Raw genomic sequence first — 112222 nt, 5'->3', positions numbered from 1 at the left:
AACCGGATCCCAATCTGCTGGCACCCAGGTCTTGGCTCTCCAATCTTTAGAACTTGAAACTTCACTTGGCATCAAGAATAGTGTTTACTAGGCACAAGAGAAGGAAAATGATGACCCTATTGAGATTTCAGTTCCCAGGGTGGAAAGTCTGAAAGACTTGCGCTCACAGAAACCTGTCTAGTTGTGGAGGCAGACTGACCCTGGGATGCTGCATCCTCAGGAGCACAAGGCTGCAGTGTCCTCATGTGACAAAAGGTGAAACCTCACAGTCAGGCCTGAAATGCTTTGAATATGCTTGGCCCAGGGAGTGGCACTAATAGGAGTGTGGCCTTGTTGCAGTAGGTGCAGCCCTGGAGGAAGTGTGTCACTGGGGGCCTTGAGACCCTCCTCCTAGCTGCTTGATGAGTCAGTCTCCTGTTTGCCTTTGGAACAAGATATAGAACTCTCAGCTCCTCCAATGCCATGTCTGCCTGGATACTGCCGTGCCCCTCCTTGATGATAATGGATTGTACCTCTGAACCTGTAAGCCAGCCCTAATTAAATGTCCTTATAAGAGTTTTCTTGATCACAGTGTCTCTTCACAGCAATGAAACCCTAAGACAGGCCCTTTAAAAAGGCACATGTTGCTGACTGTGGAGGAAGTGGGGGTGTCAACAGCAATACATGAGGAGGTCCTATAGTGCCAAGCCTGAGACACGACAAAGATACCCATCAGCACATGGCACTGTCCCCGGCCACCTCTAACCACTGGAGGAGCAGCTCTGCTTCACACCGGGACCACGTGGCCACTTGCAGAGCTACTGATTTTATTGGAAAGCTTCCGTTGACTGATGTTGAGGGAGCAAGAGGTGTAAACGTGATGAGGACAGAGGTGAGACTCACACAAGGGGCTGGCTCAGTTTGACTTTTGTGTAGGGGAGCTGATGCACTGACCCCAGTAGAACCTGTGTGACAAAGTCCACAGACTGAGGCATTAGACTTCAAAAGGAGGAGGTCTCCGGGAACTGGTTGTGGAACTCTCAGCTGGAGCAATCATATTGAGCTGTAGTTCTCATGGCAATTTTTTTGTTCTGTTCTCTTTCCTTCCTTTTCTTAGTTACTCCTGTAGCCTAGACCATGATCTTAAGCAAGAATAATGGGTAGGAAACCACCCCTTGAGATGGGTCACTAACACGGCCTTATCTCCAGGGAAACCAACGCTTTACTTTTCAAATCGCTCACAAAATTATTATGATAGATAAAAACTTTCCCAGCAATAAAATTTCATATGGCTTCATGTGTGTCATCAGAGGTGGGTTTTGGTATATGGTAAAGAAAGCCTTAATTAGAAAGAATTAAAATAGTTTAAAATTTATGCTATGAAGATTCATAAAAAATCAGGCATTATATGTTAAGCAATAATTAACCTAGGGGGTGGAAAGTTAGCTCAGCAGTTAAGAGCACTGACCATAAAGATTTATTAACCTGTTCTTGGGAATACACCACTAGCCTTGGACGACTGGCCTATTGAATATATTCTTTTAGAATTGTTATATTTTGATGGTGACATTACCTGTTCTGTTTGTGACTCACTGAACATGTAGTTTCAGAGTCGTAATGCTCAGGTGATTTTTGTATTTTACTGTGCCAAGTGAGTCTTGTATTTGTGATTGTTTTGCTGGATATGGTTTTTAAGAGTTGTAATGTTTTGTTTAATTTATAAAATCCCCTGCTTGAGAGCTGCAAAATACACTCAAATTCAAACTGCCTCTGTGTTTGTTTCTGTTTGTCACCGCCAAATCCTTACCCACCTGGACTTCGAGAACCCTCATCCCAGGGACCCCCATACCCGGCTGGGGTGGTTCGTAGCAGGGAGCTGTGTTCTCTAAGGTGGAGTCAGCTGTTGGATGATGTGGTGGTTTGATTAGGAATGGCCCCCATAAACGCACAGATTTGAATGCTGGGCCACCAGGGAGTGGCACTATTAGGAGGCGTGGCCTTGTTGGAGGAAGGGTGGCACTGGCTCAGCTCAAGCCTACAGCCACTCTCACCTGGTGCATGTTGATCTGGGTGTACAACTCCCAGTTCCTTTTCCAATACCGGGTATGCCTGTGTGTCACCATGCTTCCTGCAACCACAATAATGGCCTGAACCCCTGCATCTGTAAGCCAGACCAAATGAAACGGTTTCCTTTGTAGGAGTTGCTGTGCTCATCACAGCAATAGAAACCCGCACTAATACTGCAGGAAGCAAACCCAAGCACGGATCTCATTTGTAGAACATAAAAAGATCCCAGAGGCAGCTGGGCAGACACACGACACCCTCTGCATCACCTGGAGGGCCAGGGCCATCAGTGCCACAAACGGACACCAGAGTGTGCAGGCGGGAACCTTCACAGGAAGCAGACTGGCTCTGACTAGTGTGGCTCTCGGGCATTCTGTGACGTGTGCAGAGGTTCAGCCTGCACAACCAGCAGCCGGGACCGGAACCAACTGTGCTTTCTCTTTTGTTTGTTTTTTTGGATTTGTTTTTTTTTTTTTGAGACAGGGTTTCTCTGTGTATCCCTGGTTGTCCTGGAACTCAGAGACCAGGCTGGTCTGGAACTCAGAAATCCGCCTGCCTCTGCCTCCCAGAGTGCTGGGATTACAGGCGTGCGCCACCACTGCCCAGCTCAACTGTGCTTTCTTAACAACCAAAGTTGAGGCATCTATATCCTTAGGAGAAATTGTCATTTTGTTTATTCAGTAGAGTATATATAGTCTAGCTATTGGAATGAAAACAAGATAGGAAGAAAACTCCTTGCCCTGTGAAAACTGTAACTGGGGTCTCTGGATTATGGGCTGTACATACATAAACTGAACTTTTAAAGATAAAAGATGTATACACACTGTGTGTATGCACATACACATACAAATAATACTTGAAAAAGGCATTGATAATGTTTTTAAATTTATCTGACTATATAAACTATAATATCTGGAAGATTTATATGGGAATTATTTGCTCTCTATCAAAACACTTGACAATGTAGAAAAAGGAATAAGGTCTTGGGGGTGAGCGGTCACCCTCAGGGTGTGACTCAGTTACAGCCTATTTTCACCTGGCCTTGAAATCTGGGGTTCTAAGTCCAATCCTTTACAGTTACTGAAGGCTTTCTAAAACACATGGCAAAAGCAAAAACAAAAATATGTAGCATTAATTAAAACAATTTACTTAGAAGTGTCTTTTTCCCGAGCTAACCTCTAAGGTTGGTCCTTCTAAACAACAAACTGCAGGTGAAATTAAAAATTAATGAAATGTTATAAATGTTTACGAGTTCAAGGCCAGCCTGGTCTACAGAGTGAGTTCCAGGATAGCCAGGACTATATAGAGAAACCTTGTCTCGACCTGCCCCGCCCCCCCAAATTTTACCATAAAATCTGCATATTGTTCAGTTTTTGTTGTCTGTGTATTTGTGTGTGACTGCTTCTCTGCTTGTGTACCACAAGTGTGCAGGTGCCCACAGAGGCCAGAAGGCATTATATCTGGAACTGCAGTTACCGGAGGGAGTGAGCTGCCTGCTGTGGGTGCTGGGAACCAAACCTGGGACCCGTGCAAGAACAGTCAGTGTTCTATTATTTCTTTTGTTTTCGAGACAGGGTTTCTGTGTAGCTCTGTGCTGTAGAACTTGCTCTGTAGACCAGGCTGGCCTTGAACTCAGAGATCTTCCTGCTTCTGCCTCCTGAGTACTGGGATAAAAGGTGTGCGCCACCACTACCTTGTGCAGCCAGTTCTCTTAATGATGGAGACGTCTCTCCAGTCCTCATCTTGATTTTTACAGGGAAGCACTCATAGAACCAAGTAATAGTGCAGTGAAGTAAACATGACAAAATGAAGCGACCTGTGACAGCTAAGGAGAAGACAGTCTGAACATGTTCACTCAGGGAGTCACACCTGGGCCTGTTGTCTCCCAGATGCCCTCGAGATCATTTCTCTTGGGTGCCACGTCTTTAGTGGACGCTGTCTGAAGCGAAGCTGAGCTGGAGGAACACAGCCAGACGCTGCAGGGCTCCAGGCTGCACGGCTCCAGGCTGCGGCGGCTGGGACTCCAGGTGAGCCATCACTCGTCTGCTTGGTAGTTCCTCGATAACAGTAGTTCCTGAGTTTACACAGAAAAGTAAGCCAGCCCTGGGAACCATGAGGGTTTATGAAGCTTAATAACTTCTTATTTTAGCAGCAATAAAGATTAAAGATAATATGGCCTAATATTTTATTAAGATATTCTTTAGCTGGGCAGTGGTGGCGTAGGCCTGTAATCCCAGCACTCTGGGAGGCAGAGGCAGGTGATTTCTGAGTTCAAGGCCAGCCTGGTCTAGAGTGAGTTCCAGGACAGCCAGGGCTATACAGGGAAACCCTGTCTTGAAAAATACCAAAAACCAAAAACCAAAAAAAAAAAAAAAAAAAAAAAAAAGACATTCTTCCTTTATAATTTTATTATATCACCTTTAAAGAAAACATATGAAGGGATTATCAGCTGTAAAACAATTTTTAAAGTTCTATTTACATGTAATTTTTCAGGAGTATACCCTGTGTAAAGGACACAGGTAATTTCATTAGGAAAACGTGCAATTTAAGAATCATGAACACCCTTCTTGAAATGACCAACAGTCTGCTAATATGTTTAACACAAAATGTTTATTTGGTCTTTGAAATGACAGGCACCCTAAGAAAAATGTATTTTATGTATTCTTTAAACTTCTAGTAGGTTTTAGCTACTAGTGTATAGCACCAAAATCTATTTCCAAGGCATGAATATTAGCTACTAATGGTGAAGTTAATGAATACAATTTCATGTAGACATACTAAAAATTATAATTTGAGACGAATACAAATATACAGTTTTATAAAATGGGCAACTTAAGGCTTTTTTAGGGGCAATTTAAAAATGTGAACAATATTCCCTTAGTCATTTAACTTGACATAAAACTTGAGAGTTTAGAAAAATCTCTGGTTTAAAATTAAACTGTTGCAAAGTCTTAATTTATTTCCATGTCATAAAAATCTCAGAGGAATTTAAAAATACTGTTACTGAAAAGAGGTGCCAGACTTTTAAAGATCAAGGTAAACACTGTTCTCCATTAGAATTCTTAAAAGATATCTATTCAATCAGATGAGTTCACACTTCTGTTACTTATGAAGTATTTTCTTCGGTTGTATAATGTTCGACAGACCGGCCCTGGAATGGCATAAGAACCGCCGACTTGTTCGTGCTGCCCTGGGCCCTCTCCCTCTCTACTGTCGGTGCTGTGTGTGCCTCTGCTACTCCTGTTGGAGCTACATGGGTGGGGCAGAGCACAGATGTAAGGCCACAATCTCTAGCAGGGCATAGGTGTGCAGCCTCACCCAACCCACTGTACGAGGCTCAAGTTCTCTGACACTCGGGTGATAAAGATAACCTATGTTATAGAAATTATTTTTTACTACATAAACTTAACTAGTACAAGATGGAAGGGAACATCTACTAAGACTGGGTTTCCGAGGAGCAGCGGTCTTTGTGATGGCTGGAACACTGTGGAGCTGAATCAACTCCGCTCAGGCAATGCTGAATGCATTGCCCCTGTGGAATCACACCTAGCTAGCGCTTCTTACCAGACAACAGGGTTGTTCTTTTCTTTTCCTGACAGAGGTTCTCACATGTGTAGCCCAGGCTAACCTGGAGGTTCCTATGTAGCTCAGGCTGACTTTGAACATCTGGCAATATGTGCTGAGACTGCAGGAGTGAGCTCATTGTTGGTTTCTGACTGACCCTGCTTACCAGTGTAACGGCCATCTTGCGAGTCTGTCAGGCTTGAACTCTCTCCTACACCTAACAGCGCCTTTCTTTTTTCTCTTAAAAACTGAGTACTGGCCAAGAGCCTTTTATGGGGAAAATAACCTCTCTACTCTGATACTGTTCAACCATTAGCTTTTACAAAAAAGTAATGCCCACAGCAAGGAGAAATTTTACAACTACACTTTTAACAAGGTACGCAGAGGGGCAGAACTAAGGACTACTGGAAACACACACACAGTGAACCCTGTGTAGCTGAGACCCCTCAGATGTGTGCAGAAACCTGCAACACAGACGGCTGTTCTGTTTTGGCTTATGTAGATATAATGGATTCTGAGTCATCTTTCAAAATTCTGATATTTTATTTCCCTAATATGGAAAATGCAAATTTTTGTCTAATTCATAAATTTTTAAAAAGGAAACCACCATGTGCCTTACCGTTAATGTATAAGGAACAACATTAGTATTGAGTTAGCAACATCCCTTTTGATTTAAAAAAGATTGGTCCTCAAGATGTTCTTTCAAATTATTCTTATGTATACGACTTCTGAAACTTTCTATAACTGCATTTTTACCTAAAAAAAATCATCATAAACCATTCAATTAAGCTAAATTAAACTGGTTTCAGTAGAAATGCTACAAATACAAAATACTACCTATTACTGATTTTACAAATCAAATATAATACCTTAAGCTAGGAAAAAAATGCATATAGGTAAAAAAAAAAAAAAAAAGAGTTCCAGTCTTTCCCTTCTACCCAGGAAATTTTACAACTGCTGCCACAAACAGGAGCCTTTGGTGCTCTGCAGTCCTCGAAAGGTCACCCCTCGGACGCTTACTGCTGGTCTCCTTCGATTCGTCTCTTGCGCACTGTGGGGGAAAAGTCTGTTACTGATCCATATTTTATTATAAAACGTTAACATGCTTGTAACAGGTTTCTGAATAATACACTAAAATCTCATAAAAATGAATTGAGTACTTCTCATTCATAGAATCATCTGCCATTGTCACTTACTTGAAAATCAAGAGGCTTCTGAACAAGAGCTCTATACCTTATGATATTGGTGCTTACACAACAGTTGGCTAGAACCAGAGCATTCAGTTTTCAAGTCATTTGCTTATAGAAAAAAAACCCGCACACTTAAGTTTACAGAAATAATCAATTAGTACAATGTTTGCAACGACATCAGCAAACTGTGGTTAAGAAGTTATATTAGGGGGTGGAAGAGATGGCTCAATACTCTTCCAGAGAACCTAGGTTCGATTCCCAGCACCCACATGGCAGTTCACAATTGTCTGTAACGCCAGTTCCAGAGGATCTGATACCTGTTTCTAGTCTAAACAGGCACTAGGCACACACATGGTACAAAGACATAAACATAGGCCAAACACCAAATCACAAAATAAAATTTAAAGTTTTATTAAAACTATCTGCATGTTCCCTTGGTTAGATACATTTCCTTACACTGAAGGAATCTATAACAATAGTCTCGCTATTTCTAATGTAATAACTGACTAGTAACTGCTTTCCAAATTTCCCTTCTCTTTCCTGGGTTTCCTGTCTGGGTATTAACGTTGGCTGCTGAAGATGGTGGCCAGCTGTTCCAGATGACGGGGCACACAATAGCTCATGCCCAGTGGCACCCAGCCCTTCCACGGACTAGAGACATTAAAGCACTGCTGAGCTCACTAGTGGCAGGCAGGTTTCAGGAACCCGGTGACTCTCAGTCACCGAGGGCATTTACCAACCACTCCATTTCAGTACTCCACACCACACCTGAGTACTGTTCAAAGAGGCCCGAACATTAAGTTGCAGAGTCAGCAAAGGAACCTAACCACAGCTCTGCCACTTTCCTGTGTGTGCTGTGGCAATCAACCTCTCTGGGCCTGTCTGAACTTCCCTCTGAAGCAGGAGAATAATGATATCTAGTGCTCATGGCCACAGGCATAACCTGCTGCACAGAGCAGTGCTGAGAACACAAGCTTAATATAGAGGGCTCACCTTCAGCCACCAGCTCGGCTCACACGCTGGCCCTGAGGCACGGGTGAGCCATCTGTCTAGTGAGGAAAGCCAACTCGGCTACCATAGAGGATCTGCACTCCTGTGCTACTGGTTTTGGTATTTTGTACTCCGATTCTCTGATTCAGTAGGACTGGCTATTGATTCCCCACTTCTCTTCTGGATGCAAACCACAAGTCACTGCCTCTTTCTTTAGCCTAAACTGGCTGTCAGAGGAGCTAGTCAGGACAGCAGGTTCCTGAAGCTGAAGATCTTACCTGCCACTAGTAAGCTCAGAAGTGGCTTAATGTCACCAGGCTGTGCAAAGGCTGAGTATCAACAGGGATCTTGTTTGGTCTGTACCGGCTAGAGTGATGGCTGTTCTCATGCTAGGCTGACTACTGGCTGCTGGGCCCACACATTCACTGGTGTGCATAAGAACTGTCCAGTCCCTGGCTGGGCAGAGTCAGAAAATGAAGGCAAAGGATACAGTCTCTGTGACCTGTACTTACCCACTCATGCTTCCCTGACGCTAACCTATGGGAAGAGCAACAAGTTTCAAGTGTCTACTGAAAAATTAAGGGAGGAAAAAGCTAAGGAGACCCGAAACAAATACAAATATACCCCAAAAGGGAAACACCAGGCAACTCTGCTTTTGGAAAGCCATTTCAGACGTTAAAATGCATGCTACAAAATAATATTAGAAAATGTTACAGACAGGATCTACAAGAAAGAGCACAGCAAACAAAAATCCATAGAAAGCTGATTATGCAGTTAGCTAGCGCACAGGTGAAAAGCTCGAGACGCAAGGTTGAAGTGCATATTGTATGTGTCCCATACAACCTCTTTTCTGTTAGAGCTGTGACACTTCTTAGCTGGAGAGATGGCGAGTAGGCAGAGGGTTTTCAATGGACAGCTGAGAGTGAGAAAACAATGAGAAGATGTTATGAGAGCGAGAACAAAGATCTGCTATAGTCCCATTTGCAAGCTGAAGAAAAGTCACTTGCCCAGGAGACTGTCAGTCAGTTTTGAGTCTTGTCAGGCTGCTGGGATCTGTGTGTTAGAAAGCACGGTCCCAGGCTCTGTGTCTATAGACAGAGACCGCAGAGCACTAAAAGGCAATGAATATGGAGCAGGCCTGAGGCAGCTGCTATGTGCACGAGGCAAAGGGCAAAGGGCAGAGTACCACTCTTGCTTATTCTTTGTTACTTGGTGTCCTTCTTATCTACCTGGTCCAATTTCTTTCCATGAAGAAAATTCTTGATCCTTCATGGTAGCCAGTTGTTAGTAAGTCTTAACTAACCTCACTTTCAGTCTCTAAAAAAGTTACGTTTTCTTTTAAAAGAGCTGTGTTAATCATATAGCTTGTTCCAGCTCTCAGGTGCCTCCAACATAAAACATTGAAAACAACGAGTTCTTTGTCATGCAGTTTTGGTATCTGTTAGCCCCTGCTCGTTCCCCACCATCCTCCTAATGTGCTGACCTACTTCACGCTGCTCATGTATACAATGATTCTGATTATCCTCACCCCACCCTTCTTGTCTCTCTCCTCCCTACAAGTGACATCACTTTAAAAATCTGTGTTTATTCAAACAGGTGTGCATGGAGAGTGTATTACAGACCTGCTTGCTCTCACATCCAAGCCACTACATGCAGCACCCTTAGGAATGTCCTTATTTTCACCTTACATGAGACCCGTGTCTGTAATTCTAGCTTGCATCAGAATGAACTGAGTGGAATGTAGAGAATTCCCAGCAGAAAGGGTGGACTTCTCAATTCTGCTTTGTGACAGATACACCTCCTTCTGCATGGCCTCTCTGTCTTCACAGTCCACTGCTGTGGACAGCTACCTACTGCTCAGTGTCCCAGAATGCAGCCCAGGAAGTCATGTGTTTCTGTTCCTCTCATCCACATGATCTCAAAGGCTCTAACACATGTGCGTTTCTATAGGGCGGGGCAAAGCATCTACTACAGTTAGCTCGGCAGAAGGCACACTTGTTCCTCGCTGTCCTTCTTATCTACCTGGTCCAATTTCTCTCCATAAATAAAATTCTTGATCCTTCATGGTAGCCAATTGTTAGTAAGTCTCACTGACTGCTGAGACCTTGCAAAGAATGACTTCCCTGCTATGTTTATGGGCTGCGTTATGCAGTTCCTGTGGGTGTCATCTACCTACAACAGAGGTGACTAGGGGTGATATATATTGGCTGCGTTTGGGAATTTAAGGTAGTTTTAAAGGAGAGGAATATGGAATATCAGTGTGGCCTATTTTAAGATGATATAGTTACCAGAAAACTGTAGCTGAATAAAGATAAATTCTGATTTATCCACGTCCTCCTTCCCTCCATCCCTTCTCCCCCACCCCTTCCTTTTGATTTTGCTAAACATCAAATGCAGGACCTTGAATGTGCTGGGCAAACACTCTATCATGGAGGTGTATCCACTTTTACTAAACTCCTACTGTGAGCTAGATATGATTTTGAACATGGCTCCTGACAGCAACATGGTCCCTATGCTAAAAAAAAAAATTGTAACATTTAAAAACATTATTTTGTTTTAAAATTTGTATATATTATGCTTGTGTATGCTGTGTGAGTACATGTGTGTATACATGTGTGCCATGGTGTGTGTGCTCAGAAGCCAACGTTTGCTTTGTTTTGCATTGGTTACATGGGTTGTCAGGCGTCAGCAGCAACCATGTTACCTAATGAGCCATCTTGCCTGCCCCAAACCAACTAGTTTAGCTAGCATGCTGGCTCATGCCAGGTAAATCCAAACATTCTGCAGGTGGAGGCAGGAGGATCACCAGGAGTTTGAGGCAAGCTTGAACTGTAATGGCAAGACCCTGCTCAAAAACAAAATTTATCTGGAGACAGACACTTTAAATGAACTACAACTAATTTATAAAATAAAAGACAATTTTAAAAGTATGACAAACGTGGTACATAGAAAACATACATGGCACATGTGTTTAAGATATGTGCTGACATCAGACTCAGAAACCCAAACACCTCCTAATACCCAGAAAAATAAACTATTTCAGTGAGGGACTGCCCACCACAGAGTTAGAATACCCGTTAAGGGTCAATATGCCCAAGTTCCACTCTTTTCTAAATCTGAATCTCTGAGGGAAGGAAAGTTCTCAGCTATTTACAGGAGTGAACCAACACTAAGGCGAGTTGGGCGGCTGAAAACTGTATCTGGAATCAAGAGCACAGCAAAGGATGCTTCCTCTTTTGAAAACAAGTGGCTAAAGCCCCCATGGGCACCTTTCATAGATAGGGAATTAAATGATACTGTTCATGTAACTTGGACTAAAGGAGGGAATTAAACGATACTGTTCATGTAACTTGGACTAAAGGAACAGACTACAGCTATATAAATGGCTGAAGTTTAAAAGAACAGGATTGCTTGGAAACACCACCCTGTTGAGGACTTATTCTTCCTATAATGAATCCTGTAAAACATTTTAATGGCAAATAGCATTTAAAAGGAGAGTCACTTTCTGGAAATGTAGAGAAACAAAATTATGAACACCATATTTATACCTCATTTAGGGCTACAGAATTCATTTTCGTCAGCGAGCACAAGACTCAGTGGATAAGGAACTGAGGCAGGCAGGTGCAGCAGGCAGGCCCTGCACAGAGTCAGGGAGGCGGCGGGGAGTCAAACTGAACTCATTCTGTACTTCATAATAGAAAGCTGAATTTCTGCCTGGGTCTGCTTGATAAATGGGCCAGATGCTTTTTGGTGGTGTTGAACTCTTTGTTTCAAGCACAAGGAATAACTGACAACCAAGAATAAAAGCTTTTCTTAAAGCTATCAGTGCTTGTCACAGAAGCTGGTTTAACACACGAAGACTACAACCCGACTTGGCTCTGACTCACAGTATGAAGGACCTAGGAGTATTGGACACTAAAGACAGGTACTTTTTCTATGTCAAATTTTATTTCTAAAAATAGCTTAGTGCTGCATTTTGGAAATATGACTCAGAACCACATACATCTTACCTAAGTCATTGTTCTTTGTTATAGCATTGGCTGCCCTGGTTCGCGGTCCCTGCTGTGTGAATTGATATCCAAATTTAAGGATATTCATATTTTCCTCAAGCATCTTGGCCATTTCTAATTCTACAGAGGTGCCCAACTGCTGTCTCTGGAAGAATCAGAAATAAAGATTATTAATAAACCAAATCAAACATTTTTTAGGTAATTAAGATTTAAGACTTCCAGTCCCACACTGATTCTGTTAGTCTCTAGTTTTCCCCAACTTCTAGAACATACACAACATCCACGTTTTTAAAAGTTCAGTAGATACCAACAACGCACATAGAAGTAAAAGGTGTGGATACCGTGGGTGTACCTCATGCCCTCGAGGATGGGCATAATGAAGACAGAGGGCTGAGGACACAGTCCAGCGGGCAGCGCTGCCCAATATCCATAAAGCTCTGGCTTCAATGCCAGCACCACACATACCAACCAGCTGTGCTGCTGCACACCTGTGACCCCAGTACTGGGAGCCGATAGCAGGAATTTAAGGTCATCCTCTTATACAGAGAAGTTGGAGGTTAGCCTGGGCTACATGAGACTGTCTCAACCTTGGCCCTGACAAACCCAAACCAACAAACTAACCAAAGGAGAAGATGGGTAAGCATCAGGCATGGTAGTGTGCACTTATAGTTCCAGGTACGGGGTAGGCTGAGGTGGGAGGATGCGTGATCAAGAGCAGTCTGGGCAATACAGTGTGACCCTGAATTTGTTTTGTTTCTTGAAGTAGTTGCCAAGAATGAAGAAAAGTGGGTTCTTGGTCATAGTGATGGCTCGAAATATGCAATTATACTCTCCAGCAATTCTACTTGTAGGTATAAGGTCCAAGAAATAAACATGTATGTTCATAAAAAAATTATATGTGCATATTCATGAGAACATTATTTTTCTTATTTAAAAAAAAACCATGCATAAGGGTATATGTGTTTTGCCTGTATGTATGTATGTATGAATGTATGTATTTGCACCATGTGTATGTCTGTTGCCCATGAAGGTCAGAAAATGCATTTGCGCTACCATTTAGATGCTAGAAACTGAACCTAGGTCCTCCCCAGGAGCAATAAGGGCTGTTAGCTGTGGAGCCATCTCTCCAGCTCCATGGCATTATTTTAACAGTCCCCAAATAGGAACTGGATATGGAGTCCAACAGTATATGTAGGAGTTTTGACACGTACTGCGGCGTGGATAAGCGGCCTGGACTTTATCACAAACATCACATACTGAGTTACATCTTAGCTAAAAATTTGAGATCATGGATTAAGAAGCATCTTGGCTCAATTTTTAGTTATAGCCAAATCTTTTCTATCTTTATAGTCTACAAATTAATTCTGAAGAACTAAGGGAATCATTTGTCAAATATCTTTTCAAATAACTGAAGTTACTTTGTGCGTATGTGCATGCGCACTCGGTTGCAGGTGCATCTGCCAGCACACACTGTGGCGGCCAGAGGCTGCCGCTGTTCTTCTCTGTCATTCTCCACCTTATTTGAGACAGAGTTTCTGACTGAACTAGAAGTTCATTGTTTTGGCTATGCTGGCAGGCCAGCGAGCCTGTGGATCTGCCTGTCTTTGCCTCTCTGGAGATGGGTTAAAGGTATGCGTTGCTGCATCTTGCTTTTCTGTGGGTGCTGGATCCAAACTTAGGCCCACGGTTATGCAGCAAGAACGCCACCATCGAGCCATCTCGCCAGTCCCCAAAGCTATTTTTCAGAGAAAAAATTAATAGTTGCTCCATATGGAAATATTTCTAGCATGTATATTTTCCTCCTTTAAAAAAATTCTGTCTGTGACACTGGAGAGAGGGTCAGTAGCTAAGAACCCTTGCTGCTCTTTCAGAGGACCCAGGGTCAGGTCCCAGCATCCACGTCAGGTGGCTCACAACCACGTTTTACTGCAGCTCTGGGAATCCAGTGCTTCTAGTCTCCATATGCACACTCATGCACAATCATGTACATGTTCCTACATAATACAAAATAATGTAAAAAAGAAGTATGTCTAGAACAGGTGGCCCACATTAGTGAATATATTGGCATTGGACCTGCCAGTATCCTCAGAGCAACCAGGCACTGGGACATTTCTCACTGGACCTGAAGCTTGCTGTCTTGACTATCAAGCTCTTGAGATGTTTTTCTCTGACCCCCAATGCTGGAGATGTTCTATGCCTATGAGGCTGTCTCCAGCTTTTTCTTTTCTTTTTAAAAAATATTTATTTATTTATTATATATAAGTATACTATAGCTATCTTCTTCAGACACACCACAAGAGGGCATCAGATCTCATTACAGATGGTTGTGAGCCACCATGTGGTTGTTGGGATATGAACTCAGGACCTTCAGAAGAGCAGTCAGTGCTCGTAACCACGGAGCCATCTCTCCAGCCCCAAGCTTTTTCTTTGTTTCTTTCTTTTTGTTGGGGAGGTTTTTGGATTTGGTTTTTTTTGAGACAGGGTTTCTCTGTATAGCCCTGGCTGACCTGGAACTCACTCTGTAGACCAGGCTGTCCTCAAACTCAGAAATCCGCCTGCCCCTGCCTCCCAGAGTGCTGGGATTACAGGTGTGCACCACCACTGCCCGGCGCTTTTTATTTCTTATTTATTTATTTTTTCCCAGGTGTTACAGATTGAACTCAGGTCCTCTTGCAACCACAGCAAGCACTCTCACCCACTGGGGCATCTCCTCAGCCCCATTTTAATTCTTTCATACAAACGACTTGATTCATTTTCAGTATATTTGAGACTGTAACATACTACAGACACAAAAGGCTTACCACCTATTGTGTGGGTCTCTCAGAGCTGGAGAAAAGTGGACAGTCACATGTAAAAGTCTTTCCAGTTCCAACCAGTCACCGATCTAACACTGTAAATTGACTTAAAGAGACTTGCTGTGCATTCAATTGATATCATCGCCCCATCCACTGCCTTCTTCCTGAGAGGATTATAACCCTTCTTGCAAGCCCTCAGCAGTGGGGGCTACAGTTTCCTCTGAACAGCTACTGTAAAACACACACCTGATTGTCAATCTTGAGCTCTGTCAGGGTCTCATTATCTCTCAAAGCATCAATCAGTGCTAAAACCCCAGTGCCTGTGATGAAGTTAGACTCCATATTTAAGCTCTTCAAAGTTTTGTTCACTTTCAGCATATCTGCAAAAGCCTAGAAATTAAGAGTAAACATTTGGAGATTAGAATCCGATAGCAACGATTTTTTGCTGCATGTGCCATAACTAAATTCATGAATTTAACTTCCTCAGGTTTCTCTTCACATTGTTTCAGTTTTATACATCCCTGCTCAGGTCGCTCATGTATTATTTATCCCATGTACATTATCATATATAATCCTTACATTATTTGGCCACATGTACTATCCTGGGGCTGACATTTCTCTCTCTTTTTTCTTTTCGAGACAGGGTTTCTCAGTGTAGCCCTGGCTGTCCTGGAACTCACTTTGTAGACCAGTCTAGCCTCGAACTCAGAAATCCGCCTGCATCTGACTCCCAAGTGCTGGGATTAAAGGTGTGCACCACAACGGTCCGGCTGACATTTCCAACTCTTAAGAGATGGCTCAATGAGAGGCAATTGCATTAATCCAGGAAAGAGAGGTCTGCTTGGACCAGAGCAGGAGCAATAAACATGTGAGAAATGGGTGGAGACTGAACATATTTTCTTTCTTTCCTCCTTTTCCCCCTTAGAGGGTTTCTCTGTGTAGCCCCGTCTGTCCTGCAACTCACTCTGTCGACCAGGCTGTCTTGAAACCAGGAGATCCACCTGCCTCCCAAGTGCTAGGACTGAAGATGTGCGCCAGCAGTGTGGCTAAAGACAGGGTTTCATGTATCCTAGGCTGGCCCTAAGAGTCTCAGGTTGGGATGGACTTGCACTTCTGGTCTGTTTTGGCCTTGCTTCCTGAATTACAGATGTTATAGCTATATGTTAGGATTATAGGTACGTGCCATATACTCAGTTTGTGTGCTGGGGATAAATCCAGGGTTTCATGCATGTGAAGTAAGCATTCTACTAACAGAGTGACATCTCTAGCCTTCCCCGTGTCCTTTTAAGGAAGGTTTTGCAGTTTTGACCCTAGCTGACCTGGAACAGACAGAGATCAGTCTGCTTCTACCGTCAGACTGTTGGAATTAAAGGTATACACCACTATACCCAGATCTAGGTAATTAAAAAATATGATTGTGTCTATGTGTGTTTAGGATGTTAGTGGATGCATATGCATTATGGTGAACATGTGGAGGTCAGGGGAAAACTTTGGAGTCGGTTCTCTCTTTCTCCCTTTTTGTGAGTTTTGAGCATTGAACTAAAGTTGTCAGGCCAGTGTAGCAAGTGCCTTTAGTTGCTGATTCATCTCACCAGCCCGTGGTGTGTGTGTGTGTGTGTGTGTATGTGTGTGCGCATGCGCGCGCGCCTGCCTGCCTGTCATCTCTCTTAGCTAAGATCTCACCATGTAGTCCAGAATGGCCTGGAGCTTGCTATATAAAGCAGGCTGGATTCAACGTATGGCAATCCTCCTACCTAGACTCCCTGAACGCTAGGATTACCTGTGTGAACCAGCATGACTACCTTAGATCCTAAAAATATTTTGGAGACAGGACTGAATATATGCTTTAAGGTTGTAAGAAAGGGAAATTAAGGGTGACTTGTTCACCTGTCACCAAGGAAAGCGGACTGACAGTGCCATGTATGAGGCAGGTCTGGCGTTCAGTCGTCAGACGTCCAGGCACAGCTACTTGGTAGGTGTGAGTGCAGAGTACAGGTCTACAAAGGAGACAGGAGCGCTGGTGTCGCCAGCATGCACTGAAATGAGCTTGCCCAGGCAGTAGTGAAGGTGCAAAGCAGAGAGCTCTGGATCACTCCAATGTTCAGAGCTTGGGGAGATGAGGAAGAATATGTGTGGAAACCTGGGAACTAGTGAAGTTAGAGGACTGGTAAACTAATAAATATAATATTATATGTTATATATATGTTATATATGTGTATGTATATGTGTGTGTGTGTGTGTGTGTGTATTATAAATTAGGGCCAGTGATATGGTTCAGTGGGTAGGGCACTGGCTGTGAACTTTGACAACCCAAATTTCATCCCTGGGACCCACATGGTGGAAGGAGAAAAGCAACTCTGACCTCCTTTAACCTCCACAGACACACTGTAACACACACACACACACACACACACACACACACACACACACACTCCCCAATAAATAAGTGAATAGGTGAATGTGAAAGGGAGTCACAGTATAAGTGGGTGCAGTGGTATAGACCTATAATCCCAACACTTGGGAAGTAGAGAGAGGAGAATGGGGGAGTTGAAGACCATCTTCCATCACACAGAGCCCTGGACTATGGGAGATCCTGTCTCACTAAACAGATTGGTTTAATCTCACTGGAACGCACAGGTCTGTAGACATCACGGGAATGCCTGACATTACCAATCACAGTGTACTTACAACGGCCACGGGGTCATTGCTCCTGGTGGCTGCGAGACTGAAATGTTTCACATGTGTGTTGCCTTCCAAACTCTTCGCAAAATCTTTTAGAGTTGGAATTGGGATATTCTTGAAAGACAAAAAACGTAAAACACCATCAATATTTTAGTTTTCAGGAAGTTCAATCCATCAATTAAATACATTTATACTTACTGTTTGCTTTAAAATATATCCAGGAAGCATATAAGCACACAGCCTAGTCTACACAGAGTTCTAGGACAGAACTATACAGAAAGACCCTGCCTCAAAACAAACAAACCATCAGAAATAATAATTTGAAAAAAACCAAAAAACCCAAAAACTAGTAAGAAGGCCAATATGTAGGCATTTGGTCAAGAGTAAGAAAAGACGACGTCACACTTTATATATAACCATCCTAAACTGGAAGCAATCCATGTTGACTAAGTGACTCATAAGTAAACAAACCACAGAAAACCTATGTGAGAGTGACTCCACAGTGGGAAAGAACCTATTGAAACCTACCCAATATGAGGGAGTCTCGAGTGCAGTCTGTCAAAGGCTAGACTCAAAAGTGGCAAACCTGATTCCATTTTTAAGGCTGGAGACAGAGTAGAGCAGAGCGAGTAGCTGTCAGGGTGGAGAGAGGATAAAACAGGGGCCTGAAGAGCGGCTAACAGGACAGCGGCCTTTACATCTGTCAGTCAGTCGCTTATTTTTTTGTTTTACAACTCGTCAGTGGTATCTTACAGCGTGTACAACTCTGTAGTGTACATACACTAAAAGAAGTTTACTTAATTATACTAAAAATACCTTCAGAAACATGATTAAAACAAAAACCAAACGGCTAAAGTTCTTACAAGTAGGCAATATTTTGCTGGGTGGTGGTGGTGCATGCTTTTAATCCCAGCACTCAGGAGACAGAGTAGGTAGATCTACAGAATGAGTTCCAGGACAGCCAGGGCTATACAGAGAAACCCTGTCTCAAAAAAAAAAAAAAAAGGCAGTATTTTAAAAATTATTTTACCATACATCATTTTTAAATGATAAACTCTTTAAAGACTTTCTGTAACACTGAATTTCTTTTTTCTTTTTGGCTTTTTGGACTTGGTTTTTTTGAGACAGGGTTTCTCTGTATAGCCCTGGCTGTCCTGGAACTCACTCTGTAGACCAGGCTGGCCTCATACTCAGAAATTTGCCTGCCTCTACCAACAAGGGTGCTAGGATTATAGGCGTGAACACTGAATTTCTAAACTTTGAGGGAATCTATGTTCATATACTATTAGTGTACTTCACCTTAAAGAAAGGAGTTAAGACTACATTACCAGAACCTTCACATTACTACCTTGGGTTCCGCTGACTCATAGCAAACATATGTTGATATTGATACATATGTATATTGCATGCTTAACATACTTACTTTTATATTATTCAAATTAACTTCAACAAGACGGGCATCATTTTCCCGAATTCTCTTTAAACTCTCTTCAACGTTGGTTGGATTTGGTGGCTCATCAAACACTGGAAGAATCTTTTCCCCTTTGACCACATCTGCAGAAGCAAGTGGAAAGAGAAGGGCTGACTGAGACAGCCGACACTGAGAGGGGGTACACAGCAACTGCTCATCTACCCCACCCTGCAGAACTGCTAAAAGACCCTTTATATGTTGTAGTTATTTCTGTCACCAAATGAATGTTATTGAATACAGAAAGCAAGGGAAGAGTAGGTTTGCTTCATTTAAGTTTGACGGGTTGGCTTTCCTCCAGCTAGTGGACTGTGGCAGATGGAGGAGCACTTCGCTGAATGGAAATGAGGGAGTTCTCAGTTTTACAAAACCATGGGAGTATTTAAAGATCCAGCATCTAATAATGGCATTGGGTTATGTTTTTTAAAGGTTCTTAATTTGTGAGACATATATATGTATCTATAAGGGACAAAGCAACAAAAGTAAGGCTTGACTTAAAATAGTGCCTGTTTGATGGGATGCTACAATTACATGAAGGTTCACAGGGAGCAGTAGTGGACGGATCAGGCTGGTGCTCAGTCAGCTCACCCCTTTTCTTTCCCTTCCTCTCATTCTAAAGCAGAGCCTTGCCATGTAAGCAAGATGCCTAGAACTTGCAATCCTCTGCTTCAGACTCTCTAGTGCTGAGATCAGAGGTGTGTACCGCGGCAGCACACATAGCTCCTCAATCATCAGTTCTGACAGTCTCCAAAACCGAGGGACCACACTTGATACACTGTATGATTTAAGCATTTGCCAACTCCTCACAATATTCACCAAAGCAAAATATCCCTACGTTCAAATCTGACCTAGACATTAGACCTAATAGTTCATAGAATCACAGGAGACAGAAAAACATAAAATAACATCCTGGGGTTGCAGTAGACTGCATCCAGCAGACTGAAGTTTTATTTGGAAAATAACCTAGTTAACTGGTGAAATAAGCGATTTGGTAGGGGGATGATGCTGAGGAGAGGAACTGTGAAGAATACAGTTCCTGTGTTCTGGGCTGTTGAGATGGCTCAGCAGGTAAAAATGTTTAATGCCAAGCCTACACCTGAGTTCACTCTCTGGGACCCACAGGGAGAGTGCTGACTCCCACAAGTTGTCCTCAGATCTACACATGTACAACATGGCAAAAAGTTTTGTAAAGAAAGGAAAAAGAGATAGAAAAACAAACAAATGTAATGTGTAACATTACTTGGATTCTTATTTGAAATAAGGATGACATATTTTTTAAAGTAAGAAAAATTTATACATAGATTAAATTTCAGATGATATGAAGTAAATATTAATTTTTGTGCTTAATAATGGTATTGAGTTACGTTTTTAAAGTCTTGAATTTGTGAGAGACATATATATATATAACGTGTGTGTGTGTGTATTTTATGTTTATACATAAAGTAACAAAAATAGGAAGGTTTGACTTTTAAAATTTTCAGGGGGAAAAAAAGGCTGGTGAGATGGGTCAGCAGGGGAGGTGCGTGCTGCCAGTCTGGCAACCTTTTCCTGATCCTTGGGACCCACACGATAGAGAGAACAGACTCACATGTTGTCTACTGACCCCTAAATGGCAGGAAGGAAAGAAGGAAGGAAGGAAAGAAGGAAGGAAGAAGGGAAGGAAGGAGGGAAGGAGGGAGGGAGAGAAGAAGGGAGGGAAGGAAGTTAGTTCAGAATAAATGAAGCCACTGGGGGGAGGCTGAAGAGGTTCGTAATGTTAATGAAATAGCTGAAGGCAGGTTACAAATACCTGATGTTTTCTTCTTTCTCACAAATGAATATTTCTGAAAGTAAAAAGTTAAGAACCAAGGGAAATAGCCAAACTACAGAATACTATAAAAGGTGCACAATAAGTACACAAATGTTTGAATGAAATAAGTCTGTAAACCCTCACTGCTCTCTCAGAGGACATTAATAAGAACAATACCTCTTTCATAGGGCTGTTGTGATCTACACTTGATAGAATGCACAGAGGAAGTCCATAGTAAGAAGTTGAAAAGAGAAAACCCTAGGAATAGTGTTATTATTGAAAAATTGAGTTGTATGCTGGACAGATGGCTCAGTGCTAAGCGCACTGGCCACTCTCACCGCGGACCTGCGTTTCGTTCCCAGCACCCACGCAGTGGCTCACACTGTCTCCAGCCCTAGGGAATCCAACACTCACTTCTGGCCACCACGGGTGCACTGACATACATACAGACAAAACAGCCATAAAAAAGCATAAAATGTAAACCATATTAATTAAAACTCTGAAAAAATAAATTGCAATAAATACATGTTACTAAAAAAGACAATTTATGTATAACATGTGTACATTTGTATATAAATTTTAAATGGGTCAGAATTATAAAACAAGATATATACCAACTTGTTAACAGTTGACAGCTAGACATCTCTCCAGCCCTTAAACTTGATTTTAAAAAATATTTATTTTATTTATGTGTGTGTGTGTACGCCACATGTATGAGCCTTGAGGCCTGGAGTGGACACTGGCTTCTGGTGTACAGGCGACTGTAAGCCTCAAAAGGCAGGCACTGGGCTTCGCCTTCCGGAAGACCAGGAAGCCAGCTAACTAGCTTGCTTGCTTCTTTTCTTTTTTCTTTTTTTGAGATGGGGTTTATTTGTGTAGCACTGTCTTGGAGTTCACTCTGTAGACCAGGCTGGCCTCAGACTCAGAGATCTCCCTGCCTCTACCCACTGAGTGTCAGGGTTAAAGTCGCACACTGCCACCACCACTGGCTCAGGAAGCAGCCTTAATTTTTGGGATTAGAGACATGACTCACAACACCTGACTACATCTTATATTTTTAATGGCTTTCTGTGATAGTAATATCAAACTTAAATTTTAGGTTTAATACATGTATATGTAATATTTGGATATCTGGTATAATAAATGCCACAGTTAATACGTGGAGGAAGCGAAGGATCAGAATTCACTTCAGGTACTCACTCGGGAGCTGTTCCTGCGTGACACCGTTGCTACCTCCCAGCATGTCGCAGTGCTGTGTGTCTGCCATCAGACTGTGCATCCCAAGAATAGCTGCAGAGACAGGAGAGTTAGCTTTCCACTTAGCCTGCTCTAAAGCTCTTCATTTGTACGTGGAACCCGGCTGTGTCTCAGGCAGGCCTTCAACTCCTGGGCTGAAGCCTTCTGTGTAGCTATGACTATAGGTGTGAGCCTAGCACCCAGTTTGCAAGCAAAAAATTTAAATATTTTAAATTTTTAGCATTCTCCAGACATTTTCCTACTAAACTAAAAAAGGATTTTACATCCCCAGACAGGAGGGAGGGGTGTGTAGTGGTTAGAGACCACTGACAACCTCTCATCCATTCTCACCAATACTCTTGTTAGTCATTCCCCAGCATCTTTTAAGTTAGACTACAATGTGAGGCAGGCCAACCTTACAGGAAACCCTGTGCTTAGCTCCACCTGGTGGCTAAGAGAGGAAAGTGGAAAGCTGCTCGGTAGGTTTGTAGGAACCGAACACTTTACAAAGACAGAGAAATCTGGGCATGATGGCCCATGTGATGACAGAAAATGCTGTTAAGTTCTCTCATTTAGAATAAAGCAGATTCTCAGAAACATTAAAATTCTTTGATGTGCTCTCTGCTGGAACTTCCATTTATAAAGCTACCAGTGCTCTGCTCCGTGAGGAATACACCACCTTCTGGAGCTGTGCCAACACATGCTCTGCCGGTTTCCAAGGTTCTTCCTAGGAACCTTCACTCTACTTGCTTTTATTTATTTATTTATTTATTTATTTATTTATTTATTTATTTATTTTTAGTTTTTTTGGTTTTTTTGGATTTGGATTTTTCGAGACAGGGTTTCTCTGTGTACCCTTGGCTGTCCTGGAACTCACTCTGTAGACAGGCTGGCCTTGAACTCAGAAATCCGCCTGCCTCTGCCTCCCAAGTGCTGGGATTACAGGCGTGCGCCACCACCACCTGGCTTTCACTCTACTTTCAAACATGTCAGTTCTTAGAGCTATCTGGTATGATGATCTTCCCACATGTCACATTTTCTACCCAGGACCCTGGGTATTTGCATAGCAAGTGGGAAGAGTGGACTGGGTAGGAAACTGGCCATGGGGACACGGAAGTCTGCTGTATACCTGGTCATTCAGTTCCTGATTTCTATTTACTCTGTGAAAAAGCAGGGCAGAAAGGTGACCCTGAAGGCTGTTCCTAGTGCTCATACCGGGCAGGCTCACCAGCTGGGCAGGCTCACCAGCTGCCCTATGCCACACTCGTTCAACCCCCACCCCATGCCTGTCTTGGGAGATACCTGCAAGGTCACACAGTTCTGTGTCTGATGCACTTGTCAAAGCTTCTTCTAACTCTGGATCAAGGGATATAGTTTCTTCTGTGAAAGTCTGCACTGGCTTCTGTTTGGGGATAAAAATTTTCCCTGAAAAACAAAAGCATTTGTTATTTATTACTACTGCCACTAACTCATTATCACCTTTGTCCCTCTCACACACACCAGGCAAGACATGTACAACGGAAATAGACAAGCAGGTCAAAACTAACATCTACAGCAAGGTACTGGTTACATACACTAGTACTCAAGAATAACTGGAAAAATCTTCCCATCTCTGAAAATAAAAATGGCTACTTTTGTTTTTTGTTCTGAGATAGAGTTTCATTCACTCTGTGGCTCAGGCTGGCCTTGAACTTTTGTGTGGCCTAGACTGGCCTTGAACTCACAATCCTTCCAGTTCAGCCTCCAGAATGCACAAAGCCCAGCTCCTCCGTGAAGCAATTATGACTATTTCACAGATTCTGACTCAGTATTTAGATGAAGCTGGCTGAGTGATCATGAAAGCACTGGGTGCTGAAGGTAAATGGCAGTGAGCTCCAAACCACACACATACACACACACACACACACACACACACACACACACACACTCTCACACACTCACACACACACTCACACATACTCACTCACACTCACACAGTCACACACACACAGTCACACACACATTCTGTCACACACACATACTCTCTCTCACACACACACACTCACACACACACTCTGTCACACATACACTCACATACACACTCACACACTCTCTCTCTCTCACACACGCACACACACCTTGTCACACATACACTCACACACACTCACTCACACACATATTCTCTCTCTCTCACCCCCACACACACACTGTCACACACACACACTCACACACACATTTTCTCCCCCACACACATACACACTCTGTCACACACACACACTCATACACACACACTCACACACACATACTCTCTCACACACAGATACACGCACACACACACTCACATACCAAAATCCTAGAAAATTTATGAAAATTAAAAAGGCATCCAATTTCTTTTTTTTAAAGATTTATTTATTTATTATATGTAAGTACACTGTAGCTGTCTTCACACACTCCAGAAGAGGGAGTCAGACCTCACTACAGATGGTTGTGAACCACCATATAGTTGCTGGGATTTGAACTCAGGACCTTTGGAAAAACAGTCGGTGCTCTTAACCACTGAGCCATCTCTCCAGCCCAGCATCCAATTTCTTATTGCTAAGCTACAAACTGTTATGATGACTTGAGGAACAGCAGAGACAATTTCAGACACTCAAGTTCTAATTGCAGGGAAATTTCTCTATGTCCCAAGTGGTGTTCTAAAACTTGACAACTGTTCTTTTGAATCGAGGATACTAGCTAGCTGTGAGGGGAATAGATCAGAAGTTCAAGGTTACCCTGAGCTTATGAGAGCCTGTCTCAAAAGAAAGAAAAAAAAATCAAAACCAAGATATTTCATATCTCTGCTAAAAGTGCCCCATTTCTTCATATTACGTTGCATAGTTTTCCATTAGATTCTTTGGTTATTTTTAAGAACTAAAAATTTATTGCTATTGATTTTTTCTTTGTTTGAGACAGGATATCTCTTTGTACCCCTGGCTTCCCTGGAACTCACCATGTAGACTAGGCTGGCCTTTAATGCAGAGAGTTCCATTTGCCTCTGCCTCCTGAGTGCTGAACCATTTTGAGAACATACCAGGAGCTTCCTGTCAAGGTCTGAGAGTTGGACCCTGGGATTTGGGAGGAGCTGCTACTTTCCTGTGACTCTGGCCCCAGATACACAGCCTTGACTAAAACTCTAGGTAACAGGTAGCTGTTTCCCAGTGCCCACACCCTGCTCTTTGTACCCTGGAGGATAACTTGACCCTTGCTTATCTGCTCTCCACCCAATGGCAGGAGGAAGGCCTGGGAAAAGCTCTGCTGCCCTTCCCCCAGTCTCTACAGCTGACAGGCAAGCCTTGGGGAATTTTCCTCTCCACTTCCTCTGTACTTGGAGTACATTCCCAGCACTAAAGACAGACTGTCTGTCTCTATTTCTGCACTTTATCCAATGCTATAGTTGTGGCTATTTGATTAAAAATTCAGCTATATTTCAAGTAGCTCAGTAGAAACATCTAGTTTGATGTCTGAGCTAACCAGTATGGCAGATACTAGCCAGTTACGGTTTATTCTGTTGTTTTGGTTGTTATGGCTTAGCTTATCAAAAGTTCCTGGGCAGAAGTCACATCTCCCAGTTGGTAAGCCAGTCACTATTAGTAACTGGATCATGAGGGCTGTGACTTAATCCCTAGTGGATCCATGATGGCCACACGATGGCCGTGGAATGTGGGGTTGCAGTGGGGAAGGAGACTAGTTACAAGTTAGCTACTGGAAAGGGCTGGGGAGAGGCACCCATCTCTGGCCCCTTCCTGGGCCACGTGGTGGCGAGCATTCCGGGCCCACAATGAGCTCTCATCACAGCGTTCTGTTCACTCCAGGCCCCAGCATGAAGTGCCAGCTGACTGTGCTGACACTTTCAGGGCAGCGAGCAAATATAAACTTTTAAAGCACAGTCTCATTGTATAGCCCTTGATCTCAGATCTCCTGTGTCCCAAGTGCAGGAACTAAAGGTATATGCTATCACACCACTTCTCAATTTTTCCTTTAGAAGGAACAAAGTTGTTCTTCTTAGGTCTTTAGTTAAAATGACAGAAAAAATTAACACAGCGAGAATAATAATTTTTGAAACTTCCTATATCTGAATTCAAAGCCAGGGATTTTCTGAGTCTGATACTGGGTCAATCCAGATGACTTTGTATTAATGAGGACATGTTAACTACATATATACCACACAGTGGCCAGTTGAAATTAGTGCTTTAAGTCTTAGCTCTAGCAATGAAGATGTATTAATGACATATATACCAGAGAGCTCCTCCATCTGGTGGAGACAGAGCCTGAAGTCTTAGCTATGGTAATTGAACAAGGATTCCTCATTACTGACCTATAATTGTCTGTATTTAAAAGACTTTATGCAACCCACCCCCACCTGGTTTTTCAGGAAAGGGTTTCTTTGTGTAGCCCTGCATGTCTTGGACCTCCATCTGTAGCCCTCTCCCTGCGTCTGCTTTGGGAGTGTTGGGATTAAAGGTGCATACCACCATCTGACTTTTTAGAAAATTCTTAGCTCTAACAATATAGTTGTTGCAGGGTACAAAAATTGATATAAGAAACCAGGAGACCACACACACACATACACACACACACACACACACACACACACACACACCAACACCAATGAACTCTCAAAAGAAAGAAAGGAGAAAAAAAATCCTATTCATATTGAGCTCCTTTGTTTGCTAAAAAGACCTCTACAAAGAAAACTTAAGACACTGGAAAAGGAAATCAATGAAGATATTAGATAATAGAGGATCTTGCATGCTCTTAGATTGGCAGAATTGTGAAAATGACTTTAGTACCAAATTAACCTACAGATTTAACACAGTACTCATAAAAATTTGGATGCTACAGATCTAGGGAACCCAAGAACTCACAAGGAGTCACAAAAGTCCACAGGTAGCCAAAGCAATCTTAGACAGCAAGAACAAAACTGAGTCATCACCAAACCACAAACAGGAGCTGTAGGGACAGAGGCGGCCTGGTAATGAAAAGACAGACACGGAACAGAGAGGACTGGAAATACACCGACAAGCTGTGGGCATCTAATCTCTGACAAACGTGGCCAAAAACATGCACCAGAAGGAGGATAGCCTAGTCAACGAAAAGTGCTGGCAAAACTGGGAGTCTACCTGCAGAAGAAAACAGATCCATTATCTTTCATGCCATGTAAAAACCAGTTAGAAATGGAATAAATACCTTGATTTAAAGCCTCAAACGACTAGAGAAAAACATAGGCATACTCTTCAAAACACTGGGGGTACCAGAGAGCTTTCTGAACAGAACCTCGATAGCACAGGAGCCAATCTCAGATACGAATAGGTAGGGTTGCATGAAATTAAGAGCTTTCTGCACAGCATTTAAAACTGCCAATCAACAAATGGGCTAATGAAATAAACAAGCAATTCTCAGAAGAAAACATATAAATGGAGGGTTTAACAACCCCAGTCATCAGGAAAAGGCAAGTTACGACTACTCTGTGTACCTCCGACCCTTGAGATTTTCAAGGACGGAATCTATGATCTGGTCACCCGCATGCTTGCCTAGAATACAGTAGGCAATCCAACCTGCTGAATGACAACTTGGTGAGCAACTTCTTAATCCAAATGGCCCCACTTTATACAGCATAATTCAAACATGCTGGTTCAAAGATAACTAACTAGAAATAATTTTATGTATATGGATGCTTTGCCTGTGCATAGGTCTATGTGCCACATATACAGGCTGGTGCCAGAAGAGGACATCAGATCCTCTGGAACTGGAGTTAGGGAGGGTTGTGAGCTGCCAGGTGGGTCCTCTGGAAGAGAAATAGTGCTCTTAATTACTGAGTCATCTCTCCAGCCCTGAAATAAGTTTCCAAACTCTTTAAACCAGTGCTTCCTCCAATAAATCGGCAGCTTGAGAATGTATTATTTCTAGTAGAAAACCTTCCCTACAACAGCAAAGTGCCAGGCTATATGGTAGTGTGTATAACTGACCTCAACATTTATGGGTTCTGGTGATTAAATCTTTTTTTTTATACTATTTATTAGTAAATAGTATATTTTTTACTAGTAGATTATATAATCTTTTACTATTTACCTTTATTTTATGTGTGTGAGTGTTAGACCACATGTTTACATGTGTGTGTTTGGTGCCCACAGATGTGAGAAGAGGGTGCTGGATGCCCAGAACTGGAGTTACAGTTGTGAGCCATTGTGTGTGTGTTCTGGAAACTAAACCTGTGTCTCATTAGCAAGTGCTTTTGACTTCTGAGCCACCTCTCTAGCCCTTTAGGGGGTTATTCATTATTGGTTGATAACTAAAGGCAAATCCAACTAAAATCCTCGCCGGGATTACCATTACAATGAAAACAGTACACAGGATGCACAGGCTCCAGCACCTGACCTCCAGCACCTACCAGGGTGGTGGTGGTGGGGGGGGGGACTTGTGTGGTATAGCAGGTATGACTTCCACTGTCCCTGTGCTGGCCGGGCTCAAGGTTGCCTGCGTTCCCTGCTGTTCATAGCTGGTTCTAAGTAGTGAATGCAGAGTAGACTGGGCAACGAGCTTTGAGAAATCCTAATATTTGAGGTGTACCCCAGAGACTCTGGTTTAGTAGTTTAGTCTGATGTATATATGCAGTCCACAGCCAGCAGGCAAGGCTGAGAACAAAATAAACAAAACACAGCCACGTATCAAATGCCTTGATTTTGCCATTCTATACTGTGCACATATATAAAAAGGATTGCTGCATATTTTAAATATATATAGTTCCTATTTTTGTCAATTAAAAAAGAAAAACAGAGAAGCTGATGTGGCCTTATGTGGGAGGAAGTGGTATAAGCCCCAGGTCCCTTCAGGTCTAACATGTACTAAGTCTGAGGCCGGCCTGGGCTTAAAAAATGAAGCTAGAAAAGAAAATGAAAAAGAAAGAAAACCAACCAAACTACCAAGTAGCTGTCCATGTCTTAGATGAGCTGAAGGAATCTAAAGAATTGTAAAAATCTACGATGTTTATTTTTATAATCCTCATCCACATTTCTTGAGATATTATTTATATCTGGTTTCCCCAACCCACAAACTTCTACTAATGCTTAAAAGTTCCTGAACAGAACACCAATAACTTACGCTCTAAGATCAAGAATTGACAAATGGGACCTCAAAAAACTACAAAGTTTCTGTAAGGCAAAGAACACTGTCAAAAGGACAAAACAAGGACTCAAGAAGGTAGAACCCAGAGAACCAAATAACCCTATTAAAATGTGGGGTACAGAGCTAAACAAAGATTTTTCACATGAAGATCTTCGGATGGCTGAGAAGCCCCTTAAGAAATGTTTAACATCATTAATCATTAGGGAAATGCAAATCAAAACAACCCTGAGATTTCACCTCACACCAGTCAGAATGGCTAAGGTCAAAAAATCAGGAGACAGCAGGTGTTGGCGAGGATGTGGAGAAAGAACACTCCTCCACTCCCGGTGGGATTGCAAGATGGTGCAATCACTTTGGAAATCAGTCTGGAGGTTCCTCAGAAATCTGGGCATGACACTTCCGGAGGACCCTGCTATACCACTCCTGGGCATATACCCAGAGGATTCCTTGGCATGCAATAAGGACACATGCTCTACTATGTTCATAGCAGCCTTATCTGTAGTAGCCAGAAGCTGGAAAGAACCTAGGTGTCCCTCAATGGAGGAATGGATACAAAAAATGTGGTATATTTACACAATGGAGTACTATTCAGCCATTAGAAACAATGAATTCATGAAATTCTTAGACAAATGGATGGAGCTGGAGAACATCATACTAAGTGAGGTAACCCAGTCTCAAAAGATCAATCATGCATGGTATGCACTCACTGATAAGTGGGTATTAGCCTAGAAACTTTGAATACCCAAGACATAATCCACATATTAAATGATGTCCAAGAAGAACGGAGGAGTGGCCCCTGGTTCTGGAAAGACTCAGTGCAGCAGTATAGGGGAATTCCAGAACAGGGAAGTGGGAAGGGGTGGGGGGGGAAGGGGGGGGAAGAGCTTATGGGACTTTTGGGGAGTGGGGAGCCAGAAAAGGGGAAATCATTTGAAATGTAAATAAAGAATATATTGAATAAAAAAAATGTGAGTAAGCAAAAAAAAAAAAAAAGAAAGAAAAAGATTAAGAAATATAATTATTTTTTGAATACTGTAAGTTTTGTCTTGCTGGGGAGTTTATCAGCTCTGTTATTCTCATTAGTACTACTGCCCCTTCTATTAGCAATCTATGCTAAAATAAAACACAAATATTTTAGCTTCCAGAAAAAAAAAGTACAAAATAAACCTTAATGGAAATAAAAAACACTAAGCCAAAAAATTTTCTGAAGACCTATGGAAATTCTAACACAAATTTTTATCTTTATTTTTTTGAATCAAACTCATTTTATTAATTCTTTGATAAATACAGATTTAGTTGCACATTTTTAAAGGCACTAAATATAACAACAATCTTTGGAGGGATATTGATTTTTGATGAATTCACATTTTAATTTTTAAATACAACTTAATGTCTTATTACTAAATAAATTCAGTTTTAAAAGGAGCTGTTGTAATCTTACCAGGACTATTAAAAGCAGTAGCACATATATCAAATGTTATTTTTAAATATCTCCTGACATGGACTTGGTGTCTGTCTTGGGATTCTTATGATGATTTCTTCATATGTAGAAATGTGTTAATAATAAAAAGTAATTACTTCACCCTGTTCTTTTCTGAAGAGAGACGGAAAGGGAGTGGATCCAGATGGGCGGGGAGGTGGGAAGGAACTGGGAGGAGTGGAGAGAGGGGGAACTGTAATTAAGGGATATTATATGAGAAAAGAATCTATTTTTAGTAAGGGGGGGGGGCGAGGCTGGGGATGTAGCTCAGCAGGCAGTAGCCTGCCTAATGTGTGAAGTCAGGAGTCGGATTCTCTGTAAAGCGAGAAATAAAAAAGACAATTCCTATTCAACAATAAAGAATTACTTCATAGTTTCTTTGGGTGTACCTTAACACAAGTAAATAATTGAGATTATTTTTATAAAAAGGTACAAATTAGGGAGGATCTAAATTTACTCTATGAATATGGATTATGTAGGACCTTTCCAAATTTATTTTTTAACTTGAGTCCTTTTCAAAATCCCAAATGTTCACTTTATATGAAGTGACAAGCTAAACTGAAAATTCATATGAAATCTAAGTAAGCCAGAACAGCCTTACAGAAATCTGAGCAAGCTATGCTGCCTTGAAAGGGACCAGTACCAGAGAACTTACACTTGACCATTTGAAGATCCAATGCAAACCTACTATAATTAAGCCAGTATTGCCGTGTAGAAGAAAAGATATTTAGATCAATGGAATAGAATCTATAAGTTTAGATTCTTTGGGCAACTGATTCATCTACAAGAACTTAAGACACTTCAATTGAGAAAGGTCAGCAGACAACCAGATAGTCATATACATAATCCCATGAATTAGATCCCCCTTCCCATTACAAACATTAATCCAAAACAAATCAGAAAGCTGAGTGTAATGGTTCATTAATCCCCTGCAATCCCAGCACTTGGAAGACTAAGACAGGAGGATCCCTAGGAGTTTGGGACCAGCCTGGGCTTCAGCATATAACTGTCTTAAAAAAGCAAAAAACCAAAAGCAACAACAACCGTTTGTATACAATAGTCACTACAGCATACTTACAACTAAAACTCAGAAATAACCAGATATTAAATATAGAGTACAATAGAGTATGATTCTATTAATTATTTATTAAAAGGAGTGAAGGGAGGGCTGGAAATGCAGGTCTGTCGTGAGTGCGCACGCTCAGTGAGAGGAGGCAGTCATCAGCTTTGTATCAGCCCACTGATGGGAGTTTCCAGAGCCAGAGTCAATCAGTGATTGCCTATGGCTATGGAATAGAACAGGGATGTGGCAGACTGACTGATTATAAATGAATGATAGTGGGATTCTATGGGGCATGATGAAACTGTTCAAAACTAAAGATTGTGGGGGTTGTATAATTCTATGAATATGTTCAACATTACTGAATCATATATCTTAGATAAGGAGATTTTTATGGCACAGAAATTTCCTTTTACATAATCTTTATTAGCAAAAGATGTTTTTTAAAGATTATTTTACACACTATAGAGATGTGTGTGTGTGTGTGTGCACTGCACTTATGGCAATGTGTATCTGAGTACAAGCTCCTTCAGAGGCCAGGAGAGGGTATCAGACGCCTTCCGTGGTGGAGCTGGAGGTAAGGGCCGCTATGAGTTGTGTGTGCTGGATCTACAAGAGCAGTAAACACTTAACTACTAAGCCACCTTTCCAGCCCTAAATAAAGTTGTTGTTTTTTTTTTTTTTGCTTGTTTGTTTGTTTTTTTAAACTAAGGGGATTGGGTAGTGAGATCGCTTAGTGGATAAAAGTGCTTTTCTTATAACACACTGACTAGTTTAACGCCTTTCCTTTATACTGGTTACTTTTGACTTGTGTCCTAGCTGCCTCACAGGGTGAGTGACATGCTAGGCTTTATAGACAGATCTAGGGTGGATGTATTATTTTTTATCCCACACCATTCATTAACAAGTGTATTAGTAATCTATTGTATTATGAGCATCTTAATTCTTTTTTTTTTTTTACTTTAAAGATTTATTTATTATATGGAACTACACTGAAGCTATCTTCAGACCCTCCAGAAGAGGGCAGCAGATCTCATTACAGATGGTTGTGAGCCACTATGTGGTTGCTAGGGTTTGAACTCAGGACCTTTGGAAGAGCAGTCGGTGCTCTTAACTGCTGAGTCATCTCTCTAGCCAGATCATCTTAATTCTTGTACGCTTTTTAAAAGTCATGATTATTTCTCTATTGAAATTTTGATATTGGATAAAATGACTTGATAAATATAGGTTTTCTGTTTGTTTTGTTTTTTGAGACAGAGTTTCTCTGTGTAGCCCTGGCTATCCTATAACTTGCTCTGTAGACCAGAATGGCCGTGAACTCACAGATCCATTTACCTCTGACTCCTGAGTGCTGGGATTAAAGGCGTTCATATCATCTCAGGCTATAAACTTTATACTATTGAAGGAACTGATTTATAGTAAACAACAAATGTTCATTTTTTATTATCAGTTATTTTATTTTATTTTTGAGACATTGTCTCACTGTGTCACCCTGCTTGGCCTAGACACAAAGACTCAGATTAAGGGCATGTCCCCAACACAGGGCACTACACTAGTGTTCAATGTCCCAGGTTTGGCCTTCTAGGGCGCCTGCACTCATGCGCACACTGACACACACACAGATACACATAAGAAAAGTTAAAAAAATGTCAATCCTGGACATAACTTTCTTTTTTTAACCTTTAAGATTTGAGCTCTGCTGGGCGGTGGTGGCGCATGTCTGTAATCCCAGCACTCTGGGAGGCAGAGGCAGGCGGATTTCTGAGTTTGAGGCAAGCCTGGTCTACAGAGTGAGTTCCAGGACAGCCATGGCTACACAGAGAAACCCTGTCTCAACAAAACCAAATCCAAAAAAACCAAAAAAAAAAAAAAAAAAAAAATTTGAGCTCTATGTTTATGTGTTTTGCCTGCATGTTTGTGTCACATGTGTGCTGTACCTGTGGAAGCACAGGAGGGCATCAGACTTCTTGGGACTAGAGTTATATTACAGTAACCACCATCTGGGTACTGGGAATTAACTCCTGTCCTCTGCAAGAGCAGCCAGTGCTCTTAATCAGTGAGCCCATCTCTCCAGCTCACATAACTTTCAATAGATGTATTTTCTTTTTAAAAAAGCACAATTTTAACAAAAACATCTACTTAATGTATTGTCAGTAGACATTATATCTGATGGACTTTAATTTCCTTATTCAACAAAGTCCAGGACTGAAATTTGAAAACTGATTTTTTTTTTTAAAAACACTGTAGCACAGAAGAAGAAGAAGGAGGAGGAGGAGGAGGAGGAGGAAGAGGAGGAGGAGGAGGAGGAGGAGGAGGAGGAGGAGGAGAGAAGAAGAAGAAGAAGAAGAAGAAGAAGAAGAAGAAGAAGAAGAAGAAGAAGAAGAAGAAGAAGAAGAAGAAGAAGAAGAAGAAGAAGAAGAAGAAAAAGAAAAAGAAAAAGAAAAAAAGAAAGAAAAAGACTATGCCAGGAACCCTGACCTCTGGGACGTGTGAAATGTACAGTCCTACCCCAAATGAAAGACGAGTGACAATGGGAGGTTATGTCCTTGCTGCGGAGCTTCAGACACCACCAAACCCTGCACACTGTGTGAGTGAGGTGAAGAGTACTTCAGAAGCCACTCATTTAGGACAACTGGCTGCGTCCCCTTTAGGAAGCAAGGTGGGGCACATCAGATTCTTGGGAAGGAAGCCAAGAATATTACATTCTCAGAGTTGGGGTGAAGAAAAACACAACAGAAACAATGAAGTGCAGAGGGCTGTACCCCAAGGAGAGCAGGGAGAACAGGAGTGCCCCCGAGGGACGGGCCGGCCCATCCCTGGTGAGTCAGCAGTGCCAGCAGAATCCAATGGAACACACCTATCTGTGGCACACAGACTGCAGTCATGGCATGGGAATGATGGACGTGGGAAACACAGCCTGACAAGAGTGAGGCATGGCGGGAGCAACTGGGAGAAGGATGCACAGGTGAGCAAGAGAAAGACTAAGAAAAATTAAAGGCTGGGCACCTAATGTCTCCACGTGACGGATTCATATGTATAAACAGCGCTGTGCCTCTTTAGCTGAGACAGACTGCTGGTGATCTGTACAGGAATGCCGGGAAAAAACTGCCACTTCAGCACTGGCCATGGCCATCGTGTTTGGAAATGGCTAGATAAATACTCTCCTTTGTCCGTGCACCCATACTGGGCAGCTCACAACTGCAACTACAACTACATGACCCCCTCTTCTGGCCTCACAGGAACCCTTACACAAGGGTATACAACACACACACACACACACACACACAAACACACACACTTTAAAAAAAGAAATCCAATTAAAATACAACAAAACCAAACCAAACCAAAAAACTAGCAAAGGCTTTTATTGTATCACGAGACCTACCTCATGTACATAATCGCATTCTATGTTTATATATTTGGTTCTAGTTTTATGTACTCTGATTTTATTTCTAAGTTTTTATTTTTTAATTATACGTATGGGGGTGTTATGTGCAAGTGAGTGCAGGTTCCCCTAAGAGGCCAGAAGAAGGTGTTGGAGCCTCAGACAGTTGTGAGCTATACAATGTGAGTACTAGGAACTGAATTCAGGTCCTCTGGAATAGCAGCAAGTGGTCTTAACCACTGAACCATCTCTCCAATCTTCACTATAACTTCTATGGTGTACCCTGCATAAGCTAAGCCTTCTTGGACAATTTTTAGCTAGATGTACTTTAAAGTAAAAGTCTACTACTTGTCCTTAATTTCTGTTTTCAGGTAGCTCATGCCCTTCTTCTGAGCTATTTGTGTTAGACACTACTTCTTGAGCTGTATCTTTAGCTAGCATACGCTTTCACTCTGGGAAGTAAAGTTCAATCTAAGCTTCACTCCATGGGTTGTTTGTTTTGTTTATTGATTAAGGAATATAAAACAGGGTACTCAGATGTAAGAAAATGAATGAATTAGGTAAAACAAAGATTAGAAAAACTTCCTGAAGCTTATGATAGAAAACATTAACAAACAAAAACTATGTATATTGAGGGGGACAACTAAAAAGCATGGGACACTGCTTTGCTGTCCCCTGCACTCTGTAGGAAACTAGAGTGTTTTCACTTTGCTTCAACAACTTGTAGTAAAGTAATGTTGTACAAAGCCTCTGTGTAATCAAACTTCACTAATGAATGGTTAAAAAAAAACTCTGGATAAGCTGATAAAAATATAAGTGATGTGTCTAAACTACCTAGTAAACTTTTAGGTCGCCAGCAGTGTTTCTTTGAAGGGTGATGATTATCTACATCTAAAAACCATTTTCTCCAAGAGTATCGATTATCAAAAGACCCCAAAGCTGCTGAATGACAGCAGATGGTCCTGGACTTACCTTTCTTCTCTCCAGTGTAGGGCACATAGTCTTCCCGGTCTTTATGTTCCAACGCTTCCTTCTCTAGGTATGAGAGGAGCCGTTCCCTATCAAAGGGGCCTGTGGCAGACTTTGATGTCTGGTTCTTCTGCCGGAACCCTGCAGGCAGAAGGGCATTCTGCCAAAGAGAATGAGTCAGCCATTATGACCACCAAACCACCATGAATGCCAATACTATATGCTTCTATAGGTTTCCCATGCAAGAAGGATCAAGAATAGCATGATACAGGGGGTACATTAAATACCCCCTTACAGGATTTTAGGACAGTCATGTGAGATGTACTACAGTAAGTTTTTCTTTTTATTTAAACCCTGAGGTACTGATTTCGGGTGTGGGGGAATACATGTGCCATGGCACGTAAGTAGAGATCGGGGGACAACATTTAGGAGTTGATTCCCTCCTTCCACTGGGATCTCACACAGCTTGTCAGACGTACTGATAACTGCCCTATTACTGAGCCATTTTACTGGCCTAGAAGTCTTTGTTTGCGAGACAGGGTTTCTCTGTGTAACCCTGGCTGTCCTGAAATTCACTAGGTAGACCAGACTGGCCTTGAATTCAGAGATTCATCTATCTCTGCCTCCCAAGTGCTGGGATAACAAGGGTATGCCCTTGCTGCCGGCAAGTAGGTAAGTAAGTATGTATGTAAGTATGTATGTATGTATGTATGTATGTATGTATGTGTGTGTGTGTATACACACATACATACATATATATTTTAAGTAGGCAGAATTCACTTATATTATTATTAAAAATAGGCACCTGCATATTTTCTTCAGATAGTATCCCACTAGAAGGAAACAGCCACGAACATTTTGTTTTTGTTTTTTGGTTTTTTTATTTTGAAACAGGCTCTTGACATACCATCATGGCTGGCTTGGCACTCAGTGTGGACCATGCTGCCATAGCCTGCCATGATCCTTCTTGCTGCATCCTTCCAAGTACTGGAATTATAGGAATGAGCCATCTGGCCTGCTTTCACCCTTTAATTTCTAAGTGTACATGAATTATTATTTTTCCAGGTATGATTTTTTTAATTTATGCTGATATTTACATTAGAGTTGATCTTTGTTTTCTCCAAGGATTATTAAGGAAAAAGTTCTCCTAGCTTGGCTTCTATTCTAGCATTCAGGAAGCTGAAGCAGGGGTAGGAAATTTTAATGTTCTAACAATAGCAACAACAATTTTTTTAGTACTTAATAACTGACCAGTAAATATGTACATGAACTAATTCTATCACAAAAGAATTTCAAACTACTACATGTTATCTCTTTGTAATGGCTTCTATTTGATCAGAGCCCTTATCAAAATAAAAACATGCACAGTCCAACCTTAAGACTATTTACTTGATTTAAATGTAGTACCAAAGTGTTTACTGTGTACGCGTGCGTGTACACATGAGTATGAGTGTATGGTGCATGCGTGTACACGTGAGTATGAGTGTATGGTGCATGCGTGTACACATGAGTATGAGTGTATGGTGCATGCGTGTACACGTGAGTATGAGTGTATGGTGCATGCGTGTACACATGAGTATTAGTGTATGGTAGGAACAAGGACTGCGTCCTGAGACACAGAAGAGCCACGTCCTCTAGTGTCCACACAGCACGGCCTTGGGCTTAGTGTAGAACACAAGCCTGAGTGGAGGTAGAGGAGGGACCCTAAGGGAGTGCAGTCTGAGGGAATGTGTGTATTGACACAGGCAGGGCCATGACAAGGACCCCACCCCCACCCCAAGGCTTAAACCATGGAAAAAATGGTAAAGCCTTCTCCTTGGGGGTGAGGCTAGAAAGAAAATGGTGAGCTTTTCCCTTCTAGTCCAAGTCTGGAGGTTGACAATGTCTACAAAATGTCCACCACCGTTTTTTCTCCCTGGATATTCGCAGCCTGAAGAATGTTCTACTGAGACTAGATGCTGTTAAACATTCAGTAATGGACTTGACAGCCCCTCACAAAAGTCACTGGCCCAAGTTTAAAACTCCAGGCTAGTCAGTTTCTTACATGCTTTTCTACATCTTAAACCATTTTATTTAAATTGGCCTCACTGACTACTGCCAAATATATTGTTGACAGCTCTGTTATTTTGAGTAATCCCTCAGACTTAGGTATGAAAAGTTTTTCTTGTAATAGTAATTATGGTCAAAGAACTTGACCTGTGATAGACATATTGCTTAGCAACAAGAACATTTTTTTTTTTTTTGGTTGTTTTGAGACAGGGTTACTCTGTGTAGCCCTGGCTGTCCTGGAACTCACTCTGTAGACCAGGCTGGCCTCAAACTCAGAAATCCTCCTGCCTCTGCCTCCCAAATGCTGGGATTACAGGCGTGCGTCACCGCCTGGCTAACAAGAACAATTATATAAAGCACATTTTAGCATGCTTGAGGCCTTGAATTTAATTCTCAGTACCACTCCTTTCCCTAAAAGCTCACAACACTTCAATTCTTAAAGGACACAGAAAGCCAATGTGCTTTCAAGAAAAGTAATCAAGCTTTGCAAATAACTACTACCTTGAGGTTCTTCCTTGCTCTCTGCTCCTTCTTGAGTCACATTGCAAAGATTAAATTGTCTGCATTAGCCTTGTGCAGCCTATGAAACACGTAACAACCGCTTGGCAAATTAAGACAAGTATACATCTACACTGTCCTTGACTTAGCAATGGTTCACTCTAAGATAGTGTAAAAGTGCACCAAACAATCATTTTGGTTTTCATTATCAGTATAGCACATAAGTTAACTTCTATGAAGTAATAACTACTTTGTTTTACAAACCAGGCTTACCAGTCAGTGGTGGCGCAAGCCTTTAATCCCAGCACCTGGGAGGCAGAGGCAGGGGGATTTCTGAGTTTGAGGCCAGCCTGGTCTATAGAGTGAGTTCCAGGACAGTCAGGGCTACACAGAGAAACCCTATCTCGAAAAACAAACAAACAGAAAAAAAACAAAACAAATCAGGCTTTACATTAGATGATTTTGTACAAATGTAGGCTTATTTATGTGTTCTGAGCACATTTAAGGTAGGCTAGGTAAAACTATGATGTTAACAGGCTAGATATTAAGGGCATTTCCATGTATAATATTTGTAACTCAGGATGGATTTATCGGAGACATAAGACCATTGTTGAAAAATATCCATGTTCAGATCTGCTCCTTAGATCTGTTCTACCAATGCTAATAACAGGCCATTTGGTCGACCTTTCTCAAGTACCATTATAATTAGGTTTAGGCCACTAAGAACATTCTTAGAGGCACAGTATACTGGTGCCAGCCTGGTACTCTGAAGAGAAACAGAGTAGTATAAATTAAAGGGCTAATTAGCTAATACCAATTTCAATTACAAAAAGGGAAGTTTGTAGTGGAGAAAAAAAATTTTGTGTAGACATTTAATGATAGTTTATAGTGCCTGTGTCATAAGATGTGGAATAGATATGGGGACCTGGAGAAGCAGCAAATGCTAGTTCATCTGGACGGAAAGCGGGTGAAGGGTATGGGAGAAAGCCAGAGAAAGCAAGCTGGTTAGCCGGAGCTGCTGAGTGAGGCGGTCTCGAAGGCTACTGCTTCTCCTCTTTGGTTAGCACCAACCTCGGGGTCCAGATCCTCCAGGACAGTCTCCAACTGCTTCAGCTCTGATTCCGACAGCTTGCCAAGGAGCTCATCCTCGTCCAGGTCCTTGTACTCCCCCAAGTCTTTCCGGAAGGACAGTGCCATGGCGCAGTGCAGTCACTCGCTATGCCCACCGCTTCTAATGGCTATGGAGAGAAAAAGAAAACCACTTTACAAATGCATCTACTGCGGGGAAAGGGAAGTGCTGGTCCGTGCGTCCTACATCCTTGGTCACATCATCTGCTGTTCTCACCTACAGACCACTCATGCCTTCACTACTGTCTCTGCAGGAAAATAATCAAGTGGGAAAAAGGAAGTGAAGATGAAAAACATTAAAACAATTACTTGGTAGAATGTACAATACCTGATGACTGAATTTTACTAGCAAAATGAAGTTTTTTTTTTTTTTTTCAAAAATAAATTTCTGTGACATCAATTTATCCTAATGGAGAACATTTGTTTTACTACAAACTATTCAGGAGAACAGTATGACATAATATCAACATAGGAAAATAGCAGTATGTCTCACAGGAAGGGATAGTAGTCCCTTGCCTTTGGGAAATTTGTTTCAAAAAGATTATTTTAGAAGCCGGGAGAAATGGCTCAGCAGTTAAGAATACTTCCTGCAGAGGGTTTTTGGTCCATTCCCAGCATCCACATGGAATGGCTCAAACTGTAACTCATTCTAGAAGTTCTGACACTCTCTCTGGTGTCCAAGGGTCCTAACACACATGTGATACACATACATACATGTAGACACTCACAGGTACACATAAACTAAAAACAAGAGAATCTTCTAAAAACAGTTTCAAAGGAAAACATTATTTTCCTATTATTAGGTTGTTTAAGTTTTTTGTTTTGTTTTTTGACAAGGTCTCTCAATATAGCCCAGGCTAACCAGGAACTTACTCCATAGTCCAAGATAGCCTTGCCTTCAAGGTGAACCTTCTGCTAGAAACCTTCAAGGTGACCTTGTGAATGCTAGAAACACAGGTGTATGCTACCACAACCAGCAGAAAAGAAGTTCTAAAGAACAACAAAAAGGCATTCTGAAAACATAGTATTAAAACACACTGGGCTGTGCCGCCCGGGAGTTGGCAGTATGGTCAAGAAGGGCTGACTACAGCAAAGGTTCCTCATTTTGTCAGTGTGGGTGGCTCTACCTGACAACAGAGCTAGGTGCAGCAGCTACACGTACAGCATACAGCAGGACTACTCTGTAGGAAAGGACACTGAAAACGCGCTGCAACAAAAAACGGGGAGCAGGCAGTCAAGTGCTTCCACCATATGCAGTGTTCACACGGCCTAGAGATGGTGCTAGGGCTCATGGCTGGCCTAAGCTTTAATTGGCTGTGAAATGAACAGTTCCTCAGGGCTGATGTTTAGCCTTTGCTACCTTTTCTTCCAAGAGTTCCCAGCTTAATATTTTGCTGGTATATCTTCCTCCGCAAATTCATTACAGACCTTTTTGTCTCATGTATGGAAAGTAAGTTTACCCCAAGAGCCTGACAACCACTGATTTTACTAGCAACCTCCTAAGGCTGATGATAAGCAAATGGGCAGTATTCATTTCTGTAGATGTTACACCGCAGCCATTTTGTGTAGCTATCGAACACAGGCCTGGGGTATGCTGGTTTAATTGCAATTCCTCTGGGCTAGCAGTTATTCTGGAGTTTTTTCCCCTTCTTCATGTAGCACAAGCTGAAGATCCTCCTGCTTTAGCCTACCTTATGCTGCGATTATAGATGTGTGCTCTGTGTCTAGATTGCTTTTTGTTGTTATTATGTTTGGTTCTTGGCAAACATCATTGTTAAGCAACTCCCACTTTGTACTTCCAACTTTAAGACCACAGCTGGCTTGGATTTATTTATTTATTTATTTATTTACAATCGACCCAGGGCCTGTGAATGCTACCCAAGCGCCCTACTGCTGAATGACAGAGATATCTTCCAAAGTTCTTTAGATTGAGATATCAGAATGTAGCCACATACATCAAGATCCACTGTCCAGAGCTGTACCCTACTTTCCTGATTGACAAGCCAAGCATAAGCACGGGCTTGGTAAGAACCTATAGTTTTCATTTCTGATAAGTTCCCACAACTTTCAAATCTATTAACCATAAAATATTCCACTATTATGGAACTGCACTATTATGGTTATGCACGATTCCATCCTGTGAACATTTGAGCTCCTAGCAGTCTTTCGCCTCAGTTTCTTTGCTATGATAAATAATCTACCTCTTTTCCTGGTATAGACGGACAATTCCTCTTTGTCTCAAACCCAGGAATGGAACTGCTTCAGGAAGGCAATTCCAAACTATGCTTGAAGTGACTGGGCCAATTTACATTTCTAAAAGATTCCATACATGACAATTCACAGGCTCCAGTTTGTTTTCAATATTATCAGAGTTTTAATTTTTGGCATTCTGTCATATGTGGAATGGTATTTCACCATGGCTTTAATGTGCACTGTGATAGAGTAGGACACGGTTATGCACTGTTTGACTTGTTCAATGGCGTTCCTTTTTTCTTTGGATAACCTATTGCTCATTTTTTATTTTTATTGAATGTAATCTTCAATATCATTTCAAATGCTAAAATCTTTCCTCTTTCCCCCCTCCTCAAAAACCCCCAACCCCTCCTTCCATCCTCTATCTCCAAGTATATGCTCCTCCACCCGATCCACTCCCCCCCCCCCCATTTCCCTTTGTTGGGGCATCTATAGAGCTTTCGCCTGACCAAGAACCACTCCTTCCACTGACGCCCGACAAGGCATTCCTCTGCCACATTTTTGGCTGGACACTTCATTTTTTATAAACACATTGGTGTGTGTGTGTGTGTGTGTGTGTGAGAGAGAGAGAGAGAGAGAGAGAGAGAGAGAGAGAGAGAGAGATGTGCTTGCCCCCATGGATGTATGCTACAATGTGTATGCAGGTATGCATGTACATGCAGGTCAAGGTCAAAGGTTAATGTGCAGTGTGTTTCCTTGATCTCTCCACCTTTTGATTTTTTTTTTTTGAGACATTTCATAAACCAAACATCCCCTGAATTCTACTGAAGTTCAATGTTTAGGCTACACTGACTGGCCACTGAGCTGCTGGGATCCATTTGTCCCTCCACTCCCCCAGTGGGCACTGGAGGCCATCACAGGCACTCACCATCATGCTGAGTGAGCTCTGTATTTGTGTTCTATGACTCTGAACTCAGATCTCCACACTGACAGGACAGGCACTTTTATTTTCTCAGCTACTGCCCTACTCCAGTGCTCTTCTGAAAGGAATCTTTAATTTATTCTAGATATTAATCTTTGTTATCAAGTTAAATCTAACAACTCTTTCATTTTCTATTTTCTGATCAATTTTCCCTACTCCATCTTCTCCCTGATCCTCACCACCCATCCAACTCCACATCTTCTTTCTCTCTTTAGAAAACAACTGAGCAAATAACAAAGCAAACCAACTAGAATAATGATGATGATGACAGTAATAATAATACTGCTAGGAAAAAACACAAGAAACACACATACAAATAAAACTCATAAAAATATAAATTTAGGAATTATTTCATACAAGCAAAACACCAGTAAGATAAAGAAAACCCCAAGAAACCAACATGAGACAAAAATTCCAAACCAAACCAAATCAAAACTAAACCAGAAACCTACCAAAACGTCACTGAGTTCATTTTGCGTTGGCCATCTACTTGCTTGGCATGGAGCCTGCCCTCCACTGTGGTTTGTGGACCCAGTGAGACACCATTGTAGAAAACTGTTTTTTCCTTTGCAAGTGGTTCTCAATTGGAGATAGCCTCTTCTGGTTAGGAAGCAGGGGCAGGAGCGCATATCTACTTCTCCTCTCATCTCCGGTATGTCTGTCTGGAACCTGTGCAGGCCCTGTGCATGCTGCAGTCTCTGAGTTCATATGTGAGTCAGTTTTGTTGTGTCTGGAAGACACGGTTTCCTTGGTGTCATCCACCCCCTCTGGCTCTTACAACCTTTCCACCTCCTCTTCTCTTTTGCACAGCTCCCTGAGCCCTGGGGGCAGGGATTTAATGAAGACATTTAGGACTGAATGTTCTAGAGTCTCTCCCCCTTTGCATACTGTGCAGTTGTGGATCTCTGTATTCATCCCCATGTCCTGTCTGAGGAAGCGTCTCTGAAGATGGCTGAGCAAGTCTCTGATCCACTGGGCTGGCTAGTTTTATATCAACTTGACAAAGGCTAGAGTCATCTGAAAGGAGGGACTCTCAGTTGAGGAAATACCTTCATTAGACCCAGCTATAAGGCACTTTCCTAATTAGTGATTAATGGAAGAATACCTGGCTCACTGTCGGTAGTGCCATCCCTGAACTGGTAGTCCTGGGTCCTATAAGAGCAAGCTGAGCAAGCCAGTAAGCAACACTCTCAACAGCCCTGCTTGAGTTCCTGTTCTGACTTCATTCAATGAAGAATAGTGATATGGAAATGCAAGCCACTCCAGTAGCTCCTATCCTCTTCAGTAGCTTCTGGTCATGGTGTTTCATCACAGCAATAGTGACCCAGAAGTATGAAGTATGACACAGTGTCATTAGGAGTCACTTTATTGATGTGTTCCTTCAGTAAAGCAATATTATTTGGTTTTCCCCCCAGGCCCATGGCCTATTTAGTTTCAGGTTCTTAGTCACCCAAGCTGTGTCAGGCATGGGTTCCATGCACTTCAGGAAGTGGTCTTAAATCCAATCAGACAGCCAATGGTCACTCTCACAGTGTTTGTGCCAAAGGTGCACCAGTGTGCCATACAGGAACATACTGTCGTAGATCCCAGGTCTGTAGTTGTGTTCTTACTACTGTTTGTGTGTAATGGGGAACATGTTTCTATGGCTTTCACTTCCGCTTATTATTCCTTTTCAAAACAGTATAAGTCATTTCCTTGTAATTCAGATTCTGGAATTTATGTCAAGATGAAAGAACTTCCAGCTAATATAGTCAACTTTTATAGAAACTTCAATTCTGCTTCGGCAAAGTGTTAACATCTAGTATTCATGGTACTTAACGTCACTCAGAACTCACATCTGCACTTTCTTTTGTCCGTGTTCCCACTCTTAGTGTCCCCACATGGCTGTGTCCCCACCTGGCTGTATGCACTCCCTCAGCTTTCCTTTACTGAGAAGCATCTCTCTGCATATGGACAGTGTTCCAGGGCAGCAGTTCAGAGCCGCTTTGGGAACAGCTTTCTTTTGCTTCTGTTCTGAGGATGACAATATATCTATCTCTTGCCTGTCCTCTGAGAACACTTTATTAGAAGAGAACAAATTCTGAATGACAAGGAGGTAAAACCAAAATGGTGGACATGTGCAAGGACTAAAGAACATATTCAGTGCAATGAGCCACGCACAGAAAGTCAAACACTGTAGGTTCTCACACATAAGTAGAAGTTAAAAAGTTAATGTCACAGACATTGAGTAGCTGCTTCTACAGGCTAGGAAGGCTGTGCCTGGGAGCATGGCTAATGAGCACTAAACCACAACTAGATGAGACTACGTTTTTGTGTTTTACTGCAGGGGCTTGAATCTGGTTGTTTTTATAAATGTAATTGGAACAGTTACATTATTCACGGGCATATATTGTCTATCCCTGGTTCGTGTGGCACAATGGGAGAAATGAATAATTACAGCGGTCTGCAGAGCCTAAAACATTTGTTATTGGCCCTTCACAGAATAAAAGCTGCCAACTCTTTGAGAAAAGTGCAAATTCCTCAGCACAAAATATTGTTTACAAACTGGTTTAGCCAGCTTTCCTGCATTATCTCCAGCTGTTCCCTATCACAATACCCTGGCTCTAAAAAGAGCACAGACTCTTAGATCCCCACAGCCCTGCCACCATGCTCTGTCTCCAGAAGAAATACACTCTTTAACCACATCTGCTTTCTTACCTGAAGCCCTATACATTCAAGGCCTTACTGGATGTCATAATCATAATATCCCTAGAAATTTTCTGAGGCTCCATCCTTACACACTACAATCTCATTTATCTGCACTTGCCCCCACACAGTCTATGTAAGGTTTGAGGATACAAGAAAGTGTGTGAGGATCTAGGAAGGTGTCTTGAGGTTGGTAAATGTGAGTTATGAAGGTTGGAAGTCATGAAAACCTTGAATGTTAACGAAAGTGAGTTAAGGGACATGGGAGGAAGGAAAATGCTTCAGATCTCTTCACCTCCCTGTGCTGCGGTTGTGGTGAGACTTCAAAGTTCAGAGCTTTGTCAGGAAACAGTGGTAATATTAACACATCCAAAATGTATCTCATTTTGTAAACTTAAAAAGATACTTATAAGCTTCAGGGCATCCACTCGAATCCATTTCACACACATGCACAAACACACCCCTCTATTTGTCCGAGCATCCTGCTAAATTCAGGTGTTTCCTAGAACCTGCATCTTGGACAGCTCCAAAAAGTTGCTAGCCCAGATAGTCCCACAGCTTGACCACAGTAAATCAGCCTGCTCTTCCCAGACTTGGCCAGCGCGCCAGCTTTTTGCTTCTCTCCATCCCCAGTAAAAGCACCCCAATGTCAGCAGTAAGTAGTCATAGATTATTCCACTACCCCTTATTCATATATTATCCAGAAAGCTAGAATGCTGGGATTCAGATGGAGGACAAGAGGCTGAGGTGCATATTTAACACCGCCTCCAGGTTCTCCCAGCATCCCTCATGACATGGCAAGCATACCGCGCCCTGCCCTGAACTTTCCAGCCCCCCAGAAGCTCTTCCCTATATAAAGCAGACATTTTGGTCTCTTTTGCTCTCTTCTCTCTGTGTTTGCACTTTCTCTCTTTCTTCCCGCTCCCCACATTCCTCTATGTACCATCCCAAGACGACTCGCCCTAGAGCCACTTCTCAATAAACCTGTCTTCATATACTCTAATCTGGCAGAGAATAACTTTCCAGTCTACTCTGGCTTCCATGGATAAACTGTTCATAACCTTATATATAGCTAATTGTGCTCCTTCTAAGCAGATACCATCCACAAACAGTTCTGTTGTTGCTGCTGGTGGTGTTGTTTCCTCTGGTTTAAAAATAGGGTATTATATAGCCTGAGTTGGCCTTGATCTCAAAAGATCCTCCTGCCTCAGCCTCTAATGCTGGCCAATCAACAGCAATTCAGTTTTAGTAAACATCAGTGAACACTAGGATACATTTTCTCCCTTAGAAGAGAGTTTATACACTACATAAGGAGATAAGATAGATGGCTCAGTGAGTCAGGACATTTGGCATTAAGCCTGAGGACCTGAGTCTCACCCTAGCACTCACAAGTTGAGGGAAACAATGATTCCAGACAGCTGTTCTTTGGCTTCTACAACATACATCCCCTCCACAAACAAACATTATTGTACCTAACTCATATCTACTTATTTTCTCCAAGCTTGTTTTTATAGAGGAAGGTCTTAACACAGATTATGCTATAAAAGCAGCTGTGGAGTTACATGATTCAGAGATACAGCCTCTCAATATATGAGCTGTTAATCTTCATTCCATCATCATTTCTATAGGGTAGGCTTGAGTTTCCAGGCTCTTCTATATGTTCTCTTTGCATACCCATGATCCTGCAGTTCTCTGGTTAAACCTCTATAGTCATAAACAGACTTATGTTGCCCTTCTGTAGCCACACCCGCTGACCTCTCTCATACCCAGCAACCGCTCTGACCTGTTTCTAAAATTGTGACATTTCAAAGATATATGCAGATGGTTGTGGTAGCTCGTGCTTGCAATCCAGCATTCCAGAAACAAACAAAGGGGGATTTCTACAAGTTTAGGGCCAGCCTGGTCTACAAAGCTCTGGAGCAGCCAGGGTTACATAAAGAGATTGTTTTAAAACAACAAAAAAAGTTGAACCATAAATAGTTTTGAGATTAGCTTTTGTCACCAAATATAAATTCCTAGGAATTTGTCCAAGTTACTTTATTAGTAGTCTGTCCTCTGCTATAGTTCATAGTAATGTTATATATGTGCCACTACTATTCAGATATGATAGTCATCTGGAAATCAAATGCAGGGCCTGTGCATGCTATACAAGTACCCCACACTAGCCACACCTCCAGCACCCAATTCTCTGTCTTGACTTATAACGAATAAGGAGGTCACGAAGGTCCATGCACATGCTTTTGTGTGACCATAACTAGTAGCATTAATCTGCACGGCCTATTATATTATATCTAATAGCATCAAATCTTAATAAAAATAAAGGCCAAGTGGTCCTTACAGGGGTCCACAAGGACTCAGAAGATACCTTAAGCCTCACTCATCTCTAACCATTCACCTCTTAACTCAAAAAGCTCCACTAATTCTGATCTGATCGCTCTTCCTCCAGCAAACCAGGCACACTTCTGCCTCAGTGCCTCTGTGCCTAAGTGTTCCTGTACCTGGAGTTCTCTATACTCAAGTGGCCTGTCCTGCTGAGAACTATTTATGACTGCTTCTTACAAAATAGCAGTCCTTACAGGTCCCTACTACTATGTTTTCTTTTGCTGTGTTCCCTCCTTCTGTTATAATCAGGCATTGTACATTACCGATTCCTGTCTAGTCTGTTACTGAACTCTAACTACAGTCAGGCAAGGACTTTGCTATCCCTGACACAGAGAAAAAAGCAAGACACACACTAAGGACTAAAATGCAGCAAATTAACCTCAAAGTTGCAAGTAATAGCCCCAAAGTCACTTAATCCACAATTGTCAAAATTATTGGAATAGTAACCTTGTAACTTTATATGACAGTAATTCTAGGGTGTCTCTCCATTATTTCATTTTTCATTTTTCAACACTATAGATCACTAACTGGCCTAGAACTTGCTATGTAGACCAGGTTAGCCTTGAACTCACAGATGCCTGCCTCTGCCTCCCAGGCAGAGATAAAAACGTGTACACACCTAGTTTTGGGGGCACTTCTGTTTGTTTGTTTGAGACAGGGTATGACTTTGAATCCCCTGGCTGGCCTGGAATAATCTGTATCATTTTAAAATATTTTATTTAAAAAATAAAAAAAGGGAGCCAGTGAAGTGGGCGACACATGCCTCCAATCACCTACCTGAAATTGATTCATTTCCTCACGGTAAAAGAAAATCAACTACCGAAAGTTGTCTTCTGACCTCACCTGCATGCATGGGTCTCCCCCAACACACACAAACTTAAAAAACCAACAAAACAAAAATTAAACAATTAAAGCACAGTCCAGCCTGTTCTCCCACTGCCACATCCCAAGTTGAGTTGTTAAAACTGAGATCTTTAGATTCCAGAAGCATAAGGGGAAAAGAACAAAATCGGAAGTTACTGGGCAGCCCAGCAAACCTGTTAGGGCCAGAACACAGAGCTTTAATTAGACGGAGGTTACAGAGGGCAAGGGCAGCCTCGCTGCAGAAAGCAGCCAGACCACTTCAGCCATTGTTACAAGAAAATACTTCAACAGGTTACTCACAGCACTTCAAAAGCAATCTGCCAGGGTGAACCCGAGAGACTCTGGGGCCCCAGATACTCACTGTGTGAGTAAGATACTCGCTGTCATGGTTCACTGCTGCAACCACTCCCACTGCATCTTGGTGGAGTCATGGCAACAGATGAGAAGAAGCAAGGTGAGAGAAGAAGACATCTGGGACCCAGAGATGAGTGACAGCGCATGCTCAGTCTTAATCCCAGTGTTCGTACTCCGCTTAACTTAAAAAGCCTTCTGCCAGCTATCCCACAAACCAAACCGTGCTCAGCATAAATAAATGGCTAACTGCTCCAAGTGCATAATGGGGAGATTAATCTGTTTCCTTGTTTTTTCCCTTTCTCTCCCAAAGGAGAAGTATAGCTATGACTCATTCTTCCTTCTGCAATAATGTTCTTACTCTACCAAGTTAATAAAAATTGAACTACTTACAAAAATCCTAAAACTAGGCCAGGCCTAAGAGTGAGCTGAGCACCATGTAGTGGACAAAGCAGTGCCTCTCTCAGCTCTGTCCCTCATGACTTTCCTGGACTGCAATGTTTTTCTCTTTCTTTATTGCTTTATTTTGAGATTGAGCATGAATTGTTAAGCACTCATTTTTCAGTCCATCCTCAAATCAATGCATACATTTATTAAAGGCCTACCGAGTTTCATGTGTTTGGGAGGGGGCTTGACTGTCAGGACATGGACAGGAAAAGGCCTATGGGTACAAGAGGAAAGGTCTTAAAGAATTATATAGAACACATTCTTCTTTTCTCTCTGAACTTTAGAAATGTTTCTCAAAATGACTTTAAAAGCTCATAAGGATCCAAGAAAAGACACAGGCTGCGATATTCAACAGTTCCTTAAGGTTGGGTCTAAGTACAGACACAGCACTCATTTTCTGTTGAATTCACAACAGCGGTGATCAGCAAATTGTGAATAAGTAGCGCAGCAAACTCGATTCTGCCCTGGGCAGGAGGCAGGGCCCCTCCTTGTCCATTTCTTCTCACAGCCACAGGTAAGCAGAGCGCCATCTTCTAGCAACACTGTATACCAACAATGATGCCACCGTGAAGAGTAAGGAGTGCATCACTGCTCAGATGAAAACCAAGTGTCCCTAAATGAGGAAACTGTACCGAGAAGAACCATTCTCAACATAACTGCCATCATAACTGTAATACTTGCAGGCTTGCTGGTTAACAGTTAATAAGAGGTATTCTAAATGAAAGCTGTCCCCAGATTTTAGATAAACAAATCAGATGATGAATCAGATAAGGTTTTTGGTAAAGTATGGGAGAAAATGCTTTTAGAGCCTGCTAAAACTAATGTAAACCACCAAAATAAGCCCACATAAAAAAGGATATTTTTATATGAAGATTTCACAAATAAATTTGGGTGTGGTGGTGCATCCCAGTAATCTTAGCACTTTAAGGTCAGCTTGGGCTGTATAAGACACTGTCTTTTTTTTTTTAAAGAGTTATTTATTTATTATATGTAAATACACTGTAGCTATCTTCAGACACTCCAGAAGAGGGAATCAGATCTCAGTACAGATGGTTGTGAGCCAGTCAGGCTCTTAACCGCTGAGCCATCTCTCCAGTCCCCTATAAGACACTGTCTTAAGCCAAAACAAAAACCAAGAAGTTTCCCAATCAGTGACTGTAAAACAAATGCAATGAACACATATTGTCTTTTGGAGGGAACAGTGAAAAAAGAGCTCACTCTATAGTGCTGGCTGGCCCGCAACTATGTAGACTAGCCTAAGTTTGCAGTGATCCTCCTGCCTCTGTTTCCCAAGTTCTCCGATCACAGGCATGTACCACAACACAGGTAAAGTTTTTTTGTTTCTTTGTTTTTTGAAACAAGATCTTAGAGAGTCCTCCTGCCTCCACCTCCTAAATTCCAGGATTATAGGTATGCATAATATTACTTATACTAATTACACAATAACGGATGAACTTGGCCAGAACATTAAACCACACAGACACACACCTGAAAGCTTTTTTTTCCCCATTTGAAAATGTTTTATATGGGAGCTAGAGAGACAGCACAGCAGTTAAGAGCACTTGTTGCCAGTTCAGATAATTCTGTTGAATTCCCAGAACCCATGTGGTAGCTCACAACCATCTGTAACTGCAGTTCCAGGGACTCTTACCCTCTTTTCTGGCCTCCTTACACATAGGATAAATACAATGTTAACTGGTATGTCTGTGTGCCACATGTGTGCCTGGTGACTGCAGAGGCCCCAAAAGGCATCTTACTTCTTGAGACTAGAGTTATAGATAGTTGTGAGCTGCCATGTGGGTGCTGGAAATCTAACCCAGGTCCTCTGGAGGAGCAGTCATGTTCTTAACCCTTGAGCTCTCTCCAGCCCTAAAATAAAGTTCTTAGTTTTCCCTTACTTGATTCTAGTACTTTTCATTCTTTTGGACCAGATTTAAATTTTTTCTTTCTAATAAAATTCTATTCTTCCCCCTTGAGCAGAGGTGGGCCTTACTACATCATAATTGGGATAAAATGGTATATTTATAAAACATAATGGAAAAACCTTCAATTTAAAAAATATTTTTAAGAAGTTTTCAAAGTAATCTGAGCACATTCCTCAAAGCCCCTTTCTGTGCCTTTATTTTCTGCCTACTTGAATATCTCGAAGCTCTTACCTGAGATCTGTAACAAACTATGGCAAATTTAAGTGTTTAGTAGAGTTTAAATATCACAAAAAGAGGGGGGGGGGAAGCTCCAGGGGAATCCAGAATCCTTTAGAAGAAAAAAGCCTAATGGGCTGGTCTGACTCTTAGCACCTTCCAGGCCACTCATAATTGCCTGTGACTCCAGCTCAGGAGGGGTCCCATACCTTTAGCCTCTGTGGACACAGAATCTCTCTCAGTCTCTCTCTCTCTCTCTCTCTCTCTCTCTCTCTCTCTCTCTCTCTCTCTCTCTCTCTCTCTGTGTGTGTGTGTGTGTTAAAATAACACTCTAAAAGAAATAAAAAGGAGAAAATGAAAAAGAGAGCAGGGTCCCCACCCCTACCCTTGAACTATCACAACTGTAAATATTATCATTTTAATGACAGAATGAAACTGCTGTGCTTCAATTATATCATTGGGAAATATTTCAAAACTTGTATTTATTATCAGTGTATGTGTGTGTGTGTGTGTGTGTGTGTGTGTGTATGTGTGTACGTATGATGTGTGGCTGTAATACAGGTACCTCTGTGGCGTGACATGCACATGGAGATGAGGTGACAACGTTGGGAGATATTGGGCTTACACAGCAAGCACTTTACCTGCCAGGCCGTCTCATCAGCCTATACACTGACTTGCCCTTATCACTGCCATGACGAACAATGTACAAGCAGAGAGGAAAAACATGAAAGCTAAACCATGCTAGGTAGATACAAACATTTCAGAAAAGTGACTCGAAAGCCAGAAGGTAAAGTAATGAAGTCAAACATGGGCCAACGCTGTTAAATACTAGAGGAAGAAAAGTTAACGTGGCATGATCACACTGGGGAAGGCTTCCACCAGACCAAGCCGACTCCGACTGTGATCTTATCTTCCCATTGACTCCATCATAAAATTAAAATGTCTCAATGAAAACATAAATGGCCAGCACACCGTTAAGTCAGGAATGAATGCAAACAAGTTTCAATCATAAATGTCCACTTGTGATTAGTGTTATGATAAAACACTCGACAGAGCACACTGATTTCTTGCTCACTGTGCACACTCAGGGCGCTGGCAGGACAGCTGTGAGGAGTGAGCCACCCCTCAGCCGCTCCGCCAGCCCCGCCCCGCCCCACCAGCCCCGCCCCGCCCCACCAGCCCCGCCCCGCCCCGCCCCGCCCCGACAGCAGTGGTCTCTCACTAAGATAAAGTCAAGTTTCAGGCAGTGCTTTTGTTACTTACTGCCCAGCCTGCTACTCCCTGCAGTGTACTCGATAAACCTGTTTGTGACATACTCAATAAACCTGTTTTCTTCCTACTTCGGTAGGAATTCATTTACCATCTATTGTGGCCAATCTACCACATTTTCTCTTATTTAAAAAAAAAAAATCTGGGAGTGGTAGTGTACACACCTGCAGTCCCAAGTAAAGGCAGGAGAATGGTCACAAGTCTGAAGAGTGGCCAGGGCTATAGATCAAGTTTCAAGGAGCCAGGATTATACAGTGAGACCCTGTCTCAAGAAAGGAGGGGAGTGGGAAGGAGGGAAACTGAAATTTAAGGAAAGGGCCTCTGGGAAGCAGAGCTCATGAAAGCTTAAGTTTAATTTCAGATCATATTCTAGGGAAGATTAGCAGCCCTCCATTACTTATTAAACCCTTAAGTTAGATCTATTTTATTAGGTATAAGAAACTTTTTTTCTTCTAGTTTTTTTTTTTTTGTGCTGGGATTAAAGGCAGACAGAAACTCTAATGGCTATCAAGAGATCCTTATGGTCCTTTGAACTCTAAATATAGAGCTTTTAAAAATAAATGAATTCAGAATAACTCTGGAAAGTTCCATAAGAACCAGAGAGAAACAGGAAAGCTGAAATAAAGAGTATTCCAGGGTTCACTACATACCAAGTGACACCCTTTTCCGTTGGATCATTTGTTCATTCACTCATTCACTGTTGAAGGACAGCTCAACTGTCTGCTGCATTTTGATTCTGCACACAAAGAGACGAAGGTCTCTGATTTTGGATTTACTGATTTCTTATTACCGCACTGAGGTAATAGGAAAAAGTGCTTTGATGAAAAGAGCGAAGCGAGAACCGTGAACCACCCCACAGACCCGGGAAGAGACTCCATGTTCAGTATTAGTGAGTCAGTGGCTTCCTTCCTCACAACCACAGAAAGAACAGAGAACAAGAAAAAATAATTCTAGATCAGAAAATACTTCACAGTCTATAAAAGCAATAGCCAACCCTTACTCAAATGTACGTGATCACATCATCTCTCAAGTTCCCCAGTCTTTGACTAAAGGCTGTGAGAGTCTCAAACTGGGACTGAGGCCAGTTTGGGGATATTTTTTTCCTCAAGATATTTTCCCTAAGGAAATATTAAGAGAAACAACCTCCCAAACTCCACATCTCTAAAAATTAATCGGAAAACAAGCAACAGCCTCACATACACAACATCCTTATCTCCAGCCCTTGCGCCTTCCTCGGCAAGGCTCCAGGAACTGACGCAATCCTGGATCTCCTGAGGAGGAAGGAGGCAGGCCCTCACAGAGCGTTTTCCCAGGCAGCAGCCAGGCCGGCTCTGTTCTGGTGCAGCTCTTCACTGAAGCACTCACTCTTTAACACCACATGCCTGCACTTAGGAATGCTCGTGTCTGGGGTGATTTAGATGAACTAAGGATCACTGGGCAGGGGTCTCACAGACTTCTCACCTTGTTTCCTGGAGGGTTAGTGAACACATCTCTGCAACAAGCCCCACCCATCTCCAGATTTCTCCATCCTATCCAAACTCCTCACAATTTAAGTCTAGCTCAAACCTGTTCCTTCTGAAGCCTTTTCTATCTCCTTCAAGCTCCTGGGTTTTCCCCCTCCTCGATGGTCAACACTCAGCAGAACTATTTAGCCATCGAGTCATGTGTCGTGGGCCTTAGCTAGCATGAATACCTGCCTATAAAGGCATTTCCTACACACCTCAGACACAGAACATACTTGTGATTTTAGGGGGTCACCAATGGTTATTACTCTCATTTCAAAAGTCTGGGAATACAGGAAGCTTTGTTATCACAAATTAATTTTCAGATTACGTGGAAGTTTTCTTTCTCCTCCCTCCCTCTTTCCCTCCCTCCCTTCTCGTGTATTATATACATGTCAACCCAGCAGCTCTGTGAAAGTAAGAGGACAGCTTTGGGCAGTCAGCTCTCTCCTTCCACCATGAGGATATCTGGGATTGAACTCAGAATGCCAGGCTTGGTAGCAAGGGCCTTTACTCTCTGGGCATTGTGCCTGGCACAGAGGCACTCATCATAAATGACAAAAGATACAAGACTAGAATTTGTGTAATATACCTTGATGCCTTATGGCATTAAAAAAAAAAGTAACTGGGTGCCTAAGCTGGAGTGAGTGAGGTCCAGTCCAACTTGGTGCTTACAAGTCCGCACTAGAAGTCTCATGACAAAAAAACACATAAAATCTCTAGCACAAAGTGTAAATTTCTTGTGATATTAGAATAGAAGAGGTCATTTTAAGTGATTAAAATACTATAAACTGGGTATGGTGATGGATACCTTTAATCCTAGCACTTGGAAGATAGAAGCAGGCAGATCTGAGTTCGAGACCAGCTTGGTCTATAGAGTAAGTCTCAGGACAGTCAGGGTCCACAGAGAAACCCTGTCTTGAAAACAAAACAACAACAACAACAACAAAAACCTTCACTATAATGTAGCCTTGAAAATACATACCCAGGGTCGGATGGGGGGGGGGGGGTAGAGACAGGCTGATCAGCCAGCATTAAGTTACAGTTACACAAGGTGAAGAAGTCCTGCTGTGCTACAGCAGAATGGTGTAACCACAGATAAAAACACATAACACATTTAAACCACCCAAAGAAGGGATTTTGACAGTGCTCACCATTAGGAAATGCTAAATGTCTGAGGAGATGATTTTAATCTGATTTGGACATTAAGTAATACATTAATTAGTAAGTATATATTCCTACCATAATATTACTATGATATGCATAACTTTATGTTTGTATACATTAGTTCATGTATACTTAAAAAGCACAGTCACACAGCACAAAGCAAAGCCATGTAAAATGACTAAAATAATGAGAAGCAGGCAGTTGGTGGAGGCGGTTTCTGGGAAGAAGTGGGGAGGGACAGAGTGGGGGACAGCTGACGTAAGCAGAGCTGGGGAAAGAAGGGCAATCTGGGAAACTGCGGCTATTGGCCAAGAAGTGGGTACAGGAGCCGCCTTGGCATGGGCTCTTTAAAAGTAGGATAAAGGACATTTTCCTTCCATAGTCAGAAGGACTCACACAGAAATAAGAGGCCACTTGGAAAAGAAGCAAAGTTGCTGAGAGGTAAGCAAAGGCCGGAACAGAAGTTCAAGATACATCTAAAACCGACTATCACAACTGTAAATATTATCATTTTCAATGACAGAATGAAACTGCTGTGCTTCAATTATATCATTGGGAAATATTTCAAAACTTGTATTTATTATCAGTGTATATGTGTGTGTGTATGTGTGTATGATGTGTGGCTGTAATACAGGTACCTCTGTGGCGTGACATGCACATGGAGATGAGGTGACAACGTTGGGAGATACTGGGCTTACACAGCAAGCACTTTACCTGCCAGGCCATCTCATCAGCCTGAAGGTTCACCTCTTCACTTGAGCCTCTCAGATTGATAAGGTACCACATGCCATACTTCACAACAATGAAGAGGAATACATTTCATCTGCATGTATTTTATATGTAAACTTCTTTAACATTGACACAAAAATAATAGTATATAATATAAATACAAAACATAGTAATATATTATTTAATAACCCTGCATAGCATTAATATTTATAACATATAAGTACATTAATTTATACTATTAATAATTAATACCCTGTTATTTGTTAAAACCTATCTGAGGCTCAGAGAGAAACAAGAGTCTGCCCAAGAGTATATACTTCTCAATGAATGTAAGATTTAAACAAGATTTAAATTCCTATTTTCCCACAATCTCATACTACTTCTATAAAACATTCAATTTCTATCATAGTCACTATCTATGTTACTAATTTCAACAATTTCTATCATGTCACTAATACTTCACAGTAACAGAAGCTAACTAAATCAAAGTGACTGAGAGCAAGCCACAGTTGGGTAAATGAGAAGGAAACCAAAGTAAAACAAAACATGCAAAGCAATTTAATATATTTACAAAAATCTTTAAACCCCAGAAAATAATTGCATACTACAATAAAAATATTATGCAAAAGGCAACATTACACCAAGAGGCAGTTCAGTGGCTAGAGCACTTGCTATTTTTGCAGATGACCTGAACTTGATTCTCAGGATCCAATGCCTCTGGCCTCCCAGGGCACTGCACTCATGTGCATACACACAACAAAAGCAAAACAAATAAATGTCCTTTCCTTCTTTCAACCCAAGCAGGGCAGATCAAATCTAATTTGGGTAGCTGGGAGACAAAAATCCAACTTGATAGATCATGTATCACACCAAATCTGGAGATAACTCCATAAATCAGAAAGAGTCACATTTAAACTGAGCCAAAGGACTGGAGTGATGGTTCAGCAGCTAATTAAATCAAAGAGACTGAGAGCACGACACAGCTGGGTATAAAAGAGAATGAAAAACAAAGTAAAACAAAATGTGCAAAGCAGTTTAATGTATTTACAAAAACCCTTAAAGCCCAGAAAGAGCACTGGCTGCTCTTGCAGAGAACCTGGGTTTGGCTCCTAGAACACACATGGCTCCTCACAACCACCTGTGACTCCATCCATCTTCAGGGGATCCACTGCTCTCTTCTGGCCTCCACACACAGCAGGCACATACATACATGGTGCACATACGCAAACACTCTTACACGCGTATGCTGGTTTGTGCCTATAATCCCAGCCCTCAGAATTGCCACTGACATCAGAGGCAAGCCTGGGCTACAATGATAGATCCTACATTTCAAAGCCAAAAAACAAGTTGAAGCTATAGGGAAACCATATGTCAGGAAAAAGCAGAAAATGGCAGTCTTTAGGGAAAAGGGCTGTGTAAGGAAGTGAGGCCAGACATTAGCCTTAGAGTCAAGATTTAAGACAACTCTAAAAAATCTTAATTATAATTATGTTATTATTTCCATTAAAAAAAATAGTAATATCCTAGAGTAGAGAAGCAGCACAGAAAAGAGCCAAAGAGACCCCATGCAAGCCACATACCAGGAAGCTGGCATTCTGAATGCCAGCTGGAATTCATTCCGGGAGCTCAGCAGTTTTGTAATAATAATCCATGACAATCCCAGCCCAGTCCCACAGCCAGCAAGCCTAAGTGTTTGTGTTCCCTAAGAGCCCGATGGGTACCATCTATTTGGGAAACTGAAACACAACATAAAGCTACTTTAAAAATCAAGGCAACACATAATTAGCAGTTCAAACCCATGGGCCTGACAATTAGTGCTGCCAAAGTTCCGCGATAACTGTGGGTGGTCAGAAACAGGCAGATTCCGCCAGCAGAGGAGAAAAGCACAGCACAAGCAAAAGATCAAAGCCTAGGCTAAGGCAGCAGGCACTGGGGCCAGGGGAGGGAAAGGAAGAAAAAAGCAAAGAGAAAAAGGACTGATGAAAAAAAACAAGTCCAAGGGGCCTGTGAGGTGGCTCAGGGTACAGACATCTGCTGCATGATCACCTGAGGTTGATCCCTGGAGGGAGAAAACAGACGCCCGAGGGCTAAGTCATCCTCTGACCTCCACAGTAAGCAGAGGGACACACAGAACAAATGTAAAAAAGACTGTTAAGACCATCCAGGGCTACATAGAGAGACAGTTTCAAAACAGGACAAAAAGGAACTGGAGGGACGGCTCAGTAGTTAGGAGTGCATACTTGGACGGAGGACATACTTGGATGGAGGACCCAAGTTCAGTTCCCAAATCTCATGGCCAGCCACTCAGTCACCTGTAACTCCAGTGCCAGGGCATCTGACAATCTCTTCTGGGCTCTGAGAGGGATCTGCAATCAATAGCACACACACACAGCAGGCACACAGACACCCCCCCCTCTCTCTTTCTCTCTCTCTCCCCCTCCCCCCTCCCTCTCTCCCTCCCTCTCCCTCTCTCATAACAACACGATGACCAGTCCAGTCTCCATGCTTTACTACTTCCCATCCTTAGATCACACTGTTTTACAACAACCTAAAATATCCTCTACCCCCTGAGTTCAAATATTTTTATATTCTTCAGAGACCAGTAAAAACAACACTTCCTTGAAGGCAGTTCCCTAGTGTCCTAATCAAAAGACAGGGGCCAAACCTAAGGTTTAGACTTGGGGATGGGGGACTGTGCAATCGAGTGCAGCTGGGGTTGGGGTGGGGAGGGGTGGGGGAGAGCGGAAGGTGAAGGTAGTAACAAGGAGAACTACACCCAGTGTAGGGTGACCACCGAGGAGTGCTGGCTGGCAGTGAACCGAACTGCTATGTCTCAGCCCCGTCCCATGCATGGTTTGTGGTTTATGGCAATAATTGTATATTTTAGGGCAAACTGTAGGGGTGGGGGGGTCAGGGGTTAACTCTGAAACCTTCGCGCTGTATGAAATCATACCATCTTTGCCCAAGGTGAGGGCTGACCGAATGGTACACACATTTAATTTGAGCCTGACTTGATATTTGAAGGGGCCATCTATCTCTCTTTTGCTGCGATGCACATCAAAGGACTACTCCTCAACAATTCCTCATTAGTTATAACAAAACACCAGGAAAACCAAAATATCTTGCTTTGTAATTTTACATATGGGAACCCAGAGTGTATAATTATTAGTAATAGAATCCTGCTCAATAAAGGACTTATTATTCAGTAAGGTAAGGATTAAAACTATTTCACTTACAAGTCTAAGCCCTGAGTTTGTGATCTTCCTGCCTCAGACTCTCTGGTGCCTGGATCAGCAGCATGATAGTCTTAATATATTTAACATGCAGCCAGATGCAATGGGCCATGCCTGTGAATCAGGAGGATGCTGTGAATTCAAGGCCACCATGGTTGTGTAGTGAGTCCCAGGCCAGCCACAAACACATACAAGAGGGAGGCTCTCTAAAAATGTCGCGAGTTGCCTTCCCACGGTACTCTGAGCGTCTTGCCCACTCTGCCCTTGCTTCTCCCTGTTTACCTTTCATCCATTTTTCTCATACGCACTTCAGCAAAGGGTTATCTCTGTCTATCATGAATGTTATTTTGTAAGTTGTTTTTGTGTGTTTGGGTTCCTTTCCTAGAGAGTGGGTGTAGGTATTTGAGTATAAATACCCTAAGGAGTGTATATTTTTACAGGTCACAAAAGGTCACGCCTATCAAGGAAACTCAATAGTATGCTAGTAATTCTCTCTCAGGTGTGTAAGGGTTGAGTCGAGGACGCAGAGCCTGTCTAGCATACACAAAGCCCTGGGTTTCATTGGTAGTGCACGCCATGCCTATAATCCTAACACTTGGGAGAGAAAGAAGAAGATCAAAAAGTCAAGGTCACTCTCAGCTACACAGGCCACAAAGAAACTCTGTCTTAAACAACAAAAAGAAAAAACAAAGTCAGCAAGATGGCTTAGTGAGGTCAGGGCAGTTGCTATGACGTCCAGTGACCTAAGTTCAATTCTACCAGGTAGAGGGGCAAACCAGATCCTATGGGCTCTCCTCTGACCTCCACACAAGTACCATGATGGCACATAGCCACCCACAATACACATCATAGATAATACAAAATAAATAAATTTATTTAGAAAGGAAATTCAAAAAGGACAAAAAAGGAACAAAGCCATGGCAGCTAACCCTATAATACCAGCGCGTCAAAGCTGGTATGTTATTTTGTAAGTTGTTTTTGTGTGTTTGGGTTCCTTTCCTAGAGAGTGGGTGTAGGTATTTGAGTATAAATACCCTAAGGAGTGTATATTTTTACAGGTCACAAAAGGTCACGCCTATCAAGGAAACTCAATAGTATGCTAGTAATTCTCTCTCAGGTGTGTAAGGGTTGAGTCGAGGACGCAGAGCCTGTCTAGCATACACAAAGCCCTGGGTTTCATTGGTAGTGCACGCCATGCCTATAATCCTAACACTTGGGAGAGAAAGAAGAAGATCAAAAAGTCAAGGTCACTCTCAGCTACACAGGCCACAAAGAAACTCTGTCTTAAACAACAAAAAGAAAAAACAAAGTCAGCAAGATGGCTTAGTGAGGTCAGGGCAGTTGCTATGACGTCCAGTGACCTAAGTTCAATTCTACCAGGTAGAGGGGCAAACCAGATCCTATGGGCTCTCCTCTGACCTCCACACAAGTACCATGATGGCACATAGCCACCCACAATACACATCATAGATAATACAAAATAAATAAATTTATTTAGAAAGGAAATTCAAAAAGGACAAAAAAGGAACAAAGCCATGGCAGCTAACCCTATAATACCAGCGCGTCAAAGCCTGAGACCCTTCTGCCACAATTAAAGAGCCTACCTAGGCCACACAGTAAGTTCCAGGTCAAGCCTGAACTACACAGTGATCTCTAACAACAACAAACAGTACAAGTAAAAGAAGCCAGTCACAAAGGATCACTTGTTATATGATTCAATTTATATCAAGTCTCCAGAGGCTTAGTGACTGCTCATGAGAAAATGTTCTAAAATGGATGGCTCAGCTCTTTAGAATATATTAAAATCCATTGATTTTACAACCATCAACACTTATTGTTTTGATTTGCTTTGAGACACAGTTTCATTTAGCCCAGGTTGACCCTAAATTACTTAATTGCTTGAGTATAATGCTGGGATTATCCTTCCTTCCTTCCTTCCTTCCTTCCTTCCTTCCTTCCTTCCTTCCTTCCTTCCTTCCTTCCTTCCTTCCTTCCTTCCTTTCTTTTTTGCCCCCTTGGGATTACTTTTAAGTGAGTAAACTGTATGGTATACAAATAATAAAGTTTTTTGTTTTGAGATAGGGTCTCTATATACAGTCCAAGCTGGCCTTGAACTTAAGATCGTCTTGCAGAAGTAACCCAAGTGCAAATATAATGAGTATGTGCCACTGTGCCTGGCTTCAATAAAATTACTGTATAATAATGACAGTCATGGGAAGATATAAATGGACCGACAGTGAACTTAGCCAGGTAGGCATGATGGTCATGCCTCTAAACCCAGCACTTGGGGAGCAGAAGCAGGAGGGTGGCTGCTAAAGACCAGCCTGGGCTATAACAATAAATTCCAAGACAGCCTGGGCTCATGAGTAACAGCCCATCTCAAAACAAAAACAAAAACCAACCAAACAACCAAACAACCAACCAACCAAACAAACAGGCAAACCTATTCCACTCCTAACACTAAAATATTTGAGTGGATCATAGATAGACTAACACAAGAAAACTCCATAACAAGAAAGCCTCTACAAGAAAGCAGTATTATCCTGCTGGGTGTGGTAGTCTATGGTTATAATTCCAGCATCTGGGAGGGAGAGTCAAGAACAGAAGGTTAAGGTCATTCTTGAAACATAGTTGAGTTTGAGGCCACCCTAGGGTACATGAGACCCTGTAAAGAAACCAGAATATCTTTACAGCCTTAAGAATAGGTCAAAATTTCTTGGTCAAGATGTAAAAAAACACAAATCATAAAAAGAGCAGCATTCCACTTCAAGATATAGGCAAGATATGTCTGTGGAGAAGGCTCAGCTGGTACTCACTGTGCAACAATGATGACCAGAGTTTTGATTCCCCAGGACCCATATAAAAGTCAGGTAGTGTGTGCTTGTAATCCCTGAGTTGGGGAAGAAGACACAGGAGGCTCCCAGGGCTCAGTGACTGAGCTCAGAGAGCTCCAAGCTCAGTAAGAAATGTTGTCTTAGAAAGATAAGGAAGAACCTGGCCTGGTGGTATGTTTCCCTAATCCCAGTACCCAGGAGGCAAAAGCAGGAAGATCTATATGAGTCTGAGGCCAGCCTGGTCTATATAGTAAGTTCCAGGACAGCCTGAGCTGTATAGCAAGACCCTGTCTTCAAAAAGTCATTGACTTCCACACAAATGTACCCATGTGTGAGTATATATACATACATATATATCCACTAATGGATTCAGGCAGATACAAGAATGTATGGTCAGATTTAAACTCTTTTTTGCTTGTTTGTTTTTGTTCTTTCGAGACAGGGTTTCTCTGGCCTGGAACTCAGAAATCCACCTGCCTCTGCCTCCCAAGTGCTGGGATTAAAGGCATGCGCCACCACTGCCCGGCTCAGATTTAAACTCTTTTCATAATTAGCAAGTGGAATTTGATTATAATTTTAATATCTAACAAGTTACTGGACCATCACAAATTAAATAATATTCTTTTCTATACTGTTTTCCTTTCAATATAATTTCACACTTATGATTTTAAATGGTCTGAGAAGAGCAAGTGTAATCAAATGTCAACAGTTAGGTGACCAGCAGTGACACACATTTCAGCTACAATTATAGCCTGCAGAATAATGCCTTCCCGGACATTTCTAATCAAGAGAACCGAGTGGGGTGTGGTGGTTCACGTCTTTAACTCCAGCACTTGGGAGGCTGAGTGGAGAAGACTGTAGTGAGTGTGCAAACAACCGGTCCATAGTGAGTTCCAGGTCAGACTGGGCTACAAAGTAAAACCCGGCACAAAGGAAACAAAGATTCCTGAGTGGTGGCACATGCCCATAATCCTGGCACCCTGGGAGTGAAGGCAGGAAGTTCATGATTGAAGTCTGAACAATGACAGCAGAGTACAGACTGACACGAGACACTATTAGAAGCCATTTTCTCCCATTCTCTCCACCTCATCTTCCTCTGTCTCTTCCCCTTTCATCTTTCCCCTCCCTCTGTTGATCTCTAACCCAGGTGTGTGTTTATTGTGTTTACTGCTTGGAGCTAGCTGGCTTCCCTGTATTCAACTCACCGTAAGTTCCAAGTAAATATGCGGCATTACACTGTGCTCTGCGTTGATATACCACACACACTCCAACCTGACAGAAAGGGAAGGCCTGGGAGAACAGAGGACTAGTCCGTGGAAACAGACTGACTTTATTTGTTCCCTCTCAGAGGCACAACTACCATGTGTTTTTATTCCCTCCAAAGTGTTCTGAAGCAGGACATGGGCATAGTTCCAAAGAAGTCAGCGTCCAAACCAGGAATCCTATCTTGCACACACATCAGGAACCCCAGTGTCTAGGACAGAGTAAGATACACACTTGCTGAATTAGTTAATTACTGAAACACACACAACCAAGGATGGAAGAGAAGGGGAGGAAAGCCACGAGGGTGCAGAGAAAGAAGGAAGGTAAGGCCAGCCCGGTCCAGCACTCCGGATGTGGAGGCAGGGAGATCTGGAGTTCAAGGCTAGCGTTGGCAACATTGTAAACTGGAGGTCTGTCTAGGCTTTGCGAGGCCATCTCCAACAAAAATTTTTAACTGAAAATTAGACGAGTCCTGCACATATGTATCTGATATTACAATTATCAGCATCTTAAAATGTCTTTTAAAAATTATCTTCCCATCTTGGTTTTCAAGGTGTAACTTCTACTTAAAATATGCAAATTCTAAACTCCACTTCAAAATGAACAGGCGTGTGTGTTCAGTGTGAAAAGTGTTGTCCCTACGTGGTGTAGGCCCTTAAGTTCTTCCTGTTGTACTCAACCTGATGTTTAAATAAGCCAGTTGCTGGGAGTTGAAAATTGTGTTTTGCTTTTGTGGTGCTGGGATTGAACCTGGGTCCTTACACACGCTAGTCAAGCCTTTAATTATTGAGCTACCTGAAAAAAAAAACTTGTTATTACACTGAAAACCAAGAATCGTGATGGGATCTGACCTCTAAGTATTTAATGTCTATCAGACAACATGTGGCCTAATGGCCTATCACAAAGATGAAAGAAAATTCAGCTATTGGGCAGTAATATCCTCAAGAAGACTCGTTAGGTCGTTCCTGTCTAGCACAGGGGTTGGAATGACATACATATAGCCAAGGTTTCCCAAATGGATTAAGTTTTAACAATAATAGAGATACGGTTTAGTGGATATGATCCTGGAGAACATGACATCAACTTCCAGGCTTCCACATGCATGTTCACACATGTGAACACACAAGAGCATGCATAGACCCAAACACCCCTCCCCCAAACACACCCCATAGAAAGCTAGGATAATCATGGGTTACCTGGCTACCACCAATCTCATTCTAAGATAAACTACAAATGCTGAAAGATGCAAGGCAAGGATGTTCTAAGACTGGAATACAATGGATCACACATGTAGAGCCAGAAATGGGATTCAGTGTGTTCTTACCTTCTGAGCCTTCTCTCCAGGCCTACTGTCAGCTCTTAAGACATTATAGAGATGGCCAGACGCGATGGCCCTGTCTGTAATTCCAATACTGGAAAGCTGAGGCTTAAAGGCCAGCCTGGGTTACACAGTGAGAATGGCTCAAAATACCAAAAAGAGAGATATGTGTGTGTAAGATGTGTGGATTAGGACTAGGAAAAGGAGTCTGAGCAAAGCTATTCTTGTGAAATAATGACAGGTCAATTGATTAATCAATTTAATAAGCCAGGAAAAAAAAAACTATTCTGAAAAAATTTCGGAAAAAGAAACATGAACAGAAACCAAAGAAGATTGCACATAGCCAGCCAATCTCCACAGGCTCATTTCCTGTTTAAGTATGACCTCCTGGGATAAGTTTTACTGCAGAGTTCATTACCAAATAGATGACTGTGGTTTTCTTTTTTCTTTTTTTTTTTTTAAAGAGAAGCAGAGGTCAAGTTGGGAATGTGATTTTTAAAAGACAAGAGAGAAGGGGGGGTCGGTTGGGGGAGGAGTTGAAAGGGAAGGGGGATAGGATTCGAAAGGGGAAAGGGAATTCTTAATTAAAGACGAAAGAAGGAAAGACACGAGAAAGAAAAGGAAAGTAAAAATTGGGGGGCTGTTTTCCATTTCTGTTTGTAATCAGAATGCAGGCTTGTGGAGGAAACTTCTGTAAGCGAAGATACAACGACCCAGTCACGTCCTCAAAACAAACCCGCATCAGCTTCACAGCCGGCCCCAGCTGTGCGGAACGGGAGCTAGAAACTTATTCTAAGGCAGAGCAGAGCAGATAGAGCAAAATGGTCTGTGCAAGACGCAATGCAGATTTCAATCACAAAAAAGGGTGTGTCCCAAGTTTTGTGGGTTTCCTCCCAACTAACAGCGAGATGACGGCTGGTGTAGAGGGGCGGCGGGGCAAGGCGCTTCCTAGACATGCCGGTTCCGGAGCACCGGTCCCAAACCCAGACAGCCAAATCCCAAATCCTACGTAGACGGCCCCGAACTCAATGAAGCCAGTTCCGAATACGAGGTGGCGGGCCCCGAACCCCAGCCGGCCGAACCCCAGTTGGTCTGTTCTGAACCTCAGTCAGCCGGTCCCGAACACTAGGTGGCAAGCCCCGAACCCTCGCCGGCCAGTCCTGAAGCCCCGAACTTGGCCGGCCACAAGTGACTCACCCACAGCCCAGAGCCTGCGAGCCTGGCCGCGGGCGACACTCGGCACACCTAGCCGTCCCGGAACGGCCCGGCACCCTCCGCACTCTAGCGAGGCCCGCGGGCAAGGCGCGGGAAGCACAGCCGCTCCCTTCGCCAAGTTGCCCAGGCCGTAGCGACCCGCTGCCGCGCCCGCCGACGGACTTCCTGGAAAGCACCGGGCTGAACTCACCTGTCTGGCGGCCGACCCACTGCACAGTCCGCGAGGTTTGAATCGCTCTTCCCTGCGCCCACACTCCGCGGTGCCTCAAGTTCAGGGAGTTGCCGAATCCTCCCGCCAGCTGCCCCTAAACTCGACCGCGCAGTCTGTATTGCTGGTTCCCCTTCACTGTCCCCCTCCCATGCGCGTGCGTACTTTTGGGGCAGACTGCATGCTGGGAGTTGTAGTTCAAGGAAGAAGGGCGAGGCTCCATACACATGGACCTGGTTCTTTACAATGGGAAGGGTGTTATAACAGGCTACAGATATTAGGCTGAGAAAATGCTTTCTGCTCCTTCGTATACCTGCCCGCGACCCTCTGGAAGGTAGAAAGCCTGACTACAAGTTTATTTTTTTCTTTTGTAATAGGTTTCCTTCTTGCATGGTGGGCCTTTTGTAAAAAGACACATAATACAGAGCAAGGCTTTTCTTACTCCCTTGGTTACTAATAGGAGAGCATGATAATGGGAAAGTCTTTCAGCCTTTCAAACTTGTCATGGAAGACAGATAAAAGCTAGGGGACTGAGATTGTAGGTCAGTTGTTAGAGTGCTTATACAAGCACACACAAAGCCCTAGTGTGTGTTTAATTCCAAACAATGTATAAATTGGATGTGGTGTCACATGCCTGTAATCCCAGATCCCAGCACCTGAAGCAGAAGGAGGGGTATCCAAAGTTTATCAGCCAGTTACATACAGAGTTCAAAGCCAGTCTGGGATAGGCGGTTTTGTTTTTTGTTTGTTTGTTTTTAAACAATTTATGGCAGAAAAGGTCATAAGTCACACCAGGGTGTGGTGCCGCTAACATAATCAGAGGAGTAAAGGTGAGAAGCAGAGACAGATTTCATTAATGCACACACCTAGGAAAGGATCAGATAAAGGAGCCAATAAGCCCACATGAGCTTTAGATTTAAGCAGAAGAACTGGGCAGGAAGCATTCTTGTATGTATAATGGAGCAATCCTGGTCACGAAGTGTCCTGGATGGTCATTCTTTCAGTCTGGTTCTGCAAGTTGGTCCAAAGAGTCCCTTTTGCCTGAGAGGGCAATGTCATTCTCAGAAGATAACTGCTCTTGTTCCAAGATGCGTCCTCCCACCCTGGATAGGCTGCCCTCATCTGGAAGGTGATCTGACGACTTTCAGGGTCAGATGCCTTTGGGGAGCAATGGTAAAAGCTGACTATGAGTTATCTCTGATACTTTATTTTTATGCCTTTATCCTTAAAGGGTGATAAGCCCTTGAATGGTAAATACGCCTACATGCGGGGGTAACTAGGCAACCCCAAACAGGAAGGCAGACACAAAATGAGAGCAGAGATGCTAGGTGTTACCCTGATTTTAGTTATCTTATGGGTCCAAGCAAGTCAGTGCTTTTTAACCGAGGCCTGGTAGAAAGCACTTGCCCCATGTGCCTGCTCCGTCCCGTCGTCTCGTTCTAACATCGTGTTCTTCAACAGGCAGTGCGATTGAGCTAGTGTGAGTGAGAGTGAACAGCAGAACCAACTAGTCAAAGCAGGCTAAGATGGAGATGGCGTTGGGGGTGGGGGTAGAAGATGGCCTTGGAGGACTGTTTAATGATATCCTGTGTAATGGTCAGCAGCAGCATGGGCAGCAGCCTGGGCAGGAATAGTGTTCTAGCTTGATAACTTAAAAGAAAACCAAAAAGCAACCCAGAAGGGAACTGGAGAGCATGTTTGAGGTACATTCCAGCTACACCCAGAATAGGGAGTCACCCAATGGTTAGTTTCTCCTGGCATCTGCTTCTTCCTCTCAGGGCGGGAGTACCCCAGGTTAAGTAAACACCCTGGAATTTTGTGCAACTGACACTCACTGAGTATCACTGATGACCTGGAAAATCTCAACTCTCTCTCTCTCCCTCCCTCCTCCTTTCCTTCTCTCCCTCCCCCATTTCCTCTCCCTCTCTCTTTCCTCTCTCTCTCTCTCTCTCTCTCTCTCTCTCTCTCTCTCTCTCTCTCTCTCTCTCTCTCTCTCTCTATTTATTTGAGACAAGGTCTTGCTACATAGTCTGGCTGCCCAGACACTCCCTATTAGACCAGGCTGGGTGCAAGAAATCTCTTTCAGCCTGCCCAGGGCCAGGGTTACACGTGTGCCCATCTACTCGGCTAAGAGAAATCTCTTGTAAATTAATATATTCAGGAGCTTGTTTCCTACAGTGCTCAGGCTCAGTTAGTATTTATCAATTATATAATACATACCAAATATTGACCAGCATTTGTAATATCTCATGGAACTTTGAAACAACCCTATAAAGAGAAAATGAATATCCTCAGGTTTTAAACATGAAAATAAAAAATGAAGACTTGAGAAAGTTAATTTGCATAAAGTCAAATGGCCAGTTACTAATAATTATAGATCTGGAATTGAAGCACATACTCACTAAATCCTTTTAACTGCTGGTTAGACTGACATGTCTCCTAGATCTCATCAAATGCTTTAAAATACAATAATCTGTGGCCAGAGCACGAAAAAACTTCAAGAAATTCCAGAAGAGACAGCTTCTCTTTTGAATGGATATTTTGTATTCTTTGACAGTTTGTGTGTGTGATATTTGAAAACAAAACACAAACCTGATTTACTGTTGATGTTTATGTATGTGTGACTGCATGTATTTGTGTACCATGTTTGTACAGGTGTCTCATGAAGGCCAGAGAGGATTGTAGATCCCAGAGAACTTGGGAGCAGCCAAATGTGGGAGCTGGAAACCGGACCCATGCTCTCCAAGAGTAATACATGGTGAACTGCTTAACTGCTGAACCATCTCTCCAGCACATTTTGTATGTCATTTTTGAGAGAAGGTCTCATGTAGCTCAGAGTGGCCTCAAATTCATTATGTAGCTGAGGCTGGCCTTGAATTATTGCTCCTCCTGATCTCACTTCTCAGATCCCAGAATTACTGTCATGCACCACACATCTGGCTCCTTTGACAGTTCTGTATTCACTCTCATTAATATCCTGGTTATTCTGGTCTGAAAAAAAAAAAAAAAAGGTGGGCTGGTTCTCTCCTTCCATCATTCCGGGGATCTAACTCACACCATCAGGCTTTGGACTCGATAGCCAGCCGGCCTAGCTGACTCTGAGCTCCAGGGCAGGTAGGCATCAGGGGGCATGGAGGGCTGCAGAAGTTGTTCAGTGGTTAAGAGCAGGGGACCCGATGCCCTCTACTGGCCTCCACAGGCACTTGCATATATGTGATGCACATACACACACAGGCACACACAATTACATGTAAATAAATCTTTTCTCCTTTCCTTCCTTTCTGTTTTTTAAAGATGACATTTGATGGGCAGTGGTGGCAAATGCCTTTAATCCCAGTGCTCAGGAGTCAGAGCAGGAGGATCTCTGAGTTTGAGGCCAGCCTGGTCTAAAGAGTGAGTTCCAGGACAGCCAGGGCTACATAGCAAGCCCATTTTTAACACCCAGCCCCTTCACAGATACCTCAAAAAAAAAAAGATGGTATATGGGGAATACTCAAGGTTTCAACACACACACACACACACACACACACACACACACACACGGCAGAGAGAAAGTGATTGATAAGCTGATACTGCAATTCTCCTTCTGCAGTGTAAGCCTTCATTAGTGTTATCTCTCTGCCTCCAGCCAGAGCAACTCATAAAGCCTGTGCCACACTGAGTCATCACAAGCAAATTCATACCAGTGGGAATTTGTTCATTATCAAGAGGTCCCTTCAGGAAACAGATCCCCACATGGACTTGAGCAGTTTTTAAGGACACAGTTTTCAAGACAACTGGGAAAATTTAAACTGTAGACCAAAAGTTAGAAGAAAAGATTTCATTCTGGAAATCTTTGGAGTTGGTTAAAGTAGAGGGAGGTAGAAATCAGGGGCTGATCAGCACTGTGGCTGGTATGCACGTTTATGGAAAGGTTTTCAGAAAACTCTTTGGCCTGATGCCCCTTTCCATCACCCCGTGTCTACTTGCTAAGTGACTCCTCATGCTTTACCACACAACTCAAATGCAATTCATTACTCCCGGTCCTCCAATATCAGCAGCTGAAATTGACTTCTCCCAAGTCAATTTTAAGCAGGGGCTCTGTCATGGCTCCTCTAGGGGCACAGCTAATACAGATTTCTGTAAATGCCAGAGGACCAAGAACCAAAATCATTCTCCAGCTGGCTGTTACAAGCCATTATTATATTGGATATTAAAGTTTTCTGAAATTGCTTGGGCTTGGTAAACTCGGGTTTCTAAAATATATAGAACCCCTTTCCTACCTTCATATGTGTCAAGCCAAGGACCGGTGTGCTTTCCTTCCAACATCTATTGTCTAGACCAACGTTATTCAATCACCTATTCATCTGGTCCCCACTGAGGACGTGGGCATAAGGAATACTTGCTAGAGACTATAGGCATCTGGTCCTCTTGTTTCTCTTTTTATTTGCACATGAAATAATGAGGTTCTCGGATGTATGGTTGCCAAAGAGGGAAGACAGGGTATGGGCTACCATTTCTTTCAGTCCTAGAGAAAGGCTGAACTATCAAACAGTCCAGAAAAGAGGGGGGACATTTCCTTAACAAAATCCAAACACAAGAGATCTCTAAGTCAAGGGTGAACTAAGGGTTGAATGCCGAATCCAAAAGCTGGTGTCTAGAAAACAGCAGATACAGACAAAATCCAGCCACAGATTCAAAGGCACAGGTTTTATGCAGTTCAGACTGGCCTCAAACTAACTGTGTGTAGCTAAGCATAACCTCGAACCCCTAATTTCTTCCTTGTCCCTCCTGAATGTCAGGCTAACAGGTACACACCATCACACAGGGTTTTATGTGATGCTAGAGATGGAACCCAAGGCTTCCTGTGATCTACAAACCAAACTACAAACACAAAACAAAAAAGCAATGCATTTCCTTATAGAGGTGCGTGACAGCAAATACAGATACTAGATCTAGGCCCTCTCTGTTTCTCAGACTGTCATCAGCCTAAACAATGAAATTTAGGGATCACTAGGCTGAGACAGAGCTCAGCAAGTTTAGTTTCCCTGCTATTCCAGTCAAATCTTTATTCAGAAATGTGGTTTAGTGTTAGCTGGCAGAGGTTACACACACGGTTATATGTAATTCTCTGTAGAGAATTCCATCTCTCTATTATTCTAACAAACATCAACTGTGTGAACCATTTGGTTTCAATGTTTCCATTTCTCCTCTGAGTACAGTGGTTATGTACTTTGTTTTCTTTGTATTAAGATGTCATTATTCTGTCTTCAAATGTTCTTAGAAAGTAAGAACATGGTGTCAGACATTTATTTTGAAGAGACACTCTGTCTTAGTGTAGCCAGGAACCAGGCGTTGAACATTTAAAGTTAAGTTTATTGACCCCCCCTTTTTACATTTTAATTTACAATTATCATTCCAGACACAAGTGAACTCACGACATCTTTGAAAGCAGAAAGATCTTGGTTAACTAAAACAGTTTATATTTAGCTTAACATTAGCTCTGGGTTGCTAATTCCAAAGGGCCCAAAAGTGCACCCCTTTGGACCAATGGGGGATCCTTATTATGAGGATAAAATTAGCTTACATTCTATACATTTTTTATCTCAAACTTAGTTTTCACAAGATGTTCAACTTCACGTTTAAAAGGCAAGTTCGTCTTTAGATTCCTAGTGAATTAACAAATCATCCAACTTTGCTCAAAAGATATCAAATTGAAAAATAAAGCCTTGTGGATTTTCAGTATCTGCTCAAGTAAACAAATGTTACCAACAAAGTTTACAAGTTTATGAGAATATTATGTCCTTTAGTCTCTTCAACACAATATAGGTAACAATGCACATAAGGTCACACTTGACAGGCATAGAACTGGTAAGCCATTAGGACTGGTGGCATGCAAGAATTTTACATTTTTGTATGCAATGAAAAATGCTGCTTGTTTTCTGAAAAACATGAAACAAGATTAAGATAAAGGCTTACTTAAAATATAAATATGCCTTTTCATGTACATAGTTTTGGTCTTAAAAAGAAAGTAGCAGAGATACAAATTATTTTTATTTATATATTTATGTTAAAATTTAAGACAGAGTCTCGTGTATCCCAGGCTGGTCTTGAATTTGCTATGCTGCGGAGGATGACCTTGAACTTCTGACACTGCTCCTGCACCTCCCAGGTGCTGGGATTACATGTGGACACTACCATGCCTGGCTTAGAATAATTTAAATAAAGATTGTCATGGCTGACATTTGGTACTAAAGTAAAATTACTCAGGAAGTGTACTTTTTATCCATCTCCTTTCTCTACTTGGCCAGTTTCTGCCTATCCACATCTAGATGGTGCCCACAGAAGTTTAAATCCTGGGCCAGTTTTTTGCAATACACAGTGCATGTTTGATTGTCTCCTGGTATGCAATCATGCAAATACACAGACACAAAATACAAGCCTACCAAAACCCCATCCTGGTCACTTTCTTTCTTTGTATTTCTTCCCCTTCTTTCCCTCTGATTTCTAAGGAGAAAAATACTAGACATGTTAAAAATATCTTTTCTGTTTTTGAGGGGAGCATCCCAAGACTTTTAAAGGTTTTTATTTTGTAGTGCTGAGACCTGAACCCACATGCCAGGCAATGCTCTACCACTGAGCTACCTTCGCAGCCCTGGAGTAGCATTTCTCGTGAGACTGCTCCTCCACAGCCACTCTGAAGTTATCAAGTGCTGCTGAAAAGGAACAAGTTGGAGCTGGTGTGGATACATTACCCACCCACGTCCAGAACCACAGGCTTGTAATGTTTGGGATCTAGAAGGGACGTTAGAGAATACACTGTTTTATAGATGAAAGGAACATAAGTTAGATGGAAAACCTTGCCCAAGGTCACATATAGCTGGCATTCAAATCAATATGATTGTGTGTGTGTGTGTATGTGTGTGTGTGTGTGTGTGTGTGTGCCTCACATGGTTGTAAACAGAGTATAGTTCTTGTAGGGCTGGAGGACAATGCAGTACAAGCAACATTAATTTAAGCATCTACTATGTACAAGGCACCTTATTAGATGGTACCATGGATACAAGGACTGATGAGACACCATCCCTGTGAGGCCAGGCTCCAATGCTTTCCTTGGCCAAAATAAAGAACTGACTAGGGCTGAGTTGCTGGTGATAGGTAGCTGCAGCCCCAGAGAGCTTTCTTCCCTCCAGTGCCAGCGCTGGCACCCAGTACACAGATGCTAGACATGAAAATTCTTGGAGCCCCAAGGAGATGCTCTCCAAGGTTGCCAGTAATACCTTTGTTGCTTAGCCTCCATCTCCTTTAGTGATGACCGGAAGGCAGTAGCTCTCTTGCCTGAATTCTTAGTAACTGTTTGGGTTCCCCTCTTGGGGCCAGTAACTACAAGCATTGAGACCACTTCCTAAGGAGCTTTTTATTTTTTGGGACAGGATCTCATGTAGTCCAGGCTGGTCTCAAATTCACTACGTAGTCAGGGATGAATTTGAGCGGTTGCTCCTCCTGCCTCTACCTTTTGAGTGCTGGGATTACAGGCTAGTGCTACTAACTAGATAACATCCAGTTTTATTTATCCAGTACTGGGGATCAAATGCAGGACTTTGTGTATATACTGGGCAAGGATACTGCTTTACTGAGTTACTCCCCAGTCCTTTATAAAGTGGGTCAAAATAACCCAGAAAAAAAATGGCCTATCATTTGTATCACGAAATATAACATCCACTGCTCCGTCACCCACTTCTCATCTCTATATATAGTATAATAATTCTAGTCCCTTACACTGTACCCATGCTTCTTGCCCTATTCCTAAAGATAAATCATTGGTGAGAATAAAACAGACTCAGTGGGAAACATTAGTGACCTGACTAAAACCATCTACTTCTTGGGCAGTGCTTTCTAGTTTCTATGTTGTTTTCATCCAGTCATCCAATTATATTTTCTCACTACAACGCCGTGAGGTAGTTAGTGAAGATATTGTTCCCCTTTAATAGCTGGGGGAGCTTTAGGCTTGGGAGAGCAAGTGGCTTCCCCAAAGTCACCCAGCTAAGAAAATGTGGAGTCAAGTGTTTAGGTCACTTGATTCCGTTTCTGGTGCTGGTCCCCCATATAGTCTATAATTGGCAGGCAATTAAATGAATTGCCCATGATCATACACCTGCTAAGTGTTGGTAATGGGGTTGGGATTTAGCCTCCAAGTCCGTTGGTATGGTACCCATTCACCATACCAACCAGCTGAGCCAGCGTGCTTCGAATGACTGCCACAAGACTCAGTCAACAAGCCAACTGCCACAAGACTTAGCTGGTTCCTCGTTTCTGCCCACGACTTCATGCCCTCTCCTTCACCCTCTCTAAGCCAACAGTGTGTCCTAGATAGGCATAACCTCCGATTCAAGGACTGTCTCTAGAACAGAACCCAGGATTCAGGCTTAAAATTGGGGACCCTTTGCGCACGTATCTACAGATGGTTCCGTTGTTGCTGTGAGGCTGAAGGGCAAGCAGTTAGGAGTGAGCAGAACTGAGCTCTGCTATTAAATATAAATATTAAGTCCCCAGTCCTTTCCCTTTGTAAGGATCTTGAGCCACTATGTCAAGTACAGTCAGATCTAGAAGCGGGGAACAAAGAAAGAATGAACACTGAGGTTCTGGGCTTTTTCCTCTGGCCAGTTAGTTCCAAAAGGCCACTCTGTGCTTTATCCAGTGGGACCACCCTGATATTTACATTTTATACCTTTCCTTTAAGTGTCTTTCAGTCTTTTAGGTGAGACCAGAGTAGCAGGGCATGGGAACCGAGAAGTAAGCCACTACTTCCCCGTAGCTACCTTCTGAAAAGGTTCTCTATCAGCCCAACCCAAAACACATGTAAACTTCTCAGCCCAGAATTCTTACGTTTCTTGCCTCCTTCAAAGTATCGAGGAGAGAGCAGAATACTTCTCAGCCACGAAAAAGGACAATCTGTTCAAACGCTTTTACTGGCTCTCCAGGACTGTCTGGACATGCGAGCCTGCTGGCGTGTTCACACCAAGTCTACGCTTTGTGCATGAGAAATGTCTTGTGGCAGTTTTTCGGAAGGCAGTGGCTTCCATAATGCTGGTGCCCACCAGGGGCCACATCTCCACGTGGGAGAGAAGCAGCTGTTCATGGTCTGGTATACCAGTCTTCCTTTAAGAAAGCTGGCTCCAAGAGTACAGGCACTGTGATAGTTTCTGAGCTTTAACACAGGAATGAGCTTCTACTGAAAGATGAGCTGTGTACAGAAAGATGGGTGAGCAGCGCCTACCCCTCCAGGCATGCGACTCTCTAACCTGGGCCCCCAACAACCCTGGGAGGGGCAAGGGAAGCACAGTCCCGTCAACCCATGGTCCATGTGCAGCCAAATACCTCACAGCAGTATTTGGTGATCTTTATGTACAAAATGTCTATATACAGTGTGTCCTACGGAGACGGAAGAAGGACGCTAATCGATGTTCACAAGTATGAAATGAGTCTCACATTAGGCATACAAGAAGATCTCATGGGGAATAATTCAGTGAATTCCCCAAGAGTCATCCTCCACACAACTGTGACATGTGGTGGTGGGTGACAGAAACTGCAGACTCCAGGGGTCATTTCCCATGAATCTGGGTCTGCAGCAGCTCTAAGGGGGGAGGGGAAGTGGAGCTGGGGAGAGAACCTCCCTTTCAATCAGTTGTCCAGATGTAGCCAAATACCTGGTTAGGTATCTGACAGCACACACACACACACACACACACACACACACACACAGAGAGAGAGAGAGAGAGAGAGAGAGAACAATAATCAAGGGATTTGATCATGCTGATGAGGACAAAGGAGCATCTACTGCCCGCATCAGGCAGACAGAGAGATGCGCTTGCACTGCTGGACTAGTTAGCATTTCTAGACTTGACAAATTGTCTCCTAAAGGCCATCCATCTGCAGGTGTCACAAGACATCAAGAACAGGAACCTTCAAATCTAGTCCAGGTGAGCGATTCCTTTTTCACTTATGGGGCCTGTACATAAAGGGGAGGGAGCAGGCTTAGACAGACACGAGCCCCCTCTGAACAGCTATTCGAGCATTAGCAAATACCTCAACATACTAGCTAGCAAAACAGATACTTATAAAAATAATTTACATACATTATATCTCATCAGGATGAAATTAATGGTCCACTCTGGGCAGGTGGGAGGTGAAGTCTTCATCTAATTAAGTGGGTTTGATAGATTTCCCAAGATGTATGTTTTATCTTCTAGCAGTTCCCTTCAAAATGTAAATGCTGATGGAAATGTCACTTTCCATGCTACTTAAAAATCCATAATGATAAAACAGCTGATCAGCAATAAATAATCTTATAAACTCATTTCATAAGCTAAAACCAATATGATTTTAAAAGTAATGTTCTACAATCTTAATAGTATGAATAACTCTTTGTGAGAAGGAATAGCCATGATCTAAATCTGACTTCTTTGCCTTGTTTTTTGCCAGGATGTGTCAACAGTTGTAACCCATTCTCCACAATATGGGCTATAGACAGTAATCTGCAGGGTCAGGGTTTCTTGGGAATGAAGGCAAGAGAGTGAATGAAAAAGGAAAAAGAAGCTTGTTAGGGACTCTGCTCTTAAAGACGTCTGTGACAGAGAGAGAGAGAGAGAGAGAGAGAGAGAGAGAGAGAGAGAGAGAGAGAGAGAGAGAGAGAGAGAGGACACTTAGCATCTGTCCTTTGGCAACAGAGTAACCAAAAATTCTAAAACACATCCTACACTTTTCACCCAGGTAGAACTCATGACTGCCTATCAGCCAACAATCCAGAGGGAAGAAAGGAGCCAGTTTCTTACACATTGCTAATTCCCAAGGACTCTGCTTGCCATGGCCAAGAAGTTAATGCTGACAGAGGGGGGGAAGACCTGTGTCATAGCACACCACAGTGGTATTTACGTCATATAGGCACAACATATGCAAATAATCTCAGACATAGTTTTGCCTCTGCTGTAATCAATTTAACTGTCAGTACATGGCACTTTACATGTTCTGGTTTAGGGGTATGCTGCGTCTCGGGTAGCAGGCTGGCTTCATACTTATGTAGCCAGAGGTTTCTTGCTTCTACTCCAGGGCGAGGATCACTGGGGCGTGCCACATCCCTTCATTTTTAGTAGGGCTATTTCGAGCAGTAATTCAAAGAATTCTTAAAAACTGAACAAACCAGCAAACCTATACAAAGTGGCTCTAATACCACACCCAAGTGGGTGAGAAGGAAGGAAAAATCAGATTGAAAATCATCGGATACAAGGCAAAACAAATCCATGTTTCGATTGACAGGAAGATAGTATTTAGCTAAAGGACTTGGGATGACTGAAAAACTGTCAGAATACTCTACTTATTTTGTCCTGAAGAGCATAAAAATGAGTCAAGAAAATGAGATGTGTCAGAGAATTTTTGCTTTAGCTGTGGGTATTTATAGCACACAAGTGTCCAGTTCCTCCCTTCAAGTGTCCAGTTGTTTTTAAGGGCCCTGACTCCAAGTGCTTTTCAGTGTGCTAGTTTCCCATTAAATTGTCTTACTGCTACCAAGCAAGCACCTCAGGATCCCCCAGTAAATAAAAATATACAGAATCAGGACTAAGATCTGCCAGGGACAGCAACTTCTTTTGCTCTGTCAACAGCATAAAAGGTAATCACCTTTATAGGACTTAGAGCAGCGGTTCTCAGCCTTCTTAATGCTTTTAAAACAGTTCCTTATGTGGTGACCCACAACCATAAAATTATCTCATTGCTACTTCATGACTGTTCTGAATTGTATGTAATCTCTGTGTTTTCCCATGATCTTAAGTGAACCCCATGAAGGGATTATTCAACCCCCAAAGGGATTGTGACGCACAGGTTGAGAGCCAGACTCAAAGACAGAGAGAAGGGGAACAAGAGAGAGGGATGCTGTGTAATAAAAAAAGAGGAAGAGGAAGAACAAGAGATGCTTTGACAGTTATCTTCATTGTCAACTTGATGGGATTTGGAATTACCTAAAGCGTTACCAGAGAAGTTTAACCAAGGAGAAAGAACTCACCCTGAATGTGGGGAGCACCATCCCATAAGCTGGAGTTCCAGACTAAATAAAAAGGGGGAAAAGGAGAGAGCAGGCTGAGGCCCAGCCTTCACCCCCCTCTGTCTCCTGTCTGTGACTGCGATGTGACAACTGCATATATCTGTGGATACATACACACATATGTGGATGCCATCAGCGGCTGGAGGCATGAGACTCCCCTGGAGATGAAGTTAGATACTATTTTTAGCTGCTTGACACAGGTGCTGAGACTGAGCTCTGGTCGTCTGGAAGAGCGGCAAGCACTCCTAACTGCTGAGCCAGTTCTCTGGCTCCTGAAATGCTGCTATTGTTATTTTATTTGGGAATGTACCATTTTGAAATTTTCTTTTAGTAAAAATTTAAAAGTTTCCCATCATACCTGGAAAGTCTTTCAACGGCTTTGTCAATAATTACCTATTAGAGAATCATTTTAAATATAATTTGGGTTGGAGATGTAGCTCAGGAGTAGAGTGCTTGCCTGGTGTGCACAGGGCCCTGGGGACAATCCCCAGGACTGCAAACCTAAACAAGTATGTTTAATTCATGTTTAATAGCCAGTAAAGGTAGGTGTGTGAGTTACTAATATACTTACGGGGTACTGAGCAGTCCCTTTGCTAATGCTAGCTAAAGTGCTTTCTAAGGAGGATCCCCCTGACCAGTTCTCAGTTGGATATATGCATGTAGAGACACTTTTTTTTTCTTTCTGGAATTAACGGAGAATTTGTGAAAGATTGGCAATACTAACTCCTTCTGTGGTCAGTAGCACACACTTCTTATGTACTCAGCCTAGCTCAAAGCAATGCATGTAAACAGAGATAGGCTCCACTATGTAATCAGCTACAAACACAAGCTACACGCCAAGTCCCTTCTCGTGGCTAAAAACATGTTCATGTAAGAAAGCGAGACAACCTAATATGAAAGTGGTTAAGATCATCTCCAGCGTTGCCACTGTCTAAGATCTGTATCACCTTACTTGTGCAAGCCACCAGGTGTGTCCAGGAGCAAGGCAAACTGCTACGCATATTTCAGGACCTCAGGTAAGTAAGTAGTGCTGAAAAGGAGTGACAGCTAAGATTATGACGGATATGGTTAACGGAAATGAACAGCCTTGGATAAAATGGTCCCGTGGAGAAGAGGAGGAGTTTGGGTTTGTTTTTTTTTTTTGGATGGCTGCTTGGTGAGACTTCACCTCTTTGACTGGAGGTTTACCTCCTCTCTCCTTCAACTCTCTTCTTGCGAACTAGGTAGGAGAGAGAGAAAAATTGTAAAAGACAAATAGAAGAAAAGGATAGTCTTTAAAATCACTCTAGAGCAGAGTTGTCAGCCTTCTGAACGCTGCAACCCTTTAACACAGTTCTTCCTGTTGTGCTGACCCCCCCCAACCATACAATTATTTTATTGCTACTTCATAACTGTAATTTGGCTGTTGTTCTGGAATCACAATGTAAATATCTTGTATCATCTGATATGCAGGTATCTGATATGTGACCCCTGTGGGGGTTGTGACCCACGGGTTGAGAACCTCTGTTCTGCAGGATTGTATTCATCCCACAAAGCTCTATGCCACACACCAGAGGGCATAAATCATCTTAGATTCCAACATTCAGTGAACTATGGCAATAGATGGAACTGGCAAAAATAATCTAGCATGTGGAGGAATTCCACATTTAAATAAAGCTATGTCTGGTAACTGGGAACTTGAATGTGAGAACGGCTCCATGTGGAGTAATCAGGTAAGGACAGTCCACAGAGTAGTGAAATGCTAAATATTTTCATGGGAATTTACACACAGGGCATCCTCTTGTCTTCTGTGCAGTTCAGTCACCCTCTGGCCTTTGTGAAGTCCCCAAGTGGACACAGCCATACCCAGCATCTCTGATTGTAGCCGGAGACCAAGCATTAATAAACAGAAGCCCTGATCCTAAAGCTCATCTTGTTTAAAAACTCTCAAGTCTTCGATATGGAGGAGTACACCTGCAATCATTTGTATTCTGGAGGCTGAGGCAGGAGAATGAAGGATTGGAGGACAGCCTGGGCTACATAGTTGAATTCCAGGTCAGCTTGGGAAAGATAGTATGATTCTGTCTGAAAACAAACAAACTCCTAAATATTGGCCTTAAAAAAAGAGAGAGAGTGGTTTTGGACCACAGGCAAAATCAGAGATTGAGGTTCCTTCAAGACAGTACTGGAAATCAAAGATTGCCTGATTTGGGGGGCTGGAGAGATGGCTTGGTAGTTAAGAGCACTTGTTCCTTGCAGAGGACCTGGATTCAATTCCCAGCATGCACACAACTGTCTATAACCAGCCATAACTCTAGTTCCAGGTGAACTGATGCTCCCTCTGAACTTGGAGGCACCGGACATGCAAATGGTGCACAGATATACATGCAAACTAAACATTCATATACATAAAATAAATAAATATTTTTTAAAAAGTTGCCCGATTCCATCCTCCTCCAATAAGGTCTAATTGCATAGCCCAGGCTGGTCTTCAACCAAGATATTTCTGTTAACCTCTTGGATGATGGACTTACAGGCACACACCACCACACCCAACTGCATTCCTATTTCTGCAACCCTTTTCTTCTCCTTTCACTTCCTGGCCGGCAGGCTCTTTTGGTTGATAGAATGAGGCTTATGGAAGCTTCCTGGATTTGGCCAACGGGTATCTTGTCCAAAGTCCTCTCTATCTTGATACTTTCAGTAGCCCAAGCCGTGGGACATGACAAAGGAGACACCCAGAGTGGCTGTTCCTAGGCATGGGACTTACTATCAACACTTCTAAAATCTTGCCTTACCTGTTTGTTTGTTTGTTTGTTTGTTTTGTTGTCTGGGCTGTTCAGATTCCAATGTGGCATGGTTTGTTTCCTAGGCATCTCTAGTTGTCTCCATCCTTTCCCAAAGCCTCCTGCTGGGTCATAGGTCTTACTCATTCTCCATAGTCCGTGGGCAAATTCAGCCCTATGTCCTGTCAGTGTCTCTCCCTTGTCCAAGGTCTCACACACTGTTCCCAAACCTCAAAAAAGGGACTCAAGCCTGTTGCTACCTGGCTGTCAAGTGGACTTGTCCAGTCGCAGGTGTCCCTTGGCGATGCCACTCCAGGTAGCTGAGATGTCTCCAGACCAAGCCTTCCCATTCTGTCCCATCCTTCTACACTGTGACTGACCTCCTTTTCACTGTGATGTGCCCCATCTCATCCTAACAGAAGAAACAATGTGGATCCTCCCCCAAAGTATAACAGCACAGGGAGGTAAAGAGAGGCCTGACTGGTAGCTCTGTCAGTACAGTACAGGCATGTTCATGTGTCCAGAGTTAGGCCTGAGTATTGAAGAAAGCACCATCAGAACCCGACCACAGGAACCTGAGATGCTATGGCCGTGCCTAACAGAGAGAGTACCATCGATGTGGAAGGAGGAGAGGGGAGGCCAAGACACGGAAATCAAGCAGAGCTAAGACAGATTAGAGCTCACCTAAAACAATACTACACTGAAGCCTTGAAGACCCAGGGTTGCCATGACTACCTAGTAGTGCCACCAAGCCCAGTGACATGGTATCTGAGAAGCTGCCTCTGAAGTGGGAAGATGTCACCAGCACAGATCACATCTGCCTTACCCAAGTCATTATTTTTTGTGATGGCAGCTGCCACTCTTGTCCGTGGCCCTTGCTTGGTAAACTGGTACCCAAACTTGAGGATCCTGGAGTTCTCCTCCAGCATCTGGGCGATCTCCATCTCCACAGCGGTTCCCAACTGCTGCCTCTGGTTGTGGGTACACACATGCATATACATGGGATTAAACAGGAAGGGAAAGGAAACAGTTAGCTACAGGGGAAAACTACATGGCTACCTCCCCAACCTTCCCAAAGAGAGAGGGAGGGAAAGAAGGAGGGAGGAAGGGAGAGAGAGAGAGAGAGAGAGAGAGAGAGAGAGAGAGAGAGAGAGAGATAGAGAGAGCATGTGTTCCATGAGCCAGAAGCGGTTAGGATTCATAGGAAAGCCAGGAGATCCTATCAAGTCCACAGAGAGCTTTGAGCTTCACCCCACCCCCTCTATACCTGGTTGTCAATCTTGATCTCTGTCAAGGTGTCATTCTCCCGCAGCGCCTCCACCAGGGCCAGGATGCCGGTACCGGTGATAAAGTTGGATTCTACGTTTAAACTTTTCAGGGTCTTGTTGACTCTCAGCATCTCTGCAAAGGCCTTAGTGTATGGAAACAGTCATCAGGGCTTCTAAACATGAGCATCTCTCTCCCAAATGAAAGAAATAGATTGTCTTATAGCACTTAAAGAAAACATTCATTAAGTCATATTTTCATCTCTAAGTAAAATTAAAATCTTGAACTATAATTAAAAACTAAAAGAGTGACAGGCACATGCCTATAATCTCAGCACTCAGGAGGCAGAAGCAGGCAGATCTCTGAGTAGGCCAGCCTGGTCTACAGAGTGAATTCCAGGATAGCCAGGGCTACACAGAGAAACCCTGCCTCAAAACAAAATAAAACAAAACAAAACAACCAAACAAAACCCCCAAAAACAAAACAAGAAAACCAAACCAAACAAAAAATTAAAATAGCGTAGCCGAAGTTGGAGAGAGACTGCTCAGCCGTTCTGAGTGCCGGCCGCTCTTCCGGAAGAGCTGGATCGGATTCCCAGCATCCACGTGGTGTGTGTGGCTGGATGTTTTTTCTTATTTTTAATTTTACTTTTTAATGTATGCGTGTTTTGCCTACATATATGTCTGTGCACTATGTATGTGCTTGGGCTTAGCGACACCAGAAGAGGAAGTTGGATCGTCAACTGGACAGTTGTGAGCACCATGTAGATGCTGGGAACAAAAACTCAGGAAGAACAGCCAGTTCTCTTAAACACTGAGCCATCATCTCTCTAGCCCCCCTCTCTGTCTCTGTCTCTGTCTCTGTCTCTGTCTCTGTTTCTGTTTTTCTCTGTCTCTCTCTGCCTCTGTCTCTGTCTCTGTCTCTCTCTGTGTGTGTGTGAATATAGACTCTGAGGTAGCCCAGGCTGTCCTTGAACTTGCTGTGTAACTGAGACTGGCCAGAAAGTGTTGATCTTCCTGTTTGTACCCCTCAAGAGTTGACTCTATGTAGCCCCTAAAAGAAGACATTTTAATAATAGTTTAAAGGTGTCTCAGTATGAACAAGTTTTAAGCATTTGCATAGACTTGGGGCTGGAGGGATGGTTCAGTGGCTCAGAGCACTTGCTGTTCAATCATGAAGACATCCAGCATGGAGAGGCTCCCGGGCAGGTCTAGCTCCAAGGGATCCAACACCCGCTTCTGGCCTCCATGAGCACCCACACTTAGGCATATACTCACTTAGATACACATATGTAGATGCACATGTACACACACATATAGATAACATTTACACACACACACACACACACACACACACACACACACACACACACACACACACACAGATGAACATCAACAGGATCTCTAGGGCTGAGACCTGGCCTTCTGCTCCACAAGGGCATGAACAGCTGAGATTGGCAGCCACTTTAATTAAAGTCATAAAGACAATAAGTGGAAGAATGAGAAACAAATTGCTAATACTGATTGCTTCTAGGGAGTGGACCAAGGAAGCCCTAAACTATCTTAATTATTGTAATGGCAGTTAAGAGAGAAGGAAGGAAGAGAAGGAATCCACCTGAGACTCAACCTCTGCAAGGCTAAGATCTGGGCCTGGAGATTTCTTTGCCATGGGTTTCCCCTTAGCAGCCTCTCGGGCTTCTGAGACTTTACAAATACCAGTAGCAAATGTCCTCATCATAACCCCAAACATCTCGAGCCACTGACAGTGTGCCCTGGGAGGAAAAGAGCTCTTGAGCTGAGAATCACTGGGACACAATAAAAAATCCTGTGTGCTGACAGGTGTTGGAGCTGAAAGTGAAGGGACACAGGCCGATGGCATGGCCAACTAGGCCATTCGAGGGGCATTTAGTCAACAGGTGCCTGTCACTGTTGTTTTATTGTTGTGTTGTTGTTAGTTTTGAGACAAGGTTTCTCTGTGTAGCCCTGGCTATCCTGGAACACATCTGTAGATTAGGCTGGCCTTGAACTCAGATATTCACCTGCCTCTGCTTCCCATGTGATGGGATTAGAGACATAGGCCACCATGATCCATTTAGTACTTGATCAAATATACCCATTTTAATCAGAGCATGGCCCACAAGCCTTTCCTTGTGGGACACACCATGCTTTGGTGTTAACTTTCAGTCCCAGAATAAGGAAACTTCAGAGCAATTGGTTCTTTATGGAAACTTGCACAACCTCCTGGCAGGCAGTCAGGATCACGCCACTTCATCTTAAACTTCAGAAAACAGTTTTTCTCAAACTGAAATGGAGCCTATGCAGCCAAGAACAACTTGGAGTTATTATATCCACGTTCACTCAAGTTCAGCAAGTAACTGAGCATTTATTCCATGTGCTGGGATAGACAGCAGTGTCAGAAAAACATAGAGATGGTTCCCTCAGGGTTATATCAATGATTACAGCAGAAATACATGCCTCAAGAAAAGATTTGCTTTCTGCACTCTATGGGATTATACAAAACTATAATTTCCTGGGACTAAAAAGATGGCTTAGCAGTTTGGAGCACATGCTGTTCTTGGAGAAGACCCAAGTTCAACTCCCAGTACCCACCTCAGGCAGCTCACAAACACCTGTAACTCCAGCACCAGGGGTCCACATACCCTCTCCTGAAATTCAAGGACACCTGAACTCACTCTCTCTCTCTCTCTCTCTCTCTCTCTCTCTCTCTCTCTCTCTCTCTCTCTCTCACACACACACACACACACACATTTAATTAAAAATTAAAATCTTTGAAATCTAACAAACAGAACCTAACATACATAGCTTCACTGCTAACCAAACGGTAGCCACAAGAAATATAAAGAAATGTAGCTACTAAACCTTTGAAAACCAGCTAGTTTGATCTGATATAAATATAAAACATGGTCGGGCAGTGGTGGCGCACGCCTTTAATCCCAGCACTTGGGAGGCAGAGGCAGGCAGATTTCTGAGTTCGAAGCCAGCCTGGTCTACAGAATGAGTTCCAGGACAGCCAGGGAAACCCTGTCTCGAAAAAAAAAAACAATAAACAAACAAACAAACAAATATAAAACACACCATGCATTTCACAGACATTATAGGAATAAAAGAATGTGGAATACCTCATTATAGCTAAGTTACATCTACACGCCCAGGTGTGTCTATATATACTTTTTTTTTTTGGAGTTTATTTTTATTTTATGCACATGGGTGTTTTGCCTGAATGTATGCCTGTGTACCATGTATATGAGGTACCAGGGATGCCAGAAGAGAACATCAGATGCCCCCCCCCCCCAGCCAGAGTTACGAGCACTTGTGAGTTGTCTGAAGTGGGTACTTTGAATCAACTCAGGTCCTCTGGAAACGCTGCAAGCATTTATACCCGCTGAGCCATCATCTCTCCTAAGACTGTTACTTTAAATCGAACCATCATACAAAACCTTAGTTTTTCTAGTTTGATTTGAGAGTGAGTGGCCAGTGTTGTAAACTCTCAGTTGAATCCCAGAGACCCTATCAACAACAGCGGGGCTGTGGGTGTGAATTCAGCATAATGGAACCGGAAAGCCCTGGAGGTGATTCTTGGCTGTCATTACTTGCCACACCTGGGATAATCTAACCTCTCGTCTGTTACTGTTATTGCGGGAACTAACAACAGCACATACTTGGGGTGGTGAGGGATGGCTGGGTGAGCTACGTGTGCAAAGCTTAATGGTCAGAGCTGTATTCACGGAGTCCCTAGGAGAGCAGCTTGTAATAAGCCAAGCAGACAAGAGGAAGCTAAGGCGGTGACAGTATTTACCTAGGCTAAGTAGCTTTCTTCTTTGGCTATATTACCCCAAATGCATAAAAGGATGAGGGGTTTTGGTTATTATTTTTCTTTCCATACTTGAATTAACTGAATGTCAAATGGAATGTTTCACTATTTTTGGTTATTTAAACTATGCTTGGCTTATTAATGTGCATAAAGATTAAGATAAAACACACTCTGATGTTTTTTATATGTGCCAGGTTCAAGTAACTTTTGGGGGATCATAACATCTAATGGCTGCTACAGAAAGTTGCCGTAGGGGGGAAAGTTTCAGAATGGTTTTTCTTAACACAGAACAAACTCTAAATATTTATTTAGTTAAATGCCAAGACGCCTGTCTTGTTCTTGTTTGGAAAGTACAGCGCTGACAAGAATCCACTTAAGCCAATGTGTTTGCAGTGTAGGTTCTCGGCCTGGGCCTCGGGACCATAAGTTTGTTAGATTAAGTTGATCAGACCTAAGACTTTCAATTGACAAAATAAATTAGCAAGGAATGGTGATTTCATGCCTGAAATTTCAGCACTAGGCAAGCGGAGGCAGGAGGATTACTGGGAATTCAAGATCAGTCCAAGACACATAGTGAGTTCAAAACCCAGGCCACACAGCAAGATCCTATCTCAAAATGACAAAAAGCTAAGCCAGCTAATCTTAAACAATAAGAAAAACCTAAAAATAAAGAAAGAGTCGCCAGGGAATTAAATGACTTCATATGGTGTTTCAAGTCTCACTTACAAGGGCCACAGGGTCGTTGCTGCGGGTTGCAGCCAGGCTGAACTTCTCCACATGGGTGTTGGTCTCCAGAGCCTTTGCAAATTCCTTCAGGGTTGGAATTGGAATGTTCTAAGCATAGAAGACAGGGTTAGTTAGGAACTATTCACACTGTACTCTCACGCACCCTCAACTGTTTTCACTTTTGATTGGACACAAGGCTTCATATGTACTAAGCATGTGCTCTGGTACTGAGCTCCACCATTGGCAAGTCCCCTGCAACTTTGTATTTAGATGGCTGATTACATATCCCCTCTCTCTTTTTTAAAAAAATCCATGTGTGATAACTAAGCTATTCTGAGTGAATAGCGCCTCCTAGTGCTCATTAAGAGAATGCAACTCAAAAGATTTTTCTTTTTCTTTCTGTCCTATAATCTAGGGCAGGCTAACAATCATTGCCTCTCACACACATACCCTTAAGATATGCTTTTCTCCTTGGCCTAAAAACTCTTGTTGTCTTTTTCTCCACCTCTGATTTTGTTTTTGTTTTCCGAGACACGGTTTCTCTGTATAGCCCTGGCTGTCCTGGAACTCACTCTGAAGACCAGGCTTGAACTGAGAAATTCACCTGCCTCTGCCTCCCAGAGTGCTGGGATTACAGGTGTGCGCCACCACTGCCCGGCTTTCTCCACCTCTGAAGAGCCGCCTGAATGATTTCCTCTCTGGTTTATGAGTTCTCCAAGGCAGCTTCAGATTTTTCCTTTCCCACGATTCCATAACCGCTTGGGGCTTACCACACTATGCTGCCAGCACGTGGTCAGTGTTGGTCTCTTACCATAACATTCTAAGTGAAGACTGGATGGATCTTAACGGGGTCTCTTGGAACCCCGGCTGGCTTCAATCTGACCTCAGTTTCATTCACTAGGTTGCCAAAGCTCCCTTGAACTCACGGGACTCCCTGTTTCCACCTCTACAAGGCCGTGTCCCTACAGAGCGAGGTCTCCTGTGCATGGCCACGGCCACATGGAAGTGCCACGCTGGGAGCGAGTCCTTTGGATATAAAGGTATGAGCTAACACATTTGTTGGTATTCCTTTCTTTTTATTTTTAGATTTATTAATTGTATTTTATGAGAGCTTTCAACGCATGGATGTATATGTGGCCTCTTTCTTATAAATCACATACACTGCAGAAATAAGCAGCAAGGGGCAGCACCAGACAAGAGCCAGTCTGCATGATGCCTAAGCTGAGTGACCCTAGCAACTTAATCTCCTCGATTCTCACTGAGGAGCAAATGAGATACTGAATTTTCAGTAGCCAATGATATAACACATAATGCACACTCAATAAAAACAATATTATTGGGGCTGGAGAGACGGCTCATTGTGGGAAGCCATTAGAGACCCTCACTTTGGCTGACAGGGCAAAGGCCCTGAGATAAGCAAACAAGAGCCTCTCCCGCGGGCATTGGTTTAGCCATTGTCTCGAGATAACTGCAGAATGGTCCTGCCTGCATCAACACCCTCCGACTCCAGTAATTGCGGTGGAAGGAAGTCCTGAGATAACTGCGGCAGGCTCCGGCCTGTGCAAACACCTGTTGTCTCCAACGGAGGACCCTTATCTCTTCCTGCTGAAACTGCTAGATTGCCCTTCCTTCCTTTGTCCTTGCCTTGGGGTACGCCCCTCCTGAAAGCCTTAAAACCTGTGTACCCCAGAACATTAAACGAGGCTTTGACATAATCCAGACTGACTGTCTTTCTTGGTGCTTGGCCTCCTTCTCTCTCTCCCCGCCTTTGACCCTCAGGTAGCACCCCTTTGGAACCCTGGAATAACTGACCCGCTGGACGGGTTACAGCTCATCAGTGAACAGCACTTGCTACTCTTGCAGAGGACCTGAGTTCAGTCCCCAGCATCCATGTTGGGTAGCTCACAACTGCCTATAATTCCAGCTCCTGGATCCAACACCCTTCTTGGCCTCCACAGGCAACTTCACTCATGTGCACCTACCCACTTAAGACACCTATACACATAGTTAAAAACAGGAGGGATCTGGTCAGGGGGTACGGGATGGAGAGAAAGAGTATGGGAAAGATAACTGGAATTGGGGACATTGTGGGGGACAATGTGGAAACTTAGTACAGTGGAAACTTCCTAGGACCTATGAGGGTGACCCTAGCGAGGGCCCAGTAATGGAGGATTCAGAGCCTGAACCAGCCATCTGTAACCAGGCAAGCTTATAGTGGTGGGACTGGGACACCCATCCAGCCACAAACCTTTGACATGTTACAACCTGTCCTGCCTGAAAGATGTGCTGGGGCAATGGTGGCTCAGAGCTTGTGGGAGTGGCCAACTAATGGGTGGTCTAACTTGAGGCTCACACCAGGCCAGGGAGCCCATGCCCAAAACTGCCTAGATAGCCAGGAACTGGAAGTTAGATGCCCAGAGATCTAGGGTAGAACCAAACAAGACCAGCAAAAAACAAACAAACAAACAAACAAACAAACAACACAAACAACACAAAAAACCCCAGACAAGCCAATGAAATGATTTCTAATGATATACTGCTGTACTCAAAGATCACTGCCTAGCCCAGCCTTTATAAGAGAGGCAAGAGGCTTCTCTGGCAGCTGATGGGAGCAGATGCAGATACAGGGACCCACAGTCAAACATCAGGCAGAGCTTGGAGACCTCACAGAAGAAAGACCGTAGGACCTACAGAAACAACTAAACAGAGCTACATGAATCTGTGTCAGGCCCTCTGCATATATGCTGCGGTTGTTTAGCTTGACATTTTTGTGAGATTCCTAACAGTTGGAGTTGGGGTCTCTCTGGCTTTTTGTCTGCTTGCTGAACCCTTTCCCTCCTACTGGGTTGCCTCATCCAGCCTTGACATGAGCGCTTATGACTAGTCTTGTGCATCTTGTTATGTCGGGTTCAGTTGATAACTCTTCAGGAGTGTTCTTTTCTGAAGGGAAATGGAGAAGCAGTGGATCTGGGAGGAACAAAGAAAGGGAAGGGAGCCGGCAGTCAGGATATCTTGTTTGAGAGAAGAATAAATAAAAAGAAAGAAGAAGGAGCTTATTAGAAATAATATTAAATGCTAGGGATCTGCTCAATAAGAACCGACCAAACAAACCTGTACCTAATCTTTAGGGAGGTAGAGGCTGGAGGATGGGGAATTTGAAATCAGCCTTGTTTACATATTGAGTTTGAAGAGTTTAAAGCCAGTCTTGGCAACACACTGAAACCTTGTCTCAAACTTGCTAACCAAGTCATCAAACAGCCAACTGAAGAGAATGAATAAATTAGGCCATAGGTAATTCATATTTGTTCATGCTCCACTTGTCTCCTTCTCTTCCTTCAATAGCATGATGTCAGAAGGCGGCCCATGAACAAAGCTGGGTGAGATTTCTGAAGCCCTGTGAGAAAGCTCCAAGAAAACAAGAGTGTGTAATCTGTTTCTTTATAATATGGATTGTTCCTGGAATGTGCTCTTGTGCCTCTCCCAGGTGTATTGGTTAGGAGTGAGTCTACTTTAGATTATTCATTATGACCAGCTACTGTTATTTATTTATATGCTTCCATGGAAACAAATGTGTTTTGCCACATGCTTCTTGTCCTTGTGACTCTGTACTTCACTCAGGTGACTCTTCTTGGCCCTCAGAGTACAAATTGTCTGATGCTCCGAATAAAGTTGGCTGCCGTGTCTATCTTATCTTCAGTCTATCTTATTTTTAGGTTTACACTGCTAACCAGAGTGGCAACAGCAAGACTTATCACCAAAAAGAACAAGGTGGGAATGACAGTCTGTGTCTTCAGACACCAGGTCATGGAAAATACTATGTGTGTTGTCGAGGGGCACACATGTAGTATGGGTACCCAGAGAGGCCAGATGTGTTGGATCCCTTGGATCTGGAGTTACAGGTGGTTGTGAGGCACTTGATGTGTGTGCAGAGAACTGAACTTGGGTACTCTGCAAGAGAAGCAATTGCTTCTAACCACTGAACCTTTGGCTTCTTGACCTTTTTCACTCTGGGGTCACTATCTTTGGGGAAAGCCAGATGTGGTTATGTGAGAACACTCAAGTAGCCCCAAAGAGTGGCCCATGTGGCGGGAAAATGAGCTCTCTTGCCCACAACTGCATGGGTATGCCATCTTAGAAGTGGATCCTTTGGATACCTTAGCCTTGACTGGCAGCTTCACTGCAGTCTTACTTGGGAGCCTGTGCCAACTACCCTTCTAAGTTACTCTGACATTTCCGACACTTGAAATGGTGTGAGGGGGCTGGGGGATACAGCTAAGTGGTAGACTGCTGTAGCAGACACACACACACACACACACACACACACACACACGAACATGAAAGAAAGAAAGTGAAAGAAGGAAAATAAAAGAAAGAAAAAGAAAGAAACAGAGGAAGAAAAGAAAGAAAGAAAGAAAGAAAGAAAGAAAGAAAGAAAGAAAGAAAGAAAGAAAAAGAAAAGTTGATGTGGTTATTTAGCATCAGGCACAATGTCCTTTGTTTGGCCTGAGATCTATGAATCTTTTCAAAAAGCTCTAGAAATTACTCTTCTTATAGACCCATTTCTTTTGACTAGACTATTCTGTCTGAAATTAGTGACTTGAAAGGATCACAAGCCAGTGTGAAAGCAGGCAGGCAGTGACGTCCAGCCGGCTCTGGGATGCCAGGCTTAGCCAGGAGGTACTGGAAGTGACGGACCTTAATGTTGTTGAGGTTGACCTCCTGCAGGCTGGGGTCGTTGGCCTTCATCTGCTGCAGGCTTGCTTCCACATTTGTGGGGTTCGGTGGCTCCTCGAATACCGGTTTGGCCTTTTCACCTTTGACGACATCTAAAACACAAGTTTTAGTTTATAAGAGAAAGTGCAAGAGGTCCTCTATCAAACTAGAGATGGCGTCCCCGGAAAGCACCATTCTTTAATGTAGAGTCCAACCCCCCAATGTGAACCACAGTAAGTTTGTTCTCCCTGAGCAGTGGTGCGGCTGAGTCAGTTTGGAAGGCAGATGCTTTTCAGCCACCATGCAGCATATCTTACCCACTGGCGCTCACTGCTGTACCATATGGACTTCTCCACACTGTCTGCACCAGACCATAGCTTCTGAGATGCAAAGATGGCCACCATGATGAGACTCTTCATCCCCCAAATCCTTTTTTAAAAATCTTGTGTGATGCTAAGACTTGAACCCAGGACCTGGTTCTGTTCTAGTACTGAGCTGTGCCTCTTTCCCCAGCTCCTAAATGTTAACACCTCTTTGGCTTCTTGACTGCGGCCCTCCTCCAATTTCCATTTTGCATCTCTAGTTTTGATAAAGATATGGAAAGGCCAAGGAATGGGAAAGAAGAATGAAAGGCATTGCAGAAACAATACTGGGGGCTGAAAACAGGGCTCAGCAGTTAACAGCACTTGCTACTTTTGTAGGGGTCTGGAGTTCGGATCTAAGCACCCTCGTGGTATCTCACAGACATGAGTAAGTCCAGTTTTAGGGATCTGAAACTCTCTTCTGTTTTCCTTGGGTACTGGATATGCATATGGTCACTATATATACATGATATTAAAAAGCCCACTTATACACATACAAATAAACAAACAAATAAATAAACTACTAGAGCCAGATATAGTATAGCAGTATATGTCTTCAATACTAGGATTTAGGAGAGTGAGTCAGGAGGATCATGAGTTTGAGGCCAACCTGGGCTACATATGAATTTCAGACCTGTCTTAAAACAAACAAAACCCAAATTATAACAATAAAATAACACATGCTAATTTATCAGACTATAATTGGAGTACATGCAATATACAAAGGATTAATATTCTAATGTAAAGAAAGCCCTTACACATCAGCAACACATTTATGGTCTCAGCACTCAGGAAGCTGAGGGAGGAGGATCCTGGGAGACAGGAGTTGGGGGCCATCCTAAGCTAAGTAACAAGACCTCTTCTTAATAGCTAACCGAGTAAATAGGACGCTACTGAGACTGAGTAGTATCTCTGAAGTCTCCATGAGAGGGAATAATAAATGATTTATCCAGAAGCCAGGATCTGTGTCCACTTAGATCTCACAGTGCAAACAAAGGCCAACAGATTCCTCTGAATAAGATCCTCTGGAAAAGATCTCTCTACATATGCCCAGAATGTTCCTGACATCCAGCAGGTGATGAAGAGGACAGGAGACTGCGGCCTGTCTGTGCCAGGGCATCCTTCTTGCTTTCTGGGGGAAGTGGGCATGTGGAGCTCAACGACCAGCGTCCATAATCAAGTCAAGAAGACACTGGAATAGAAAAGGGGATGCAGCCAAGCTTCCCTCATGGACAAAATATCCTTTGGAACAGAAAACGTCCTTTGCATTTTGAGCTGCCTCTGCAAGCATATCAGGAATTTTGTTTTCCGGCTGTGCATGTGTGTGCCGTGGTTCTGTGTGTTCTGCCAGTCAGAGTGCCCAGCATCAGCTTCACCTAGTTCGGTTGCTCAGAGCCCACTGACTTCTAGAAGCTCTCCCTCCCACAGGCACCAGACAGTGGCCCTGAAGCATCCCACGTTCCCAGATCCCTCGTCAACTTACTCCTCACAGGCCCCTTGCGACCTTTGCCATTGGTTGTTTCTTCATCAAACTTTGGATTGTTGAGCAAATTGTGGACGCCGAGGACAGCTGAAAGAAACCACAGGTAACAGTGACAAGCAGGAAGTTTTGAAACATGGATTAGGATGGCCGCGTTGTTAGTTTGCAAAGAGAAAGAACTTTTTTTTTTTAAATACAGAAGAAAGTCTCCAGGTCCCCTTTCCTGGCGAGGCGTGTGGTGTGTGCACAGCATCCAATAACTTACTGCTAAAAATCCTCCCAGGACTGTCAGTAGCTTTACAGGTCTCTGTGTGGCTAAATGTGCAGCATCATTAGGAGCTGAGAAACAACTGTGCAGCCATGTCTTCCAATCACTGAAATGCTGCGGACGTCCCTCTGCTAGTTAGTCTTAACTAACTGAGAGTCTTAATGAGGAATTATCTAGATTACACTGTCTCTCTGTGTGTGAGAGTGTGACGTGTGTGTGTGTGCGTGTGCGTGTGCGTGTGCGTGCGCGTGCGTGTGCGTGTGCGTGTGTGTGTGTGTGTTGATTATTTCTGATGCTGAAAGATCCAGCCCATTTTGAGCAGCACCATGTCATGCACTGGGCCCTGGAGTGTGCGAGTGTGAAGGAAGCCATCTGCACAGAAGCAGCTGCATCTATGTGTTTCCTTCTCTCTGCTGTTGGCTGTGGATGTGATGTGACTAGAGGCTTAAGTCCCTGTTTTGACGACTCCTTGGAACCTGTAACCTGGCAAGGTAAGACGAACAGACCCTTCCCTCCTGAACTGCTTTTGTTCAGAGTATCTTATCACAGCAAAAAAAGAAAAAAAGGGGGGTGGCCCTAGAAGATTGCCCTAGTTAAGCAGACTCTGCATTCAGCTCTCTTTGTTTTGTTGCTGTTATTTTGTTTCAGGGTCCTTGCCTTATTGGCCAGAACAGCCTGGAACTCCCTCGTAGGATAGGCTGACCTCAGACTCAGTGTGATCCTCCTGCCTCTGCAGTGTCTGGGAGTAGGTGCCACCACACCCACCTCCATTCACTTTTCTTATCTGTAAAATAAAAAAAGGTGGAATTCAACCTAAGGATTTTGTTTTGTTTAAAGTCTCACGATATAACCCTGTCTAGCCTGGGCATCATGTAGACCAGGCTGGCCTTAGACCTGCTCTCTTCTGCCTCCCGAGTATTAAGATTAATACTGTACCAGTAAGTCTGATGGAGTCTACAAATTTCAAAGATCTTATGTGATATAGATTATTGTGTTGTTCCCCCCCCCCAACAGGTTAGACCAGAAAGATTGTGATCATTTTTCAGTAGAAAAAGGAGTTGTCTTTTCTTTCCCTTTGGGAAAGAAGGGAAGGGCTATCAGAACTAGAAAGCCAGCTGAGCATATCGAGGTCTTAGTGCCCAATGTTACATGGAACTCGCACCATGCAGGGAGCGAAACTATGGGTGGTCCTGGGCAGGGTGAAACAGATTTCCCTTCTCATGAAATTATAAGAGAGAAGCACAGGCCACTAAAGGCCTGACTGGATCGACTATAAGCTACATTGTAGAAGGGAGGCAGCCAGCAGGGAAGGGTCAGTGGTTAAGCCAGGAAGAAGAGGAGTTAGGCCAGGCAGTGGTTGTGCACACCTGCGAGGTTGGGCCTCCCAGGAGGCAGAGGCAGGTGGATCTTTGAGTTCGAGACCAGTCTGGTCTACAGAGTGAGTTCCAGGACAGCCATGGTTACAAGGAGAAAAGAGGAACAGGAGTTAGAGGTAGGTGTGTGACTTGCACTTGAGAAGCCAAAGGATTCCCTGAGGTCAGTTTGGGGCTATACAGACAGTTCCAGAGTTCAGGGCCAGCTTAGACAGTGTACTACCATAGTGAGGTTCTGGGGCTATAACTAAGTGGTAGAGTGGCCGTCTACCATGCCTAAAGCCGTGGGTTCAATCCCTGGCACTGGAAATAGAATAACAACAATAATCACGGAGTTAAGAGGGGATATGTGGAGCACACTGAGTTTGAACCCTGACTGCCACATCCTGTGTGATTTGGGAAGCCATTGAATGCCCACTGAGTCAGCCTCCTCATTAATCCCAATTGATTGTTAACTTGATTAGTGGCTACAATAGGGAAGCATGGACAGGGCTTTCTGTGAGTGAGTTTCCTCAGAGCATTCACTGAGGGGGAAGCCTTGCTGCTCTGAATGTGCCAGGCACTACCTCATGACGGAAAGAAAGGAGAAAAAGAAGGGCCGCTGCGGCCTCTCTGAATTGCTTGTCTTTCTACTCGCTGCCTTCTACACCAGCACAGACAACGCTCCTCAGGCCTCCCTCAGTTGCTGGGAGTCCTCGGCTTACAGGTTATTCCCAGTCATCTAAAATGACCCACCCTTGAGAGGAAGCTGCTTGATTTTCATCCCCACAGAGTTCTTAGGGAGTGTCTGTTTGGCCGAGTGAGGAGAACAAAGGCAGGTCTCTTCTATTATCTCCCTGGATTTATTACATGGATTCCAGGGTCAAGTGTCACCAGAATGATTGCTTTTTTTCTTTCTCCTTTCTCAGGTGTTTTCTGGGAATCAAAGTCCCACCCTGAGTTCTTCCTTAGGGCAATTCCAGTAAAACCTGTGAGACAACCCTTGGGAAAAGCAGTAACCACGGAGGGATCTCTCCATAGTAACCACAGGGCCTGGATGCCCAGGTACTGGGAAACGCCTTCCTCATGAGGTGAGTCAGATGCTACAGAGACCTCTGACAGACCCTCCGACATGAACCTGAGGTCCTCTGCTGAGTCCATCAGAGATGGATGAAGACTGTATGGAGATGGAAGACGTATGGGAATAAGGCAGGGCAGGCCTTCTCACAAGAAGGAGATTGACGCCTACCTACATTTTCTAGGGGAATAAGAATCAGAGTTCTGGGGCTGGGAGGCAGCTAAAAATTGGTAAAATACTTGCCTGGAAAGCTCAAGGACATGGGTTAGAATCCCAGAACTTAAGTAAGAAAGAGATGCACATCGGTGTGGAGGAGTGCATCCGTGATCCCAATGGGGGAGGGCAGAGGCAGGCGGGGCTTGGGGCTCAGCAAGAAAAGGTACTTGCCATTCCACAAGGCAATCCTGATGGTCTGAGTTTGATCCTCAGAACCCACATAAAGCTGTCTTCTGAGATTAGGCAGGACTCCTGAGCTTCCTGCCTCCATCTCTTGAGTTGTGGGAATTAAGAACATAAACTACCACACTCACTCTTGGCCTAGGTTTTTTTCTTTTAAAGATTTATTTATTATTATATGTAAGTTCACTGTAGCTATCTTCAGACACTCCAGAAGAGGGCATCAGATCTTGCTTGTTACAGATGGTTGTGAGCCACCATGTGGTTGCTGGGATTTGAATTCAGGACCTAAGGAAGAGCAGTCAGTGCTCTTAACCGCTGAGCCATCTCTCTAGCTCCTTGGCCTAGGTTTTTAAGTCAGAGTCTTACCATGTAGCCTGTGCTACTCTAGAGCTTTCCATGTTGCTCACCTACCCTCATCACATACTTTTTTTTTTTTTTTAAGAGAAAGGGCTTAATTTGGGGGAAAGGCTTGCTTTTAATTTCCTTTGTATTATTTGAACCTTTTATCTCTACATTAATTGTATTTTGGATGCTAATGGTCATCATTGACTCATATTTGAATACTTGGTCCAGAGCTGGTGGAACTGTTTGGGAAGGACTAGGAGGTGTGGCCTCATCAGAGAAGGTGTGTCACTGGGGTAGGCTTTGAGGTTTTAAAAGATTCTCTCTGTGCACTCTCTCTGCCTCCTGCTTTTGGTCAAGATGTGAGTATTCAGCTGTTCCCATTGCTATGTCCCTGCTTCACCGGCAGACTCTAACCCTCTGAAGCCATAGCCTCAATTAAACACTTTCTCAATTAAACACAATAAGTCACCTCTGTCATGGTGTTTTGTCATAGCAGCAGAAAAGTAACTAATCCAAACTACATGTAAAGCCAATTAAAATAACAATCCTGTTGTTGTTGTCATGTTTCAATTTGTTAAGGAAACTAGAAGGCTAGCTGACCTGGCATATGTCAACTTGTAATGGCAATTGTAAAGAAGACCAAGAACTCTATAGAAATGTGACCTTGAAGCCAGACAGTGGTGGCATATGCCTTTAACCTCAGCACTCATGTGGCAGAGGCAGAAGACTCTCTGGGTTTGAGGCCAGCATGGTCTACAGAGCAAGTTCTAGGACAGCCCGGGCTACCCAGAGAAACCATGTCTCAAAAACCAAAACCAAACAAATAAATTTAAAAAAATGTGACCATAAATGTGTGAAGAGGATATCACTTTATTCAGTTTTAATTTCTAATTTTGTTTACCTTTTTTTGAGACAAGGTCTCAATTCAGTAGCCCTGGCAGGGCTCCAACTCAAAATAATTCTCCTGCCTCAGCCTTTAGAGTGCTAGTGCTACCATTTCAGGAACGGGTCACCCCACCTAGTTTGCAATTTTTCTCCTTTTAAGCTCTGGATACCATTTCCTTCAGTTCTCCTCAGTTCCTCACAGGAATCTTGTAGGATGGGAATCATCTGAACAGGAGAATGGGCTAAAACATGGCTTGCTCAGCCACAGGCTCCAGTCTTGCAGATAGGGCTGCTACCACTCTGGCCACACAGTACTCAACAGCTACCAGCAGCTCAGGGGTTTGCACCAGGGCAGTGAGTGCATTCCTGGGGGTCACATGGGGGTCATGGGCCAGCCCTGGGAACTCACCTGCGAGGTCATAGAGTTCAGTGTCTGAGGCGCTGGCCAAGGCTTCCTCCAGTTCTGGGTCCAGAGTCACTTTCTCTTCTTTATGAGTTTCTACGGGCTTTTCCTTGGGGATAAAGACTCTCCCTTGAAATTAGAAGAAAAACAAAGACAACTGAGCTTGTATGTACATACTGCCTTGTATGTAGGGCTGGCAGACTGAACAGAAGATGCCACATAGACATTAAAGACATACACCATTGAGCTGTTTGGTATCGTTTGAGGCTCTTGAACTGATGGGATGGGGCTAATCTAGTATGAGAAGGCAGGAATCTTGCCTTTACTACACAGAATTCCCTGTAGCTCGCTTTAGTAGTTAAGCATCTTCCTAGTGGTGATAGTTATTATCACCAACTTGACAGGCTCCAATCTATGGGCAGCTCCAAACTGTTGGCAGCTCCAATCTACGGGTGGCTCTAATCTACGGGTGGCTCCAATCTGTAGGCTGGGGTCCAGGCTTGAATGAAAAGGAGAATGTGAGGTGAGAACCCTGTTCCACCTGTTTCCTGCCTATGGATGCAAAGTGAGCCTCGGCTGTAGGCCTCTGCTGCCGGGAAGGCATGGCACATTGGACTGTACTCTCGAACTGTGACTCCAAACAGACCCATCCCTCCTTAAGTTGCTTCAGTCAGGTACTTTGTCATGGCAGTGACGGTAACTACCCCACCGGCCGTCTCCTTGGGTAACTGTGTGCATCTTTTACACTCTGCTAGCTCCTACCTTCACCACAAGCCTCCTGGAGGTCAACCTGATGGTAATTTGCCTTAGACACTGCTTCTCAATTTAGAGAAGAAATGACAAAACCTCCTCCTTTATTATTCTGTCATTATATAGCATTTTGGGAATTTTATTGAAGATTTTTTACATTATACTTTTTGCTTGTCACAATTTGGTAAGTCCAACAGCAACTGTGTTACCATAGAAACAGCTCGTATTCCATAGTAACCCGAGGCTGTTAACCTGACTCATCACTGATCAGCTCCGCTTTCTTAATTTCCTTCTCAGTGGTGAGTGACCCGTCAGGTGCACAGCACAGGAGTGGCAAGGATGACTCCTGCTGAGTGCTCCCTTTTCCTGGCCACTGAGTAGAGGCTCAAAAACCACCTCACTGGAGCTCAGAGGAAGGAGCGCCTCCTTCCTGTCATTCAGATCCACCCAGTTTCTTAGGCTGATATAGGTACCACACAACCACCAAAGTAAACCAGCAAAATGACAAACACAGTCACAGGGCTATGAAAGCAAAGCCCAGGGGTTATTCAGGTAGGCACTCTATGGTAGGAAAAGGGTGATGACAGAGAGGGGTCAGGGAATCTGTACTGGCTGGTTTTGTGTGTCAACTTGACACAGGCTGGAGTTATCACAGAGAAAGGAGTTTCAGTTGGGAAGTGCCTCCATGAGATCCAACTGTGAGGCATTTTCACAATTAGTGACCAAGGGGGGGAGGGCCCCTTGTGGGTGGTACCATCTCTGGGCTGGTATTCTTGGGTTCTATAAGAGAGCAGGCTGAGCAAGCCAGAGGAAGCAAGCCAGTAAGAGACATCCCTCTATGGCCTCTGCATCAGCTCCTGCTTCCTGACCTGCTTGAGTTCCAGTCCTGACTTCCTTTAGTGATGAACAAGCATGGAAGTGTAAGCTCAATAAACCCTTTCCTCCCCAACTTGCTTCTTGGTCATGATGTTTGTACAGGAATAGAAACCCTGACTAAGACAAATTGGTACCAGTGTAGTGGGGTATTCCTGTGACAACCTGACCATGTTTTGGGTAGGACTGTGGAAAGACTTTGGAACTTTAGGCTAGACAATCTATTCGGTGTTAAGAGCTCTGTGGGATGTTGTGTAGGAGCTTGGACGATAATGTTGAGAACAGCATAGAAGATCGAGGCCTGGCTTGTAAAATTTCAGAGGGAAGATTAAAGACTCTTATCAGGGCCATGTTTTGATTGTGAAGATTCTATGGTTTTGGTTAGCTGGGGCTGAAGAATCAGTTGTGATTAACAAGATACCAGAACCACTAAAGCAAACCTTTGTGTTACTGGGACTATTGATGCTGGTTAGCTGGAGCTAAGAAATTAGCGGTGATTAAGAAGAAACCAGCATCACTGAGGTGAAATCTTCTGGGAAGTGTTTTCTGAGAGCACAGAGAGTGTGTTCCAGAAATAGCCATGGTTGTACCTTGTGCTGTGGCTGGACTTGGTACTGTGTAAGAGTCACCCAGGTGATATCGGTTTTGAAGGCATGAAGGGTCATGAAGAGCAGCTGAGGCTCGGCACTGTGAGAGGCCATGGAAGACCAATGGTGAAGGTGCAGCCTCAGTTGGAATTGATGGCCCAGGACTGAAGGGGTCATACAAAGGAGTTGAGGCTTGGCACCATGAAGAGAGCCTATTAGAGGCCGTTGGTGAAGTCTAGTTACAGAGGAAGATAGCAGTGTTTTGGAGATGCCAGTGCCATGAGATGACCACCAAGAACAGCAGCAGCAGTGGAGTACAGGCAGCTGGAGCCTAGAAGACAAGCTGTGTGCTATAAAGGGCAGAGTGGGAGAAGTGACCCAAGCCCTTGGAGGAGCCCGGAAGATCATGAGTTGGCTCCCAGACATTGAACCATTGGAGTTAGAACTTTGCTTTTGATTGTGACTGTGCCCTGATATTTTTCCCTCTTGAAGGAAGTAAGTATTTTAGTGGAACCCACAGTTAAAGAGATTTTGAATTTTTAAAAGACTTTAAATTTTAAAAGATATTGGACCTTTTAAAGGGATTGAAATTTTAATATGTAAAGACTGGGACTTTTAAAGTTATTTAGATCTTGGGGATGAATAAAAAAGTAAGGTTTGAGACTTAATAGTGATGTGTTTGTGTGTCAAGCTGACAAGGAGTCAAATGTACTGGCTGGTTTTGTGTGTCAATTTGACACAGCCTGGAGTTATCACAGAGAAAGGAGTTTCAGTTGGGGAAGTGCCTCCATGAGATCCAAGTGTGAGGCATTTTCTTAGTGACCAAGGGGGAGGGCCCCTTGTAGGTGGTACCATCTCTGGGCTGGTATTCTTGGGTTCTATAAGAGAGCAGGCTGAGCAAGCCAGAGGAAGCAAGCCAGTAAGAAGCATCCCTCCATGGCCTCTGCATCAGCTCCTGCTTCCTGGCCTGCTTGAGTTCCAGTCCTGACTTCCTTTAGTGATGAACAGCAGCATGGAAGTGTAAGCTCAATAAACCCTTTTCTCCCCAACTTGCTTCTTGGTCATGATGTTTGTGCAGGAATAGAAACCCTGACTAACACAGAATACAAGGCCTAGCATTTAGCTGAGAGTCTCTTGATTTAAAAAGGGGGGAGAGGGGTAGATGTGGGTCAGAGAGATGAGGAGAAAACTAACTTGAGTTGGACAAGCCTGGGAAAATAAACAAAGATACAGACTGGGGCTTAGCAAGGAAAGGAGAGATGCAGGCAGGAGGCTGTGGAAGCTACACCCATGCTCAGGCTGCGGCAAGGATTTAGGAAATTATGCAGGCAGCATGCTTGAAGTTTCAGCATTGGAGGGGCGTAAAGTCTGTGATGATGTGAATTAGGATCCTTTTAGGCTACACAGTGATGGGGGCAGGGGAGGGGATGGGGAGGAAAGGATGAGGAGAAGGAGGAGAGGGAGAGAGAAGAGAGGAGAGAAAAGATAGGGTTCTGGCACAGACTTGCTCCTCATAGCCTTCCCAGTCAAACCCCTGTGTTCCTTTTCCTGGATGGCAAGCCATCCTCTTGAGGGCAGGTCAAGACCTTATATACCTGGCGGTCCAGGGTCTGCCATTGAGTTTTGCACGGGGGAGGTTCTTGGTGAATATAAGAATGAATGCCATGCATTTCATCATAGCCTCTAGGGTTGGGGATGGGGCTCTAACCACTCTGGCTGGAGCAGGAAGGTCTTGCCTAGACTCTCATAGTTGATGGATCAAAAGGCTGAGGGAAACACACCATTGCCTGTGCAGTTCTTTCAGGTAAGGCACTCTTAGGTTTGCAATGCTTTTTCTTCAGACTTTTTTTTTAAATATTTTTATTTTCTATATTGTTTACATTCCAAATGATTTCCCCTTTCCCGGATCCCCCCTCCCCATATGTCCCATAAACCTTCTTCTCTCCATCCATTCTCCAATCACCTCCTTCCTTTTTTTCCTCTGTCCTTATATTCCCCTCCAATGCTAGATCAGTCCTTTCCAGGATCAGGACCCTCTCCATACTTCTTCCTGGGAGTCATTTGTTATGCGATTTGTGCCTTGGGTATTCAGGGCTTCCGGGCTAATTAATATCCACTTATCAGAGATTGCATTCCATGTGTATTATTTTGTGATTGGGTTACCTCACTTAGGATGATATTTTCCAGATCAAACCATTTGCCTAAAAATTTTGTGAATTCATTGTTTCTAATTGCTGAGTAGTATTCCATTGTGTAAATATACCACATTTTCTGTATCCATTCCTCCTTTGAGGGGCATCTGGGTTCTTTCCAGCTTCTGGCTATTATAAATAAGGCTGCTATGAACATAATGGAGCATGTGTCTTTGTCCTTCAGACTTTGAAAATATATTTTTTTGACAGAATTAAGTGCAGAACCATTTCAACCCCTGTATTCGTTTAATTACACATCCTGCCCGGCTTTTCTCTTTTAAACTAATGAACTTTAACTTTGAGAATAGCTTTAGGTTCATATCAAGTTGAGCAGAAAATTCTCATGTATCATAGCCTCCCCAAACCTCCCTGCTAATACCCCATGCTATAGTGGGGACATTCGTGACAACCAATGAACCATGAAGACCCATCGTCATCACCCATGAGCTGTGATTTACTAGAGTTCACTCTGGGTGTTGGACGTGTATCTAGGAGCCATGGCGTTCTAAAATACCATGTGCACTTCACAAGCTTATTTCCTATTCCCAGATCAGCTCCTTTGACTGAAGTGCCACAATGTGTGAAGGCCATTCTGTCCCAAGACATGTAGTCTGTGGACCTTACCTTTCTTTTCTCCTGTGAAGGGTACAAAGTCCTCCCTGTCCTTCTGTTCCAAAGCCTCTTTCTCCAGATACATGAGCAGGTGTTCTCGGTCAAATGGGCCAGTGGCTGCTTTCTGGGTCTGGTCTTTCTGTCGGAATCCAGCCGGTAGGGTTGCACTCTGAGAAGACAGATATGAGATGAAGGGAAGACGTTGACTAGATTGGGTTTGTTGTTTCTTTACTCTTTTGCACTGACTGTAAGTGGAAAAGCAGGGGGCACCTATACCAGCTGAGACCTGGGGTCTCAAGGGCAGCTCTGGGGACATGCATGTTTTAACCTCCTTTGCTTAGGAAGAGACCCAACCACCTCAAGGAGCACAGTGACAGAAGTATCAGCCTTGGACTCTCCATAGCTGCCTTCTAGAATGAGGAAGGAAAAGGGTTTTCTGTGTCTACCGTGATTAGGTTTGGTCAGGTGTGCACACAGGGAGAATGCTATACTCACTCACTTCTAACCTGTTTTCTCCAGAAATAACCAAGAGTAAATATGTGTCAATATCTGCCCAAGTAAGACTCATTTGTCTTTTTTGGGACACAGTCTCATGAAGCCCTGGCTGGCCTCAAACTCACTGTGTAACTGAGGCTAGCCTCCACTCCTGATCCTCCTGCCTCTGTTTTTTGAGTGCTGGGATTAAGATCATGTGCCAACAGGGCCAGTTCCTGTTTCAGATTTTTTTTTGTGTGTGTGTGTCTGCTTCCTTTTTCTTTTCCCCTCCCCTCCCTTCCCCTCCCCTCCCCTTCCCTTCCTTTCCCCTCCCTTCCCCTCCCCTCTCTTCCCTTCCCTCCCCCCTTTCTTTCTTTCTTTTTTTTTGTACTTACTCTTTTTTTTACTATTTTTATTTTCTATATTCTTTGTTTACATTCCAAATGATTTTCCCTTTCCCGGATCCCCCCTCCCCATATGTCCCATAAACCTTCTTTTCTCCATCCATTCTCCAATCACCTCCCTCCTTTTTCTCTGTCCTTATATTCCCTTCCGATGCTAGATCAATCCTTTCCAGGATCAGGTCCCTCTCCATACTTCTTCATGGGAGTCACTTGTTATGCAATTTGTGCCTTGGGTATTCAGGGCTTCTGGGCTAATTAATATCCACTTATCAGAGATTGCATTCCATGTGTATTCTTTTGTGATTGGGTTACCTTACTTAGGATGATATTTTCCAGCTCAAACCATTTGCCTAAAAATTTTGTGAATTCATTGTTTCTAATTGCTGAGCCCCTCCTCCTTTCTTTTCTGGACAAAGTTTCACCATGTAGCCCTATCTGTCTGACCTGGAACTCACTATGTAGACCAGGCTTACCTTGATCTCTCAGAAATCTGCCTACCTCTATCTTCCAAGTATTGGGACTAAAGGAATGCACCACTATGCCTGAATGTATTTTAGATTTTTAAGCCAAGGTCTCCCTTTGTAGTCCATGCTGCCTTAGAACTCACTATTTTTCCCAGGTTCCACCCAAACTTATAATCTTCCTCCCCACCCAAGTGTTGGGATGATAGGCATATGGCATTATGTCCACCTGTTCTGATTAAGCCCAAGAGTCCATCTATCCATATGTATATACTTAAATTTATACTTAAAAAAAATAAACTAAATATCCAAAGTATCTGGTATTGAAAAATGCCACATAATTTTATTTGCTTACATCCTTAGAGTTAAATCACTATTTTGGATGGTTCCAATTTTAAGTTCAAGATAATGTCGTTAGGGCTGAAGAACACACAAACAAAACACTATAAAGAGCTACCCAGCTTTCCAAGAACTGACAAAAATATTAGAAATTGGTATTATGATAATCATCTATACATTATCATAGAATTTCAAGTTCTTTGTATATTTGAATAAAATAATACTAGTTGTGGTAGCACATATAATCTCTGTGCTTTAGAGGTGAAGGTAAAATGATAGAAATTTCAATGTTCTCCTTGCATACATAATAAACTTGAAGCCAGTCTCTCCTATGTGAGATCCTGTCTCAAAAAAACACACAGACAAAAAAAAACCCAAACAACAACAACAAAACAAAACAAAAAGAAACAAACCAAATTGAGAAAAAAAATGATATCAAGCCAGGCATGGTGTTGTCAACACATAAGAGGCCAGCTTGGGCTATTTAATAAGTTCCAGGCCAGCCTTAGCTACATAGTGTGACTCCATCTTTAAAAAAAAAAATCTGGGCTGGTTATAGTTTTAGAGGTATTTAATCACAGAAATTGGGAGGCAGAGAGAGGCAAGTGGATGCCTATGAGTTTGAGACTAGCCTGGGCTACATAGTGAGTTTCAGGCCAGACAAGACTATATAGTGAGAGCTGCCTTTAAAAAAAAAAAAAGGTCTGTCTAGTGTGGTGTCCCAGGTCTGCTATTCAGACACATGGGAGGTAAGACCGGAGGGACTCCAGGTCATCCTCATCTATATAGTGAGTTTGCAGCTTGTCTAGGCTACAAGACCCTGTATCAATAAACCCCAAAATTGGTCTGAGGCTGGGGTTTAGTGGGCAGAGTGCTTCCCTCATACATAGAAATCCATGGGTGAAATCCCTAACATGCAGAAATGTCTGTAATCCCAGCACCTGGGAGATGGAGGCAGGAAGATCAGACATGTGGGTCATCCTCAGCTCCATGATGAGTTCCAGGCCAGCCTGGAGTACATGAGACCCTGTCTCAAAAAATAAAACCAAAAGAAACTCTACACTGCACAAGTGTTTGCAACAGCACCTCAGACATTTACCAGTGTGGGACTCTAGTTAAGTGTACCTTCTATTTATAAAGCAGAGTTAATGCCGTCTCCCCGAAGACTCTTGGGCCCAGCAAAGGATCTGACACTTGGAAATTACTTAGTAAAATATGTTTTCTTTGCTCCCCCAAGCCCCAGGCTAAATCAGACAGTACCTTCCTAATGGAAAGCACTTTTGTGTATTTACAGTGAACTAGTTTTTAAGAAACACACTTGACATTTCTCACTGTCGTGGCTCTTGGGCTCGCTGTGAACGTGTAAAAATGGCTCAGCAGCAGTGGGGAAGAAGGCAAGTCTGTGCACTGGGGCTGTGGGGACTTCAGCGAGCGCCAAAGGCAGGAGCCGCCCACCCCCTTGCTCCTGTGTTCTCACTAAGCACCCACTGCACGCCACCAACCTCGGGATCTAGGTCATCTAGAACATTTTCCAACTGTTTCAGTTCCTCTTCTGAGAGTTTGCCAAGAAGCTCATCCTCGTCGATATTCTTGTATTTCTCCAGCCCTTTTTGAAAGGGGAGCGCCATGGTTTCCAAGATACACCTTTCTCACACACCTTCGAGCGGGCCAGCTTCCTGAGACTTCACACTAGCATGGACAAAGAGAAACACTGTCATCTCCTCACCGAAAAATTAGTAACAGATTCTGCCGGGCTCGTGAGAGAATCTATCTATCGCACAGACAAGTGACCTGAAAGGCAGTATTATCCTAATTTCCAGAGCCAACCACAGCTTGCAGGATTTTCACACACAGCCTATTATCCAAACCATTTCTCCCGCTTAGAGCAGCCCTGTAAGGAAGACTGTAAGACACCGTCACTGGATTTTACAGACCACGACTGAGCTGACTGAGCGGGTGGTGACCAGAGACCTCGCTGCTGGAGGTGTGCCTGGCTTCTGGTTCCCAGGGTAGTGAGTGCTTTTCCATTCTACTACAAAGCCTCTCCTTGCTTTCCACTGCAAACAGTGAAGAACAATGACTAATTGTAGGGCAGTTGTAAGCAGCATACTTGTGCCCTTTCAGGGTAGAGAGCTCTGTGAAGAACACAGAATGGGACTCATTCAGGAAAGAGTTTAGAGGCCCTGGGTGAGAACACACTGTCCCTTAAGTTCACGCAATGAAACCAAGAGACATTCTAAAGCTCTGGCCACACAGCCGCTCTCTCTTGATTGGTCTTCTTATCTTTCATTTTTAATGATATCTTTGAGAGTATTCTAATAGTTTTTAAATTCACTTGCAAGTTCCTAGCTTTAAATAATGACCTTCGATCACATCTCTCCACAACCCACTCCAACACCTTCTAGGGCCCCACCCCGTCTCGCTCCCAGGTTTATCCTGGTTGCTATTATCTCTGCAGTCATTCTTCCTAATTGCTCTTTCTTAATACTCGGAAGACATCCTCTTCCAGTCTTCCACTCCTCTGAAATGCCTCCTTCTTGAAAGTTCATGCCCAATGCAAGTTTTACTCAGATCCTCGTGGAAAATTCTAACAAGACAACTCCGCATTCTGTGTCCGGTCAGCTCTTCCAGTGCAGTAAGAGTTTGCTGTATACCTGCTACTACCAAGTGTGGTTCTAGAAAAGCTCCCCCCAGGCAGGTCAGGGCTTAGTGACACAGACACACAGATAGCAACAATGCCATGCAGTAAGTGTTACAATAATGTCTGAAGTTGGTTGAAAATTCCTGGATAAGGAAAGGGGAAGGTTTGAGAGTCATCCAAAGAAGAGATTGTCATTGAGCCTTGGAGGAAGAGGTCCCAAGGAGAATGGGTATTTGCAAGAGCCATCTAGGATAGCGAAGGACACACATAGAAACACCGGAAAGGAAAGTACATGACGGCTTGGTGCAATGGCTTGAGTGGCTAGGAGGAGGATTGGTTGCCTGGGAGGAATGGGATGTTGGTGAAAGTTATATATTATGCCTAAGGACCTGGATCTTATCAACTGAGCTATCCCTCTAGCTCCAAATTAATGGCTTCTCACAGGGAAAGTATTCCGCATGGTCTGAGTGGTCCCAATTTACTCCAAAGTATTCAGGTGATGGAAGAGAAAGCCAAGTGGCTGGAACAGAAGGTCAGAACAGCATGATCTGGGACTTCAAAGCTGCAGGAAGAGCCATGAGAAGAGGAATGTGAGGCCTCTGCAAGTTGAACTAAGTTAGGACTTCCCCCTACAGCCTTTAGAGAGTGGTAAGGTCTCACTGACACCAGCAAGATCCTCTTTAACTTCTGAAGGGCCGACACATTCATATTGTTTTAAGCAACTGGATTTGTTCTTAGTCATGGCAGCAATACAGAAACTAATATACTCTCTCCCAAATGCTCTCACCTCCAGGGTAACTGTTCTAGAATCCTCTGCTTGTCCATCATTTCTGCTGTCCACCCTGCTCAGTGCCTCAGGAGTACTTTCTGACTCCGACTGCCCTTTCTGTTTGACCAACAGGAGGCACCAACGGCAAAGAGGAGGACATAGTCAGGATAGAGGGTGGGGAGGGTATGGAGAGGGTGTTTCAGAAGACCTTGTCTCCCCAAGGCCACCCTCTTGCTGAATTCAGGCCTTGGAGTGGTAACGGGTCTCTGTGATGACGCTTGCCAGATTTCTGCCTTGCTGATTCTCTAAAGCTTCCTAAATCCTTGTAAATAGCCTCTTTATTGAAATCTCCTCAAGTTATTCGGTATGAGCCCACCCTCTGTTTCTTGTCGGGAAGTTGGCAGATGTGGCACCATGGCTTGGAATGTCCCCTTCTCTTTGTGCACTGCCTCTGAAGCCTGGCTAAGATCCCGAGCTCTGCAGGACCACAGGATTGAGGGAGGCAGGCCGTGGGCCAGTCAGAGCCGCCACACCGATGGCGCTGGGCTTTCTCTCAACACTCTTCAAGTTTTTCTTCCTCTGCCTTAAATACTGGCATCCTCCAGAGTCTCCCCTTAGGAGTTATAAGTGGCTTCTCACTGCCCCAAGGATAAAGCTCAAATTCACACTCTGGCCTCTGTAGCTTTAGCCTCAAGTTCACCAAGGGTGTTTACTTACCTTGGAGTTTTAACTATTATCTATATCCTGCTAACTTTAAAATCTCTATCTGTATGCTAGATATTGTCCCCTAAGGATCAGACCTGAGTTATCTGACCAAAATCTCCCCATTGCCTACCTCAGACCCTTAAAATACACCAGAAGAGCCCTCACCTGCCCTTTCCTCCTCTAGAATTTCAAGAAGTTGTTTCAGAAACCAGAGTGTCATCCTGGCCATTTTCCCTTCCCCTCCCTTCTGTGTGTCACTTGGGAATCCCATCCTTACAGAATGATGTGTGTGTGTGTGTGGGGGGGGGCTGCATCTACGTCTCCATCCTCGCCACGCCCAGCTCCTCACCCTCTGATCATTCTACACACAATGGTCAAAAGGGATCTTTTTTACTACCTTTATTTTGGTCTTTTTGAAATCCCCTAGTGCCTTCTCATTGCCCCAAGGATGAAGTCCAAACTCACTCTGGCTTCTGCAGTTCTATCTCCTCCTGCACTGCATCCCCAATGTTCTCCTGGATCCAGCCCCCTGGATCATCTCCAATTCCTGGAACACAGATGCATGTTCCCTCTGCTCAGAGCACCAAGAACCCCCTACTCATACCCCAACCCCGGCTGACTCTGCCAGACTCATCTTCCAGGGCCAATGTGAGCTTTATTTCCTCCATCAGATCAGATCAGACCCTGAGTCTAAATCTGGGTCACTTGCTGCCCCTTGACTACAGCTTGGCTTCAGCACAGTTATTTGCTAATCTCTATGAGGATAGAGATGACATAACAATCTATATAAAATTTTGGCTCCCAGCACAGATCTTGACCCACAGTAGACATCCAATAAATACTGATGTCAAATGAAGGGAATGAGCTCAGATTAGTGAGGTGGACATGGGTCCAGAGATCTTTCCACAGCAGCCATCTTTCCCCTCATCCCGCCAGTCCGTGGAGCCTGCTGAGATCACCTAAGCACACAGGATTTGCTCCTCCCCCTAAGTCTGCTTTGCCTGTGTTGTATCACCCCTATCTGCCATGCATGTTACTAAATCGTTCTCTCTCCAGATACCACAACCTCCCAGGAAGCAGGGGCCATATTGTAATTCTCAGTGAGTCCAGATTTCTAAAGTTCAGGCTTGCATATTTATTCAACAAATGTCTATTGAAGGCCTACCTTTCCCAAAGGCTGCTGGGATTCAGCAGTGGACTGGGTGCTAACTGTAATCCACAAGGGGAAAACCACCAAGCAATAGCAGTCATAATTCAACCACCAAAAGGGTCCATCAAAGCAAACTTCATACACTATAGCAAGGTTCCAGGGGATCTCAGAGCCAGAGGAGAAAAGAGAGTTGTATCTGTTTAGAGCACAAAACTGATTTGAAGGTTCAAAGAGAACCTTGACTTATTGGTGAATTGTTTTGTTTTGTTTGAGCCAGGCTCTTTATACTATAGCCTAGGCTAGCCTGAAATTCACTGTGTAGCCTAGAGCTGGCCTCAAATTTACAGCAATCCTTCCTCAGCCTGGGTTGTTAACTACAGGTACACACAGCCAAACCCAGCTACATCATCATCATCATCATCATCATCACCATCATGAATCATTTTTTGGGACAGAGGCAGGAGGACTGATAGAAGTTTGAGCCAGCCTGGTCTAATATAGTAAGAGTCCCATCTCAAAACCAAACTAAACTCCTAAAGCAAACAGAGGTATGCTGTAGAGAAGAACATTCGCTCCTAATGTCAAATCTCTGATTTCCCAGCACTTGGCTGTCCTGATGCGGCCACCCAGGCCCTGCTGGGCTCACATCTGTTTCCCCTCCCGGGAGTGATGAGACAGTGGAAAGTTTGCGAAGTCCTGCCGCAGCCTCGCCTCCAGCCGGGTGTCTATCCCATGGCAAGCATTCAACACGCAACAGGATCCTAAAACACACCCTGGGATGGACCCCAGGTGGACGAACACAGAGCCTATTAGCACAATGGAAAACAGGCGTGACAGTGAGCCGCAGGAAGCGCCTCTTCCTGTCACCTAGAAACACAAGCCCTGGGAAGGACAGTGAAGAGCAGGCCTTTCTCTGTTTCTTTTTCCACTGTCTTGTTAATACAACTATGCTGTGAAAGAGGAAAATCGGCTACAACACGAAGGGCCCAGCCTTTTATGTTCTCCACACGAAGACAGACCCAAAGCCCGACTGCTGAATTTCTGAATCAGTAAATGATGATAATCTTCAGTGGTTTAATATACCTTCATTATTTCACAAGACTTGAAAAAATCATGAATAGGTTTGTACAAGTCAAGCCACATTTTCTAAAATCAATAAACAGAATATCATGAGTTTATCAAACCCCTCTAACAAAACGTGCACTATTCCTGTATACTTGATTAATCTCTATTTTTTTCTGGGTTGGGGTGAGATGGGATCCCGCTATAGGCTGGTCTTTGGAACTCACTTTGTAGATCAGGCTAGCCTCAAACTCATATTCTCTGGCCTCCAGAGTGCTGGTGTTAAAAGACAAAAGCGACACATACTTAAATTAATCTCTAGATGCTAGACAAATATAAAGAGTGTGACAATTATAGCCTGGGTTTTGAAACCTAGCTATTTGAAGGCAGGTCAGTGAAATCTTTTGTGGTGTAAACTGCCAAATGAAGGTAGGCCTGAAGGCGCAGGCTTGATACCCGAGCACTCAGAGGTGGAGGCAAAAGACCCGAAGTTTGGGGCTAGATTCAGGTACACAGAGAGTTGGGGGGGGGGCGGGGAACCTGGACTACACAAGACTTGGGGGGGGGGAACCTGGACTACACAAGACTGTCTTTCTCTGAGAAATAACTGTCAGGTTGAAAGACACAGAAACTTCAAGGGAAAATTTCTAGTAAAAAAAAAAAAAATTACAGCAAAGCAAAGGGACTGAGCAGGCTGGAAGGGTGGGGCATCTGATCCTACCAGATTCACAAAGTGCTTCTAGCCGAAACCATTTATTCTTCTTTCCTAATTTTATAACACAAAAACTGTCAAAGGTTTCCAGCTTGAAAACAGTCATCTCTCATAGCAATGGACCCACCAAAGAAGGTTCCTTTCTAGTTTAGAAAGCACAGAGGCCTTGCAGTCACAGCCAAGTGGTTATAGCGATGGACTAGAAAGCTCAGAAGGCTAACGCATGCATGACCTTAGAGGGAACCAGCCCAGGGCCTCAAGATGAAGATGCAGAAGAACTGAT

At 43.3% G+C, this 112222-nt stretch overlaps 2 protein-coding genes across 2 annotated transcripts; both read right to left on the bottom strand.

Moving 5' to 3' along the window:
* Positions 1-4634: 4634 nt before the first annotated feature.
* Tmod3 (tropomodulin 3) lies at positions 4635-66411 on the bottom strand. Its single transcript, XM_052187798.1, has 10 exons — positions 66245-66411; positions 39423-39589; positions 35808-35964; positions 23070-23192; positions 21732-21821; positions 18698-18828; positions 17281-17388; positions 14839-14982; positions 11798-11942; positions 4635-6658 (listed from the first exon to the last, which is right to left on the bottom strand). The coding sequence occupies exons 2-10, from the start codon at positions 39546-39548 to the stop codon at positions 6624-6626; spliced, it is 1059 nt and encodes a 352-aa protein (XP_052043758.1). The 5' UTR covers positions 39549-39589; positions 66245-66411; the 3' UTR covers positions 4635-6623.
* Positions 66412-79513: 13102 nt separating this feature from the next.
* Positions 79514-106558, bottom strand: Tmod2 (tropomodulin 2). Its single transcript, XM_052189427.1, has 9 exons — positions 106403-106558; positions 103235-103391; positions 98215-98337; positions 93482-93568; positions 91619-91749; positions 86924-87031; positions 82368-82511; positions 81927-82071; positions 79514-79554 (listed from the first exon to the last, which is right to left on the bottom strand). Exons 1-9 carry the CDS (start codon positions 106526-106528, stop codon positions 79520-79522), a joined length of 1056 nt encoding a protein of 351 aa, XP_052045387.1. The 5' UTR covers positions 106529-106558; the 3' UTR covers positions 79514-79519.
* Between the last annotated feature and the right edge of the window lie 5664 nt (positions 106559-112222).

The sequence above is a fragment of the Apodemus sylvaticus genome, chromosome 7, assembly GCF_947179515.1.
Source record: "Apodemus sylvaticus chromosome 7, mApoSyl1.1, whole genome shotgun sequence".
NCBI lineage: Eukaryota > Metazoa > Chordata > Mammalia > Rodentia > Muridae > Apodemus > Apodemus sylvaticus.
The sequence above is the reverse complement of the archived record's forward strand: the minus strand, read 5'-3'. Positions and strand labels throughout refer to the sequence as shown.

What these genes read in the sequence shown, in the direction of transcription:
- Tmod2 (XM_052189427.1), bottom strand. Translation starts at nt 106,528, where the DNA reads ATGGCGCTCCCCTTTCAAAAAGGGCTGGAGAAATACAAGAATATCGAC. An exon ending in CTTCACAGGAGAAAAGAAAG is followed by an intron (nt 98,338 to 103,234) that starts GTAAGGTCCACA and finishes TCTAATTTCAAG; the next exon opens with GGAGAGTCTTTATCCCCAAG. An exon ending in AGATCAAGATTGACAACCAG is followed by an intron (nt 82,072 to 82,367) that starts GTATAGAGGGGG and finishes ACCCACAACCAG; the next exon opens with AGGCAGCAGTTGGGAACCGC.
- Tmod3 (XM_052187798.1), bottom strand. Translation starts at nt 39,548, where the DNA reads ATGGCACTGTCCTTCCGGAAAGACTTGGGGGAGTACAAGGACCTGGAC. An exon ending in TGGAGGATCTGGACCCCGAG is followed by an intron (nt 35,965 to 39,422) that starts GTTGGTGCTAAC and finishes TCTCTTTGGCAG; the next exon opens with AATGCCCTTCTGCCTGCAGG. An exon ending in AGCTCAAGATTGACAATCAG is followed by an intron (nt 11,943 to 14,838) that starts GTGTGTGTTTTA and finishes TGATTCTTCCAG; the next exon opens with AGACAGCAGTTGGGCACCTC.